The sequence below is a fragment of the Alexandromys fortis genome, unplaced genomic scaffold, assembly GCF_014885135.2.
Source record: "Alexandromys fortis isolate MF-2015 unplaced genomic scaffold, M_Fortis_MF-2015_v1.1 scaffold_218, whole genome shotgun sequence".
Lineage (NCBI taxonomy): Eukaryota > Metazoa > Chordata > Mammalia > Rodentia > Cricetidae > Alexandromys > Alexandromys fortis.
In genome coordinates, this window is record NW_026068112.1 from 193,454 (window position 1) to 332,491 (window position 139,038).

General features: G+C 45.1%; 5 protein-coding genes and 1 long non-coding RNA gene across 15 annotated transcripts; 2 read left to right on the top strand and 4 right to left on the bottom strand.

Moving 5' to 3' along the window:
- Nucleotides 1-8,346: 8,346 nt before the first annotated feature.
- On the top strand, nucleotides 8,347-9,289 carry Bola1 (bolA family member 1). Of its 2 annotated transcripts, none has more exons than XM_050124607.1 (2): nucleotides 8,347-8,501; nucleotides 8,809-9,289. In XM_050124607.1, the coding sequence occupies exon 2, from the start codon at nucleotides 8,812-8,814 to the stop codon at nucleotides 9,223-9,225; it is 414 nt and encodes a 137-aa protein (XP_049980564.1). In that variant the 5' UTR covers nucleotides 8,347-8,501; nucleotides 8,809-8,811; the 3' UTR covers nucleotides 9,226-9,289. The 2 variants fall into 2 exon arrangements, with proteins under 2 accessions (XP_049980564.1, XP_049980563.1); XM_050124606.1 differs by having other exon boundaries at nucleotides 8,425-8,530.
- A 1,862-nt stretch (nucleotides 9,290-11,151) lies between these two features.
- On the bottom strand, nucleotides 11,152-25,465 carry Sv2a (synaptic vesicle glycoprotein 2A). The gene is made up of 13 exons (XM_050124596.1): nucleotides 25,362-25,465; nucleotides 21,030-21,979; nucleotides 19,541-19,721; nucleotides 18,904-19,055; nucleotides 18,663-18,796; nucleotides 17,933-18,022; nucleotides 17,617-17,727; nucleotides 17,405-17,493; nucleotides 16,597-16,761; nucleotides 16,291-16,424; nucleotides 13,964-14,170; nucleotides 13,281-13,440; nucleotides 11,152-12,918 (listed from the first exon to the last, which is right to left on the bottom strand). The coding sequence occupies exons 2-13, from the start codon at nucleotides 21,649-21,651 to the stop codon at nucleotides 12,735-12,737; spliced, it is 2,229 nt and encodes a 742-aa protein (XP_049980553.1). The 5' UTR covers nucleotides 21,652-21,979; nucleotides 25,362-25,465; the 3' UTR covers nucleotides 11,152-12,734.
- Nucleotides 25,466-29,397: 3,932 nt separating this feature from the next.
- On the bottom strand, nucleotides 29,398-34,210 carry Sf3b4 (splicing factor 3b subunit 4). The gene is made up of 6 exons (XM_050124600.1): nucleotides 34,030-34,210; nucleotides 33,538-33,666; nucleotides 32,700-33,242; nucleotides 32,302-32,508; nucleotides 30,082-30,255; nucleotides 29,398-29,805 (listed from the first exon to the last, which is right to left on the bottom strand). The coding sequence occupies exons 1-6, from the start codon at nucleotides 34,061-34,063 to the stop codon at nucleotides 29,618-29,620; spliced, it is 1,275 nt and encodes a 424-aa protein (XP_049980557.1). The 5' UTR covers nucleotides 34,064-34,210; the 3' UTR covers nucleotides 29,398-29,617.
- LOC126489989 (uncharacterized) lies at nucleotides 34,196-62,016 on the top strand. 6 transcript variants are annotated; one of them, XR_007589071.1, is made up of 4 exons: nucleotides 34,196-34,344; nucleotides 35,588-35,717; nucleotides 40,749-40,828; nucleotides 41,961-42,074. It is a non-coding gene; the product is annotated as an uncharacterized lncRNA (long non-coding RNA). The 6 variants fall into 6 exon arrangements; XR_007589068.1 differs by having other exon boundaries at nucleotides 41,953-42,065; XR_007589070.1 differs by lacking the exons at nucleotides 40,749-40,828; nucleotides 41,961-42,074 and adding an exon at nucleotides 59,362-62,016.
- Nucleotides 35,040-46,957, bottom strand: Mtmr11 (myotubularin related protein 11). 2 transcript variants are annotated; one of them, XM_050124597.1, is made up of 17 exons: nucleotides 43,804-46,957; nucleotides 43,380-43,470; nucleotides 42,712-42,833; nucleotides 42,297-42,357; nucleotides 42,056-42,198; nucleotides 41,545-41,623; nucleotides 41,306-41,441; nucleotides 40,942-41,029; nucleotides 40,730-40,818; nucleotides 40,522-40,646; nucleotides 39,197-39,263; nucleotides 38,756-38,826; nucleotides 38,131-38,297; nucleotides 37,714-37,887; nucleotides 36,980-37,162; nucleotides 36,104-36,397; nucleotides 35,040-35,688 (listed from the first exon to the last, which is right to left on the bottom strand). In XM_050124597.1, the coding sequence occupies exons 1-17, from the start codon at nucleotides 43,864-43,866 to the stop codon at nucleotides 35,542-35,544; spliced, it is 2,100 nt and encodes a 699-aa protein (XP_049980554.1). In that variant the 5' UTR covers nucleotides 43,867-46,957; the 3' UTR covers nucleotides 35,040-35,541. The 2 variants fall into 2 exon arrangements, with proteins under 2 accessions (XP_049980554.1, XP_049980555.1); XM_050124598.1 differs by lacking the exon at nucleotides 36,980-37,162.
- Otud7b (OTU deubiquitinase 7B) lies at nucleotides 47,096-100,105 on the bottom strand. 3 transcript variants are annotated; one of them, XM_050124594.1, is made up of 13 exons: nucleotides 99,784-100,105; nucleotides 95,857-95,914; nucleotides 73,395-73,545; nucleotides 69,005-69,193; nucleotides 67,868-68,095; nucleotides 65,695-65,796; nucleotides 64,964-65,091; nucleotides 55,952-56,064; nucleotides 55,103-55,230; nucleotides 54,538-54,687; nucleotides 53,934-54,048; nucleotides 52,631-52,715; nucleotides 47,096-51,036 (listed from the first exon to the last, which is right to left on the bottom strand). In XM_050124594.1, the coding sequence occupies exons 3-13, from the start codon at nucleotides 73,477-73,479 to the stop codon at nucleotides 49,852-49,854; spliced, it is 2,508 nt and encodes an 835-aa protein (XP_049980551.1). In that variant the 5' UTR covers nucleotides 73,480-73,545; nucleotides 95,857-95,914; nucleotides 99,784-100,105; the 3' UTR covers nucleotides 47,096-49,851. The 3 variants fall into 3 exon arrangements, with proteins under 3 accessions (XP_049980551.1, XP_049980550.1, XP_049980552.1); XM_050124593.1 differs by lacking the exon at nucleotides 95,857-95,914 and having other exon boundaries at nucleotides 99,784-100,104; XM_050124595.1 differs by lacking the exons at nucleotides 73,395-73,545; nucleotides 95,857-95,914; nucleotides 99,784-100,105 and having other exon boundaries at nucleotides 67,868-67,961; nucleotides 69,005-69,139.
- Nucleotides 100,106-139,038: the final 38,933 nt, after the last annotated feature.

Sequence of the window (139,038 nt, forward strand, 5' to 3'; positions counted from 1 at the left end):
CTGCTCTTCCAAAGGACCTGAGTTCAATTCCCAGCAACCACATGGTGGCTCACAACCATCCCTAATGAGATCTGGTGCCCTCTTCTGGTCTGCAGGTAGACATATGGGCAGAACACTGTATATGTAAGAAATACATTTTTTAAGAAAAAAAAATAGGTTTGTGATTCCTTTAAGACTCCTTATAAGAAGTACAAAAAGGCAAGATCTCCTGAGTAAATTGGGAGCATGGGGAATCATGGGAGAGGACAGAGGGGGAGGGGGAAGGTAGGGAGGAGAATGGAGAAATATGTGTGTGTATGTATATGTATCAATAAAACAATATAATTAATAAATTAATTTTAAAAGATTCCTTATAAGATTATCTTTCAAGATAAACAATAAGATGATTGGTCCTTTTTTTGTAACCATAAAAACACAGCCTGCCAGTAAAAGAATATCTTGCTTGCTTACATTCTGTTAATCTAAACAAGTTGCTTGAGTGTGTAGATGGGACAACTTGTTTTTAGCTTGTACTGCATAAAATGTTAAATCATGTAAGGGAAATGAAACCATGTGCTCATTGTAATCATTCACTTGAAAAATAGAACGTACCACACTGTAATTTCCATATTGCCTGAAAGATTTTGTTGGTGAGTATAAATTGTAGAGGAAAAATAGTCAGAATACAGAACACAGAATAAAGACCGCAGAAGAATGAAACCATCCAGAGAGTGCGTGAGTGCCCTTTCCCTTACACCCTCCCTTAAAGGCCTTTTGAGCCCTGTGCTGCTGGAAGCTGCCCCCTCAGGCAGCAAAAGGTGTCTCTGTGTAGCCTTGGCTGTTCTGGAACTCGCTCTGTAGACCAGGCTGCCCTTGAACTCACAGAGATCTGCCTGCCTCTGCCTCCCAAATGCTAAGATTAAAGGCGTGCGCAATAACCACCATCTTTCTGCACTCATTTTTTTAAATTTACTTATGTATATTCTCAGTATTCTGTCTGCATGTGTGCCTGCAGGCCAGAAGAGGGCACCAGATCTCACTACAGATGGCTGTGAGCCACCATGTGGTTGCTGGGAATTGAACTCAGGACCTTTGGAAGAACAGGCGGTGCTCTTAACCACCTCTCCATCCCTCCACTCTCCAGCCCTCTGCACTCATTTTTATTGTCTCCCTTCTAACCAACGATCCCTGTACCTGTTCTTTATCCCCCTTATCTGCCCCACAGGCAGCCTTGAGCCCCGACTCCCCCACTCTTCTGTCCAGGTGCTAAAAGCCAAATATCTAGACAGCTGTTGTCTGTCAACCTTAACTCTTCCTCATAAAAGGGACCTCAAAAGCCAGGGAAGGGCTGTACTCTGAAATCTGGACTTAGGGGGAGGCAGTCATGTGACCAGTCCCTTGTGCACCTTTAAATGTGGCTTGCTTTCATCAGACAGCCGTGGGATTGGTTTGTTCTCAAGTCTAACCTTATATGTCATCTTAACACAAGCTAGAGTCATCCATCAGAGTGGAGGGAGCTCCAGTTGAGAAAATGCCTCGTAAGACTGGGCTACAGGCAAGCAGGTAGGGCGTTTTCTTAATTAGTGATTGAGGGGGGAGGGTCCAGTCCATTATGGGTGGTGCCATCCTCATGCTGGTGATCCTGAGTTCTTGTAAGAAAGCAGGTTGAGCAAGCCATGAGGAGCAAGCAAGCCAGTAAACAGCGCTCCTCCTCCGCCTCTGCACCAGCTTCTGTCTCCAGGGTCCTGCCCTGTTCGAGTTCCCATCCTGACTTTCTTTGATGATGAACACTGATGTGGAAGCATGAGCCAAATAAACCCTTTCCTCCCAAGTTACTTGGGTCATGTGTTTCATCACGGCACTAGTAACCCTGACTAAGACACCCCGCTAAGGCAGGAGAAGCCCCTGCTAAGGCAGGAGAAGCCTGTCACAGAGCAGCTAACCAAGCACTTTAAGCTGACCTGTATTACTAACCCTTTTTGTTATTTTTAAGACAGGAACTCCTTAGTTGCCCAGGCTGGGCTTGAAATCAGTATGTAAGTCAGGCAAGCCTTGAATTTGAGATCCTCCTGCCTCAACCTCTTGAGTAGCTACAATTCTAGGCCTGAGTCACCAGGCCCAGTTCTCAGATTTGGATATAATCTGTTTACTTTAAGTCATCTCTAAGTTACTTACAATGTCTAATACTATGTAAGTGTCATGGAAACTGCTGTTATACTATGTTGCTTGGAGAAGAAAAAAAATCTGTAACTGGTCAATATGAATGTAGTTTTTAGTTTGTCTGGGTTTTTGTTTGTTTGCTTGTTTGTTTTCAAGACAGTCCCTCACTGCCAGGATATGGTAGCACACATCTTTAATCCACAACTGGGAAGGCAGAGGCAGGTTGATCTCTGTTCAAGGCCAGCCTGGTCTACTTAGCAAGTTCCAGGACAGTCAAGGTTACACAGAGAAAAAAAAAGGTCTCTCACTGTCTCACTGTATAGCTCTGGCTGGCCTGGAACTTGTAACATAGACCAGGGTAACTGGCCCTGAACTAACAGAGATCTACCTGCCTTTGCCTATCCAGTGCTGGCATTAAAGGTGTGTCACCATACCCAGCTTTATACATACATACACACACACACACACACACACAGAACATTTCTTTTTTTTAAAGATTTATTTATTATGTATACAACATTCTGTCTAAATGTATGCCCGCACGCCAGAGGAGGGTGCCAGTTCTCAGTACAGATGGTTGTGAGCCACCATGTGGTTGCCGGGAACTGAACTCAGGACCTTTGGAAGAACAGCCAGTGCTCCTAACCTCTGAGCCATCTCTCCAGCCCCCAGAACCTTTCTTGAATAAAGTTCAACTTTTATTTCTTTCTGACTGGTCCCAAAATTCTTTTCTACAGCATAAATCAAATATCCTAACTTAACATCGAAAGGTTTTTACACCCTGATAAACCTCTCTGCCGACACAATATCCAAATCAGACTAAATCACACCAAATTAGAAAAAGCCCAGGTTTAATGCCAGTGCTCCCAGGCCAAGACCAGGAAAACATGGAGAGGGAAAAGAAGAACCAGGAAGACCATGTGTTTGTTCTCTGGGGGGGGGGAGGGGGCAGATTTTTTTTTAATGTATACACTATTCTTTCTGTGTGCATGTCTGCAGGCCAGAAGAGGGCACCAGACCTCATTACAGATGGTTGTGAGCCACCATGTGGTTGCCAGGAATTGAACTCAGGACCTTTGGAAGAGCAGGCAATGCTCTTAACCACTGAGCCATCTCTCCAGCCCCCTGGGGGGCAGTTTAATAGCCTGTGGGAGTTGTCTTGACCCTCTCTGGGGAGGGGTCACCCTTTGGCAGGCTTTCTCAGAGGTAGAGTCTGTACTGCAGCAACTCCCGGGGGAGGGGGCTTGGGATGGAAAGTTCCACTCAAACATTTTAGAATGGATACCAGAGTCTGGGGTAAAACTTCCAACCAAGCATCCCAGACTCCTTGGATATAGGAGTGCCAGGGGGCTGGGGTGACACCTGGACCAAACATTTCAGACTCTGGACATAGGGGTGCCAGGTGGTGGGGTGACACTTCCAAACAAACATGAGTAAAAGTTAGAACTCCCCAGACCACTCCAGGCGGCAACATATAAGGCTGGGTCTCCAGCTCCCACTGACAGTCCCGTCCACTCAGAAGGCTGAAACAGGATTGCTCTTGAGCTCAGGAGTGTGATACTAGCCTGAGCAGCATCCCAAAGCTCCAGCTCAAGGAAAATAGTCACGCACTCAAAGACTAAGCTGAAGGACCAGTCCGGAATATTGAAGAGAAAGAGACAACAGCAGAGCAACTGCTGGTAGGGGTAAGGATCGTGGGACTCTGTCTAATCATTGTCCTTCTGGTTGTTATGTACCAAAATGTCTGAGTTTTTAAATGTATTGGTAAAACCCTAGAACCTCCAGAAAAATAGAACAGAGAGAGAGAGAGAGAGAGAGAGAGAGAGAGAGAGAGAGAGAGAGAGAGAGAGAGAGAGAGAGATTGCAGGGTAGGGGACACACAGGGATTGTAACTGCAGGTGCACAGATGGGAATCGCTGTAACACTTTCATCTCACAGGCCATCGTCACAGCGGGTGTGTCTTCCCCTTGGGATGGCTGGTGCTCGCAGTCTCTCTCCATTTCTACCGCCACCTGGGCCCAGGCTGAGACAGGGCAGGTAAAAAAGGGAAAATTCAGGGGGCATAAGAAGGAAAAGGAGGCCCAGGTGGTGGTGGTGCATACCTTTAATCCCAGCACTCGGGAGGCAGAGGCAGGTGGATCTCTGTGAGTTCGAGGCCAGCCTGGTCTACAGAGCAAGTGCCAGGACAGGCTCCAAAAGCTACAGAGAAACCCTATTTTGAAAAACGAAGAAGAAGAAGAAGAAGAAGAAGAAGAAGAAGAAGAAGAAGAAGAAGAAGAAGAGGAGGAGGAGGAGGAGGAGGAGGAGGAGGAGGAGGAGGAGGAGGAGGAGGAGGAGGAGTTAGAAGTCTCTGAGCAGGTGAGGAGGTCTCCTACGTGGATCAACATTTCTTTTAGGAGGAGACAGATGTTGAGAAGCTGTGTCAAAGCTCTTCCTTTAGAACTCCGACTCCCCTCAGACTAGCTCACCCTGAAGTTCTTGTCTGTGGCGGCACAGAAGAATCCCAGCTGAATCGGAGGGAAGGGTCCTGAAAAGAAGACAGCAGAGGCCATGCCCACGCTCCCTGACAAGGCCATCTCTCTCACAAGGGCAGCTGCATTAACCTCCCCACTGGCCTCCCACTCTCATTTCTTGCCTCTCTTACAATCCATTTTTCACACTGCAGACAGTGATCTCCGCAGAATGGGGATCTGGAGCCCAGTAAATGTACGTACCGCCTGATCCTTGGCCGCATTTCCACAGACTCAGCACTGCAGGGACGCTGTCTTTGTCCGTCTGTACTGCCACACCAAAATAACACTGACTAGGGAATGTAGAAAGAACTTTTTTTTTTTTTTAAGTTCTAGAGACAGAAGACCAAGATCAAATTGCCAATGGACTTAAGTCTGGTGAAGGCCAGTTCTCAGAGATGACGCTGTCCAAATATCTTTGCAGAAGGGATAAGGGAGTAGCCTTGCTTCCTCAAGCTCAGTTCTAGGGCACTAGTCCATTCTGAGAGCAATGCCATCTTGGCCTCACCATTTCTAAAGCCCCACCCCGGGTCACTCCTCCAACAAGCGTTAAGATCCCACATGAGTGTTGAGGGCACAGTCAAAGCATGGCAAACACTGGTGAGAGGATTGGTAACGCAGACCACCAGCTGGGTATTAGATAGGCAGGCTGTGCGAATCTTCACTGCGGGAGCTGTGGTAGCGGTACTTTAGGATGGCACCTGGTTCTTAGAGGACAAGTGGGTATATTTACAGCAGTTACAGGTGAAAATAGTTTACACCCAGAGGCTGGAGAGGTGGATGACTCAGTAGTTAAGAGTTAGTACTGCTCTTGTGAAGGACCTGGCTTTAGTTGCCAGCACACACATTAGCTTGCAAGATTCCACCAGCTTCTCCTAGGCTTCCCAGGCACCAGGCACTTATACATATTCAGCAAACACTTGTACACACAAATTAAAAAAAAAAAAAAAACCTTTTTTGCGATGGAAGTGATTCAGCAAAAATAATTATTTTATCATTATAATACACACATTCAAAGAGAGATATAAAACAATTCTAGCAAAATGTTGCTGGTAAAAAAAAAAAAAACAACAAGGTGTGGTGACTCAGACCTATAAACCCAGCACTTAAAAGGCTAAAAGGCAGAGGCAGGAGGATGTCTGTGCATTCAAGGCCAGCCTGGTCTATGCAGAGTTCCAGGCCAGTCAAGACTGCATAGTGAGACTGTCTCCAAAGGGTGGGGGTGGGGAGGTCGGTGGGGATAAAAGATCAGTGGACCTAGGTAAAAGGTAGAGATATTGTCTGCTACTATGCCACTACTGTAATTTTTCTGAAAGTTTTAACTGTCTCAGAGGCTAGGGAAAATGCTATTACGTGTTACATATCGTGAGTCTTACAAGCAGCATTATGATGGTATAGCAGAATGTTCGTGCCCTCAGGACACCCAGGCTAAACCACATCAGGTCTATAAAATTTCTTTTCAAATGACTTTAGCAAAAAAATTTTATAAAAACATGTCTGAGGTGCACCTAAAGTACTTAAACATGTAAATGCATGTGTACGTGTACAAATGTAAGAAACGGCAAGCCTAAGGCCGCATAGTGGCTCTGAGCATAGAGGCACATGCCGGTCAACCCAGTCCAAGAAAGGTGAGGAAGGAGATTGTGAGTTCGAACCCAGCCAACCTGGGGTTATTTTGTCAGTATCAGGCTCTAGGCCCCCAGCACACCCAGCTCAGACTGCACAGAAATCCACAAAACAAACAAAACAACAACAGAAAGTGAATCTAGTAAAAAGGAGAAGGCATTGCTTCTTGGGCTGGAAAGCAGACTGATCCAGGGTTTTCTCGGAGGCCCAGATGAAAGGCAAAGGGAAACAGAGGTTGTGTTGCCAAGGGGCAGACTTGGTAAGGTCTGATCTAGACAGGAGCCAAGGCCTTAAAGGAGTTAGTTTTAGTTCCTGGGAAAACGGCTCCTCCCACTCCCACCCCACAAAGAGCTGTGGTTATCAGTCCTGAGGCAGATGTGTCTGAGGTATCCTGTGTTCTTTAGCCAACGTTGTCTGACTTAGCTCTCTGCTGGCCTTGGCCATTTTCTTCTGCAAACAGATGCTGTATTTCTTAATGACCTGGCTTGGCATGAGACCTGGTCTGTGCACGACCACCTAATCCTAGCTTCCTGTGTTCTCTATCTTCCCATCTCCTGACCCTCCCCCTTAGGACTCATACCTCCCTCTCCCTACCTTCTCTCTCATCTGCTTTTGTTTTTTATCATTATTATGTGTCTGGGGTGGGTTATGTAAATGAAGGTGCCTGCAAAGACCAGAAGCAGTGGCCATGAGCTGCCTGCTGTGGGCTGGGTACAGGACCAGGTCCCCTGGAAGAGCAGAAAGTTCACTTAACCACTGGGCTGCTTTCCAGGCCTAGGACTGAGATTTTTCAAAATGGAAAAAAATATGCTAAATATTATTATATATTTTATGTCATCTATTTATGTCAATATATGACATAAAATAAGCTTAAATTATACCGCATCTTGAAAAGGTAACCCTTGTTACATTTCTAAAACCACTAGCTCTCAACTGCCACCTAGGGGCTGAAGAGATAAAAGCACCTAGGAAAGGCAACTAGCAGGACCTGACCCCTGCCTCTTCTCCCCACTACTGCCCACTTGTTGGGGCCCATAGGGCGTGCAAATAATGGGGAGCAGACCACAGGAGTCTAGAAACCAGGAGCAAACTTTATTCCAATCACCATGGGGAACAAGAAACTTCCAGTTCGCTGTGGGCACAGGTCAGAGTTCGGGCTTCTGACACTGTGACAATGGAAACATGTTTGAGCCTCTTCTTATAATAAAAATCACTCACAGAGATCCACCTGCCTCTGCCTCCCGCGTGCTGAGACTAAAGGCGTGCGCCACCACTGTGCATCCCAGGATGTCTGCGTTTAAGGCGGAAAACGGTTGCTAAAAGTTGACAGTAACTGTCAGCTTCAATTCCAAAATACGTTAAGGCTTGTAATTTTATATTCTGGGCTCTTCACACTCACTCAAACGGTACAGCGACAGTAAGGCCCATCAAGGAAAAACTGGCTCCTCTGGTCAAGAAGATGGAACCTGTGTCTTGGGTGGAGCCCTAACATTCTGAACGAGACGAGAAACTGACCTCAGCAGGTGAGCCTGTTTATCAGTGCACACCGAGAGGGACAGCCTATCTCTCTCAGGTATGAAGGGGTCTGCGAGAGGAAAAAAATGCTGCTTTGGTCTCTATATAGGGGTGACTGAGAGGTTTTGGAATGAGGAAGTTGATGTAGCTGTAGGGGGCTACGTGAGGGTCTTCAGTTTCTTCTTCCTGGACTTGCTTACTTCAAGCAAGACAGATTACCATGGGAAACAGGTTGTCCCAGCAGACATATCCTCTGAGTTGTGACTGACCTGTTGAGCAAAGTCAGATGTCATCGCATAGGAATCCTGATTTTACTTCGGAGGCACTCTATCATTGACACGGGACAGTAATCCCAGCATGTATGAGGTAGACGCAGGAGGATCCGGAAATAACGGGCATTATGAAGAGGTGGAGGCCAACCTGGGCTGCATGAGACCTTGTTTTTAAATAATCAATTATAAAGGAATAAAACTATCTGAGTTACAAAACCAAGAAACAACAAATTCGATGCGACGATCCCAAATATGCTGGAAATCCTTTTATCCTTGAGTTTGCATTGCTTTGCTCAAATTCCAGACATCGCAGGACGTGGCCTGTTGGGAGGAGAAAGGACTACAATTCCCATGAATCATCTGGGCACTACGTAACTCCTGCCAGACGCAACCGGTACAGCATTTCCTAGCTAGCTTTCCGACTCTTCGTAAAACTGAGGTAACGCAGGCTCCTCAGCGAGTACAAAGGTACCCCCCCCCCCAGGGTCTGAAGTGGGTGTTAGGGCTCTGACTCAGCCAAAAGGACGAGGTTGCACATCCTCCATTTTTGCAGCTCCTAGCCATGCCTTCCCAGTGCCCATCGCTCCGGTCGTTCGAACAATCGCCCCTGTCCCTCCGCTGCCGGCGTAGAAGCCGCATTAATCCGCCACGCAGTGCAGAGGCGGTTTTGGGATGTGCCCATCTGGGGTGCGTGGGGAGGGTGTGTGGACCCAGCTCTCAGCCCTGCGCCCTTGGTCTCTCCGCAGCGGATGCTGAGGGCGCAACTGGCCCGGTGCATGGTCTCCATGGCCACGCGCGCGTGTGTGTCGCGGGACAGCACGGGATCGGCGGCTGGCGGGCCAGTGGAGGCCGCCATCCGCGCCAAGTTGGAGCAAGCCCTGAGCCCCGAGGTGTTGGAGCTGCGCAACGAGAGCGGCGGTCACGCCGTCCCGGCCGGCAGCGAGACGCATTTCCGTGTGGCGGTGGTGAGCTCTCGGTTCGAGGGGCTGAGCCCCCTGCAACGGCACCGGTTGGTTCACGCGGCGCTGTCGGAGGAGCTGGCTGGGCCGGTACACGCACTGGCCATCCAGGCGAAGACCCCCGCCCAGTGGAGAGAGAACCCACAGTTGGACACTAGCCCCCCCTGCCTAGGTGGAAGCAAGAAAACTCGAGGGACCTCCTAATACCAGATTGGGAGAACAACCATCCTAATGGGCCGGATGAAAATAAACCACTAAATAACTACTACCTCATACCTTGATTTGTATGGACCGCTACCCTTTCTGCTAACATACACCATGCAGGGGTAAAGAAGCTCCTGGCCAGCGAAAGCTAAGCTAGAGAGAGCAGATACTCACAACTGCCCTTGCTGGCGCTAGTCAAGAAGGGCTACCCGGTCTGATGAGTCAGAAAGGGCCATGAAATAAAAGAAGCTGCCTCGCAGGGTCAAAGCCATGTTCTTGATATCTGTTGTTGTAGTGTATGTGATGGGGTACATGACACCAGGGCCCTCATGCAGAGGTCAGAGGACAACTCTTGGGAGTCTGGGGAATTGAGGTCATCAGCTTTATACAGCTGTTAGGCCCCTTCAGGCGTTTTTGTGAGAAAATTACGTGTAGACTAGAGAAGGGGTTCATGAAGAAGTGAAGTATTTGGTTTTTACAAGGATACCAAGAGGCCCGGTAGTGGTTGTGCACGCCTTTAATCCCAGCACTCGGGAGGCAGAGGCAGGCAGATCTCTGTGAGTTCGAGGCCAGCCTGGCCTACAAGAACTAGTGCCAGGACAGGCTCCAGAGCTACAGAGAAATCCTGTCTTGAGGGCAAAAACAAGGATACAAAGATTAAACCAGAAAGGAAGAAATCCCTGCATCTGAAGCAGGAAAAGAACCGAAACAAACACAACATGGTTTTTCAAGGGAAGTTCAGACGATGCTTAGAAGTGGCCTTTCAATGCCCTGTATGTGGACATTGTCAGAGAAAGGTGTTGCTGACCATAGCTTGGGCCGAGAATGAGGCTCAGTGGCAGAGCACGTGACTAGCTCCTCTGAAGCCTTGGGTTTAATCCCAGCAAAGCAGATGTGTATGATGTGTCTGAGTATATAATTTGACCATTTCTAACTATAAGCACTTATCTAGATTGGACCAATTGGGGGCAGTTATTAAAGGTATCAGAGTCCCGTGTAGTGGTGCACGCCTTCAGTCCCAGTATGAGGAATGAGGAGCAGAAGCAGGCAGATCTCATTGAATTCAAGGCAGTCAGGGCTAAATAGTGAGGCTTGCCTCAAAAAAAGAAACAAAACATAATGTGGTTTGATTAAAGTAGCAATGGACTAGAGTAAAGGAATCAGGAGCAAGCTGCAGGGAGTAGGAATTCCCGAAACACAGCTTAAAACTGGGGGCTAGAGAGCTAGGTCAGCACTTTGGAGCACTTTCTGCTCTTTCAAGAATCCATGTTTGCTTCCCAGCACCCACAACCCACCTAACAACTGCAATCACAGGGTATCTAATGCCCCCTTCTGGCCTTGATGGGTACCAGGCACATGTGCATATACATATGTGCAAGCAAAACACTTGAGCACATAGATGTATGTTTGTGTTACTTTTTGCAAGAATAACAAGGGCTCTTAACCCATAGAGTCGCCTTTAAAAAAAAAAAAAAAGAAAAGAACAGCTTAGGGATCTTTATTATTTATTTATTATGAATGTCTGTGTGTATGCCTGAAGGCCAGAAGAGGGCACCAGACCTCATTACAGATGGTTGTGAGCCACCATGTGGTTGCTGGAAATTGAACTCAGGACCTTTGGAAGAGCAGGCAATGAATGCTCTTAACCACTGAGCCATCTCTCCAGCCCTAGAGTCACCTTTCCAGCTGCCATAAATAAATGTTTTTTTAAACAAACAAAATGTAGATTTGCGGTACCCTATTCCACAAGTCATGACTAATGATAGAGGGGTTTGTTTATTTTGGCTTTGGAGAAGGAATAGTTTCACCGACACTATTTTGCCTTCCCCAAACTGTCCGGGTGCAGTCAAACGTGAGTGAAGAGGCCAAGAAGCTGACAGAGCCACTTTGAGTTTAAGGATTTGTACCCTTTATTTTTCAGCAGTATTTTTCATTTCGTTTTTCACGTCAATGAATCAGGTTTAGGGTTCCCCAGGAGACGAGAAAGTGGATGTGTCTCCCCTGGGGCTGTATGGGAGAGGGCTACGTCCAGCAACGGAATGGTGAGAGAAGGGGCACACGTACACGGGGCACTGGAGGAAGAAGGCAGTCCTCTGAACAGACACCAGAGTTAAACAGTCACCCACCTGGTTCAGTGTTACAAAATCAGGGAATGGCCTTGGGGGCGAGGGCACCAGAAGAAGCGTGAGGAGGGCGAGTTTGGATTTTCTTTGTTGTGGTTATTTTAACTTCCTGTTAGCTTTTTAACGTTGTACAAACAGCTAAAAACTCGAACACGGCACAGCTACAGAGGGGGCGTGGCTACAGAGGGGGCGTGGGAGAGGGGGGTACCAAAGAAAGCAGCCACACGGGGTAGGGAGGAACGGAGAGGCAGCTCTACCTACGGAGGCTGTTCTGTGGAAGGGCGAGATGGGGAAACTGAGGCTTCTGGTCCCTGCATTAGGGGTCCGTCACTGCCCAACCTCTTTAAGAAGGGTCGAGGGGAGGACCCCTGTTTCCTGCCCCTGCCCCAACTCCTTGTGCTTTTGGATCTGCTGGTTTGACCTTATGCCTGGTTATTTTCCCTTTCTTTCCTCTGTCCCCGGCCTAGGAGGACAGGTCAGGTGGGAGGGCTGTGGCTAGTGGCTGGAACCTCTCTAGAGAAGGAAGGAGAGTGAGCCTTGTCAGATGTCCCCAGGTCTCCCTAGATCGCAGGACTCTCATCCCGGCATGGCTAGTGCTTCTCCCTCCTCCCCACCCCCCAGCTCCAACACAGAAGACTCTGGGAGGTAATAGAGAAGACAGTGTTGTGTGTGTGTGTGTGTTCACTGACACTACCACCCTTGGCTTATATGTGAACAGTATAGTGGTACCCCAGCCCCATGGCATACACACACACATTCACACACACATACACACACACATATATGCACACATACAGAGTCCTGCTAAGCTGCCTCAGAACTTATATATAAATAAGAATCAGAAAACTAATTCCGTAAAATCCAGGCTTCACATTTGTAGCCTGAATTGAGGTGAAAATGGAGGCCAGAGGGCTGAGGTTTATTGCTACGCCCCAGCGTCCTTGGGAGGTTAGACGGCACCCAAGGCCCTCCCCACTCAAGGAATTCTTTTGGTCCAAGCCTCAGCCCCCAACATAACTCCATACCTGTGGTTCACCAGGGCCTAGGCAGAGGGGATAAAGGGGAAGGCAGAAGTTCTGGAACCCCTGGAACAGGGAAACAAGGGCTCCCCACTAACACTGGGGGAGAGAAGGATGCAACCCAACCTTCTCCGGTGCAAAGTCAAGGGTGGCAGCAGGTGTGGGGGGTGCCTCCTCCCAAAAGTGGGACGAAGGGACCTTCCCTGTAGTCCCTGCCCATCAGGGTCACACACATGCACACTGGCACACACAGCTAAGACACCAAACACAGGGGAGTGAGGACCAGGACGGCAGGGCAGGGAAGGGATCAAAGGAATTATTGGTCTCACAGTGGGCCTGCCGTCCCTAAAGTCCTGAGCCCCTCTCCTCACTGCAGTACCTGCCCCCGGGTCTCCGGCAGCTTCAGGGCCAGAGAGCTACCAAGGGCAAGGGCAGCGGAGGCAAAGAGGATAGGAGCAGCCTTGGTGATTCCCACAAAGGATGTGAAGATGCTGATCCCCAGAACTGCTGCCAGCTTGCACAGGGCATTGAGGAAGCCAAAGGCGGTGGTCCTGCTCAGGAGGCCCCAGTGACGAGCCACATGGCCGTCAGGGCCCAGAAGAAGGAAGACAGGCAGGTGGAAGAGTGAAGCCGGGAAAGATAGCCAACAGTGTTCAGGAGAGGGGAGGGAGGATGGAGGAATGAGGGGAGAAGGTGGGAAGGCAGACAAACCGGGAGACAGAGGAGACAGAAGCATGAGGTTAGTAGTTAGGAGTACAAGGAATGAACACAGAAGCTCCCAACTGTTAGGGGAAAGCTCAGCAGGGATGTGTGTCCTGTCCCCAATGACATTCTTCCCATTCAGCCCCCCACTTCACCCTACTTCCCCCATCCTGCAGCTCCTAAGCCTCCTCCCCTACCCCCAGCACACTACCTCTTGTCCGAAGGGTAGAGTTCAACAGTCAGCACGTCCAGCGCGTTCCAGGATGCAATGCTGACCCCTCCAAAAAGGCAGAGCAGAGCGATCATGGCTGACTCGCTGTTCCCAAAAGATAGGAAGAAGCAGGAAACACAGGACATCACACTGGAACCGGCTGGAACCAGAAGGGAGGCAATGAGTCCCAGCCGTGGTCCAGCTTACCATCAGCTTGCTTTGCGACACCTCCAGGGAACAGTTTCCAGGGTAGTCCTCAACCCCTCTGTTACTATCGGTAACAGTGACAGCCATTTATTCAATACCAATTTAGAGACAAGTAACTGGAGGACTCAGATGTACCTACCTGAGACAACAGCCCTCTGAGAGAGGTCTATTTTCCTTTCCTACGTCGCTGATGCAAGCTCACCCAGGGCACAGCCTGCCCAAGGTAAGTGGCAGAGCTGAATCTCCAACCTATAACCTCAAAATCTGTACCCTACTTGCCTGACATTCTCTTTAACCCCCTAGAGTAACTTCTAGGCAAGATCCGCCCCCCACTTTGCAGCACCCCTAAACAAAACATGAGAGGGGGAAGCTCTCTGGCCAATCTCTTCTGCGGCAGGAGGTGAGAAGCCTACTGAGAGCCCGCTCCAACCCCAGCGGCCTCCATGCTGATCAGCACCCGGCCCTCATCGCCTTACCAAGCATTCTGAGCCTGCCAATCTTGTCCATGAGTAGGGCAGACACGATATTGCCAGGAAGCACAGCCAACGTCCCCAAGAAGCTGACAAAGTACACCATGTAGGCACCTTCACCCGTTCCTGTCACATCGAGTGGGCAACCTTCCTTATTGTGCAGGAATGTACTGTTCACCAGACGACTGTTCACGAACTTGTACTTAAATAGGTCTAGGAGGTCAAGACACAGAGCAGACGGTGAGATGGTAACAGCTCCCGCGGTGGCTTAGGGATCTGCTGCATTTGTGGAAGTTAGAAGTCAGGGGCTCTCAGCATTATCCCTGGCACCCATTGCAAAGCATCAAATAAGATTACCATGGAAATTAACAATTTTTCAGCAGACCGTACTCAAGAAGCATGGCATGTCTGAGGCTTTGCTAGTCTCTGTTTCTTGTTTGTCCCTTTTGTCCACCTGAGCTGGCTACAAACAGGAGCCCTGCTGCTGGCCTAGGAACTGCTTCAAAAGAAAACATTAGATATGAATTTTAAAGTCCTACCCTCTTTCTCTCTGCAAGGTGGGAAAAATTTGCACAGTACTCTGTTTTGAGGTGAGATGCTTCAATCTCACAGAGCTACCACACAAAACAGGCATCTAGCTAAGACCATTGTTTAAAAAGTAGATTCAGGGGAGCTGGAGAGATGGCTTAGTGGTTAAGAGCACTAACTGCTGCTCTTCCAGAGGACCCGAGTTCTGTTCCCAGCACCCCTATGGCAGCTAACAACTGTCTCTGACTCCACATACAGATACACAGGCAGGAAAAATACCAATGCAAATAAAATAAAAATAAATTATAAAAAAAGTAGATTCAGAGGTTTTTTTTCTTACATATTTTAAAAAGATTTATCTTAGTAGTGTGTGTGTGTGTGTACCATGAGCTCTCAGAGGCCGGAAGACAATGTGACATCCTCTAGAACAAGAGTTACACGTGTGAGCTGCGAGATGTGGGTTCTGGGAACCAAACTTGGATCCTCCACCAGACCAAGTGCTCTTAACTGCTAAGCCATCTCTCCAGCACGCTTAAAGATTTGTTTTTTTGTTTTGTTTTGTTTTGTTTTTTTGGATTTTTCGAGACAGGGTTTCTCCGTAGCTTTTGGTTCCTGTCCTGGAACTAGCTCTTGTAGACCAGGCTGGCCTCGAACTCACAGAGACCTGCCTGCCTCTGCCTCCCGAGTGCTGGGATTAAAGGCGTGCGCCACCACCACCCGGCAAGATTTGGTTTTGAGGGGGCTGGAGAGATGGCTCAGAGGCCTGCTCTTCCAAAGGTCCTGAGTTCAATTCCTAGCAACCACATGGTGGCTCACAACCATCTGTAATAGGGTCTGATGCCCTCTTCTGGCCTGCAGACATACACACAGACATAATATTGTATACATAATAAATAAATAAATATTTTTAAAAAATGGGGGCTGGAGAGATGGCTCAGTGGTTAAGAGCATTGACTGCTCTTCCAAAGGTCCTGAGTTCAATTCCCAGCAACCACATGGCGGCTCACAACCATCTGTAAAGAGGTCTGTCGCCCTCTTCTGGCCTTCAGGCATTCAGACAGAATATTGTATACATAATAAATAAATAAATAAATAAATAAATAAATAAATAAATAAATAAATAAATAAATAAAAAGATTTGGTTTTGAAACAAGGTCTCATGAAGCCTGGCCTGGTCTTAAACTTGCTATTTAGTACACTTGTACTCCTGATCCTCCTGCCTCCACCCCCAGTGTGCACCCCCATCCTCAGCTTAGCTGTTTTGTTTGTTTCTCACTAGGGACTGGAACCAGAGAGTATCACATGAGCTGGACAAGTGCTCCACCCACCACTCAGCCACACTCTCGGCCCTTTTATCTGTTTTCATTTATAAAGTTCTGTGGGCTGGCCTTAAACTCTCTCTGTAGCCCAGGCAACTTTCAATTATCCTGCCTCGGCCTTCTACAGAGCGGGATTACAGGTCTGTGCTGCTAGCTGGGCTAAGAAAGAGATGGATGCCATGATCCCCAGTCTCTTCCTTACTGAAAATCCCTTTTCATTGTCTTCCCTTTTCCCAATAACCCAGTTTACCCCCTTCAAGCTCCCATTAACAATATCTCACTGAACTTTTATAATCATGGCTAAAGGTAAAGAAATGTGACAGATCAATGTTCATTATATGTCCCAAATCACTGATGGTGCCAGTAAGCGACTCCAAGGCTCCAGAGGACTTTCAGCTTGAGAACTGTAAGCTACAGGTTAAGGAAGCCTCCTTCTCCCTTCATCCAGGTCCCGGTCCTTGGGCTGACACCCGCTGGCCATCTTACCAGTGTTATAGAACACAGTGTTGATGAACGTGCAGTTGCGGAAGAACGTGTTGCTGGACGTGACGTCTTCGAAGTAACACTCCTCAAATAGGGAATCCTCAAAGGACACTGACTTCAGACGCAGCCCGATGAACCTGCAGGACCAATATGATGAGACCCGCCCCTTCATCCTCAGCCCCTCACTGACTTTACTCCCCGACAGAGATCATCAGCACTGAGAACACACAGGCTTTGCCTGGGCTCAGACTCGTCACAGTGACAGAAGTAACAGGGACAGGGAAGAGAGGCAGTGGAAACCCCGCTTACTTGTCATTGAAATACTGCCCCCCTCGGTGGATCTGGTTCTCCAGTGTGAAGTTAAATGTCACGTGCTCGACGCGCTCCCCTGGAAACACTTTGGTTCGAGCCGCATAGTCCACAGCCTGGAGATGGCGGATCATGTCAGGGAACCAGACAGTCAGACCATAGTAGCTGGGGAGTCAAAGGCGTGGAGTCAGACAGGACAGATAAGAGCCCTATCATCAGAGGGAGGGATGGACACTTCACCTGTGTGCTTAACCCCGCCTCACCCCCACATACCCCTGTGGACTGTGGTTCTGGAGTCAGACAGGACAGATAAGAGCCCTATCAGAGGGCGGGATGGACACCTCACCTGTGTGCTTACCCCCAGCCTCACCCCCACACACCCCTTCCAGGACTGTGGTTCTGGGGGCTTTAAGGTCTGCTTCCCAGGTATTCCCTCTTCCTCTGCCACCTCCAGCCCCTCAGCTTGTCTTATTCCCAGTCTCTCTGAGGGTTTAGATCCCCAGCCACCCAGTCCCATGTGTCTCCACAATGCAATGCCCCACCTCACTGTGCCCGGCACTGCACAGACTCAAGAGCTAGCTTTATCTAGAACAGAAACTATAAGGACTAGAGCGTGTCTACTCATCCTACTGCATTGTCCACACAGGATAAAAATGGAAACCCGCCAGCTTGAATTACAAGTTTGATGAATTCGTTAAGTCGGGAACCTGGATAAGGCATGGCGAGGATGCAGACAGAAAGCATCTTCCCTCATTATCTGCCCTCCATTTCCAGGCTCCTCGCTCTCAGGTCCACACAGCCCTCTCACCTGAAGGACATGGTGAACCACACACCCATCATCATCAGCGTGATCCGCCGGTACTCCGGACTGAAGCAGGAGAGGAAGTTTCCCCACACCTACAAGGGACACAGGGAGCGCCGAGGGTGACCACACTGCCATCTCATCTCACCGACCCCATTTTTCGTCAGCTCACTTTCACCATCGCACAGCCAAGTCCTCCGCCCTCCATCCCCCATTACCTGACCCCCCAGGCTCAAAGCCCGGACTCCCCAGCGCTGGTACCAGGTCCCTGTGTCAGACTGAATCTCAATCAATTCGTCCTCCTGATGAATCGTTTTAATGTGGGTGACCTGGGTCAAGAAAAGGGTGAGCTGCCATACCCCGTTTCCCATCCCACTCCGTGCATCTCTCTCAGAAGCAAAGTGAGTCGGGGAGTGGCATAATGCCCACGGGTGGGGGTATCGCTGAACTTCAGTGCGGGCTGACTGAAAACGGGCATCCAGAAAGGGTCCAAGAGGAGGTTGTGGTCAGGACAACGGGAAGAGCAGCACTTACTGAGAAGACCCGCTCGGGATGGCCCTTGGCTCGCATGTTGGTGTCGTGAACCTGCTTCAGTACCATCCAGGCCTCGTCATGCTTCCCATTCTAGAACCACAAGTGTAATTCTAACATGCCCTTCAGGGCTCCCAGAACCCATTTTAGAACCACAAGCGTGATTCCCAACATGCCCTTCAGGGCTCCCAGATGCAGTGTTTCAGAGCCCATCCCTCCAGTCCGTCTTCTAGGATCCCAAGATGCAAAAAGACTCCCAGCTCCCCTGCAACCCTAACCTATGGGGATACACATCAGCCCGAGCTGGGGTTCAGCAAGGTATGGTCAGACTCAGGCGAGAGTTGGGGTGGGGGTTTGCAAGGGAACAGACGCCAGCATAGGTCCTAGGTATTCTTCAGTAAAACAGAAAGGGAAAACCTACAACGTGGAAAATGATGGTCGAGTATATGGCCCGAGACGGAGCCACATCCCAATCTGCGCTAGAGACAGGTGCAGTTGGGGGTGGGGGTGGGGGTGGATCCCATCCTGAGCCTGCAGAATCTTAAGCCACCCATAGATGGGCAGGTTTCCTGACCTCTCCAAACCCCTCTGGAGACTCAATTTAGGTCAAAGGAAGCAAGAAAAGGTCCCTTAGAGTCATGGGCACAAGAAGGAGGAAGCAGTCCCAGGAGTGAACCAACCCCACAGCTAGCATCTTTATCCCCTCCCCACCCCACCAAAGCAATCCATTCACCTCTAGGAAGAAGCGGGGACTCTCTGGCTGCGTAGTCAGAGCCCCGATGGCAAACACAGAGGGAAAGGCACAGACGAGGACGAAGACCCTCCAGCTATGGAACTGGTAAGCTGAGCCCATCTGGAAACTCCAGCCTGGCAGACAGTCACAGAATCAGCAGAGAAGCAGGAAGCTGAGTGCTCCCATCAAGGGGAGCACAGCAGAGGTGGGAGGATGGAGACTCTGGGGGACTCCTGCTTACCATAGTGGGGGATGATGGCCCAGGCCATCGCAGCCGCATACACTCCACCGATCATCCAGAACATACAGAGCCAGCTCAAATGTTCCCCACGTTTCTCCTGGGCCAGAAACTCCGAAAAATAGGAGAAGACAATGGGGATGGAACCGCCAATCCTGTACAGTTCAAAAATTAATATTAGAAAATAGCCATCATCCCAGTCCCCTATCCCAGCACTCGGCACAGTCCCCATCCCCTCATCTCCACCTCAGACATTACGTCCTACAAACTCTTCTTGCCACCAGCCACCAAGCCACCATTCTTGGGATGACAGGAAACAGGCAAGCAGGTCTCCGGGCAAGAAAGGAGCAAGCATTAAGCCTTGAAGGTGGCCAAGACTCGAGAGAGGGCAAAGCTGAGGCCCACTGGAACTCAGTGTAGAGTCTCAGAGACAGAGTTAGAAGTAAGTTGGAGGACTCAGGGATGGGCCAGGCATAGGATTCTGCATGTTACCAGACAGGCCTTGGGCAGACATAGCTGGCCTAAAGATGGGGTGGGGAGTGGGAAAGGGGTTCATTTCCTCAATTCACACATATGTCTAACACCATACTAAGTGTATATTACAGCAGCGTCTTTAAGGGTTTAGGATGAGGACACTCACCCAACCCCAGAAAGGAGCCGGCAGAAGAGGAAAGTGCCGTAACCCTGGACGAAGGACGAGAAGAAGGCGAAGACACTGTTGACTGAGAGCGAGATTAGCAGACACTGCCTCCGACCCAGCCGGTCAGCCAGACCGCCCCAGAGGAAGGCTCCCACCATCATGCCTAGGTACACGATGAGACCTGTGGAGAGGAAGAACCGGGGGGGACGTGAGTCCATATGCTTCAGCTCTCCCATCAGCTGAGCACTGTAGGGGTTAAAACTCCTGGAGCAGAAACTCTGAAGAGTCTTCTAGAGGCTAAGTCTACTCAAAGATAGGGGGATGGGGGGGAGATGGATGAACAAAGATGGATCATCATTACTGCAGACCAGGTTTCAAAGGCAAAAAGGGAAATATTTAAGAAAAACCTTCCCTCACATTCCTTCCCTTCCCCCTCCTAACCCTCTTCCTCTCGCTCCTCTTTTTTTCCCTCCTCTATCACACATAACACTCACCACCCCCAGCTCACCTAGAAGTAAAATGGATCTGCCTAGATTCCTAGGTGTGCCCCCATCCACTCTACCCTTCCAGTTTGTTTGATTTTTTTTTAAATTGTGGTTGTTTTTTTTTTTGTTTGTTTGTTTGTTTTTTTAAGATGGTGTCTCATTCTGTAGGCCTGGCTGTCCCAGAACTTACTGTGTAGACCAGGCTACCTGGAACTCACAGATCCACAAGCCTCTGCCTCCTTGAGTGCAGGGACTAATGGGGTTCATATGCATTGCCCCTGGGGCCTCCCTTCCCCGCAACCCAGTTGTGATGCCCTCAAAGAGATTTCTTGTTTCTTAGAAAAGGGGTTTCAATACAGCGTTTCTTCTTTATCCTTCTAGCCCCAATACTTGGGGTCCTAAGAGTCCCCAGGTTTATTGTTTCTTTCCAAAAAACATTGGAATTTATTTTTTAAATCATCTCCAAATTTTGCATTTTATCAATGCCCAAACCAAGCCCCAAGAGAGAGACCTGTTCGTGGCAAAGCCAGACCTCTATAATTTCTCAGCGAGCCGATGGGATTCCTCCTTCTAGATCCCTGTCAGGAAAGGCCGTCGGAGACATTCCCGTCCCTAGACACGCCTATGTCTGAGATGTCCCTTCCTGCACCACTCCAAACAGACCCTTCCCGTGGATATCAAAGCGTTTCAAAGCTGTTGTTCTTGCTCTGCAGCAGGGAAAGCCAACTCAGTACCAGGGTAGAAGGCTTTGAAGATACCCTGCACAGTAGCCCCGCCCACTATGGCCAGATCCAGCAGTTAGGCAAACTACCACCCACTCAGACACTATTAGTGAAAGCCCCAACCCAGCTACAATCCCTCTCTTCCACACACAGCTTCATTTGCTCAACCTCCAGAAGAGGGTGGGGTGGGGGGTGCGGAGGGTCAGTGGGTGCTCTAGGTATATCATGTCCATGGGAAGAACTGGGCAGTCCCCAGCTGCAGGATGTGCACAGGGCTCTTACCTAGCATGCCTTTGTTGGAGTCAGACAGGCACATATCTTTCTCAGCACTGGGCAGCACGAAGCCCACCACAAAGACCTCGACGCCATCTGCCATCAGCGCCAGACCCAGCACGAAGTAGAGTGTCCACTGGAAGCGGCCATGGCCACACTCCCGGAGGATGGTTTCATATTGCTGAGCCAGTTCTTCCCGGTCTTTCCGCCGCTGGGCCTCCCCGCGACCCCCAGGAGGCCCCTCCCCATCACTCAAGCCCCCTCTCACTCCAGCCAAGGGTGCCCCATCTGCCATCCGTTCGCCTTTTCCCCCAGACTCTGCCCTGGGAATGCCCTGATATTCCCCCTCGTAGATCTCATCATCCTCATCGTGGCCCTCGGTGGCATCACTGGAAGCGCCGCCTTCCTCCTCATCCTGGGCCCCTTCTCCGCGGTAATAGCCATCAGCAGGGGCAGGGAAGTCATCATCATCATCTTCCTCCTCGAATCGGGAGTAAGACCTTCGAGAATACTCATCCTGGACCCTGTCCAGGCCCTTCACCACCTTCTTGGTCGCGTGCTTCTTAACTTCTTTGGCGATGTCTTTGGCCCCACGGATGAACGCTGCCCGATCTCGGAAGCCTTCTTCCATGATGGGGCTTGGGCGCACCTCACTTGATCTACCTCCCTTGCGGCTTCTTTTACAGCCTTTTGTTCAACAACTTGAGGGGTCAAGAAGACCCTCTCCCCAGAAGAAATGTGATCTGGTATCTTTGGGCTCAGAACAAGAGGGAGCAGGGCCTGTCCAGTGACGTCAAAGGTGAAGGAAGGGGAGAGTTTGGTTCTGCACCCAGTTCAATAGGGGGAGTAGGGGAGGGACGGGGAAGCAGGGGGTGGGATGGGAAGGGGGAGCCGGGTTGGAGAGGCTAAACTTGTCTCAGGGAGGGCTGCCTACTTCTCCTCCAGGAGCCTCTGGAGACCTAGAAAAAAGAGAGGAAAAAGAAGTTCACTAGGCTAGTGAAGGAGGGCCAATATGGAACCCCTCTCAACCCAGAAACTGACGTAGACCATGAGGAACAGGAAATGCCTCTACCTCTGGCCACCAGCCATCAAAGAGATGATTGGATGAGCTGACTGTGGGCACCCAACAGACAAGCCCCTTGACTTTGACCTTGGAGGGTAGCTCTACAGGATTTGCTCTGGAATCAGCCTTAGCCTAACTTCTGCCCACACTCAGTTCAGACCCTCTGCAAAGAAAACTCAGGAGACACTAGAATTCCCTGCTCTGGTCTGATGAGAGATTCCCATTGAGACAGAGCTGAGGATGAAGTGCGGAAGGACAAGCCCTCCTCCCAGGTTGCTCACGCCACTGATGGCGGGTCCTCCACAGTTCTTCCCTGGAGGTCTCCTCAGGAGAGATTTCTCCCAACTTAGACTAGTAGGAAAGCTCAGCCTCCAGAGTAGGCGAGACTTGGGTTTGGCACGGATTGCACAAGTATGACTTGTCTCCAAGCCCAAGCCTGGGCTCCCTCTTACTTAAACGGGGAAAGTAAGGGTTTAGCAGCTCAGTGCAGATGTGCTGACCTCAGGCCCTGGCAGAGGGAACATGTTAGCTCTAGTGTCACTGAGATGAAGGCACACCGTGGGATGCCATGCAATCCCTCCCAGAGATGCCTCAGCTGAGCCACCTCTGCATGTTCTGTAAGGTGAACAGCAGAAAGGGACATCACCAAGGAGAATGCTGGTCAGACCCGAAGCACGTGGCATCTGAAGTCCCCAGCCCCCTACTCGCTAACTGCAGATGGGCAGGCGGGTTGCCCCAGTTCGCCTGAACCTCAATGTCCTTATATTTAACTTGCAGATAATTAACTTGGGGAAACCCATTTCTCAGAGTTGAAAAACTTAAACTTCACAGTAGAGACTATGAATATTAGCTTGCCGCCTTCCCTATTATAGTGAGAAGGCACCAACAAAGCAGGGAGGTGCAGTCAGCAGAGGTCCATACTCAGCTGCTGATGCCCAGGAGCCTCCCCAGAACTCTGTGTTTATAAAAACTAATTCCAGCAGCTGGAATGATTAGAGCCTCTGTAGACCTACAGGATAAGGATCCCGAAAGGGAGACTTGGAACCTGGGTAGAAGGGACAAAAAGGAAAATCATGAGCTAAGAAGACACAGATGCTATCTCCTTCCTTCAGAATGTCACATATAGGCCCCCTTTCGCCTGTGGGGTGGGAGGTCACAGTTCTAGCGGGTGTCTAAGGTCTATAGTGGTGCCGCACTCCTCCAGGGTCTCCCTTCCTAATCCCCCTTAATTCCTCGGATCCTTCCTGAGTCGGTGACAGAAAGAGTCCACAAATACCGAATTGCGTAGGCAGCTGGTGGGAAATGAAGGGGGCCTAGGACTTCCCCTTAAAAAAAAAGACACCCCATAAATGGAGGTAGAAGATAACCTCCTTCGTGGCAACAGAGGACACAGGCCTAGACTCTGAGCAAGATCATTCCCCTAAAATAAGCCACTGCTCCCACCCAGCAGGAGCCTTGACTAATGTCTCTCTCTCTCTCTCTCTCTCTCTCTCTCTCTCTCTCTCTCTCTCTCGCTCTCTCTCTCTCCCCACACACACACACACACACACACACACGTGCGCGTGCTAGTGGAGAAGGGTAAGGAGTGCTATGTCATTCACAGATGAAGCACTGGCAAGGACAATGTAAGCAGCTGTCCAACAGTGACCAGAGCGGTGACCCCTGTGTCACCTTTTCTTCACAGCTCAGGGACCAACCGTCCTCAGTGCAGATAATTTCCACCCCTTGCTTTCTTTCCCAACCATGGTCTCCCCTCAAAGCCTGAAGAAGCATTTGGACCCAGCAAGAGCTGTTCCCGTGCCTGTTGACACTGTTTGTCCCTCACAGGTGGCTGTGGGGGTAGGGGAGGCTCCCACAACAGTAGACAGAGGCTCAACAGCCAGCCCCCTCCCCACCCGGCCAGCAGACCCAGGAGAGAGGGAAAGAAGACAAATTCTTTGAGCTGGTGAGGAAGCGGTGCTATATTTAGCCTGCAGAACAGCACGGAGTGGCTGAGCCTGAGGAAGAGAGACAGCACCGGGAGAGGTGGCGTTAAAGGAGACCAGACTGGGATTCACCAAGTCCTTTAAGGCTGACTGGCTTCACCTGACCGGAAGAAATGGGTCCAGATTTTCTGCAGAGGGTGCAAAGGGCGTATGGAAAGGACCTCAGAAGCAAACCATTCCTTTCAGGACAACTGTTCAGGTCCAGACCAGGCTCCTCATCAAAGCCCTTGATTTGGGGGCTAGCGAGGTCAGCCCATCCTATCCCGGGTCATTGGGAAGTGACAAGGTCATCAGCAAGCAGTCATTTATCAAAAGGGTCTCATGCCAAAGGACAAGGGACAGAGAAGGTAGGGTGTGGGGGTTCCAGAGCACCCTTCCACATCCAGCTGGATAACTGACCCTCCTACCCCTCTGCGGGACCAGCAAGGCTGAGCCTCACCCCTACAATCTACCCCTGGGTTCGGGAGATGGGAGCATCCAGTGTCAGCTGAGAATGCTCACGGAGAGGACAGGGATGCAGAGAGAAGGCTCCCGGCATACACAGGTTTAGAGACTGCCTCTACCAGGATTGCGGAGACCCCCCCACCCTCACCTAGCCTCAGCTCTGGCACAAGGCACGAGGCCCTAGGGGTGACTCCACTGCTACCCCCATCCCTGGTCCTGCTGCTGGACAAGTGCCCACTGTCATTCTGCGGTCCTCCCCTGCCCCCCTCAGCAACTGCCTCCAGCCCCAAGCCCCCCACCTGGGGGCTTCCCATCACTGTCTCTCCAGTCTTGCCTCCATTCCATCCTTCACCAACCCTGCCCCTCTGCCCCTAAGCCACCCCAGACCAGGCAGGAGAGACAGCACCCATTCTCGGGCCCCAGCCAAGGTCATTTATCATGGGATTGGGGGGGGGACATACGTCAAGGTGAGGAGGGGACTGGAGTCTGAGGGAACCCCAGCCTGTCTAACAACCCCTCACCAGGTTTATCTCCAAAGAGTGTAACGGGGACTTAGGCTAAGGTAGGAAAAAAAATCCTCAAAAATATGTGTGCATGTATGTATGGGTGTATATACATACATTTACATATATGTGTATATGCACATATATATTTATTTATTCAAGTATATTCTCAAAGCAACTGAAATAAATGACCCAGTCCCCAAACCAATACCATCACCACCCTCACCCCTACAGCAGGGACAGTCACCCTCCTCATAAGCAAAGCATCAGAAATAAAATGGCTGCAAGGCTAGGCAAGGATGCTTCTGCCTTGGGCGGGGTGGAGGTGAGAGGAGAGGGGTCTCACCTGAGCTGGGTTCCCGGGGTCAGGGAGTCCCCGGGTGAGGGAGGGGGTCCAGCCGCAGGGCTGAGGCGGCAGCAGCGACTGCTCCTCTACCAGGGGAAGCGGCACTGCAGACCTGCCCCCCGCACGCGCTCCGGCCCCGCCTCCGGCCCCCCTCCCCCGCTCCAGTGAGCAACGGGAGAGACCATTGTTGGGGGGGTGGCGAAAGAAAAGAGAATGGGGAGGGGACTTAGGACACAGAAAAAAAAAAGATGATGAAGGGACTGGAGGGGATTGTTAGGGCGACAGCGGGAAATGACAGTCTTTCCCAGTCCCTTCCTCCTAGCACAAGATGAACTAAGGGAAGACGCTAAGAGTGGTTAGGGGAGACAGACAGGCGGTGATGAATGAAGCAGCCCTTTCCTTAGCACCCCAAGCCAGGATGACAGAACCCAGGACTCCCAGCCCCAGTGGCTCTTGCTTTCCTTTTCTACTGCTCTCTGGAATCAAGAACAACCCACCCAAGGCCACACAGCTCAGAGCCCAGATTCACCTGACTACGTGAAAGCAGAGATAATGAGGTGTGGTTTCAGTACCCAAGAGCCAGAGTCCGGTGACTCCTGGGTCCCTGTCATCTGTCTCCTCCAAAACCAGTCCAGACTGTTTACCACAAGGCGGACCTCCTCCCTTCCTTCTCCAATCGGTGGCTGGGAGCAGAAGCCAGTGCTAGAGAAGGGATTTGTTTGTTTGCAAGTCTGACTAGCTGGACATTTTCCATTATTTCCACTCTCTCCAGTGACTTAAAAAAAATTAAAAAAAAAAAACTCATCATCCATCAGCACCCCTCCGCCTCTTCCAGAGGAGGGCGTGAACTGGCTTGGGTTCTTCTTGTGTATCTCCCCATGTCATTGTCAGATGACCTGGACCCTGACAGATCCAAGAGCCATCACTTGGTGGCACATGTCACTTGGTGTGGCTTTGCTCCAGAAGTCAGGTGTTTTGAAGGTGCACACCCTAAACCAGTCTACTCCAGCAAGCCCGTGGGACTGTCTTCCCAGAGCACAATCCAAAATCTGGCTCAGATGTCCTCTTCTGACACTCTGTTGGCTTTTAGCCAAGCCCCCTGCCTCCGTGAACCTCAAGTTTCTTGTTTAGAAAGTGTTTTGGACTGAGTACTACATCAAGTCGTTTTTAGATGCAATACTGTATGAGTCTGCTTGGTTAAATGTGGGTTCAGAATGTTGAGCTCTATTAAATACCAAAGGCCAGAGGTCTGTGTACTGAGAGATTTCCAGATCTGCTTGGACGTGTTAAATTTACTAGGCGAGGAACGGGGACCTAAGTTTCACAGTTTAGTGAAAGTCACAGTAGACACTAGTTTACCCTAAAAGCTTACTCTTAGCTAGCCTGAAAATGCTTGTGTCCTGTACATCTCCCCCAAAAGCCAAATCACAACCATGTCACTGTATAGTTGCACAGTGACATTACTGAACAAGAGGGTTTGTATCTTTAATGGCATCTGGCCATGCCCTGTAGGATGCCAATGAATCCAACAACACCTGGCACCGGTCCTCTGCCCCACCTCTCGGGAAGCCTTGCCAATGCTCTAGAAGTACTCTAAATCTGCTGGCTGGAGGACTCCTTCCAGGATGGCACGGGCAACAGCGCCGCCCATGTGGGCCTCAGGAACTCGCCCTCTCCTGGACTTTCATTGATGAAACTTCTTAAGGTCAATACATCTTTTAATTTAAATACATTATTTCCCATCTTAGGTTATAGCCAACGCTGGCCGGCAGGAAGCTGCTTCTCTTTCAAGCAATTCTGCATACTCTGCATGACATGTTAGCCTCCCAGAAGAAATACTGTACTCGCCAGCCAAGAGTGCTACAAGCCTGTAGTCCTTGCTACTCAGGGAGCTGAGGCAGGAGGATCACAAGTCACACGCCTGCCTGGGCTACAGAATGAGTTTAAGGGCACCTTAGTGAGACCCTGTATCAAAATAAAAATGGTGAAAAGGGCCCGGGGATTCGATCCCCAGTACTACAAGCAAATGAAACAGGGAAATGAAGTTTCTCTTTAGATTCCGAGGGAAAACTTCAATCACGCACTTCACCGCCTACACTTCCCAAGTTCCCTGAACTGGATTCAACTCCAGCTTCTTCAGTTGGGTACCAGGCCTTTCCAGCTCCTTCTCACTCATTCTCTTGCTACTGTGTCTGCATAGGTGATCCCACATTTATGTCTCCAACCCAGGTCTGTCTCCAGCGCCGAGTCAACACGACCACCTTTGATGTCTGATAAACAGTCACCGGGGCAGCTGGAATTCCTGAGCCTAGAGCCCACAGCTGCAGTAGCATCCTCCCTTTTACCCAATGCTGTTCTGAAGGGCTCCGTGGTCACCAAGTGAAAAGAGCTGAGAAGCACTAATGCCTCCAAGAGTCTCCACACCTAACTCTGACCTCAGCCAGCGCCCAACAGCCCAGATCTAGTGCAGTATCCACCCCTCTGCATGGCAATCCCACCTTTCAAGTTACAGTTCAGCCAGGAGCTGTGAAAACCCCATAATGCCAGCATCCTACTGGTAAAGGCAGAAAGACAAGGCAGGTTGAGGCTAGGCTAGGCTAGGGATAAACCATCTTTTTTATTGAGACAAACAAGTCCTATATGGCCCTGGCTGTCCTATAACTCATGGTATAGAACAGGCTGGCTTTGAATTTACAGAGATCCACCTGCCTCTACCTCCTGAGTGCTGGGATTAAAGGCATGTGCCACCATGCCTGGCTAGTAAGACCATCTTTGACCAAAAAAAGACTACATTCAGACGTCAGTATTTTTCTAAGAAAGTCTTCCTGAACTTCCAGACTAAGCTAGGCATCTTTTGTCCAGTCCCAAAGCGTGCTTCGGTACTGTGCTGTGCCAGTTCTGACAGCAGTTACCTGTTGAGCTTGCATCCTCGCCAATAGCAGAGGCTCTGGAGGAACCGTGGAAATGTTATATTGTCCTTACTCATTTTGTCTAGCAATTAAGACGTTTATATTGCTCCAAATGAAAAGCCATGTTAACGGTACACTAGGTAAACAAAGCTTCAGCTAAGCATGGTAGCATACACCTTTAATCCCAGAGAGGCAGGAGTTCTCTCTGAGTTGCTGACAAGCCTGGTCTACATATCTACATGAGTTCCAGGACAGTCAGGGCTACAAAGACCATCTTAAAAAAGGAAAGAAGTTTCCTCCATATTCCCTACCTTCCCAGTGATAATTTCCATTGGTTATCTATTTTTCCAATAAAAGCAAACACACACATACGTGCTACCCCTTAGATAAGGTAGCAGCACATCATATATAGGCAAATTGTTTTTAAATATTTATTTATTATGTATACAATATTCTGTCTGTGTGTATGCCTGCAGGCCAGAAGAGGGCACCAGACCTCATTACAGATGGTTGTGAGCCACCATGTGGTTGCTGGGAATTGAACTCAGGACCTTTGGAAGAGCAGGCAATGCTCTTAACCTCTGAGCCATCTTTCCAGCCCAGGCAAATTGTATTACTACATAATACACGGCATGTGTAATTTCATTTACTGTAACTTACACTCCACCACTCAGTCACAGCGCTCTAGTGTATGGCTTTTCCGTGCCCAGCCCCTTACTGACTTTCCAACTCAACTCCAGATGCCTCACAATGGATACTTTTCTGCATGTTACTTTCTTTTTCCCTCAGCTTTTCGAGACAGGGTTTCTCTTAGCTTTGGAGCACATCCTGGAACTAGTTCTTATAGACAAGGCTGGCCTCAAACTCACAGAGATCCGCCTGCCTCTGCCTCCCGAGTGCTGGGATTAAAGGTGATAATATATCACCATGTTATTTGCTGCTAATGTCCCCATCATGAGCCAGAGGCTAAGGTCTACTCCAGAACAACTGCTCTGGTACAGGCGTCTGGTGGTTGAGCCACTGTAGTCTAGCAGCGGCACACGTGACCTCTACAAGGGGAACGCCCTCTTTCTATACCACTCCCCCACAGTACCCCGACTGCTCTTAAAAGTTACTTCACCAAAGAGTAAGAAGTATACTTTTATTTTCTCTATACATCTGTAAAACAATTTGGACCAACATTTTGAAACAGAAATGAAGAAAAACCCCCCTGTGGAAAAATGACACTGAAACAGGGACAGAGTTGCTGAGGGGCAGTGCACTAGCCCTGACAAGCTGCAGCAACTCTGATTGGTCCAAGAAATGGCGGTACTGGGAGGGTGTAAGAGGGAGACAAAGGACGGCAATTTACTGAGGAAGTGGGCCCCGAAGTGGACCACGAGGGGGAACTGGGGGCCGTGGAGTGGGTCTGGGTGGAGGGAGGGGCCCCCGTTGGTAGCCGTAGGGAGGGGGCCTTGGAGGACCAGTGTATCCGTGAGGGGGCATCAATGGAGGAGGCCCGCGCATACCATGCGGAGGCATGGGGCCTGGATGACCTGCAGAAAGAGAAAAGTTAATAAAAATGAAAACAAGTAGCAGTTGATGCTGACGGAACAGAAGAAATGTGAGAAGCCACAGAAGGCAGGGGACAGGGCAGTGACAAAATGCTGTAAGAGGACACGCAGAACTGCCAGCTCGGCCACACAGGCCCCATAACCCCAGCACCAAGGCAGCAGGAGGAGGAGGAGCCAAGGCTACCCAGGGGGTAGAGCCTGTCTCTCACACACAGAGAAATGTTGTGAGGATGGATAAAGGGGCTAGCACCCACTCACCCATGGGAGATCCAAAAGGAGGCCCTCGGGGGGGCATGCCCATGGGAGGAGGTCCAGGATGCGGCATTCCAGGAGGTGGCCGGGGTGGTGGTTGTCCTCCAGAGCCTGGAGGCCCAGCATGGGGGTGTCCTAGGCCATGGGGGCCATGGTGGGCCAGCTGCATCTGGGACATCCCTATGAAAATAAAACAAAGGGAAAGGAGACAAAAGGAACAAAGCGCAAAGAAAAAACAAAATGACGAGAGTGACACGGAGAATATTAAAACAGGGCTGCCACTGTCCTTCACCTATCAACAGTAAGACCCAACCAGTTCTGTAGGCTCTTCACTTTCCTTCTATGATTTTATTTTTCTATCAATACTTGTCTGACAGCAGTGGCCAAAGTAGCCACGCTGCTAATTTACCTCCAAGTTTGTTTAGCACATCAGAAATATCTTTTCTCTTGACGTGAAGAAAAAAGACAATGAAATGTGCACTCGTTTTTCTTCTATGACTCAAGCACAGGGATGCTGACAGCACTATACAACAGCAGAATTTTTGCTCTACGACAGGACTTGGGACGGGGTGGCAGTCATACCCCAGGGCAAAGGCTTCATTCTACAAGCCCAATGAGATTTCCCAGCAGCAAGGTGATGCCACACACTGAGTTCGAGGCCAGCCTGGTCTACAAGGACTAGTTCCAGGACAGCCAGAGCTATACACAGAGAAACCCTGACTCAGGAAGCTCACACCTGCATTCTCCAGCATGTTGAAGGCTGAAGCAGGAGGATCAGTAGCAGATGAAGAACAACCTTAGACACCTAGCAAAGTCGAGACCAGTTTGGGCAACATAAGACTCTGGCTCAAAAAACAATAGAAACTAAATTATAAAAAATAAAATAAATGCCAGTGGGTGGTGGAGGACGCCTTTAACCCCAGAACTTCAGAAGTAGAGGCAGGTGGATCTGGTCTACAGAGATAGTTCCAGGACACCAAGAAACCCTGTCTCGAAAAACCAAAAAAATAAAATAAACCTTTTTCTTGCCATAGTAGTGTACACTTTTAATCCCAGCACAAGGGAGGCAGAAACAGAAGGATCTGTTGCTCTACAGTGTTCCAGGCCAGCCAGGAATATACTGTAAAGCCACCACCAGCACTGAAAAAAGGTTCCTTAAGAGGACAGCAGAGTGGACATCAACGGCTCCCAGCAGGAAGTCTGGCGTGCGCAAATCGCCAAACACAGAAATACTAATAACTAGGCCATCAGGAGAACCTGAGTACGGAGTGCTATGGCAATTTCTTAAGTGACAGGAACAGAAGAATTTTAAGGACATGTCTATGAACATCCTAGAAAAATCACTCAAGAAAAGTAGATCAAAGACAGAGAAAATTAGAGCCAAAGAGACAGGAGATCAGCAGTCATTACAGGTGCAGGAGAGCAGGGTGCCGGCTTGTGGCCAAGGGCGGGAACACGCGTTAGATTCGCAAGTGGATGACACAACAGACAAACTCCCAGAGCTGTGAACTTAGCGGCTACAAACAAGGGCTGTGGAAGAAGGCTCAGGAAGGAAAGAAAAGCAACCTGTGGGCTGAGGAGCAGCCTTGTCTAGCCTGTCATCAAGATCCATGGACCAGAGACCCAGAAGGAATCAGTACCTGCACATTTAGCACTACAGATAAACATAGAAAAGAGAACCAAATATAAAATCTACACAGACAGAAAGGGGGGGGGGAGGGCTGGTCCAGGTTGCTAAGGCTGGTAAGTCACAAGGAGAATAAAGAAAAACAGAAAAACACAAGAATTTCAAACAGGAAGACATGGCTAGTCACATGCATAGCAGTGGTTGAGAAGCAGAAAAGGCTGATTGGTGGTGGCGCCATATTTAATCCCAGCACTTGGGAGGCAGACAGGCAGATCTCTTAAGGCATGCCTGGTCTACAATGCAAGTTCCCAAAACGAAACAAAATCAAACAAAAAAAAAGGAAGCAGAAACATCACCTAGATTTGGCAACCGAGTCACTAACTGGGAATGGGAAGAGGCTAAGAGTAAAAACAGCAGCAAGTACAGCCTATTCTGCAGAAATGAAAAGCTGGAGATGAAGTGGGAGCGTGGAGAAGTATTGTTTTCTGACGGAAAGGGGGACCCTGGACTACTTCCTCCCAAGACAAAGAGCAGCGGCCGGGGCAATCACCAAGGCAGTCTCACAAGCTCAGCTCCTCTTCCCAGCAAAGAGCACTCACCTGGATGGGGCATCCCACCTGGGGGGAACGGGTGAGGATGTGAATGTCCGTGACCAGGATGTCCAGCTCCTGGAGTTCCCGCTGCTGGGGGGCCATGTCCTCCAGCCCCAGGTGGCATCGGGGGCGGGGGCATGGCTGGGGGTATCCCGGGAGGCAGGGCTCCAGGAGGTGGCACCGGAGGTGGGAAGGAGCCAGGAGGAGGCATGCCTGTGTAAGAAGGGAGAGTGAGTGCTAGTGTCCAGCCTCCTGAAGACACCCAACAACTTCGTCCCTTCCACCACCGCTCCCTGTTCTCACTGCCCACTGATTTAATGGCTCACTCCTTCAGGGCCTTTTCTGCCCCCTGACCCTCCCCCTCCTATGGGCCTCCCTGGTGTAGTTTGAACTAAAAGCTTTACCTGGTGGAGGAAGTCCAGAACCCAGGGATGAAACCACAGGGTTGGGGGCAGAAGGTGGAGGAGGTGCGTCGGCAAACAGCTGATGAGGGCGGTCAGCCTGGGACAGCGGGTTCTGGGCTGCCAGAAGTCGTTCAGCTGCTGAGCCATGGCGCTCGCCCTTCGAGTCCTTCTTGAAGGCGTAGGACACAGTGATAGGACGGTTACACAGGTACTGCCCATTCATGGCCTCGATTGCTGCGTCAGAAGCGTCAAATGAAGCGAAGTTAATGAAGGCATAGCCCTTGGAGTTGCCCGTGTCCGGGTCCCGCATGATCTTGGGGGTTTGTAAGATGACCCCAAAGGCGCTGAAAGTATCATAGAGCAGCTTCTCATCGATTTCGGGGTCCAGGTTCCCAATGAAAATGTTGGCCCCTACGTCCAGGTTTTTGTTGTGAGCGGAAGCCTTGTTCACCCGGATCGGCTTCCCATAGAGCTTGATCATATTCATGATCTTAATGGCATAGTCGGCGTCCTCCTCGCTCAAGAATTCAACGAAGCCATAGCCTGCGGAATCGGAGCAGAGAAGGGACTACTGACTACTCAGGTGAAGGGAAGTGAACACTAACTCACCAGCCTCCAAACAAGGACCAGGACGGAAGGGGTAACCTCGCTTTAGCTGAGAACAATTCCAGTAACTTCAAACTAAAGCTAAGAGAATACTCCAGAAACAAACTACGAACTGAAGCCTAAGGAAAAGAAATCTTTAGGGTGCTCCTTCCAAAACAGTTGGGACTACTAGGGTTGAGACTCTTCAGGGGCCGTTAACCCTACGTGGAGTTCCTTCTTGCCATCCACTCACCTTGGTGCTGGCCAGTGACTCTGTCCTTTGGCATGTGGGTGTTGACCACTGGCCCTGCCTGGAGAAAGAGTTCCCACAGCAGAGGTTCGCTTACTTTCTCGTCTAGACCGCCCACGTACACCGTGGCATCTAAAGCGAGGGAGCAGAAGGTAAAAGTAAGGTCAGGAATTGGAAGGAAAACAAAAATGAAAAACGCTACCTAAAGCGCTGAAGCCTCCCTCTGCCTGCCTAGTCGAGAAAGTCCACTGAAGTCTAATTCGGCGCTTTTTCCTGGTGGGCTTCCCTCTGTTTGGGGATGGCAGTGCCGAAGGGACTGGATCTAGAAGCATCACCCCATACAGGCCTCGGCCTGCACCCGGCCTCCAGGCCCAGCACCCAGAGGCTGGCCTCACACCGGGGGAATCTAGTCTCCCACCCTGGCAGACACGCTTCTGGCACTAATCCGCCCTCCGCCTCCCCTGGGCCCATCTTGGGCTCTTCTCTCTCAATTACCCTGATTCCGTTCGGAGATCGGTCCGGCAGCCATGGCGAAAAGGCTCCCGCCGTCTCTAAGCAGCAGCACCGCCCTCTGACCTCAGTTACTACTTCCACTTCCGGGCCAAGGCTCACATTGGGCGGGGCCGGCGGCAGGGGAGGAACCGGAAGCGATCGCGGCCATCTTAGGAGTCGGATTGTCTGGAAAGATGCTCTGGAGCTGTCACAACACAGGGGAGGAACAGACGCACTCAGCCCCTCTTGATGCAGTTCTCGACTGTCAGAGGATCACACTGCTCCCCAAGTGCAAACTCAAGTGCTGAGCCGAGCTTTGTATGTTCCGTGACTCAGAGAAGTGTGCTGGGGGGGGAAGCGGGGGGGGGGGGCGGACGGGGGCTTCCCCAGGTCTGCCTTCGGAAGCAGCCTAGGACCTCAGTCCACGCCCCTCGTGCAGATCCGCCCTTAGCCCTGGCTTGAGCTCCAGGTAGATTGTTTTCCGCGCCTGAAGTGTCTGAGCTCCACTAATGTTTGGGAAATCAGAGACCCAAGGCCAGTATTGAAGCTTTCCACAACACACTCTGGTCTCAGCAGCTTCACGCTCTTGTCCCATCGCCTATATAAGAAACACAAAGAGAACCTTTCCCTGGGCGTGTTGGGCGTGATGGCACCTGGTGATCTCAGCACTCAGGCCGGTGGATTTTGAGGCCAGCCTGGTCTACAGAGCTAGTCCCGGGACAGCCAGGGCTACACACACAAACCCTGTCTAGAAAAACATAACAAAACAGAGGTTTCAGGACAGCCAGGACTACACTGAGAGACCTGTCTCCTCCCCCCCCCCAAAAAAAAAGGAAAAAAGGAAAGGGGGGGCACCCTTCTGTCCCCACATTTCACGTGAATTCAGCCCAGCCCCACCTGACTCGTGTCCTTTATTTCCTTATCAATAACATGAGTGCTATTCTCTCCGTTCATACTTTTCTTCCAACCGCTTTTCTGAGATCATCATTCAACACAAGAAACGCTACCAGCAGTGCGTAGAAGTACTGTACTTTAATGAATTCCTTAAATAGAAATACCACTACAAAAATACACAGTGGGAGGGGAGGATGTCTCCCTTATTCACCTCGTTCCGGTAGAAGACTAAAAGACCGGGTTTTCAAAGCCTCGGTGAGGCTTGAGAATGAGGTCTCTAGGACATCTAGGGACTGATCTCACAGTTTTGACTGTTTGTGATCTAAAAGGTATGGAATTGCCTTGGGGGTGGGGCGGGAGGCAACCACATTCTGAACTGGTTTTGTTTCTTATTCTTCAAATCAAGAGAAACAAAAATAGCTCTAGTAACCAAACTAGACAGGCGAGCTGGAGGGAGCTGGAGGTTGGAAGCCCCCGCCTCTGCTACAGGGACTCAGGCAGGGAGTTAGCTCCTTTATGGGCTGGGAAGTGAAAACTGAGCACCAAAGTCAGATACAAAGAAAGCTTGGCAGAACCGCCTCCTCCGTCCCCTCTGCCCTGCCTTCCAGAATGCTAGCAGTTTCAACGGATCTGAGAGAGCATGGTATTTGGATCTCTTTTCTTGCAGTGATCCTCAGGAGATACTCCTGGTGTCAATTTTCTTAATAGTTCCTGGAGACAAGAGAGCTCTTCCTGGAGGCCAGAGACTGTAACTGCTGAGGAGCCCATCTGGGGAGGAGAGAAAGAAGGGCACAAAGGTATATTGTTGCAAGTCTCGCTGGTTTGCTTGCTTTTTTTTGTTTTGTGTTTTTCAAGACATGGTTTCTCTGTGTTGCCTTGGCTGTCTTGAAACTCACTTTGTAAACCAGGTTAGCCTGGTCTGCACACAGGCATGGGCCCCACTGCCTGGCAAAGGAGTAGTATCTGTTTTTAAGATCCTTGCTACTTCTAGAGTCTTAAATGCTCCTTCCTCTTCTGCCCGTGCCCTACATTCTACATGACTCAAGCCAGAGGCAGTTTCCCACCACCGATTAGCCCAAGTGGATAAACAGTATCCCAGCTTGATAGATAGAGTACCCCCAGTTCCTCCAGCCTGTTGCCTTTCCAGCTCTTTCTCCCCCTCCTGTCTGTCTTCCCTTCTCACCTGGACCTCAGGCCTTCCCCTCAGGTAACAACGTTTCCAGAATCTGATCTGAGGTCCCAGATACCCAGGCAGCAGTAGCCCAGGAGGTAAAGGGCAAGCTCCCCAATGTGAGGGGAGCCCCCATTCTTGATCAGCTAGGCTTTCAGAGGATCTAGCAGGTCGAGGGAGCCAATGAGAAGAGACTGCCAGCAAGGAGGGACTGTCTTGCCAAGGACAGAGCTGATTTAGGGGTGTCAGGGCCCCTCGAGAGAACAGCCACACAGAACTGGGGGGTCCAGGAACCATGAAGCTTTTCTAAAAAAGAAAGTGAAGTCAACAGGCAACCGAGAAAACAACTGCTTTCTGAAGTGGGAGGGTATCCAGCTGCCACCCACTCATGGTCCCGGTGGCTGAAACTCCAAGCCGCCTGAGCTCCCGTCTCACTAGGCTTAGGGCTTCAGGGTTATTAGGTTTGTTTTTATTTATTTTTTATTTTTATTTTTGATTTTCGAGACAGGGTTTCTCCGTAGCTTTTTTTTGGTTCCTGTCCTGGAACTAGCTCTTGTAGTCCAGGCTGGCCTCGAACTCACAGAGATTTGCCTGCCTCTGCCTCCCGAGTGCCGGGATTAAAGGCATGCGCCACCACCGCCCGGCTAGGTTCATTTTTAGAGAAACTTGTAATATATGGACATGAAACAAGAGGACTAGCAAGCAGAAATGAAGACAAAAAGGATGCTGTCTGCTATTCTGGGACAGCGGTCTTGCTGAAGACAGGCTCTATGTGACAGCTTTGAAAGACAGCAGCTTTCTCTGAGGATCTCTGATATCCTGTCTTTCTACATCGTCTAGTAGTGTGAGCCTGAGAAAGTCAGGGAAATTGAAGGGTAGGCATTTTACCTGTTGTCTGGGGAGCCAGGAATCTGGGCAGTGCTCCGGACTGTAGCCAGGATTAAGGAACTGTGATATCTGTTCCTTGCTGTAGCGTAAATCCCAGTCCCAGACAGACAGATGTAGATTAGCAGAGCTCCCAGCTAGGGACTGGGAGTCCTCAGGGGGGTAAATTTGAGTATAGGAGCTGAACTGGACAGCAGAAGCAAGAAAAGGGGGTTGTTAGAGCTCAGGAAGTGGCTTCGTGGAGAAAAGCACTTGCCATGTGAATTTGAATACCCAGAACCCACACAAGGCCAGACACACAGCTCAGGGTCGGCGACCTCAGTGCTTCCACAGGAAGACGAGAGGCAGACACAGGAGAGTCCCTGAGAGTGCAGGTCCAGCAAGGCTGGAGTATGCAGCAGACAAGCAGTAGGTGGAGGGTGAAGACAGCCTGAGCTTGCCCTCCGACCACCGCAGGACTCCTATGGCATGCACACATTCACACACATAAACGTGCACGCACGCACGCAAATTTTAAACGGATTGTTAAACCAGTGTGTGTGTGTGTCTACCTGTCCTACATCTTAAAACCCCCTTACTTCCTATTTCAGGCATCATATATAGAACAAAAGTCTAATCTCAAGAGGGAGCTCCCCCAACCCCTTCCATATACCTCAATTTTTATAAATCAAGACCAAATCTCAAAGTTTGAATACTCTACCGGAGGAAGAAAAACCAAAACTATAGAGGTCACTGACCTGCCCACTCTTCTTCCCACGTTCCCAGGGAGTGTCTTTCAGGAAGGTGAGGGTGTCAGGAACCCAGATGCTGTCATGCAGAGCAAGAAGGAAAAACTCAGAGAACTCAAATTCAGCTGGAAACTGCTGGAGGAGCTGCCAGGCACAGTCAAGGAAGAGAGGAAACACTGGGGCCTAAAAAAGGAAAAAAGAGGTTGGAGAGTCTACAGGAATCTAAAGAAGGGGATAGCAAAATACAAGAACAAAGGGCCCAGGAGCAGGATACTAAGGAGGTCAGAGTTAGGAGCATCAGGATGTGAGCCTGGCCAACTGAGTGTCCACTCAGAATGTGTTCACTTCCAGTGGTTCAGCCTCTACCATTCTCTCACTCTCTTCAGAATGACCTCCCCCCCAAAACAAAACCTAAAGTGTTCTCACCTCCTCACTGCCCCCAGTTTCCCCAAGCCTGGTCAGGAAAGGGTGTCCAGCTGCCACCCACTCTCGTTGCACTAGTGACTGGAAACCAAACAATGTCCGGGCTTCTGGGGCCAAAAGCAGCTGGACGAGTGAAGAGAGGAGGCCATTGAAATCGCGATCCCCACGCTCTGGGCGATGAAGAAGAAACAAAAAAGGGGGTCCGAGAAACTAGGGCAGGAGGGAATGGGAAGAGGAAACATGGGAGAGGACAGGAGGGCACGGAAAGGAAAGGAAGAGAAAGCAGGATTGAAAGGGCACAGAGAAGTGAAGAGAAAACAAAGCTCAAATGAATCACTTCATAGACTTCACCTTCTAGAAACACAGAGGAAGTGTCACAGAGGAAGCAGAGCCACGCTTCCTGGGGACCTGCATGGGGACAGGTCCCCATCCACTGATGAAGGGGCCAGAGAGACTAAGAGCATCTTATTACAGCAGGGAGACTGCATAGCTCTGAAGGAAGCCTTGGCACAACTGCTTCCTTGAGCACAAAGATGCTAGAATTTAAGGGCGTAAGGAAGCTCTACAGATCTTCCAGTCACATGAAGGAAAAGGTCAGGACTGCAAGGAGCTGACCCAAGGAACTCACCTTGAAGTACCACAGAACGGACCCGAGATGTCACTAATACTGAGATGTCACTGGCCTTTCGAAGACAAGACCTGGAGGGGCATGTGAGGAAGGGAGTAATAGATTAGAAGAGAGGCAGATTTCCAAACACCTGCTCCTCCTAAGAAACAGTAGTACAGTCTTCTTGGGGAACTGAGGGGATAGTTTATAGAAGGCCATTGGAAAGTCCAAATCAAGAGAAGGCTGGAGAAGTTGGATTTTATTTTGTTTGTTTTAAGACAGAGTCTTACTAGTATCCCTGGCTATCCTGGAACTTGGCCAGGTTGGACTTGAACTCATAGACATCCACCTGCCTCTACCCTCTACCTCTGCTGCTGCCTTGAGTGCTGGGGTTAAAGGTGTGCACCATTACATTCGGCTACAAGTTGGAATTATTAACCAAAATTAGAAAGTTGAGCATACCTGACATAGTCCAGCCACCGTGTTCCTCCCAAGGCTGAGAGCCACCTATCTTCAGCTACGGAAGAATCTAGCAGAGAGGGGTCAAGAAAGGCAGAGATAAGGGTCCAGGTCTATACCCTATGGGTTAAAGTCTGGTAGAGAGGGCGAAGGAGATGGCTCAGTGCTTGAGAGCATTGGCTGCTCTTCCAGAGGACCCAGGTTCAATTCCCAGCACCCACATGGCAGCTCACAGCTATAACTCAAGTTCCAGAGATCTGACACCCTCACACCAATGCACATAAAGGGGTATCACTCCTTTAATCCCAGCACCTGGGAGGCAGAGGCAGACAGACGTCTATGAGTTCAAGGCCAGCCTGGTCTACAGCGTGAGTTCCAGGACAGTCAGGGCTACACAATAAGACCCTGTCTCAAAAAAGCAAAACAAAATAAAATGGTTTAGTAGTGGGGGCTAGATAGAATACTTGGTGTTAAGAGTGCACATCACTCTTCCCAATGACCTGAGTTTGATTCTCAGAGCCACCTGTAACTCCAGATCTAGGTGGTTTAACACCATTGGCCTCCACAGGCACCCCCAAATACACGGCATACAGACACATGTGTACACATGATTAAATATAAAGGAAGGCCTTGGGTTTGATCCTGAGCATTTAAAAAAGGTTTTTTGATTTGGTTTGGTTTGGTTTTTTTCGAGACAGGGTTTTTCTGTGGTTTTGGAGCCTGCCCTGGAACTAGCTCTTGTAGACCAGGCTGGTCTTGAACTCACAGAGATCCTCCTGCCTCTGCCTCCCAAGTGCTGGGATTAAAGGCGTGCGCCACCACTGCCCGGCTAAAAAAGGTTTTTGAGTATACAATATAGTAAATAAAATTCACTGTATACTTAAGATGGGTAGAGTGAATTTCATAAAGATTTTTTTTTTTTATTTTTGTTCTGAGACAGTGTCTCACAGCCCATGTAGGTATGCGTGTGTGCCACTGGACCCATATTCAGCCAGCAGTGGAGTTTTGTTTTTAAAGTTGGGGAGCAGAGTGTGGTGGTGCATGCCTTTAATCCCAGCACTCATGAGACAGAGGCAGGCAGGTGGGTCAGTGAGTTTGAGGCCATCCTGGTCTACATAGTGAGCTGCAGATCAGCCTGGGCTACGTGTGAGACTCTGTCTTAATAAGAAATCAAAACAAAAAAGATTTAGGGGAAAACAGGCTATTGGTAATCTGTAAGTGATGAAGATGGGGTAGAAAAGTGAAGGTTCATGGGCTAAGGGCCATTCATCTATAATATACAAAATAGTAAACCAGGGCAGAGTTGGGGGCTCACAGGTTATTCTCACCAGGCAGGCAAAGGGCCCTCAGCTTCACGTGGGCAAGCTGGATATCAGCAAGACTGGGCATCTCGTCCATAGAATCTACCAAGACAACATCAGGGTGCCCAGCCTGTAGCATGGACTCCACTGCTCTGCAGGGAAGGAAGGGAGTCAGGAATTACAGCAAGGTGTCTCCTAAGAATACCTAGCCCCAAGTGTCATCGCAACTCCTCACCTGACATCTTCTTTGTTAGGGTCGCTGGCTACATAGAAGCCTCCACATCGGAGAAGGTCACTGCCGCCAGGGTGGTGCCAGGACAAGCGCTTCATAAGGGTGAGAAGAGGATCATTGTAGAAGAACTATTCTTAAACTGCCCTTGTCCCGACAATGACCTCACAGGAAGCCCTCCAATCCCTTTTCCCCTGACCCTCTAATCTCAGACTAACCGGTCCACGGCCCTGCTGGAAGTGGGCAAATGCTCTTCTGACCTCACTGTCCAGAATTCGATTAGGGACCCAGAAGTAACCCGAGAGGCTGCAAAACAAAGAGTGACGTCAGAGCTTGTCAGTGACCTCTGCTAATAGGAGCTAGTATGACAAAACAAAGAGTGACGTCAGAGCTTGTCAGTGACCTCTGCTAATAGGAGCTAGTATGACAAGGAAGTTATTTTGGAAAGACCATTCCAAGGGATCTCAGGTTTTAAAAACAGAGGTAACAGAGCCTGGAGTTTATGGGAAGTTTTGGCTTAGATGATCAAGAGACTCTGGGAAGACCTGGAAGGCAGCAGGAGTGGGTGGACAGGGACATCACCTGGTAGCCATGTCGAACCTCTCGTTGACTGTGCTAACCCTCCAGCCTCTGGCCCCCTGCTTCTTCCGCTCAGCTTCCCAGTCTTCTAAAGTCTCCAAGAGAGGAATAGGTGGTTTTCTGGAGCCAGTAACCTTGCCTGGAGCAGGAGTGAGACACAGAGGGAGAAGAAATATTTTATCCAGCTAGCCCCTTCCGTTTCAGACTCTTCCATCTCCTTAAGCTAAGGCATCCTCACTCACCAACTTTGCTCAGGGTTACTCCTCTATAGTGCTGGATTTGACTACTCTGAGCTCGGGCTTGAACGATGGCCATGGTTACCTGGAGAGGAAAACATATTCCATCCTTTAGCCCCAGACGAAAGGAAAAAGAATGAAACGGAGCACATGTTGCTCCACCATCTTTACCACCAATAGCGCAGAGAGGCTAAGCAGGCCCCAGAGAAGGGGGCCTCCACAAGTGGGTACTGGGACCAGAGGGACAAGCTTAGAACCACAGACTCAGAACATTAATTTGGGGGAGGAACCTTGGGACTATTATCCAGCTCTCCACAATTTTCAGAGGTAAAAACTTAACCATAGTTACTGCCCACAACCGACAGAGGCAAACTACAGTTCAGGCCCCTCCCACTCAGGAGACTATCGCTCCAGTCTTTTAGCTTCTAGAGTGGAGTGGACTGACGAGAGAGCCTGGAGCGGAGAAGAGGCTGGGTTCCTAAGGTGAAAAGAGTTCTTCAAATGAAAGGGTTCCTACCTGAAAGGCCTGCGGCTCCAGCCCTCCAGCCTCAAAACCAACTCGAAGCAGACGGAAGTCTCGGCCATGAATGAGAATCTCCTCTGGGATGAACTTAAGCTGGGACCCCGGACGGAGGAGCTGCACTCTCGACAAGCTGCTCACTGAAGCGAGAGTCGAAGTAGGGTAGCTATGGGTCACTCTGGGAGGAATCCCTGCAGTCCAGCCTGCCCCGCCCCTTTTATAAAACCCTCAGGCTTACCAGCCTCTAAACGCCCAATGTTGACCAGGGCAAAATCATATTCACTGCTCAGGGGAGTGTCCTAAAGGAAGCCAAGACTGGTGTTATTGACCTCAGACAGCCATCATTGTCCCACCTTGGTGACTCCTCTCTCCCCTCCCCAGTAGAAGGCAACTTACTTCCCTAGAAATAATTCCTACTATCAATGATACATCCAAAAGAAAACCCCTAATCCTGTTTGTCCGAATCCAGACTCCCTTGCTGTTCACTCTAGCTGTCCTTTTATTTTGTCCAGTAACAAGAGTATTGCAATGTAGCCCAGGCTAGCCTGGAACACTCATGGTCTTCCTGTCTCAGCCTCCGGGGGGGGGGGGGTGTCACAGGTCACTGCCACCATGCCCAGCTTCTGTCTAGTCTATTATCCTAACCATCTCACCTGATTTCGCTGCCATCCACAAGGTTGGAAGGTGACCCTAAAGTTAGTGCAGATCAGAGTTCCAGGCAGTTCCAATTCTTGCCCCTTCCTCAGCCCTGGTGCCCATGCTAGGATCTTCTCCCCTAAAAGGGAAAAAAGGAAGCAAAGTTCTAACTGTTCCCTGTGCTGCCCACACGTCTACATCTCTACTCCTCTTTCTAGAATGGAAAATAGAAGGGAAATGATTTGCCCCCCCCCATTCCCCCCAGACAGGGTTTCTCTGTGTCCTCAGTCCTGGCTGTTCTGGAACTCACTTTGTAGACCAGGCTCCAGGCTGGCCTCGAACCCACAGAGATCCACCTGCCTCTGTGTCCCAAGTGCTGGGATTAAAGGTGTGCACTGCCATCACCACCTGGCTATGATTTGCATTTTTTAACCTCTAAAAACTCAGTGTACAAAACATGGCACATAGTAGGCACGCAATGATCATGGACTAGTTAATAAGAAAAGGGCTAACCAAGGTAAGAAAACAAGAGGGAACATTAAGGTTCCCCACCAGCTCTGGGGAGACAGGAGAACAAGCCTCAGGCAGAACAACTCCGAGGAAAGGAATCCAGAGCTATGTCTGGTGAGAACATATGAAGGCTGGGGTAGGAGGAATCCTGATGGAGTCTTGGGAAGTCAATTACCTGGGAGACACCCAGAGGCCAGGCAACTGCCAAGCAGATGACTGCTGGGCTCCGGCATCCTGTTGCCTCCGCCAGACTTGGGTCCAGAGAGCTGAGAAGGGGAGAGTTAATCTGGGACTTCCCAACCTCAGGATCTGGGATTTCTTCAGCAGCTGCCGGCAGGGACCCACACTGAGCCTCTCCCTCTCGGGGAAACTGAGACCAGTGACTGCCAGGAGCTCAGGCCTGGGACTGGCAGACAGGACAGGGAGGGGCTAGTTAATGGATAATGAGACAACTCGAGACTGAAAAGGGCAGAGCAAGCTCCAAGGCAGTTGATAAAAAGATACACCCTCCTCCTCTGGACCTTTGCTTCCCTCGTAATTTCCACAGCATCCCCATTCACACCGGCTTGCCACCCCCTCCCCCCATTCCTTCTCCTTACCATCTCTGGCTCCTCCTTCCGGGGGGCAATGTTGAAACTCTGGCCCCGGCCCCCCCACCACATTTCCCTGGCTCCATCCGGGAGTGGAGCAGCTAAGGGTGGGAGTTCTCAAAGATGCTCACTCTCTGGGGAGAGGCTAAATCCTAGAGGTGGGGAGAAAGAGGCCAGGGAGGACCCAAGGGAAACAGCCTTTGGGATGCCAAGAGCTCAGTTCCGGTGGTCTTACTTGAAAGGTGTGTCCTGCCCAGACACGGGAGGCTCTTTGGAAACTTCGGTGAGTCTAAAGAGGACAGCCGAGATGCCCAACCCCTTAAAGGAGAATACGCACAATTTTTTGGAAAGTAGAAAGGAAATGGAGGACCTTAAGAAAGATGGGAGAAATGGGGTACAAATTCCCTTCACCCAATCCCACATTCTAGTCTCTTTCTGTTCATGAATATTAGAAGTGTGGGGGCAGTAATACAATTATTAGATAGAAACAGTTTGTGCTAGCTCTACTGTTTCAGTGGAAACGAAACACTAGGAAACTCAAGTGTTTTGTTTGGTTTATTTATGGGTTTGTGATTATGTTGTTATTTTGGCCCATGTTTTGATTTTCAACCTTCACCGACAAGCTAACGACAGGGCTTGAGAAGAGGATGTAAATGAGAACAGGACCTTGTGTCCTTTCCGGAGAGCGTGACAGGCCGAGGGGCAAGTGGAGTGGGCGGAAGTTGGTGCGTCTAGGATGCAGACGTACAGGTATTTTGGCGTGCAAATCTCGGCAGTGGGGCTGGGGATGGGGGGAAGCGGGTAGAAAGCCCAGGAAAAACTCAGTATCTAATCCAGCCTTTACGCACAGCAGGCGCACCTCCCTGTTCCCGCCCTCACCTATTCCCCTGGAAAGCCCTGCCTCCTCCCCTCCAACCCAGTCACCAAATCTCCTAATGAATGATTCATGTTCTGGACTTTGAAAGCTAAGGGTTGGAAACCTTTCAGCTCCAGGATCACATAGCCCCCTCCTTCCTTGCTTAACTCAAGGAGCAAAGATGGGGGTGGGGTGCTAGGAGACGCGGAACGGAGATGGAGGTGGGGAAGGCAACTCGAGGGCAGCATGTTTCAACACGGAAAAGACAGGAAATGAACACAAAATTGCTGTTAATGAGCTGCTGTTTTATTGTTTCTGAGTCTGTACAGAGGCAGCAATCCTAAAGTGGGGGCCGTGACACCCAATACTCCCCTCCCCACAGCACACATCCTTCCAGCCTCAGCTTCCCAAGTTCCCAGGGTTGGCTGAAACTGTGGAAATAGTGAAGGTAGCCCGAGCAGAGTCAGTCTGGAACAAACAGGTATGTACTTGCTAGCAAGAGCCCCAGAAGCCCGACTGTAGGAATCCAAAAGGCCGCTGACCACCACCCCCACCCCGCCCCACACCTCAATGTCTTGTGGAATACAGTACGGGCTGTAAGAAGGAAGCAGCAGGTAGAGAGGTGTGCCCCATCCCCATGGTTTAAAATCCCACGATCCACTTTTCCTCTCCCCACCTTCTTCCTTCAGAGAGCCTCATTCTATTTTTTAAATACCTCAAGGTATGGGAGCAGCAGAATACAGAGGAAGGAATAGTCAGAACTGGGAGAAACCAGAAATAAATTGGGTGATTTGGATCATCACCTAACCAGAAATGCGAAGGGGTAGCAGCCGTGGGTTAGGTAACGGAAGACTGCAGCAGCACACACCCAGAAGCCCATGGGATGGAGAGGGCACAGAGAAGCAAAGAGCTCTATCAGTTTTTCATTTTCAGACCCCTATTTTGGTTACACGTTTGTGCCAGGAGCAAGGGCTGTTGGGAGGGGCAGCCGGAGGAGGGAGGTGGAGCTGAGTGACTCAGAGGATGAATCACAGATCCAGTTATAAACACAGAAAGAGGCCAAGGTCCTTCCCACCCCACTCCTTAGACAGCTTCCATCACTTCTGCTGCCCCCAACCCAGAAAGCCAATGGAGGAAGCAGACACAGGAATTCTACATGGAAGCGTGGTAGTTAATCAGCTTAAGCACAGGAGGCAATACTTTGTGACTGGGTATCTGCAAAACATTAAAAGAGACAGAGTGCCTCCATGACTCATTGAATCAGCAACTGGAGATGGAGGGAAAGAAGAAAATTAGGAGACTCTGGGGTACATGTGTTTCTAAGCCAGAAAATGGCTTCCAATTCACCTATGGCTAGATGGCTGATACTGCCTCCCTGGAAAATGAGGGCACAGTCCAGAGGTGTCTGAGTAACTCACAATTATTTCCAAATGCTCTTTATTGAAGGAAAAACAAAGTGCCTGGAACCTTGGGCATGTGACTGAAGGAAGAAAGGCAAGAGCCAGATCTCAGAGAACCAGCTCCATTCTCTGGGCTCAGGATCACCTCCCAAGTGTACAATATAAAATCATGCAAATTTTTGCTTTATTGGTCTGTGGCCTTTGGAAGCCTATAGCGAGGAAGGTACTTCTACTTTAAGGCACAGCAGGGAACTTAACACCATCCGTCACTCTTAGAAATTGCATCTTAAAAACTAAATAAAAAGATACAATTTATATTATTTATAAAACAGTATGAGGAAATCTTTTGCAATTCTCAATTAAGCCAGCATGAGTTAAGAGGAAGGATGTAGAGGCTGGCCCTGGTGTGTTTGCTGTAAGCTGGGAACACAGAATGTAGGGTGGAGAGTGCAACCATGTTAAGTGAAAGGAGAAAAGTAAGAACCCTGAAGATCTCCTCTCTGCATCCCACTCAGCAGAAGCCCAGATGCCCTGGATTGACAGGAATAATTGCACTTAAATGGAAGCCTGAGAGATGAGGCCATGCCTCATCTAAGAATACAGGGTCTGCCTTCCGTCACTCATGTGACCTCCTAAACAAGGGAGGTTCTACTCACTTGAAAGCCCCCACATGACCCTCCCTCCCTTCTCCCCACCACAGCAATTGCATGGGCTCGTCTATACCAAAAGACAGGCCGGTCCATATCGGTTTTGTTTTCTAGACATTATAACTCCATCCTACTCAACCCCTCCTTCACCCCCAAAAAGAATGAAAAATGAAGTCCACCACTCCTTATTTTAAAAAAGAATGTTTCAGAGAATGGAGAGGCCTTTTGGTGTCATCCTCCCAACTGAAACAGATTTAACAAGAAGTTAAAGGGCCTAAGACCCATTTTCCACACCATCTAAGAACACCCTTCCCTTTCCCTGGAACTTCCTTTTATTTTTGCTTTGGAAAGGCAAACAATTAAGACTGGGTACCATATAAATAAAAACAAACATGATACAAGGTTTCTGTTTCTCTTCATTTGTCCTCAGTTTTTAAAAACAAGAGTGGTAAATACAATCTAATAACAGATCAAGTCCAAACACAGCAGTCCAGGGAGAGCAACTCCCCTGTTTTACTTGATAGGAAAACCCCTGCCAGGTCTCTGTTCCTATCCACTTAGGCAGGCATCTATGCAGGGTACGGGAGAATGACTGAGCAGTGCACACCATGGTGTCTGTAGTGTCAGAAGGGAGAGGCTCACCAGTGTCATTCAAACTCCAGGAACCGCGACAAGTCTAAAGGGATGAGAACAAGGCACAGGCATTCATTCACCTTGGGAGAAAAACTGAAGGAGTGCTTAAAACCCAGGAATCAAGATAAATACTATCTTGATACAATATTTTTTAAAAAATCAAAAAATGTTTAAAAAGAACAAACTTTATGAACGTATCAAAATTTAAATAGGATTTGTCCTCATAGTTGTTCAGTTCAGGGCTCACTTCTTTACCTTAACACCAATTCCTGTTATATTCCAAGATTTTGATGTTTTGGCCAATCTGGGTTTTATATTATGTTTCTATACTTGACGGTGTGACCCCAGCACTTGGGAAGCTGAAGCAAGAGGGTCATACATTTGAGGCCAGCCTAGGCTACAGAGTAGGACCCTATCAAAAAACAAAAAAAACCTCAATTTCTGAATAGACCTTTAAATTATACACCAGTCAGAAATGCTTGTCCCATATTAGGTTCCAGCTTAAAGAAACCTGGGTGTGGTGGCTCATGCCTAGATCCCACAATTCAGAAGACTGAGGCAGGAGGGTGGCTATGCGTTGAAGGCTAGCCTGGTCTATATAGCAAGTACCAGGCTGGCCAGCCAGTACTAAATATCAAAGAAACAAACAAAAAATTGCCTAAAAATAATGATAGGAAATTATTAAATCAACAGATATGGTAGATATGGAAGTGAGTGACTTTCAAATTTTTGGAGGGGAAAAACTAAATTTCACTGAGAAATTTTTGACTAGCTTCATTATCAAGGCGAGGTGTGTGACCATTTTCCTAACTAGGCAGAAGAAACATGTAGACAAGGGTTCTTCAAGCGTGCATGCACACACACACACACACACACACACACACACAGACACACACAGCCATTTGTGACTTAGATCAAATGTGAGAATTACATTCCATTAGTGGGTGATGACATCCCTCACTCAGCAAAGAAATCAAAGCCCAGAACACAGTCCAGTTAACACTCCAGGCACACCTCTTCTTCATATGCAGCCACAAGTGTACATAATTGCATAGATGATTTTTCCCCCAGAAAAAAAAATATAAGGAAAAAGGACAATTGGTGAAAGATAGTCTTCTGGTTTAAAGCTCTTAGAAATGGCTCTGGTCAGAGCATAAGCTGTCCAGACTTGTGCTTTGTGCAAACTGCAAGGGCGCTCTCACCACTGGGGCCACTCCACCCCTCTGGAGAACAGGGTTGGCTCAGGAAAAGGGAGAAATCCAAAGGCAGATCCGCTCACTGGGCTAATCTGGGCCTGTGGCTACGGTTCACTAAAATATATTTCTCTAGCTACCTTTATAAAAGGCCCCTTCCCACACTTCAATACCAGTCCTAATATCAAAAATATTCTTCTTACAAAGTATTTTTATTATTTTAATAAACTAACCATAGATTAAGGTCAGCTATGGCTTAACAAAAGAAGCCAGGATGTTAAGTTCATTCTCCAGCAATAGACAGGAAGGAGAAAAAAAAATCACTTAAATGGGGATGGGGGTAAGTAATTTTTAATTTTTTTGTCAGGATCTTATTTCTTTTTCTTTAAAAAATTAGTACACTAAGCTGCTTTTTCTAGAAAGGCAGCCGCAGAGGACAAGAACTCTGTATAGGGTTTTGGTATTGTTTCAAACAGTCTGGCCGAGCGTCTGGCCTTCCTCCGCCTTCCTCAGTGCACTCAAACCCCACATATAGTTATTGCTAAGTAGTTAAAAATAGATTCCTCTGTACCCACCCACCTGAAGAGAAGCCCACACACAAGGCTGCTCTTACCACCCTCCTCTCCCCCAAAGGGACTTGCTTTTAAAATAAAAACTTTTTTTTTTAAATCACAACTTCTTAACTTAGCTGAGCTTAGTCCTCAAAATGGATGAGGAAAAGATGGGGGCAATAGACAATCTCCCCTAAAACTAGAACAGATGACAGATGACTATCTAGAAGAACATAACACTTACGAGGCAAAGAATCCCCCTTGAAGGTTCCTATTTCCACTCACTGGGATTTAAATACCCTTTCTAAGTAGGCCAAGCACACATGCCTGACATCTACCTAATTCAGACCAGGATCAAACTTGTTCTCAGGTTCGCCCTATGCTCCCAACTCCATCACCATGTGCTTTTTTTCTAAAGTCAATGAACTTTGGTCTATTTTTCCTTAACTGACTGAAAACCTTCTTTCCAGGTTCCTCCCCCAAGATGTCCACCCACCCACACCAATTATTTCCCCACTTTCCCTTGGGCCCTGGGATAGGGCAAGAGGTTATGAGATAGTCTTCCCCTTCTGTCTTGCAGTCTCAAGCCAAACTGCGTAAGAGTAGTACAGCCCTTGAGGTAGTACTAGCCCTGTCCTGCTCTCGCCAGCCTGCCAGCACTCCAGCTCCCACAAACACTTCTGCACTTGCCCCATCAACACAGGGGCCGGGTCTTGATGAGCCAGAGATGAGCTTAACTTTTCTTTGTTTAGCCCCTTCCCGCCAGGTCCCACCCATTCAGAACCTATGCGCCAGCAGTTCCCCCCTCCTCAGTTCTTCCCTGTAACAGCAAGAGCAGAAGTTGTTTGTCTCAGGGTGTCCATAGAAGCTGCAGTTCGGTTGTTTGCATTTGGTCTGGGTTGGGGGAATGCCCCGGGGACCTCCAGCCCATCCATCTGGCTCAGGGGGCTCTCTGTAGCCATTGCTATAGGAATCAGCCACACGGAACTGGGGTGGTAACAAGGCACCCCTGTGAACTCCATCTTTGCCTGGCTCCAGAGATGGGATGTTGTCCTGGTGGGGGTAGGGTCGCCCAGGAGGGTACTGTCTGGGAAAGGTGGCATATGGTGGAAGGCCACCTACACATGGGCCCCCTGCCAATTGCCGGCGGGGCTCCTGGCAGTGGACTCCACCCCCAGAAGGTCGCGGGATAGTAAAGCCCCCAGGGTAACCAGCAGAGAATGCCAGTGCCTTCGACTCTGCTGGGGGGTCACTGGGCGGGACCTCCCCACCATCTGGCTCTGGCTTTTTGGCTGGAGGAGGCCCACTAACTAACCCTCCATTCATGATCTTCCTCTCAGCTTCCTTCTGCTTCTGTTCTGCCAGGAATCTCTCCTCAGCATCTGCAAGGTAGCGCTGGATCATCTCCTCCTGATATTGGTGCCGGTGGCCCATCTTCAGGGTTCCAACAAAAATAAATTTGCCCTCTCCTTGCATTGCAATCCTCATAATGCTCAAGCTTTGCATCACTTCCTGGCTATACTTGCTCCCTCCATTGCCAGCAGACTCAGATGAGGGTTTCTCTGACACAGGCCCATCCCCAGCTGCATCCTCCTTGCCACCCTTCCAGCTCTTCAATGAGTTGTTCTTCTTCTTCTTCTCTAGTGTCTCGGTACCACTGCTTATTCCAGACCCACTCCCCAGTCCTCCAGGCTTGGGGCCCTTGCTATGCATCAGGCCCCCCATGTTCTTCTTAAGCTTGCTGCCCAAGGTCTTGCCAAAGCTGCCCAGTTTGTTAGCCACAGAATCTGCTCTCTTTTTGTCCTTCTCCCGGTCTCGCTTCGACTTCTCCTTCCGTCTGCTGCCCTCATTGCCGGTAGAACTGCTGCCAACTGACTCCTTGTCTGATTCTCCAGACTCAGGAGTGGACCTGGGCTCGTCTCCAGCTGAGGCTGTGGGGGACTCTGGCTGGGCCAGAGGAGCCTGTAACAGAGAGCACCATTGACAGTTACCTCACTGGTTGGTGTGGGTGAGTTCCACAGGCACGGAACCTATCTAACAGTTTACAGGGCTCCCTGTCACCTCTGCTATTGGCCACACACAAAAAAGGGTACTATCCTGATTAGTGCTTTTATCACTTTGATATTAGTTAGGGTCATCCAGGAAGAAGGAATGTTAGTTAAAGAGCTGCCCCCATCATTCTGGCAAGCTGGCAAGTCTGAGGAGCCTTTTCTTGATTAGTGACTGATGTTGGAGGGCCCAGCTCACGGTGGGTGGTACTGCTTCTGAGTAGGTAGTCTTGGGTTGTGTAAGAGAAGTCAGGAGAGCAGGCTAGTAAACAGCGTTCCTCCATGACCTCCGCTTCAGTGCCTGCCTCTATGTTCCCGCCCTGGCTTACAACAATGCTGGAGTGCTATCAGAACACATACATCAAATAAACTCTTTCCTCCCCGCATCAACTCTTTGGTCATGATCTTTACCACAGCAACAGGTAGCAAACTAGAACAGGTGGCAAGTGCACCATGAACACCATCTGTGAAGTGACTGTCTAGCTCCAGAGAAGGTTACTAGTATGACAAAGTTCACTCAAGAGGCCACTGTCCTTTTCTGGCTTCAGCCAGATGGTCATGGGCCAAGAAAAGATATTTCTCTACTATCTAACTTTCCATCACTCACTGAAGTCTGATCTCCTTCTGTAATGAGGAGATTCAAGAGGGAACCTGAGTGTTTCACAGCAGTGAGGCACTGTAATGCATGGCCTCTGGGTGAGCAGGGGCGTTTGCTTCCTTCCTTCTTTTCCTCTCTTCCTTTTCTCTTCCTTTTCTTCATTCCTTTTCTCCTCCCTCCCTCCCTCCCTCCCTCCCTTCCCTCTTTACTTCTTTCTTTCATTTGAGATGGGGTCTTGTTACACCATCCAGGGTAGCCTAGAACTCATAATCTCCTTGCCTCAGTTTCCCAAAACACCGGGACTAAGGGTATTTGCTACTTTGCTTAGCTGGAAATTTTTTTTTGCAGATACCAGTATGTTCATTATTACAAGTCTGTCTATGTCCAATTCTGTTCAGAATTCGTTTCAAGGAAGCCTTAACTAAGCACAAACGCCCAGGCCTGAGCACTGCTTTTGTAGATTCCATCTGCGGAGTTCACAGCTTTGCCTCTGCTCCTGAACTTGTGACCAGGAATCTTTGGCTCTCTTTCTGGTGCCCAAAAAAGATCTATCCAAAGAGTGAGGGGCAGGACACAGAAATGACAATCTCAAGTTATTTAGAGGAAAAAGAAGAAAGGTTTCTTAAGGAGTGTAGGTTAGTATTAGGAAGCAGAGTCTGGAGCCAGGCATGTCACTCAGTGGTGAAGCACACATCAGCAGGTAGAGGTCCTGGGTTCAATCTCCACGGAGTCAAAGAGTAAAGTAAATAAGGAAGCAGAGAGTGACTGAAGACAGAGAGGAGGAGGGCATGCTCTGACGTCATCATCAACTGTACTACAACAGATTTCTAACTGAGCTCACGGGCTCTCCTTGTTCTTCCTGTCACTGACAGTGAGGACACAAAGGGCTATGGGTGGGAGCAGCCTTCACCTGTGCATCAGATGACAGTGGGATCCACTTCACATTCATATAGCTATGCAACAGATGTAGTTTGACCTCCAGGGACAGAATGATACTGTGAAGGAGGGAAGAAAAGTAAACAGCTGTTACTTCAAAGGCAAGCAGTCCTTTGGCAAGGACTCACAGTGTCCAGACACCAGACAGCAGTCATTGTCACTGCTGTGACATCATTTGGCATTCTGACAATCAAGTGAGGACTATAGCTTTTAGTTTTCCTTTTGTTTTAATGGAAGGGACTCATGTAGTCTGGGCTGGCCTAGAACTTGCAGTAATTCCCCTGCCTCAACCTCCTGAGTACCATGTGGGATATGGCCCACCCACAATGCTCAGTTCTAAGGACTTTTTTTTTTTTTTAAGTACTAGACTTGGGGGCTGGAGAGATGGCTCAGCAGTTAAAAGACTGCCTGATCTTCCAAAGGTTCTGAGTTCAATTCCCAGAAACCACATGGTGGCTCACAACCATCTGTAATGAGATCTGGTACCCTCTTCTGGCCTGAAGGCATACATGCAGACAGAATACTGAGAATACTGTACACAGAATAAATAAATAAATCTTTAAAAAAAAAATAAAGCACTAGACTTTAAAATCAAACCCTCTCAGGCAGCTCCCAAAGGGAGGCACTAGGTAAGATGTAAGGGACCTGTGTTTACAGCTACATCTCTGCAGTGTGGAGGGAAGTGGGAGAAGATGCTACCAGACCACAAGGAGGCAGCTTTGAGAAGCAGATGAGAAAGAACACATCTTCCTTGCTATCTAAACACCAAAAAGAAATTTAGGAGCAGACTATTTTGGTCACTTGTTTAAAATTCCTCTGCTTTGGCTTAGAATCAAAAGGAATTAGCTGGGCAGTGGTGGCGCCTGCCTTTAATCTCAGCACTCGGGAGGCAGAGGCAGGCGGATCTCTGTGAGTTCGAGGCCAGCCTTGTCTACAAGAGCTAGTTCCAGGACAGGTTCCAAAGCTACAGAGAAACCCTGTCTCAAAAAAACCAAAGTGGGGAGGAGAATCAAATGGAATTTGGGTGTCTTGCTTTTCTGAGCACTGTTTGAGGATTCTGGGATGTATCGGCAGGAACATTTGTCCTGCTCTAAGAAAAGAAGGAAGACAAAGCAGCTGCAAAAGCCCAGTGTCCCAATGCCCGGCCTGCCTTCCGTCTCTTCCCCCTTCCCAGTAAGCCCAGACCAAGGATGTGACCGTCCTAGCGTTGTACATGGCCACTGCACATGGAAGAGAGCGCAATTACAGTGCATACGGAAAGGCTAAACTCGCCTCACCTGGCCAATCGGACATTGTCATTGTCATCTTTGCCCCACTCCCAGCCTTTTCCTGGGTCCACAGCAAAGTGCAGGGGCAGCAGCTTATGCTCTGAATCTGTGAGCGGGATCACAGCTGGGGAGGGAAAAACACGTGTCAAGAAGTCTTTCTGGGAAGCACAGAAGGCAAATGAACACGCACTGACTTCACTGACTCATATGTAGGCCTGTGACAGACTGTAGTTCATCCACCCTCAACCCTTAGAAGTGAAGTACATTCCCCTCACCAAAGGACTTCCCCTCACCACTCAGTACACAATTTAGCCTATTAATCTCCTGGACTTCTGCCAGAGCACCAGACTACTTTCTGCAGACAGGTGCAGCAATGTAGGCCTTAGAAGGCTGGTACCTTAGAAGAGACCTTTACTCCAGAACAGGGACAGACACACCTTTTCACCAAACCACCCCCACTTTTTAAAGCTAAAAACTCTTGGCAATATTGTATAGCTTGGTTTAAAAAACAAAAGCTGGCACCGTCTGGACTTGTTTCCTCCTTCTTAGCTACCATTTTCACTTTTGAGTAAAAATAACACAGAGCAAAACCAAGACAGAACTGGACCCTCACCTTGTTCCTTGGCACTGTCCTTCTGCTCCATCGACACAAGCGCAGAAAAGTGGGCCTGGTCATAGGCGAGCACTAGAGGAGATCGGTGACACTGGCTGGCTGGGACCTCCAAGGGGAGATAGATCCCTCCAAATGGAATAGGGGCAAATGCTGCAGGAAACCACGGAGGCTGTCACTAAGGTTAGGCCCTTGTGCAGTTGTCTCTCTACCCCACTTCCTGTGTGTCTGTGTGGGGGCATGCACACAACTGTTGTGAATGCTAGGTCCCCTGGAGATGCCCAACGTGGGTTCTAGGAACTAAACTTGGGTCCCCACAAGCAGTTCAAGCTCGTAACTGTGGAGTCATCTCTCTAGCCCCTCAATCCCATATTTGAATTGAGCACCCATCCCAATTAATCCCAACAGCTTTCATTTGAATCTCTTGAGGATTTTCCACTATTTTAAGCCCCCACCCACCCCAAAGGTCTGTATATCTCCTTGTCTGTCTTTCTGTTCTGTCCAGCCAAAGTCTCTGTAAAAAGGGACAGTCTGGAGGTAGAATGACAGGACTGGCCGGCTGACTCACCTTCCCCGCCGGAGTCCCTCAGCATGGTGTCTGCCACGACCACTATAGGCCTCTTGAGCACATGAGCAAGAACAAAGACATGGAATTCCTCTAGGCTCTCATATACTGGCTCCTCTGAACTCTCCACTCTACAGTTACAGGAGATGAGAATGGAGGAGGCACAGCAGAAGGGAGAAGAAGAAACAAGAGTCGTGAGACTAGCTCCAAAGCAAGGGGAAGGAATGCCCTGCAGATTATGTTGGGGCACAGGGTTGAATCTACTCCCACTTTACCAATCACGAAGTCCAAGAAAAAGGCATGAGGTTCAAATGGTGTTACCAGTCTGGAAGTAAGGGGCTGGTGACAAGGATAAAGGAGCTTGCTTGCCATCATGCCTAACGACCTAATTCAATCTCTGAGACTCACACTGCAGACAGTGGAAAGTGCTGGCTCCTGGTACTGTGTTCTGACCTCTGTGCTGTGATGCACGCAAGCACTCACCACTCCTCCACCCACGCACACACATACAAAATAAATAAACATTCAACAATCTGGAAGTGATCCCCATCTCTTAATACTCACCCTTAATATTCAACTCCCATGTCTCTCTATCCAAGATCCAGTACATAAACTCACAGCTCCATCCTGCTTTCCTGACCACCACAATCCACACAGCAGACACGTCATGGAAGAGACCTCCATCTACTCGGCAGCTTAACTAAAGTTTATTAAATGTGTTCTTGTTATTACTTAGCTTCACTTATTCACTGGCTGGATCAACGCCATCTCCTGTGTGGCTCTTGCAGCTCCTGCATGTCTACCTACCACTGTATTCCCACACTCCTGGCCTGGAGTATTGCAAACACTTACCCACCACCACTGGTTCCATTGGTACCTAGATGCATTCTGGGTTCACTTGAGGCAAGCTTGATCAGCTCATTCCATTCCTTCTGCCATTCATCTTCAGTATACACCAGTCCCGACTATGAAAGAAATCATACAGTAATGAAGGCACACCGGGCAAGCAGAGGTTAGGTTCAAAAGGCAATAGCCATCCCAACCCTCCCAGCGTGACATCCACTCTCTATTCTCTGAGCACTTGGTTTACACTTACACAGAGGCAAATTTCTTCTCCTTTTCAGAGTCAAGACCCATAAAATCGGTTGGCTGGTTTTGAGACAAGGTCTCACTGTATAGTTCTGGCTGTCCTGGAACTCCCTATGTAGACCAACCTGGCCTGCTTCGGCCTCTGCAATGCTGGGACTATAGGCACGTCACCATGCCCTATCTCATTTCTTTCTGAAACAGAATCTTTTGTATTGTCATTGAATTAGCCGTATATTGAGGCTGGCCTTACAATTCTGGTCCTCCTGCACCTGTCTCCCAAATGCTGGGATTAGAGGGACATGCTGCCATGTCTAGTAATCTCACATTTCTTAATCTTCTGTCCCTTTCTCACGTGTTGCAATCTGACTCCTAGTTCTGCTCTCTCTGCTACTACCCCGTCCACACAGAGTACATCACCTGGCTGACTAAACTGACAGTCAGTGGACTCTGGCTCTCTTTTCAGTCTCTGAGTACTTTCCTCTTTGAGTGTTCTAGTTTAGCTTCCACACCACTGCCTTCTCTTATTCTCTGAACTCTCCTTACCACAAAACTGGGGTTTGGGTAACCATTTGAGCCTTGCTTTACTCTGATGACTCCACTTAGGTGCTCAGGACTCCAGAGTCAGCCCTCTCCCAATTCCTTTTCATTTTTTGTTCTATACCTGTCTACAAAAAAAATGCAACCTATCCAAAGCAACTTTAAATTCTATTATTTTAGAATTTAAATTAAAGTCCTGTCTCCTCACATACTCATTCTTCTTCCGATATTTCTACCTATCGAACAGTACCAACTATCACCCAGATACCCAGACTAAGACCCAGAGAGTTGGCTGAGGTTCCTCTTCCTTCACTCACCTCACACCTGCATGCCTCTGTCAACACTTACTAAGCACGCCGTGCAATGCAGCGCTCTCTGCTTTTCTGAATTCTTCAGATCCATTCTTTTTAGGCTACTGCATTTCCCCCCAGTGATGAAAATCTAATGCCTTGTTTCCTGAGAAGATATTCTAAGAATCTTTACTGCCCGTGGTATACAAAGCCTACCTGTACCTGCCCCTTCTCTGCACTGGTCTTCTGTTGCATGAAGTCTAATTGGTCTTAATAATCAAAACCCAGAGTCAGATATGGGGCAAATGTTGAAAGATCAGAGAAACAAAGGAGCAAACCACAGCCAACACTTACTTTGCTAACTCCTCAGCCAAAAAAAGGCCAAGCTCCTGTCCCCTCCCACCCTATACTCTTCTCTCTGTCCAGCCATAACACTTCCTGTCTGTCTGTACAGACCTCCAGACCTCTGTGGTTAACTAGTGGCTAGCGTTGTCCTCTGATCTTCAAGCAAGCTTTATTTGTTAGCGCACAAACAAAATATCACCATATTTCCCCTTTTTTGTCTAAAATAAAAAAGGTTATAACTAATATAAGAAAAACTATATACAATAAGTGTTATTCCTTGGAAACTACAGCTCCCAGACTTCCCTTCACCTGTGCGCGCTGGCGCGCCCAGGTGAAGACCATCACTCCCAGATAACCTTGCGCCCGCAGTTAAAAGCGAGCGCTCCACGAGGTTTCTCTCTCTTGCCCCTTTTTCCTCGTGTGTCTGCACGTCCCGCCCTTATCGTGTTCCCCTCTCCCCATTAAACGCACCCACGTGGGAGCTGCGTGTCTGTCTCTTCCTTTGCGTGCCGTCTATCCCGTGTTTGTCCACACACCCACGCCGCCCCGCCGCCGTTTTAAGGAATATTAATAAGTACAATAACTATATACAATATATACAGGCAATAACAACAATGTCTGATCCATTAGCAATTGACAAATTGAGAGAAAATACTCCATAACTATCCTATCTTGGTGAGTCCAAAAGGTTGTACCTAATTCACTATCTATCCTAACTTGTATTAACAACCCAAAGTTATCTTTTTATATCTTTCAACCATATATACGTAACACCTCATTTATAAGTTTCTTTTCTGAATTTGTTAACAAGGAAAACTATATTTGTTGCACCAACGTGGAACTCTCAAGTTTCCACATAAGACCTGAGAAAGCTTGGGGGGGTGGGGTTTGAAACGCATAGACTTTGTGTCCCTCATGCAGGCCATGGTGCAGAGACAGGACAGCATTCAGGCTGGAACACAGCGTGGCAGATTCCCACCACAGTACACAAAGGTGTCTCCAAGCCACAGAGAGCACTGCATGGTGAAATTAGCTTTTACTCATACAGACAAAATGTTTATGGCCAGTATGCTACAGTCTGCCTGATGGTGGCATGGACCTGCTGCTTCCCACAGGTGGTGACTATGGCTCCCAGAACTGACGGTGACCTTACCTCCGCCATGTTGGAAAGCCAATAGGGCAGAACCAACAGTCTAAGCTGTCATGTTGATCCTAGCAATGCCTGCTTAGTATTTTAAAAATTCTCCAGGTCAGAAAATAATTACAGATACACAATAAAAACAGATTCAGGGAAAGAAAGAAAAAAACAAACCTCTAAATAGGTCACAACATGTTTAAACAATGTACACAGGCTTAAGAAAGAAAGAAAGTGGAAATAGACAGTTATAATTTTAAAAAATAAAATTAAAAGCCGGGTGGTGGTGGTGCATGCCTTTAATCCCAGCACTCGGGAGGCAGAGACAGGAGGATCTCTGTGAGTTTGAGGCCAGCCTGGTCTACAGGAGCTAGTTCTAGGACAGGCTCCAAAGCCACAGAGAAACCCTGTCTCGAAATAAAATAAAATAATAAAATTAAAGTCTTTAAAGAGACAGTAAAAATAATATAAAGAAAAATAAACCACATAAAGATGGAAAATCACCAAGCAGAAGAGCTTCAATCAGCTCAGAGACTGAACCCGGATGGCCGTATATTTCCATGTGTGATGAACTCTGCTCTGCCAGCACTGTCTGGTCAGAGATGCCGTTTCTGATGTTGCCACATGTTGTTGTCTCTCGAATTTAAAAGAAAATCTTTGAGTTCAGTACACCAAAAAAAAAAAAAAAAGATGGAAAATCACAGAGGGTCTGGATTATGTATACTATTACATTTTCTTTGAAATTTTGGCTGTTAATGAGCTAACTACAGAGAGACAGTTGATTGTGGGGGCTGCTAAGCTAAAGCAACATGCAGATATCTTGACTTCAAAATATGGGAAAAGACGTTGTGCTTTTGTTTCCACAGGTGACAAGAGGCTGTGGATTCCTTTCAAGTTACCATGGTTTGATTTGAGCAAGACCTCCCAAGAGGTCTCCAATGGGAGTGATGGCCCAGGTGATCCAATATCCAAAACAGTTTCCAGGCTGCTGGCTGAGATGGACCAACCATACAAAATACCCCAGTCAGGGTATTCTAAATTTTCTCAAGTATCCCATGAGATTACCAACACCCCCAATCAGCCAGAAGTAGAATAAAAAACTACGCCTAAATTACCAAAATGTTATTTATGAATGTTTGTTTTCATTTAAAGGGGGTTGGTTATTAACGATCATAGTCAATCTCTTTCTAGAGAAAAAAGGATATGATATGAAAACAATTTTTAAAAAGGTAGATTATTAAATCTACTTTAATACAAAAACAACTGTTAACCTCAAAAAATTGGTATATATTTTGATTTACTGGTATAAATTTAAGGTCAATTTTCTTTATTTCTATATGTATATTTCTATTCTCGTTTAAAGTATTATGTTTATGTAGTTCATTTAAAATATAATGTATAGGTAAAAATACAAATGAATAGTCATCTATCATAGTCAAACGTCACATTAGTCAGGTTTTCTAGAGATGGAGAGATAGGTCATCTTCAAACACTTCAAAGATCTATAGAATATGGCATTTAAAATGTTTTAATAAACTTAGAATTCTTTGGATGTGAAACATCTGCTCCTTATGGAGTTTGCTTTCAATGTGGTGAGACAAGACATTTGGGCGAGAAACTGCTCTTTACTGGACTGTTTAACAAGATGCTATATAAATTGAACATGCAGGACCCATAGGAAAATGACTGCTGAACTTGCCAAGACAAGGTGGGACAGTCCTTCAGGGTTCCTGCTTCATGAAAGAGTCTGCCAGACATTCTGTAGGACACAGAAGAAAGTGACTGATGAATTTTGCAAAAATAAGTAGGACAGTCCTTCAAATTTCCTGCTTCACTGAGAAATCTGCCAGATACTCGAGGCCTATAGGCTGAAGATGGATGCCCCAACATTGAAGAAGAACTTTGGACAACTGTCCATTAAGTCAGATATCTCTGTCATTTCTAGAGTTTTGGAAAATGCTTACAATGCACTTCCTGTTTGATTAGGTAATATTAGATCCTTCTCGGGTCTTTGATTGAGTTGAAGACTAAACAGTTATAATTACAGTTTTCCTTAGTTAAGATAAAAGATAAATATAAAACTTTAGACTCACAAAGATAAAACAGATGATGGAGTATTTAATTTTGTCAAATACAAATAGACTAAATATTTTAACTGCAATTCTTGCTTGATAACTGTTTTGTTATATGTAATTGTACTATATTAAAGTTAAAAACCTTTCTTTTTAATTAGACAGAAAAGGGAGATGATATGGGATGTCCCTCTGTATGCTGTGAATATGTTTTATTTTTTTACCACTGGTTAATAAAGAAGCTGCTCTGGCCTATGGCAGAGGAGAATATAGCTAGGCAGGAAATCCAAGCAGAGAGAGAGGGAGAAAGAAGATGGAGTCAGAGAGATGCCAGCAGTCGCTGGAGGAGTAAGATGCCAGAACATTATTAGTAAGCCACGGGGCAGGTAGCAATACACAGATTACTAGAAATGGGTTAATTTTTATGTAGAGCTAGTCAGTAAGAAGCCTGAGCCATTGGCCAATTATAGTTACTATTAAGCCTCAGAATGATTATTTCCTAAGTGGCTGTGGGGATCAGTCCAGAGGGACTGGGTAGAGACAGTCTCCAGCTACAGTCTCCCCTCTATCAGGGCTGCTCCTGAAGAGCACTGCCTCCCACTCTGATTGTTTACCATAGGTATTCCTCCTGCCTGTAATGACCACTTCCAGTGTGCCTGGTGAACAATTCTTCACCCTTCATAGCAAAGCTCTCCTCTGAGTCTTCCCCAGGACAGTCCCTCCTTCCTATGGATCTCTCCTCACCTGTTCTATAGAACTCTATTAGAGACACCACCTGCAGGAGGAAGAGACAGGCAGATCCCTGAGGGTGCCAAACCAACTGAGGCTACCAGTGAGACTGAAAAATCAACAGGAAACAAGACACTACACTATGTCTGTTTTGCTCTATATCTTTAAATGTCCATTTTATTCTAGTGCTCTACAAGAAAGAATCATGCTTTATGCAACATGGCCCAGTGCCTATTATATGATCAATAATCAATAAATCCATGCTAAGTGAAGTTATAATTTTTATTAAAGGATTATGTATAGCAATACGAATAATTTGCTTTGTTTTCTTGCTTTTTTAGACAAGGTCTCACTGGATAACTCACAGTAAACCTCCTGACAGACATGCCTCAACATCTAGCCAAATGACTTTAAGATATATAGGCTTTAGGGGTTGGGAATGCAGCTTAGGTGGCAGAGTGCTTGCCTAGCATTAACGAAGCCCTGATTTTTATTTGCAGTATCAGATAAACTGGGTATAGTGGTATACTCCAATAACTATGGACAATCCTGGCACCCAGAGGATGATGAGAAGTTTAAGGTCATTCTCAGCTACAAAGTAAGTTGGAGGCCAGACTGGGCTAATTGAGACTCCATATTGAAGAGAGAGAGAGAGAGAGAGAGAGAGAGAGAGAGAGAGAGAGAGAGAGAGAGAGAGAGAGACAGACAGAGAGAGAGAGAGAGAGAGAGAGACAGAGAACAGAGAAACAGAAGAAAAGGCTTTAGGACATGTGATGATTTGATTTTGAGAGATTAAGTTTATCTTATCAGTATATTTTGTTTCGCATTAAAACTGAATTTCACCAGATGAATCTAAAATGGCTGAAAGAAACTTAAGGAAATGCTCAACATCCTCAGCCACCAGAGAAATGCAGATTAAAAGAACTCTTAAATCCCATCTTACACCTGTAAGAATGGCCAAGATCAAAAACACTGATGACAACTTATGCTGGAGAGGATGGGGACAAAAGAACACTCCTGCATTGCTGGTGGGAATGTAAGCTGGTACAGCCCCTTTGGATGTCAGTGTGGCAATTTCTCAGAAAATTAGGAAACAACTTACTTCAAGACCCAGAAATACCACTTTTGGGTATATACCCAAAGGATGCTCAATTGTGCCACAAGGACATGTGCTCAACTTTGTTCATAGCAGCATTATTTGTCATAGCCAGAACCTAGAAACCACCTAATTGCCCTTCGACCAAAGAATGGATAAGGAAAATGTGGTACATTTACACGATGGAGTACTACACAGCAGGGAAAAATAATGACATCTTGAAATTTGTGGGCAAATGGATGGAGCTAGAAAACATTGTATTGAGCGAGGTAACCCAGACGCAGAAAAGACAAATATCACATGTACTCACTCATAAGTGGCTTTTAGACATAAAGCAAAGAAAAACCAGCCTACAATCCACAATCCCAGAGAAGCTAGACCACAAATAGGACTCTAAGAGGGAGACATACATGGATCTAATCTCCATGGGAAGTAGAAAAAGACAAGATCTCCTGAGTAAAATGGGAACCATGGGAGAGGGTAAGAGGAGAGTGGGGAGGAAAGCAGAGAAAAGTATATAACTCAATAAAAACAATTAAAAAGATAAAACAAATGAGAAAAAAACTGAGTTTCACTCCTCAGCTCCATCCTGCCAGCACATATGTGACCACCGTGGGCACATGAACAGCACCAGAACAAATGGGATGAGGGCTAGAGCTATGCTGACAATACTTTAATAAAAATGCAAAGTAATTTTCAAACTGAAAAGATTTTTATTGACTTTAGTGTGCACACTTATATAGGTAATGACCTGGGCAAACTGTAAAATACTACCACAGACTTCAGATGAAAATGAAGAGGACAATACAGAAGTTATATATGGAATGCTCATGCCATTTTCATACACATCCAGGAGGACCTGCTCTGATTCCTCCTCTCCTATCAGGCTTTCTGAGACAGGATTTCTCTGTGGCCCTGGCTATCCTGGAACTCACCCTGTAGACCAGGCTGGCCTCTGCCTCCTGAGTGCTGGGATCAAAGATGTGTGCCACCACTGCCTGGCTTTTCTTTTTTAAAATATTAATTATTTTATGCATGTATTTTGCCTGCATGTATGTACGTGCACCACATGCTTGCTGGTGATCAGTGAGGTCAGAGGAGGGCACTGTTTCCCTGGAACTGGAGTTATGGACAGCTGTGAGTCAGCAGAGCTCTTCCACAAAAGCAAGTGCCCTTAACAGCTGAGCTCCTCTCCAGCCCCTCGGCTTCCTGTTTTAATACACACAGCCACTAGGTGGCAGACGCTCCCAACAAGTTTTACCATCAATTTTAACACAATATAAGAAGAAACAGGAAAGAATGAGTATCTTAAAACTCAATTATCTCAGGTCATCTCCTTCCTGCTCCCAAGGTAAGGGATAAAGTCATCAAAGTTCAAGCAAGACAATTATGAATGACACATTTCCAGTGGGAGACTTTTGTTATGCCACCAAAGGAATAAAAAGATTGCTCCTTCACTAGCCTCTAGTCTATGCACACATGCCCCAAAAGGAAGAGCAGAAAACACAGAAAGGAACTTAGCTACTTCTGCTTCTCCTGGATAAACAGTTCCAGAATCTAACTCTATCTTTAAAGTAACTATAATAGGTTTAATAGTCATAATTGAGATCTACACAGCAAGTTCCAGGACAGCCAGGGTTGTTAAATAGAGAATCCCTGTCTCGAAAAACAAAACAAAAATCCATCATTAATTTCTTATATAAAAGTAATCACAATATCAGCCAAATCTCTGAACAGTAATATTTAAATTCAACTTAACAAGTATCTTTTTACATGTTTTAATCAAACCAAAGCTAAGTATCTGAAGAACAAAGTTGTAGACTATTAAAAACATTCAAGCATTTACACAAGAATTAAAAACATGGGTGGCAAGCAGTTAAGGGTACTTGCTACCAACCCTGAAAATTAATCTAGGGCAGGTGAGATAACTCCGTAGATAGAGGCACTTACCACCAAGCTTGATGATTTGAGTTTTGATCCCTAGAATCCACACAGTGGAAGGAGAGAACCAACTCCCACAAGTTGTCCTCTGACTTCCACATACACATTGTAGTAATGTATGCAGCCCCCCAACAAATGGATGGATGGATGGATGGATGGATGGATGGATGAATGGATAGATAATCTAGCCTAATAATACAAAATGAAGTACAAAAATCCTATGAAATTGAAGCCAGGCGGTGGTGGAACACACCTTTAATCCCAGCATTCAGGAGGCAGAGGCAGGCAGATCTCTGTGAGTTTGAGGCCAGCTTGGTCTACAAAAGCTAGTTCCAACACAGGCTCCAAAGCTACAGAGAAATGCTGTCTCAAAAAAAAAAATCATATGAAATTTTCATAGCGCATTAAAACAACAAAGCAAAACAAAAACCCTTCCACTAAGAGGCACAATGTTAGAAACCACAGGTTTCTCTCGCAGGTACAGGCCTCAATTAGCTGGTCTTAGTAGATAAGAAGGCACTTGTCCTGTGGCATTTCCTGCTTTTCTGTGAGTTTCAGAAGTACACAGGAAGACACAATCCAGCACTAGGAGACTTTGGAAACAGGGTTCTCCCACCCAAGCTCACCCACCTCTTTATTCTGCTGTGTTTGCTGCCACCTCCAGCGTCTTCTCAATGCTTCCTTCTCGATACCCTTCTCCATTAGTGCATACAAAGCTTTCCTCAGCACCAAGTCTCTATCATGGAAACCCCACATCCCTGTGGGGAGAAAGCAAGGCACAGGACACTGTCTTAATTCAGCTCCACTTACTAATCCAGCCTTTGTTTTGTGATGACAGGGATCAAACCCAGGGCCTCAAAAAAGGATGGTGAGGATAGAATACATCCCCCAAACTCCTGAAAGGAAGCCCTTACTCCTCAGCAAATCTAACAAACCAAACACAACAGCCAGTAAGACTGGTATGGCACCATGACCATCAGCATCAGCATCAGAGCTCATGAAATAGCTAGAAAATGGGGACCCCTTCCAAAGCTAAGAACAAATATATGGAGTTGTGAGTCCAAAGTCAGTGTCACAAGGACCAAGTAGAAGAATAATCAAGTATAATGTTGCCACCACACATGTATATAGCCACACAAACTTTGCTTACTATGCTCATTACTCCTAGGGCTCAGCTCAGAATGGAGCCTAAACCAGCCCTGTGCTTGTCCATCTCTAAGGACAACAAGCCAAGCCAAGGCTTGCCCATCTCTCTAAGTCTGCTGTGAGCCATCACTTGACCTGAGATGAAATCCTACACGTGATGTTTGGCTCAACTGCTTTCTCTCTACAGGGGAGGGAGGACCATTTTTAAGACTCACCAAGAGAGGCTGCATGCAGGAGGCAGTTCCCATCTCCAGTAGTTGCTAAAGGAAGCAGCCTCTGACAGGTGGAGTCCACACTGACCCACCAATTCAAACGCCCTACAGACACAACAGTAGGAGAAAAGGAGAGAAGTGGATTAAGAAGACAGCCCGGAATAAAACTACTCTTTTTCCCCTTGAGATGGGTGTCTTGTTACACATGATCCTTCTGCCTAAGCCTCCCAATAGAGATACTGCATGCTCTGTATTGTTGTTGTTGTTATTATTTATTATTATGATTTTGAAACGTGATCTCATTAAACATGACGGGCCTTGAACTACTGGTACATCTGCCTCTGCATCCTTAGTGCTGAGATTATAGGAACACAACATGAAGTCCAGCCTCTGTGGCTCTCTATATAGTCTTTCTTACAGTTAGAATGTATAGGGATGACTGGTTAGATTAGTGGTCTTAAGGAAGGACAGTTTTGTCTCATGGGATCATTAGCCAATGTATGAAGATAAGTCTGTCACAATTGGTAGAGAGGTACATACTTCTGGTATCTTGCACACAGAGACCAGAGAGAACATTATATTATATTATAAACATAAAATAATGCTAAAGGTAGCATGTACAATAAAGAATTAATCTGGCACCAAAAGTCAATAGTGCTCAGACTGAAACTGTTAGCTACTTTGTTGGAATCCTTCACTCTGGCAAAAAGACTGGTAAATACACTGGAAGCAAAGCTCAACTTAACTGAATCATAAACAAAAGAAAAACTATGTATGGTATATGTCTGTATCATTTAGCACTCTGCAGGTATGCGGTGTGACATTAAAGTTATAATCAAAAAGTACATAAAGCATCCAAGTAAATCAGACTCAATTGTGAACGGCAATCTCACAAGTCAGGACTTACAGGAGGGAGCTAGTTTACAAATGACCCTTAAAATTGTCTTTCCTTGAGCAATTAAAAGTTTACAAAAGGTAAAACGGCTTATAATTTCACTAGCCCAGATAACTTGCTAGCTTCTAAATGGATATGAAATGAAAAAACTCCCTTTCCATGTCCCCACTTTCAACCTCCAATTTTCCTTCCATTAGAACTGAAAATCTTTTTTAATATTTATTTAAGTTACGTGTATGAGTGTTTTATCTGCATGTATGTCTATGCCCCACAAGAATGCCTGGTGCCCTCAGAGGTCAGAAGAGGGCACTGGCTCTCCTACAAGTAGAGTTATAGACAACTTCAGGCTTACATGTGAGTACTGAAACAAAACCTGTGTCCCTGGAAGAACAGATTCTGAGCCATATCTCTAGCCCTCTTGGGGATTTTTTTTTTCCATTTTTGAGAAAGGTCTCAATAGGTAGTGATAGCTAGCCTAGAGCTTGCTGCGTAGACCAGGTAGATCAGATGGGCCTCTTCTGTCTCTAGAATGCTGAGATTAAATAAAAGAACACACCACTAAGCCTGGCCTTTTTCAATTTCCACAACCACCATGAGGATATTCTAACACATAAATTCTTCCCAGAACCGCCAACTACCATACTGTTTTACAGTAGCTAATTTTTTAAAAATTACACTTAGTGTGTGAGTGTGTAAGCAATGGCACATGTGTGCATGTCACAGCACCTGTGTGGAAGTGAGAAGACAACCGGTGGGAGTCAGTTTTCTTCTTCACAGTGTGAGTCCCAAGGATCAAATGCAAGTCATCAAGCCTTGGTGGCAGATGTCTTTATCCACGGAGCTATCTTGCTGACCCAAACTAATTTTAATGCTAATTTAAAATGAACTCAATTGTAAAGGTAAATAGATGTGACTTTCAGTGCATCATCTATAGCCTTGGTCCTCTGTGTTTGCAAAGGTGCTCCATGGCCAATTATAATCAGTCATATTTGTTCATGTGTTGATTTGGGGGCATCAATTACTAAACCCTTCACATACATATCTGGTTTCCCTTCTATTAAATAGGAACTTTCCAAAGTATCTCATGTTTATTCCTGCCCCTCCCCACACACTTGGCTAATTTTCATTCATTATCTCAGGACACGTATCTGACTGACCCCTATCTCTGACAACTATCAGATAACACACTTAAAAAAGAGGTTGCTGATGAAGACTGGCCCCTTTCTGTGGCTGCAGGCAGAGACTAGAGGAGACATCGCTGAAGAGGAAACACCCACTGACCTGCCTGTTCCAAGGCGACCAGCATGGACTGTTCAATGAGGTCCCTCTCTATGAAGCTTCGGAAGTCTTCTTTGTACACAGTGAGATCTGGAAGCTGGAAGGCACAGATGGGCATTTCCAGGGGGTGCTCACTGCTCCCCCCACCCCCACCATTGGAGGAGACATGGGACCGGGCCAGGGAAACAATGCTGGAACTGGCGTGGGAGATGCCCCTAGACAGGCGTTTTTCTGCAATGAGAAATGGAGTCACCTTAGAATATATGCAACCCATTTTGAGAACTCTCCACAGATGAAGGTGGTAAGAGCACTTGACAGTTTCCAGTCAAGGAAAAACTGTACCTAACCAGCTACTTCTGAACCTCATGGTATTTCTTTTCTTAAGCCAAACACAAAGGGGAGAATATACAAAATGGTATTTTTGTAGATACTTAGAGTAGTACAAAAACACATTCACCTAACCTTGTTGGGGTTTCCCTGACTTTCCTTTTCCTATGACCTCATCTTTGACTCCCATTTTTCAACACGAGTGTGAGTCATTCACTTAGCAACTGGGTCATTTTTCTAGTGGGAAGAAGAACAAGTAAGAGAAATGGGCTTTCATTTGGTTGGATTTAGCCAAATAATGACTCTAGTAATCCTTAGGGTCTTAGAGGATGTAGAAAAGATTTCCATTACAGAAAAGAAAATGACAGTGTCATCACCAACATCTATATTATTTACTATAACTTTTATTAGTATTCATATTTATCATAAATTATAGAGACAGTCAAATTTTAATATGCCAGAGAGCAAAACAGTAATGTAAACTGCATCCCCAAATCATTTCATATGTTTTAAGTACATGGCACCTGCAATGCCCCAGCCCATGTAACATTATGAGCAAAATTTGTCAGTATAATAGTATGTATTTGCACAGCTTGAAGTGCATGGGTGATTATCACAGGGGATGGGAGCTCTAATGCTATGCAGTTGTCGATGTGAAGCAAGCAAGAACTGTCTCAGCCCATTATATAGCTAGCTACAAATTACCAGCTGGATTTGGTGGGAAGAGAGTTAAGGAATGAAAACACCTTTAAAGGAGCACACAAACTCTTCCTAATCCACATGCAAAAGCTTAGTACTCAGTTCAAGCAATACCTTGAACGATGTCATCCTGTCTCTGTAGGATCGGTCGAGAAGGGCGAGTGGGTTCTCTATCAGAACACCCTTTTTCAGGGGTCTTACAACAACTACTCCCTCCACTAAAGGGTGGGGACAGGTTCCCAGCATGGACTTGGCGTAGCTGTTCAAAATCACTGAGGGCAGCACTCACATCCCAGTTCTTTCCTAATAGAAAAAAAAAAATACCATTTTAGACCCAGAGTATTATGAAACTGAAGAGAGACATAGGAAGACCATTCTAACCACCCTAGCACAACCAAGCAAGCCAGGTATGGCAGCACAAGCTTACAATGCTAGAACTCAAGAGGGTGAGACAGGAGGATCAAAGAATTTAAAAGCCAGTCTGGTCTACCTCAGACTCAGTTTCAAAACACCTCATATCAAAAATAAACCTAGTAATACCAGGCAGTGGTGGCAGATGCCTTTAATCCCAGCACTTGGGAGGCAGAAGCAGGCGGATCTTGGAGTGAGAGACTAGCCTGATCTATACAGGACAGCCAAAGCTATACAGAGAAACCCTGTCTCGAAAAAGCAGATAGATAGATAGATAGATAGATAGATAGATAGATAGATAGATAGATAGATAGATAGATAGATAGATAGATAGATAGAGATATAGTTATAGATGAACAAATAAATAAATGAGCCAAGTAAGAACATACTAATAATACACACCACAATTCTATCAACTTTCTTATCCAACTACTTTAATTTTCTTCAATCTGAAGTACTGATTTTCTTTATTGTCTATTTCCTATGTAAACTATATAATGATACTTTGTCTCTAAACTCAAAGGGCTCTTCAGAGACTTAGTCACTAAAATGAAATTCCTTTTAGGATAAATGAGACAAAGCTTACAGAAGTACCATGACTTGTTCAAAGTCACAGTTAGTTTGCATCGGGCTCATTAGCTGAGGTAGATTCTAGGATGTCTGAAAGCCACCTAATGGTGAAACTGTCCAGTGAAGAGTTTCTAGATATCACAGCACCAAAAGGTGCTGCACTGCTCCTGCTTTACAAACAGCTCTCTATTTCAAAGACTCGATCGCAGTTTTCTGCAGCTAAATTATTTCATACATGTTGGCTGTTTGCACCTGTGCACTCTAGCTGCTGCAGCCTTGGGTTAGCTTCTCACTGAGTACCCTACACCTCCAATCTACCCAAGAAATCCCATGAGATTTGTTTTTCTAAAGCACTGATCTAACCATTTTAGCTCTATGTTCAAAATCTTTATGTAATGGCTCATCACTACTCCTTTGCCCACTATTCGAGACTTTCTATGACCTCTCCTATTTCCTAGCCTTTTCTCTGTGCTATAATTTACTTATTTATGAAAATGTAGATAATAATACTAGCATGCTGTGTAGCCATTTCTTCCAGGTTGGATATGATCATTGCCATCTGACACCCTCTTCTGGCCTTCTTAGATACTAGGCATGCACATAGTATACATACCTGTCAGGCACTCACACACAGACATAAAATAAGACCAATTTTTTTTAATTCCCCCTTAGTAGGGAGATAGTAATGAGATTAATGGCGTTCATTAGGTCCCTCCTCTGCTCAAGGATATATACAAATTTAAGAATTGGTTCAAAGACAGACTTTTTGGTGGTATAGCTGTCCAGTTTTCCACATGCTTGGCATGCTACCCATGCTCCTAAAAGTAACCTCAATAAGTTCTGGTTCAGCAAGCTAATCTTGGTTGAGGGGGCTTTTACAATCTGCTCCCTCTATCAGGGATGGATAGAAATATCCTTCCCCAGAAAAAAGTCATGCAATGCTGTGCCTGAAGCACAGTGCTGTTCTGAAGGTTAAGCGAGTCGAAAGCACGTTACAACAGTATCTTGTATGCAGATTCCCACATGCATTTACTACTGCTGCCACAGTCTCTGTTCTAACCATGCTTGCTGACTTAATTCTAACACTCTTCAACTCTCTTTCTTCACTCTTTGTTCTAGTCTCCACTCGTGTTCTGGTCTCCTTGCTGTTCCTAGACCATACCAAGACTGCTCCCACCAAGGCCTCTCTTGCCTATTCTACTGCATAGAAGACTTTTCTCCAGTGTATCTACATATTTGAATCTTTGTAAACTTAGGTATCTGTTCAAATATCACATTCTTAGTCAGTCCTACGCTGGCTTCCCAGTTTAAAATCACATGCATTCCATCACTCTGCTCAGTTTCCCAAATGCACTCCATACCCTAGAACATACTTTACAATGTGTATCTCTACCATACTTGTTTACTGTTTATCCAACTGCAACATTAGGATAGGAACTTTTGTTTGGCACAAGCATCCAAAATAATACCTAGCATCTAGAAGAGACTCAACAAATATTTGCTGAATAAATGGAGAGTATTTTCCCTAAATCGATTCATCTATTAATCTATAGCCTGTTTTAAGAACAGGATCTCCAACTGTCAGGAAAGTACCTTAAAACCATCAGCCAACCATCTCCACCCCAAAACATGTGTGCCCTCTCTTCCTCATGTGACCCCTAAATAAGTAATAGCATCACAATCCCTGAAAGTCCCAAGCCTTCAGTTTCAGCTCCTCACACTCTCTTCTCCCTAACTATCGCAGTTAATCCTCAGGGTCTAAATATCTCTCACATCCATTCCTTCTTGTCTATTCTTATTGTCTCTGCCCTGACTCAAATCCTTTTTTTTTTTTTTTTAAGATTTATTTATCTATTATGTATACAACATTCTGCCTCCATGTATGCCTGCAGGCCAGAAGAGGGCACCAGATCTCATTACAAATGGTTGTGAGCCACCATGTAGTTTCTGGGAATTGAACTCACGACCTCTGGAAGAGCAGCCAGTGCTCTTAACCTCTCTCCAGCCTGTCTTTGGTGTTTTGAAAGGGAGACTCTCTAATAAGACTTTCTAAGTCTCTCTGCTCCTAATCTTTTTCTAATTTATTCTTTGTACTACAACCAAAGTTAATGTTTTGTTGTTTTGATTTAAGAACAAGGCTAGTCTTAAATTCACAGAGGTCCTCCTGCCTCTCCTGAGTGCTGTGATTATGTGACATTATGCCTCGGAAAGAGTTAACTTTTAAAGAAAAACAGCATGAGAAAGAAGGAGACAACATCAAAGTTCTTTATTTCTTTTCTAAATTGTACCTTTTAAAAAAGTCACTTATTTTTATTTTATGTGTATATATGTTTGGTCTGCATGTATGTGTGTGTATCACATGCTTCCCTGGTGTTCAAGGAAGCCAACAGAAGTTGCATAAAGCTATGAGCCACTATGTGAGTACTGGAAACTGAACTCAGGTTCTCTGTAAGAGCAGCAAATGCTCAACTGCTGAATTATCTCTCCAGCTACTAATATAATCTAAATCCATCAGCTTCTCCCCCTCTCGCCCACACCATTGTCTCTCACGTGAACGACGGCAATTCTTAGCTGGTTTTATCATTGGCCACCTTCCAATACAATCCTATTGGAATAGCTTCAACACTGAAACTGGAAAAACTATTCTTATTCTAGTAAAAACTTCACTTCCAATGAACATAGAAGTCCCTTACTATGGCCAGCAAAGGCTCCATATTCTGCTTCTTGTCCACCTAACCAGCTCCCAATCATTCTCTCATCTCTCTCACTATTTCTCTTTACATTACATCCATCTCTCTCTACTCTTAGGGTTGTCTGTAACTACTTCTCCTGGGTAGGCCTTCCAAACTCTAGACCTGAACCAGATTTCCATCTTCACTCTCATAGCACGCTCAGCGCTTTTTTTTTTATATAACATAAGTGTTTATAACATATAAGAAGTAATTTGTAACATAATCATTAAGAGACACATTCTAAAAAATTGTCAAGGTTCAAATCCTATGTAGCTTCACTGAACCTCTGTTTCAAAGGTATAGCATGGTAGTTGAGAAAATACATCTCAAGTACCTGGCATATGCTAGGCACACTGCACATTTTATAAGAAGATGATTTCATTTTTAATTTTTTTCTTAATTTTGAGTGTGCTGTTGTGCTGCGTGTAGTATATGTGTGTGTGTGGTGTGTGCATAAAAGTATGTATAGAGGTTAAAGCATGTGTGTGGTGTGTATAGACAAGTGTGTAGAGGCTAGAGCCTCTACACATAAGTGATTTTACTTATGATTATGATTTTAGTGAGCTAATTTAACTTTCTTCTTGGATTATCTGAATATAAACTCATGAAGAACGCTCTCAAAAACATACAAGGTGAAGGGATTTTGGATTTTAAAACTAGTTGGGCACACCAAGCAGGTAATAAGAAGCAACTTAAATGGAGGTCTATGGTATACAGAATATTTTTTTGATCACCTTAAATATTCCTAGTAAATATGGCATTTTGCTTTCTCTTTCTCACTCTCTCCTTACCTTCCAGAAGATCTCGGGCCAGCCCTGGCTCTGCACCTGTAGAACGGACAAAATCCGACAGGACAGCATCCATGTCCAGGGTCATGGGATCATCAGGTACTCTCAGGCAGCAGGGTGTGAGCAGAGCATAGATCAAAATCCAGGCTTGACCCTGAGAAGGAGATAAAGCACACAAGGCTCAAGTGCCTAGAACAGCAGCACCCCAGCCCAGTTCCAACAGGTTTATCTAAATGGGAAGCTATTCTGGTTCCTTCATTCTAGTTGAAGTTTGAAATAAAGAAGTTTAAAATTATTTGAAGAATCACACCTAATTTCCTCATTAACAATAATAACGTCTTATTGCCTACAATAACCACAAACCACTATGAACAAAGCTTTCTCTCCGCTATTTATTTATTTATTTATTTATTTATTTTATTTGCTTGTTTGAAAGAGGCACTAGGTATTAAACCTAGGGCTTGAATATGCTGCGCAAGTGCTCTATACCCACCCCAGCATCAAGTTTGCTTCTCCAGTTGAAAGGAAGGAGGCAGCAGAATGCTGCCCTATAAAGCTCCCTAGCCTGCAACGTTTCCTAACATAGCCCCATGTTCATTTCTTTTCTGAAATATATTTATTATTAAGGGTTTTAGTTTACTTTGGAGACAATGCTTTATTCTACAGTCTTTTTGCCTCAGCATCTTGAATGCCATCATGCCCTGGGTTTCCTCTGAAGTTAATTTAATCACTCCCTGTCTAAGCTCTCTTGATTTTCATACGCCAAGTTTTGGGAAATAGGAAGTTGTGTGTGTTCTTTCCTGATGTATCATCAGAACGAATCACTTGACACACATGGCACACTGGCCCTTAACAGACTCTTATTAAACACATGAGTACAACACAGCAGAGGAGTTCAGGGTTGACTAATATTCCCTTGCTGGCTGAGTAGACAGGAAGTGTAAAGTAAAAACTGAGAACTACTGAAAATAAAACAGCAAGCTATTCTACACATCTGAGTAGAGCCCAAGGCTCATCACAAAAGCAACTTCAGGAGTTCAGGAAACAGGCAGAATCAGAAATGCTTTTCTCCTTCCAGGATAGATGAGTACTAGGTAAGTTTACCTGAAAAAAAAAAATCCTTTCTTTCAGACTTGACTTTAGCAGAAACTATGTCTCTGACCTGACCACCTGGCACCAAGCCAACATTCCTCTGTGGTTAACAGTACCAGCTGAGAAAGCAAAAATAGGGTGGAGAACAACCTCTGACCAAATTCACCAGGTCTGGAGAAGGTGGCTCATTCATAAAATGCCCAGGTACCCACTGCCCACTACACCCACTAATTCCATCTTTTTGGAAAAGCCAAAACCAGAATTCTTGAAAACAACAGGTGACTCAGACGGAACAGTCTTCCTACACCTAAAGCCTAAGAATGACTCCCAGGCATTTTTTTCTTCACCCCGCTTCTGTCCCAGGATACAACTTGTTTAGTGGCGTGATCTGATCCCAATTTTCTTCATTCCTTGAATATTGTAAGGCAAATAAGAAATATTGTGGGTTATAAAAATTCTAACTCTCTAACCTGATAACTCATTGTCTTGATGGTGGTAGGTAGCTCTTTTGATTTTTTTTTTTTTTGAGAAAGGGAAACTATTATTTCTTTTAGTGCTCTAACAACACAAGAAGTCAGTGGATACAGGACATGATTTATTTTATCCCAGGCCAACATTTAGCAAGATATCTACAATACTGCAGGAGTAATAAATACCTGCTTTATAAACTCAGTGTAAACAAATGTCTCGTCTTCATCTGCCTCAATATACTAAGCACCAAGTCAGCATTCCTCTGAGGTTATTAACCTCCCACTAACCCAGAACTGCATGAAGAACTTCTGACCAAGCTTTCTAAACAGTGACCCAATCCCCTTGAAATCTGTGCTTAAGAACTTAACTTCAAGGCAGGCAAGTGGTAATGTCTGTAATACCAGCACCCAAGAGGCAGAGGCAGGAGGATTGAGAATTCAAGGCTACAAAGAAAGACCCTATCTCAAAAAATATTAAAAAGTAAATGCTTTCAGAAATCATAGATGAATAAAAGGCTTTTCGTCTCCTAGCGCACATGAGAATTCTGTCCAAAGCCCACGGTGTTCAGCACTTTGGTCACAGGACATGGGCACTGCCCAGTAACAACATATAAACAATGCAAAATCAAGAACCTAGTTCCAAACTGAACTTCAATCTCTGTTCTTAAAAGATAAAACAGGACTGATGAGTGTGGTGGCTCAGGCCTTCAATCCCACACTCAGAAGTAGAAGAGGGCAGAGCTCTGTGAGGAAAGGCCAGCTTGGTCTACAAGAGTGAGAGCCAGAGCTATGAGAGCTATGATAGACAAGTAAAGAAACAAAACAAGGCAAGCCACTTTAACAACCTTCTGAGAGGATATGGGGGAAAACACAAACAGCACTCAGCAGAAAGGAGAAGACCTGACTAAGCCACAGGCATGCAGACAATTTCCAGCCAGATTCAGGCTCCTGAGCATGAGAAGCAAATGAAAACTATTGGTGCTATGGCATCTGAGATCTTACATGGTAACAGAAGGTAGGTCATTCATTTCCAAACATCTAAGATAAACAAATAACTCATATCTGGAAAGACTGGCTCTTCAGCAAAAATGTGAAGCACTAAAGCAAACTTCTTGGCAGCACATTCTTGTATTTGATTCTCCAGGTACACGGCATGGACTGTGCCCTTTGCCCAACAGGTAAGGACAGCAGCTCTTGTTACATCACCACACCTGGCTAAAGGTTCTCAAATTCCATGGGGATATAGAAGCCAATGGCAAAGACTCTGCTTCAGCACACAGGAAGGAAAAACCCAAACAAGAAAACAAAACACTAACCTTCAACTTTTCAAATAAAGGGAGGCAGCACTCAAATCTTTGTTGATTATATGTATAGACAGATTCAAACGTCAAAATCAACCAGTTTCCTAGTAAAGGGGCCATCACCAACTGCTCAGACCAGTGCAAGGACTCCTCTATTACATCTCTAGCAGGTCATCCATTTCCCGGTGAATACAAGCTTTGATAGGGAGCTCAATGCTTTCAGCTCCAACTGTTATAAACTGTTTTCTTCTAAACAAAAGCCAAGTCTATCACCAGACCCCTCCCCCAGTACTGTTCATATAATGGTTCTTATTCTGTCCTATAGAACAAAATTAACTCCTGAGAATGATGGATTTTTTACAATGGAAAATATTAAATCATTACTTCACATAAATACTTGTTGTGGCCCAACATCATGACTGTCATCCTCAATCATTTTGCAGAGAACTGCTAGTCCAGCAGGTGAGCTCTTTCCTCATTTGCAAAGTATTGCCTGGAGTTCACTTTACCCTTGGCGTGCCAACCGAACTTTGCCCTCCACATCTATCACCATATGGTCTCTCTTAGTTTGGGTTTTTATTGCTGTGAAGGGATACCATGACTACGGCAAATCTCATAAAGAAAATATTTAATTGGTGGTGGTTCTCTTACATTTTCAGAAGTTTAGTTCATTATGATCATGGCAGCGTGCAGGCAGACATGGTGTTGGAGCTGAGAGTCCTACATCTTGCAGGCAACAAGAAGTTGACTGACTCACATTAAGTGAAGCTTAAGAAAAGAGACCTCAAAGCCTGCCCTCACTGACACATTTCCTCCAACAAGACTATACCTCCTAACAGTGCCACTCCCTTTGGGGGCCATTTTCTTTCAAACCACCGCATTCTACTGCCTAGATCCCAAAGGCTAATAGTCGTATCATAATGGAAAAATGCATTCAGTTCAACTTCAAAAGTCCCAATAGTTTCTTACAGTCTCAAACATGTTTGAAAGTCTAGTCTCTTTTGAGATGCATGGCAATTTCTTAACTGCAATCACCTATAAAAATCAAAATCAAAAAGCAGATTACATACTTCCAACATATAATGGCACTCCAACACACAGGGAAGGGAGCATAGTGAGGAGATGCTGGACCAAAGCAAGACCAAAATCAGCTGGGCAAACTCCAGACTCTGCATCTCCACGTCTGATGTCAAAACACTCTCCACATCTCCAGCTCTATTCAGCTTCGCTGACTGCAGCACACTTCCTTCTCTTGGGCTGCTTCCATTCCCTGTTAGCAGCTCTCCTCCATAGCTGTCCCATCACTCTGGCATCTCTAACATCTTGGAGTCTCCAAAGCAATCCAGGCTTCAACTTTACACTTTAACACAATGGCCTCTCTAAGGACTCCATTCAGGGAGACACCTGACACATCCCTGGTCTCACTGGCTGTCCTAAAGTATGGAGGAAACTTTTATAATCCATTTCTTCCACCCTTAATTCTAAAGCCAGAACCACACGGCCAAAGCTTTCAAGTCCTGATGCTTGTTGGGGCTGGAACATGGCCCCCAGTTTAACTCCAGCTTTACCAGGTTTTTATTTTCCTTTTTTGCCTAAGCTTGGACATTATCTTAAATTTCCAAACTCTATAAGAGACGAGATTTGTATCACTAACCTTCTGTTAAACATGAAAATAACAACCTCAAAGAAATTAGGTGATTCCTCAATGTTACTCAAGAACTAATTAGCAGAACAAAGATGTTTACAAGTCAACCCACAGAACGCCAGAGACCTGGTCCTTATTCTATACCACACTGTGTCTGCAGAAGATGGAAGAAAATGGGCAACCCATTCATACAAAGTCCACCCTCACTGCTTAACCCTCTCAATCCACACTCAAATAATCAACTCTAGGTTCAGACACATCTTGTTACAAATCCCTAACCTAACAATTTAGGGAACCATGAGAATACAACTATTTTGTACCTAATATATAAAAAGGAAAATACACAGTTCAGATATCTTGTTTGTATTACAAATATCTACAATTTTTAAAGTAATACCTAATATAGTAAGTAGATCTTTGAGAAATGCCAGCTGTCTTTGTGCCCAAATCCTTATCACAATACTAATTCAACCAATACCCAACACAGCTACCTATATTATTTCTTCCAAAGTTCTCTCTTCCCAAACCAACCCCTCCAAGAGTCCTACAAATCTTCTCTTGTTTTTTCAAGTTTTTTTTTTTTGTTTGTTTGCTTTGTGGGGGGTGTTGTTTTGTGTTTTAAGAAAAGTGTTCAGAGTTCAAGGCCTGGGCTATATGAAACCTTTTCTTAAAGAGAACACATCCATGCCGCCTGGTTTATGTGATGTTGGGAATCCAACACAGATCTTCATGCATGTTAGGCAAGCATTCTACCAAATGAGACACATTTCCAGCTCAGCTCATTTTTGCTTGGGGATTTGTTGTTTGGTTTCTTAAGCCTGATCTCATTGTATGGCCCAAGTTAACCTTGAGCTCACTCTGTAGCCCAAATACCACTGAATCTGCAATCCTCCTGTCACAGCTTCCCAAGTAGCTGCAATTATAGGCCTGCACTACTGTGCCTAAAGCATTGGGTTTTTTGGCTTTTGTTGTTGCTATTGTTTTAGACTTACAAGGTATGTGTAATTTATATACTTTTCTTCTTTTTCCTTTCAGATAGGGCTGGGTTTTCTTTTCTTGGGTTTTTGTTGTTGTTACATTTTGCTTTGTCTTTTGAATCAGGGTCTCTCTACATAGCTCTGGCTGTCTTGGAACTCACTATGTAGATGAGGCTAGCCTCAAACTCACAGAGATCTGTCTGCCTCTGCCTCCTGAGTGCTGGGATTAAAGGCATGCACCATCACACTCAGCCAAGATTGTATTTTCAATAAAGTTAATTTTTAAAATAGCCTACAAAAATAAAAGTTCTACTTGAGCTCTTTAAAGACCGACTGTTGAATTTCTTTTCTTATATATATACCACTACTAACAATAACAACTAATCAACAGCCTACACTAAATGCAAAACATAATAGCTCTCAAAAGTCAACTCTAACTTTTAGTAACAACCAACCCTCTCCCCTACTTGGTTCATAATTATTGGTCATTTCTTTATCGATTATGAAATATCTAGTAGGTGGAGAAATCAGATAGAAGGGGAAAAATAAAACTACTGTACTATCTGTGTTAGTTATCCATATAAGATTAATTCATTTTATAAATCTCTTTTGGTAATTAATTTCCTTCCACATACAGTTAATAGCTTTTAGCCTTCATTAGACAAAGAAGTTTTCCTTTTATAAAATTAGATACCTAAAAACCAGGCACACTGGTGTGTACCTGTAATCTCAGCACTCAGAAGGCTGAAGGAGGAGGACTGGCTTGAGTTGAAGGCCACCCTAAGCTACAGAGTACCAGGTTAGCCAAGGTTACATAGTGAGATACTATTTCAAACAACAAAACAACAAATAAGATACTTCAGCTCAAAGATTCTCATCACTTTCTTCTTTTTAGTTCTGCATCTATCTTTTCTGGTCATCTCTAAAACTCATTTAGCTACTATAGGCTCTATGAAAAGCACCTGCCATTGTTATTAGTTGGTCTTTTAGACACTTCCATTCTAACTTCAACTTGACTATCAGTCATTCATTCAAGATCTGCCAACTTGAACTACCATCTTCTAGATACTGACTTAAGGGCTGGGATACGAACGATGAAGAGGAGACACCATTCCACCTTCAAGGCATTTGAGCTGGATGAGGAGTGTACACCTGTTAGTGTCACTAGTGTAGGAAACACAGAGCAACTATTTTACCTACAAGAGTTAGGAAGTGGAATCTTTAAGAACAGCAGGAGGCAAGAGGAGAAGATTACATTTTGGTGGATATCCTTGATGTCAATATTATTATTATTTTATACTTTAAAAGCTTAGAAATAGACTTAATATAACACACTTATATGCACGCACATGCACGCACGCACACACCCCTAACGAACAGTTGTGGTTTTAAAATGTTTGTGCTAATCTATGTATCCATACTTAAAATAGGCTTATGAATTACTTGTTGGTTTCAAATATTTACTGTTTTCTGATCCATCCCATTGATATAAGGAGGTCTGTATGAACAAATACAACTTACATGTGTGTAACTGAGAGTTCACTAAATAGCTTTTGTAGATTTGTTTGTGAAACACACTGACAGATCATAAAAAGTTTCAAATTATAGTAGTATACACCTGTAATCTCAATATTCAAAAGACCGATGCAACTCTCAAGTTCAAGACAAGCCTTAGCTACTTAGTGAGTTCCAGACCAACCTGGACTACATATCATGACTCTATCTCCCAAATATTTTTTTAAATATTTATTTATTATGTATACAATATTCTATCTGGCATATATGCCTGCAGTCCAGAAGAGGGCACCAGACCTCCTTACAGATGGTTGTGACCCACCACGTGGTTGCTGGGAATTGAACTCAGGACCTTTGGAAGAGCAGGCAATGCTCTTAACCGCTGAGCCATCTCTCCAGCCCCTCCCAAATATTTTTAACTAAATACTCCTTAAGGTTTTTAATTTTGTGCTTTCTGATAGCTGACATATATACACAGAGGCATTTGTCACATCTAAATGACACCCAAAGGGCAAAGCAGTGTTGATTCTGATTCAGGTTCAAACAGTTCTCCGAAGACTTATGGTAAAATCACATTTGTTTAATCGCAAGAAGTACTCTTCATTTTTCTTTTAAAAATACTATCCATCCTTATTGATACTGTCCCAGCTGTTACTATCCCTCCCAGTAACTACACAGTCACACGTATCCCAGATGGAGTTAGAAGTGCACACTCTAATACGGGTTGTCTCCAGCACTCTTTGGCCTTCTTTCACTTAAATAGGCTGCTCCCTCTTGCAGTATTTGTTTCACTTTTAGTAGCAAATTGGGGCTGGAGGAATGCTCAGGAGTTAAGTACTGGTTGCCCTTCTAGAGGACCTGGGATTGATTCCCAACACCCACATTGATACCTATAATTCCAGTTCTAGGGAATCCAACACCCTTTTCTGGCCTCTGCTAGTACCAGGCACGTACAAACCACACAGTCATACATGTAGACAAAATAACTATGCACATAGTAATTTTTACAAATTGGGGAGTTAGAGAGATGGCCCAACAGTTAGAGAGTCCTTCCTGCTCTTGCATAGGAGTTCAGTTCGGCTCTCAACATTCACATGTTGGCTTACAACCACCTGTTACTTCAGTTGCAGGGGATCTGATATCCTCTTCTGATCTGCACCAGACACCTGGCATGTACATGGTCTACATACATACATACATACATACATACATACATACATACATTAATAAACCTTAAAAAATAAGTCTCTTGTACTATGTACATAAGAATCCCAGCACTCAGGAAGCAGAGGCAGGTAAATCTCTGTGAGTTCAAGGCCAGCCTGCTCTACAAGAGCTAGTTCCAGGATAGGCTCCAAGCTACAGAGAAATTCTGCCTCGGAAAAAAAAAAAATCATAAATCTAGTGATTCCAGTAGCTGTTACCTGACATCACATATCATTAACTTTCAATTTCCTCCAGTACCCAGCTAAATCTACAACATCTTTAACATCTTCAACATCTGTGAACCAAAGAAAAAGATGTGCACTTTAAAAGTCAACCCTTAAGCAATCTCTATTCAGGAAAAGAAATCACCTGTAAAGATACCAGAGCAGCAGAGCAAAATCACTTCTGTGTGCCAATCAACACTAAGAGAGAAACCCTACTTAGAACATCATATACCTAAGACCTAAAGCAAGGCGGTGGGATAAAATTATGCATCACAGAGATATTTTCTTTTTACTTTTATATTGACGGTTTAAAGCTAGATTACTTTTTCATAACAAACTTATTTTTATTGAATAAAACTTCTCTTGTACTAATTAAATATCACTGCTGAGTTTTGAACAGAAACAAAATACCAACTTTAACACATTTCCTGTTTACCTGAGTGGAAAACCTAAACAAAATACCATGTTGAGAGAAGGTACCAAGTCATGGGGCAAAGGGTAGTTAAGAAATATGAGTTAATTAAATGTAAGCATTAGCTAGTAACAAGCCTAAGCTACTGGCCGAACCTTTACAATTAATATTAAGTTTCTGAGTGATTACTTAGCAGCAGAGCTCCCTGCACAGGAAAACCACCTACAGGAAGATAGCAGTTAACTTCCTTTACTGAATAAATATATACCAAGTATCAGAAATTTGAGACAAAGACCAAAGAAACCACAAAAGGGGGAAAGATCTTCAATATGTACTGAACAAATTGCTTTTTTTATTATTATTACAATCAAGTTTCTCTTCAAGAATACCAATCATTTGAAGTTATCTATGAAGTCCTTTGATGGAATACCTAATCAAATACTTCAGTCAAAAACATTGTTTACTCAATCTCACTACTTTGGGAATCAAACAGACACTGATCTGGACCAAATGTTTGCTATCTATTATACAGGATCCGTATTAGAAGAAAGTGGTTGATCTTATTCCCAACTCAGGATAATCTGTTTCCTATGTAGATGAATGCTTTCAGAAGAACATACTGAAAATGTCTAAGGTCAATGTGGTGGAGTCTGCCTATCACCCCAGCATTTGAGAGGTGAAGGCAGAAGGATGAGGAAATTAAGGGCCATCTTTAGCTACCCAGACTGGGCTAGACAAAACCCTGTCTATTCTCCTCCTTTCACCTCCCCGCCAAAATGACAAGTCCTGTTAAACTTGCTTGCACAAATATGATGCAAATAAGAAAACTGTTGAACTCTTTGTGCATATAGGCTGGATAGAAGTAACCCAGACAACCCTTCACAAGAATATAGCATCAGACCAAGTCTGTAAAAGAAAGGTCTTTCCCTCTCCCTCAGAAACTACAAAAGCACCAATTACTAGATAAACACCTCACTGGCCTCTGACTCTTCCCTAAAACTATCTTAAGAACGAGTTACTATCCATTATTGTTTTCAGTGGTAGTAGTGTTGGTAGTAATAATTACTGGCTTTAAAAATAGAAAAGACATAAAAGGAACGATAGAAAATTATCTCAAAAACCAAACCCAGTTTTAACGAGAATTCAAAAGCAAATAAGTACTCTCAATTCTACTAGAGGGCCAATAAGTTACTTCTATCAAAAAACTGGAGGACTAACTCAAGCAAAATAAAAATCACACATTTCCCCTTAAATTATGCACTTAATAGGCCAAACTGACCCAGCTGGCAAGTTGGCTCAGACCCGCAGTGAGAACCTGAAACCACAGAACTGTGTCACTGCGCCCTTTCCTCAAAAGCTTTACCTACACAGGTAAATTCTTAGGATTACAGTTAGTGGAGGGGGCCTGCTGCACAATGCACATACAGAGGTCAACAACTACAATGAGTATAGCATGAGCTAAAGAATCAACTTAGAATACAAATAAAACTGATCATGGCTAGGCAAAGGACACCCAATTCTTTATGTTCTTCCCATCTCAAAACTCTTTCCTAGAATTATAACACAGAAAACATTTTCTAATTGAATGAGCTGCAGGAGGTAAATCTAACCAAAGTGTTCCTAGTCACATATTCAAAAGGAAGAACTAGGTAAGAGAAAAATGTCCCAACTGGAATAACTACATGACACTGTTAATGCATTACTCACCACCAAGTGACAAGAAAGAACATGAGACTGGGCATGGAACGTTCAGGAAGCCTAGGATGCTAATTCTTCCCAGTCTTCAAAGCACGTGGTCTAAAGCAGGCCACAGTGTCCAGTTTATGCCCGGGTATAAGTAGGGGGAAAAGAGAAAAGGTGTTATGGGCAGGTGGGTGTCAGCGCAGACACATTTCTTGTATTCAAGAGCCTTTGAAACAGGAATTCACAAGATTCCAGCTATTTTCATACTTCTCTTACTTATGTATTTAAAGATTGTCATATATATACAATATATGTAAATGACAGTCTAATGTAATAAAGGTTGCAGACATTTTCTCTGAAGTCCACTAAAGCTCTATCTAAATCCCAGCTCTATCACTCTTCTTGTAACCTTGGGTAAGTTGTTCAGCCTCTTTGTAACCCTGGCAGAGACCTCCTATGACATTCACTACAGTATGCTCAGCACTTTAGTGTTTAGTACTCAGCGCAGTGCCTCAGCAACAGCAATGACTATTTTAAATAATTCATCTGTAACTGTGTGTAAGAATAGCTACTTTAAGGGACTACTGTACTAAATGAGATATAAAGTGCCAGGTGGAAGTCAGGATAGGATCTACAATCAAACAGTAATACCGTCTTCCTTTTTTTCTCCAGCTAGGTCACAAGTTATGACAGAGACCCTGGCAGAAAACAAAATGGGGTATGGGCCCTAAAAACCAAGTGCTGGAAGGTGTTTACTACTAGAAATCTGGCCACAAACCCCAGCAAACATAGATGAAATTAAAAGCAGTGCTAGACCTTTACAGTTAAAGAATAACAAATGGTGATACAGAAAATGTTATTCTGAATCGTTGGGCATCTGTCAATACGTAGATAAAATCATGGCCAAAAAGAAAAGAAGGTGAGAAGGAGCACTACCTTAATGAGTCTGGTTACATATTTTAAAGCCACATACAAGCCTCTGATCTGCTAGTAAAAGTACTAACAGCTTCACGGTACTCACCTCCCTGTAGGGAAGAACACCTATGTAGGTTGTCAATCACTGACAACATAAACCAGCGAGAGCTGACTTCAGACCCACTTCCTATCTTTACTCCAAAAAGACATTACCTACAGCTTGCTAACCCAAGCAGCCATTCTATTTGCAAGGGAAAAATTATTTCATCTTTAAAACTGAGAGAAAGAATATACATTTAAGTCCAAATTCCAAAGGAATCTTTCCCTTTGAATACAAAGAGCTGAGCCTCAAAAGAAGACAGCACTAATTACTTGTTGTAGGGCACGTTGAGCATGACAGCTGTGAGCACACAGTAGTGTTTAAGTGCACAGAAAACCTATCCAGAACTGAAACAGCCTGTGGTTAGACCTCATCATAATGTGGTCTTTAACTTCCCATTCCATTTCCCAGGCTTCTGATCTGCACTTTTAGCCACGACCTACCTCCTCCTAAGCAATATGATACGGTAAGAGAGAACACTGAAGGACAGACAGTCGAGAGAGCTCCAGGCTGAGCTCCATTGCTCACTGGAAGCAAACAAACTAGTGACTTTAATTCTCAATTCAGTATTAGCTGAAAGCCTCTGGCTAGAATCAATGTTTTCCAAAGGTTCCCATGAGGGAAATCTTCCCAAGAAAAATATCCCACACCAACCTAACGAAGCTTTCCTATTGCCCTAAACTATTTGAAAATATGCACATTATTATCTACCCCTTTCCCACAATAAGAATTACTAAATTGTATTTCTCTCCAAATCACTCAAATTTCTCACTATTCATTAGTGGAAATTTTTACCTCTACCTTCCATACTTATATGGAATGCTATATGAATTGATTCCGCACTTGGTATTTAGTGTTCATGACTTGGCATTAATATTTATCTTGTTTGCAAATATTTAGTACTCACAAAATGTTCATGTGTACGCAAGTGCACACTGTGGACAGACTGACAAATGTGGGTACACATGTGGTTTTGTACATGGAGGCCACAGAATTGTATTAGGTGTTAGTTCACTTTTACTTTATTATTATTTGTTCACTTACAGCTGTTTATTTATTTGAGGCAGGATCTCTCACTAGCTTGGAGCGCATCTTGTATGTTAGTCTGACTGGCCACTGAAACCCAGGGACCTGCCTGTCTCCCCTCCCTAGTTCAGGGATTACCAGCATTACCACCACCACCACCACAGACAGCTTTGCTATATGGGTAACAGAGATCAAACTAACATCCTCATGCTTGTGACTGACAAGAACTTTAAGAACTGAGCTATCTCCCAAGTCATAATTATTAATTTCTTGATGCATATAACTCTATACTGGAGGCCCAACTTTTCAGAAAGCTAATATACAAACAGTGTTTGTTGTTAATTACCATCTTGGGCAAGTAATTCAAATTTTCTGGTCCTTGTTTTCCTCAGCTAGCAAATGATAGTAACATGTAAAGTTCCTTTAGTTCTAAAATGCTGTATGATGCTATATATGCTACAAAGTCTGCATTTGTTTCTTTCTGTGTGTGTGTGTGTGTGTGTGTGTGTGTGAGAGAGAGAGAGAGAGAGAGAGAGAGAGAGAGAGAGAGAGAGAGAGAGAGACCTACTTAACCCAGAATGTGGATTCCCACAGGACCTATCCTCTTACTCTTACTTATTTATTGGACAACACCTTCTTAGCATCACTCTGGTGTATCTGCCCAGAGCCGAGTACACAGTGCTCAGGAGACAGGAATGTATCATCTTCACCAGTCAGCAAATACCAAAGGAAATTTACACAATCTTAATTTTCATGATGAACAAGTATATTATAAAAAAATTACAAAGATGATGTGAAAGAAGCTAGGATACAGCAACACTTAAGTCTAATTTTCAAAATCTTTTTCAGGATTCTGAGAAAAGTAATGGGGAATCTCTATCTCTGATCAGTAGGTAAACAATAGCAGGCAAGAATAAAGGACATCAGAGACTTGTCCCTTAGTAAGTGATGGTAAATCAAAAGAAACAGAAGCCGGTGCTCACAGCAGGCTCTAACAGCAAACAAGAACTTGCTGCCTAACACGTGTAGCTGTCAACACACATTTCCCCACGTCTGGACCTCAGCTCCTCCACTGAGACCAGCTCCACAGAACAGCAAGCTTTACTAACGTCATAGTCTTGAAGAAAGCTCCTTTTCCTTTGCTCTTAGCTGCTAATGATTCAAAAGGCACAAAAAAAAAAGGGGGGCTGGAGAGATGGTTCAGTGGTTAGGAGTGCTGGCTGTTCTTCAGAGAACCCAGGTTCAATTCCCATTGAGCACATGGCAGCTCACAACTGTCTGTAACTCCAGCTCCAGGGGATCTAACACCCTCTCACAGACATACATGCAAGCAAAACACCAGTGCACACCAGTGCACATAAAATAAATAAATAAAATAAAAATACTTTTAGAATGCACAAAAGGATTAACTCATTTAAAACAGCTTTGACCGAAGGAAAGAGAGAGGGAGGGAGAAGGGAGGGAAGAAATCCTACTAAAGAACACAAAATTGACCTTTCCAGATATATTTTTCATATAATGTTATCCAATTAACTGTTAGTATACAGGCTGGAGATAGTTAAATTACAAGGCTTCCATAAAACCCTCCACCAGGTTTTGAAAAGTTTGAGAAAGATGCTATGCTCCTGTCCACAGTCCTATTCTGCAGTATCTGCTTCTTTGCTCTTTCCCTGACTTCAGCATCTTCCCAACCTAAGAATACTCTGGGAACCACAAGGTAGTAGAATAGTCTGGGGCTAGAGCTCCTTCCCTCTTCCTTCCCCAAGTTCCTAAATAAAGTCAAGGCCACAGGCAATTTTCTCCAACACCAAATGTCCCTATGGAGACAGCCAAAGGGGGGCGGGTATCATTTATGGACTATGTAAACTTATTAAACCAACACAATTACATGTACATAATCACAGCATATTTTTCATCTCAGGCTTTTTGTTTTGTTCTCAGGCTTTTTGTTTTGTTTTGTTTATGTTTTTGTTTTTGTTTTTTGAGACAGGGTTTCTCTGTGTAGCCCTGGCTGTACTGGAACTCACTTTGTAGACCAGGTTGCCCTCAAACTCACAGAGATCCACCTCCCTCTGCTTCCCACGTGTTAGGATTAAAGGCATGCACCACCATGCTCGGCACATCTTAGGCTTCTTGGCCAAAGCTAAGTTACCAACTGAGCTATCTCTGTAGCCCTAATTATTAACATCTTAATTCTGACATTAATAGAAACCACTCTAGCCCCACACATTCCCTTACAACCTTCATGTGATCCAAAAGACACACTCCACCAAAATTTGACCTAACGATAACTGTATAAAAAAGTAGTTGAAGTAAAATTCAGAAGTACATTTCAGTATAATTGAATTTGGGATTATCTACTTCAAAAACTTCATGATATTATGCTTCAGAACACCAAGAGGAAATTAAACTTCATGTTAAACATACAAACTCAAGTAGATAAAATTACTAATATTTGACTGTTCATACAGTCACCTTAATAGTTAACTCTTACTTGTGGTTAGGGCAAATCACTGAGGCCCAAACAATGTTTTGTTAGGGCTTTAGGCTGCAGAACTAGTATGACTTTGAAGCTTTTAAAACAATCATCTGTAGCTTTTGAAACATCCTGCCTTCAATTTTGTTTGTTCATTTGTTTGTTTGTTAAGACAGAGTTTTTCTGTGTAGCCCTGGCTGTCCTCACTTTGTAGTTCAGGCTAGACTAGAACTCAAGAGATTCACCTGCCTCTGCCTCTGCCTCTGCCTCTGCCTCTGCCTCTGCCTCCTGAGTGCTGGGATTAAAGATGTGTAACCAACCAACAACCTAGGCCTCCTCAATTTAAAAAAAAAAAAGGAGGGGAGGGAGAAAGGAAGCAAGCAAGTTGGGCAGTGGTGGGGCATGCCTTTATTCCCAGAGGCAGAGGCAGATGAATCTCTGAGTTAGTAGCTAGCCTGGTCTACAGGACAGCCAGGCCTACACAGAAAAACTCTGTCTCAAAAAAACAACAAAAATAATTCTGGTAATCCCACAGCGGGTAGGCTGAGGCAGGACTGTGAATTCTGGAACAGGCCAGTGCGAGCCACATAGTTAGACCTTATCTCAAAAAAAAAAAAAAGTTGAGAAGCGGGACGTGGGAGGAGACATGGCTAAAAGTACATGTACACATGTATGTAAGAATGCATGCTGGCCGGGTGGTGGTGGCACATGCCTTTAATCCCAGCACTGGGAGGCAGAGGCAGGCTGATCTCTGTGAGTTCAAGGCCAGCCTGATCTACAAGAGCTAGTTCCAGAAAAGGCTCTAAAGCTATACAGAGAAACCCTGTCTCGAAAACCTAAACAAACAAATAAATAAATAAAAAAGAATGTGTGCTGGAGGTGGGAGACATGGTTAAAAATACTTGTATACATGTATATAGGAACGTGTGTACCACGTTTTCTTCTTTAGGTCAAAATTTCCTGGTCTTCAGCAGCCTTTAGTAAGTAAACAGAGGTTGGGGTGTGTGTGTGTGTGTGTGTGTGTGTGTGTGTGTGTGTGTGTGTGTGTGTGTGTGTGTGTGTGTGTGTAATATTCATCTCTAATGAGGATATCAAGACCTTGATGACAAAGCAGAATCTGATAGCTATTGAAGTGAGTCTGGCCACAGGAGCACACAAGGATCAGAAGTCACCAGGATCAATTCCCAGGAGTTTCCCCACTGCGATGATATCGCCTATCCATTTCTGATACAACTTCCAAGGACTGTGTTCTGACTCCCTGCAGGAAATTTGTCTTGAGAGTACTTTATGTATATTTCAATATACTTTGTATTGCAGGATGTTTCTTTGTAAATTTTACTTTTATAGGGACATCTCCAATTTTTAAATTAAAATAAGAGTTCACTAACTCAATAGATGCCCTTATTTTTTATTAATCTGACCATTTAATCACTAATCATGACTAATTGTTACTAAGTGCTTACTGTGGTAAGACCCACAAGGAAAACAAAAATAAGGGACTACTTGTCTGTTTTTAAGGCACTTACCGTGCTTAGAAGAGGTATACCAATGGTACAAATAAGCCAAAGGATGAGAACATACAAATACTATATGACAAGCACCAACAACACAGTACAGATCAGCAGTGCTACAGTCGGTCACATCCTACTGGGAGACAAAACAAGAAAGATGCTGTGAAAGACTGAACCCAGATCTTAACGGCTGGTAGAATCTTTAGAGTGGAAAGAGGAAGTAAACTTAAAGATTAAGTGGCAGCATGAACTAGATCCACATCTAGACACATCTGAGAAAGCCATTTTGAGAACACTGCAAACACTGTATTATCTGTTGACAATAGTAAGACTACTTACATAAGATTTATACAATATACATAAACATGTTTATGAATATACAATATGTAGGAAAAAATTATAAACTCTAAAATGAAATTATCAGGCCCACAGTCTCTTCTTGAAAAGAGGAAGGGGGATGGATGTAGGTTAGACTTCAGCTATATTTGTAAAATATTTTAAAGAGTGTAAGACATCTAAAACAAATATGATAAAATAGTAATATTCTTTAAATTTGAGTTGTGGACTCAAAATTATGTTAGGGCTTTTTCCCTAAAATTTCCTAAATGTTTAAAATAGCTCCTCATGAAAAACTGAAAAGCAGCCAGGCAGTGGTGGTACATGCCTTTAATCCCAGCACACAGGAGGCAGAGGCAGGTGGATCTCTAAATTCCAGAACAGCCTGGTCTATATAGTGAATTCCAGGAAAGCCAGGGCTCTAAAGAGAAACCATGTCTCAAAATAAAATTAAAAAAAAATTGAAAAGGATGGGTAGGCAGCTGGCAAACTCCGGGAATCATGGGTTGGGGAATATAGCTCAGCAGCAGAGCATACGCCTAACATGCAAAGGTAACCCTGGGGCTGATGCCTCGCACAACAGAGGAAAGCCAAAAATAAGGGCCATTAATGCAATAGTAACACTCAGAAGCGGGATAGTTCCTCTAAACTTTTAAGACAGTAGTTTTCAACCATCCTAATGCTGTAACTCTTTAATACAATTCTTCCTCTATAATACACCACCATGTGATGGTGACCCCCAACCAACCATAAAATTTTGTTGCTACTTGATAATTGTAATTTTGCTACTGATATGAATTGTAATGTAAACATCTGATATGCAGGATATCTGATCAACCCCTGTGAAAGGGTCCTTCAACAACCCCCAAAGGGGTTGCGACCCACATGTTGAGAACTGCTGTTTCGAGAGAACACGTGATCGGTTTCATTTTAGGCTGGAGTCATAAATACTTCACACAGTACACACAAGAAGCGTCTAGAACAGGGCAGAGTAGGGTTGACAAACTGGTTAAGAATGAAGTTTTTATATTGCCATCCAAAATCAGATAGCTGAGGGGAGTGAGAACCACCTTCCCAAATAACTTAAATGCCGGTGGAGCAAAGTCATCTCCCCCAAAACAAAGCCAAGGAAACTTCCAGCTACAGAGGAATCCAGACTAGGACTGGCTGTGAGTAGTTCTTCTGTACCTCCTTTCTCCCCTCCCCCAACACTCATAAACAAAAACAAAATGTACCCTTGCCCACTTGAGAAAGAATCAAGAATTGGCAGATCTGCTGAAGTGGACAGCTTCCAAACCAAAGCCCTTTTCTGGGGAAGATGTTGACACAGCTCAGAAAACAGAAGAAAATCGCAAGTCAGTCAAGATCTGAGGAAGGCCATCAGAAGGTACCCATCCTTCCACACTTCCCAGAGTCTAAACTTCCTCAAGGGAATCAGGAAACTGAAAACGTTCCCTATCTGATCCTGTTTTTCCCCAGCAAAAAATGACACACAAACTCCCATTAAAACCAATCTCCTTCCACAATTAAAAGATATCCTAATAATACCTTCTAGGCACCTAATTGACCCAGTCAAAAGTCCCTCCTAAGTGGTACTTTCAAAGCAGCATTTTCTCAATCAAATCTTGGGAAATATCATTGTTCCCTTTGGTTAAAAATGACAGTGGGATGGGGTAATAATAAGCCCTTCTGTCTTGTAGCACAACACAAGGAGGGAGAATGAAACAAACACTGAAACAGGACAGCAGAGAGAACAAACAGTGTGGTGACCTCACATTTATTAATCACCTGCCAAAGGTCAGCCACAAGATTGAATCGTAGACTGAGTTACTAAAACTACTCTGTGATTCTGATTAAATCCTCAGGTATTCAATTTGAAAATTAATAAAATATAGTAATCCCTCCAATTCTCTAGCTCCATAAATTCCATCAATAAAAATGCTCTGGTTAAACAGAAAAGTACCAAAAGGCCCTTTGCCTTGTTCATTTCAAATACACTTTAGACACCACTGAAATAGCCTTTCTTGGATTTGAAACTTATCACCATATGCTTATAATCCTTATTATCGCCCCCATTGACTGCACTACCAGTTAAAGCACGCCAGTGGTAGAGCACATACCTAGCACAAAACTGAGTTCAAATCTCAGCACCACAAAATAAACATAAGGCAGGCATGGAGGTTCACAACTGTACAGGAACACTTATGAGGCTGGCAAAGGAACAGCTATAAGTTCAAGACCAGACTGAGTTAAGTAGTTAAATTCCAGGCCTGCCTAGGTTACAGCATGAAACTCCATCTCAATAAATAATGGATGGATGGATGGACATACTGACAGGAGATAAAGCTCCACATGATCCAGCCTTGCCCAATTTTGTCTGCCATCCATAATTTCTTAGACACTACCTAAATCTGTTTCATTCCTTTACTTTTTTATTCAAGCTATAGTCTCGGCGTACAGTGTGCTACTCTCAGCCTCCTGTAGGCTGCATGCTTAGCTCAACCTTCCCTTCCAATTGGGAGGCCAATTGTTTGTCCTGTGGTTGCAGACCCATGGCAGAAATGACATGTGGGCCTCCGTTCTCTACCCCATAACTTTATTACAGCTTTTACCACACTTCATCTTATATTTACTATCTCTCAATTAGACCCATTGTTCTCCACCTTCCTAATGCTGTGACCCTTTACTACAGTTCATGTTGTGGCGACCCCCATCAAAATATTGTTTTGTTGCTACTTCATAACTTTTTGCTTTTGCATAACTTTAATTTTGCTACTGTTATGAATAGTACTATAAATATCTATTTATGCGACCCCAAAAGGGGTCGTGATCCACCAGGTTGAGAACCACTAAATTAGACCCTTATGTTTTTTATGAGCAGAGACTTTTCCTGACCCATTCCCACCGCTCCAGCACCTAGGACAGAAGTTTGTAAGATGCGAGACAGCCAATAGACACTGGGTGGGGCAAAGGGTAGAAAACAGAACCAAATAGGAAAGGAGAAAGAAGAAGCAACTGGGATGGCTCAGGAAGAAATGCTAACACTCGGGCTTCCTGCCAGTATCCACCGTGCTGCTTTCTCTGAACCCGTCCTCACACAACTACAGCTATCGCATCTTTGTGATAACCCTGTTATCCACTGCCCCACCCCAACTCTGGCAACCAAATCAGCTTTCGCCGAACATGTGCCATTTGAAATCAAGTATACCCCAAATTGAACTCATCATGTTTTCCTTAAAAATAAGGAAATATGAGGCTGCAGAGATGGTTATGCATTTAAGAGCACTTGCTGCTCTTCTCGGAGGAGCAGGGTTGCAGACCCAGCACCCACATTAGGTAGCTCACAACCAACTGTAACTACGGTTTAGGGAATCTGGCACCCTAACCTGGCCAAGAGAGGAATTTCCACGGTACATATACATACATGCAGGACCTGCCATATACATCACATACATACAAAAATTTTTAAAAAGTAAAAATAAAGAAATCTTCTTAATGACTTTATTTCAGCCAGTGTCTCTGACTCCTCGTCCTCCTGGGTCTCCCTTACCCAGTTCTCAACTTGTCTTTCACTATCTCATTTCTACTCTTTTCTGTATTCAACCTTCAAAATTACTCTCAGGCCTCATCACTTCAGACTCCAGATATCAATCTCTATTCCCTTTAAAGCAATAAGCCAACTTCTGTCTTACTGTCATATCACGATTTTAATTAAAAAAAAAACTTCATAGGTTCCCTTTTCCCTATTTTCTATCTTTTAACACATAAATTTACTAGCCTAGCTTTTAAGACTCCCTTTTCCTGTAAACACAGCCCCAAATAATGCTCATTTCATTACCACTCGGGGCAATCTAATCAACGTTCCTAGAATATTTTGAATACTATTTTGTTTCTAGGATTTTGTTTGGTCCCTTTGATTTCTTGGTTTTTGTTGCTGTTGTTCTGTCTTGGTTTTTGTTTGGTTTTTAGTTTTTTGAGGCGGGGTTTCTCTATGTAGCTGTCTTAGAACTCACAGAGATCTGCCTGCTTCTACCTCCCAAGGGCTAGGATTAAAGGCGTGTGCCACCTCCGTTTGAGGTGTGTGTGTGTGTGTGTGTGTGTGTGTGTGTGTGTGTGTGTGTGCATGTGTATGGTTTGCTATGCTGCTACAACTGATCTGAAACCCACAATCTTTGGTCTTCAGCCTCTCATGTGCTAGGATTTGGGATTACAGGTGTGTGTCACTATACCTGGCTCCCCTAATGTGCTTTTATAAAGTATCTGAAATGCTATAATTCCTGTGTGGTACCTTCCATAGTTACCAGAGTACTGTTCTCCTAAAGTGTCTATGGCATAAGACCTGGGCCATGCAATTCATAATATACTTTCAATTTAAAAGTGTGTTTCGCATGTAAATACAGGCTCAAAAGATATCCAAACATTTCTCTGACTTCCAGCCGAACTCGAAACTCAAGAACACGAAGCTGCATGTTGCCCTGGACCTTCATTCAAGCACTTAGCACAGAACTGAATAAAAACAAGTTTAACTAACTCCTTTCACTTCAAACTATTTCTCAGAAGAAATAAAGGAATAAGATATCACTAAACAACACAGTTGAACTTAATCCCAACCTAGCTAGAGATGATAAAATTCTTGTCTTTGCTGCCTCTGGTTTCCAACTTAGAAGTACAACCACCTGACTCGAGGTCAGCAATACCCTGTGCTCATGACATCACAAATGCATAGTTTTGTAATGACTACAAGAAGGTGGCAGCTGGCAAGGATGAAGGCGGCAAGTCCACTAAAGAACAGCTGTGTGCTTCTGTTACATGGAGACCTTTCTTTCATACACACCCTTTTTTTAATTAGCCATATTACCGGAGAATTTTCCTTTAAGATAGCTGGAGAAGATTTTTCAGTGCCCAAGACCTTCAAGAAAGCTACCTTAGTCTTTAACAATGCAGTGGGTTCTCCAGACAGGATGAAAGAAGATCCAGTCTAGCTGGAACACAGACATCATCGACCAACTGTTCTTATGCATGAGGGAGAAAGCCTGAGAGGCCACATTCACCTTCAGTTTTTTAAATTAGCCTACATTAAGATACTTAGCACAGTCTAGTTTTAATTACCTATAAATGGACTTTTAATTTTGTGGATTTCTAAAACCAAATATTTAAGCCAAAATTGTACAAATTGTACAATTGTACTTCTACAATTGTAAAATTCCTACAGACTTTTCCTTGCTATCAGATAATATAGGTTTAGAAATGTAAATTCAACATCAGTATAACCTCCAAAAGAGTAAGTCTGGCTTTAAAAATATTTTTTTTTTTTTGGCAGGGTAGGGGTTACGAGGCAGGGTTTCTTCGATAGTCGAGACTGTCCTAGAACTAGCTCTGTAGACCAGGCTGGCCTGAAACAGAAATTCACCTGCCTCTGTCTTCCAAGCGCTGGAATTAAAGGCATGTGCCACCACCACCAAGCAAAATAATGCATTTTTAAAATAATAAATTTGTTCAAAAAGCGTTGCATTCTTATGCCAGTACCCTCAACATTAGCAGAGCTAAATGCCCTGGAAATATGATGTCATCCTTACCACAAGCTTTGGAGCAGAACCCCGCCATAGTCTTGCGATTTCTCCACAGGCTGGTGCACTATGAGACAGGGACAAGCAGAGCTCAGACAGCAAGGTACACAGATACAAAAACTTCTATATGGAATCTTTCATCTACTGGCTATATATCTTTGGGCCAGAATGGTACAGAAAAGAAGCAGAAGAGTCACAATGTACCGGTGCCTGCCTGACTCCTTGTCCCTGAGTTCCTGGACCAAAGGGCTCAATATTTCTCATTAAATCCATCCTTTGTTCAAGGACCTACAATGACTCTATTGACCCTTCTATCCACATCCAACAGTTTGGCCTCTCAGTCCCTTCCACCCTCTTACTCCCCATGACTTGACCAGCCCACACTCTCCCCAGTCACTCTCACACATAACTTAGTCATTCATACAGACCATCGCTGCACATTGTATATGCTATACTTTATTTGGAAAATAATTTTGTTGGGTTTTTGATACTGGGTTTCATGTGTCCCAGGCTGGGTCTGAATTCACTACACATCTAGGAAGGGTGCCCAGAAACCTCTGATCCTCCTGCCTCAACCTCCCAAGTACAGGGATTACATAGATGCACCACCACAACCGATCTATGCAGGGCTGACAACAGCCCCCAGCCCCTCAGAAAATCTTTTTCTTTTATTCCTAACACAGAAAAGATTTTTATTGACTTTAGTGTGCACACTTATATAGGTAATGACCTGGGCAAGGTCATGTCATAAAGAAGAACCAGAGTCCATAGTTTTATATGACTAATCCATAATCTCCCAAGTCCATTTCACAACATACTGATTCAGAAAGCTGTCTAATCTCACTAATTCCTTCTTACTTCAAGTTTTCTCCAGCCCATCCACATGCCAGTATAACTGTTTAGACAGTTTCTGACATTTTAAAGTGTTTAAACACTAAAGCCTCTTCCCATGTATGTCACCATCCTCCTTCGCCCTGCTCTGTGTTCCATATATTACCTCCTGACCCCTCACCTCCCACTCCGAGGAAAAAGACACCTGTTTCATATCTATCTCCCCAAAGGCTGCCACTGGAGCTTGCAGGTTGCTTCATCCATAGGTGCTCAAATATTATTCAGCAAGGAATGTTTAAGTCCTCACTTCTATTATCTTAAAAGGCCAAGTGAATTCAGCAGTTCATGATAAAACTGCCCTGCACAGAATTTTAAGTGTCTGAATCTGTCAGACACTACTAAGATTCCAGTCACCATTCCACATAGGAAACATCACTGAGATCACATTTCCAAGGACTGATTTTTTCCTTGGGTGGGATAAGTGTTTGTGCTAAGGAGGACACGGACACACACTTTTTCTCTCTTTCTCTTTCTCTCCCCCCCCCCCCAATAGTCTCAGTCAGTACTGTTAGAATACTTGAGGCATCTGGGAGTCCAGAAACACAAGCAATACAATGCTCCCATAACAATGTGAACATTCATTCATTTGTGATACTAAATTGTCCCATCATAGCTCACTTGGCTGCTACATAATGTACCTCACACTGTACCTCAAATTTCTAAAAATGCGTTTTGAGAACTAAGAATAGTGGAGGATCTATTGGGCTGCTTGCTTTACACTCATTTCTAGGTTTCCACAAACTCTTCACTCCCCACCCTGTGAAATAATATATACAGTTCAACAAAAGGAAGTCAGCTATAAACAGAAATGACCCATATGTCATAACTACTATTGGCACCAGTCAATTCACAAGGATTAAAACATCTATTAACAGTCAAGACTCCAAGTGGATATATGTGATTCTTATTAATCCAATTTTAGACTCCAATTGAGATATTTTTCCACTAATGGGTAGGAGAGGAAAAGAGAGATAAAGCAATGATTATGCCAAGGAAGTTTTCAGACTAGTGATATAACTCCACCACAGAGCACCTAACACGGTGCATGCTGGTCGTCTGTCTTTATACAGCACACCAGAACCCACTGCTGCCACCCTGCCTTATACAGTGCACCGGCCTGTTTTCTTTGGCAAAGTTTTACTCTTTTCTCCTCCACAGATGTCGTCCCTGGTACTAAAGGAAAGGAATAAGACAAATCAGACCACCAAAAATAAACAAACAAATCAGTAGTAGTTTGGAAACAAACTTCCATCTTTACCTCCTATTTGAATGTGTAATGTCCAAAGCAGACATCTATTCGATTCTAAATTATTCACGGTAATGGATAATGACTGGCCAAAAGGTGCTGATAATCCAAAGTGAGAGGGAAAAATCGAAAAAGAATCTATTTTGGTTTTGGAATATATGTTTTTCAGCATATTTGCCTTCTCAATTATTCGTAGCATGAGCTAATATTTGTGTTCATGTTCAGTCTCTAAGTACACAGAAACTGGCCTGTTAGGAAGGCGTTCTGAAGATGCCAGCTCACTAGTGAAGTTAGAACAGACTGCTATTCAGCTCTGCACATGAGCAACAGCCAATTTCTTTTATCTTGCAGTTCTGCTCAGTCTTCAAAATATCAATAGACTAGTACAGCAGGTTAGTAAGCGGAAAAGACCTGCCTGAAAACAATGAGGGCAAAGAACATAATTAATTCCTCATTGTTTACCTAGAGCGTGTTCATTTGTCGGCTATGCACGGCCAGCATTTAACTACAAGTCTGGCTCTCCATCCCTTCAGGAACACAATCTCATTTATTAAGAAACATATTTTCTAAAATTAAAATAAAAATGTTATTCTTTTGGATTCATCTCACCACTACTACTTCTTATTTTGCTTTTCCACCTCTGAAACAGGTTTTGAGAGACAAAGGGATCCTGCCTTCTGAAAGACCTCCTAAGTATATAGTAGGAAAAGCCAAAGATGGACAAATTACCAGCTTCTAGTTTCCTAAATAAAACATCTTCTGTAGTACTCACAAAAGATAAGGAAAGAAAATGCCAAAGTCGAGTTAGCTTTGCAGTCATGAAAATTCCCTTAGAAGTGTGTCTGTGTGTGTGTGTTTGGTAGGGGATAACCTCTTAGATCAAATTTCATCTGTCCACTTCTTTCAATTTCCCCATTTTTACATGTGCCTTGCGCTCAGAAAAGATACCTAGGTTAGATAGACACTCTATCACCAGGGAGGAGAGACAGACTCTGAGGGCTGGTCCTTGTGAGCCGACAGGCTAAAAATACGCCGGCCCAGTAAACAAATCCCATTCCATCTCGACAGGAGCCACACCGTTAACCTAGTAATTATGAGAAGAGTGAGATCACGCAGCCCCCGGCTTACTCATCAGCAGCTTCGAAAGTTTCCATCGGCTCAGAGCAACTTTTCTTTTTTTCTAAAGTCCATAAGCCTGCCCTAGAATTTCTACACCTACACTTACAGAGTCTCTCTCTCTCTCTCTCTCTCTCTCTCTCTCTCTCTCTCTCTCTCTCTCTCTCTCTTTCCCTCCCTTCTTTCCCCCCCCTCCCCTCACCCTTCCTCCATCACTGGTCGCACCTCCCTTTGGCTATCGAGAAGCAGCACAAACTTGTCTTTTCATTTTACTTTTATAATGACTTCAAAAGAACTTTATCCCACTGGCTTGAGGGGGCCCGTCGGCGGCATCTTGACCCCCCTAAAACTCCGCCATCCCTCCCCAAAAGCCTAGCGGACAAGAGGGGACCATCCAAACTGCCCAGCACAGCTCGGGAGAGAACAAGAACCGCCGGGCAGGGCTGGGAGCGCGGGACGCAGGTGAAAAGACTGGCGTGAAGAGGGAAGGTGGGGACCAAGCAGGGAACGGCGAGGCGAGGCGAGGCGAGGCGAGGAGCGGGTGCTCAAGGGAGATGGCTTCAGGTAAAGTCTGGTCAGAAAGAGGGAGCAGTGGAGCTCCGAGGCGCAGAGTTTGGGACGCTGGAGAGGCGGGAGGGGCGGGGGAGGACGGGGAAGGTTGTCAGGGCTGGGGGCTCCGTTACCCTCGCGACTCTCAGGGCAAGGCTCTAGGCCGGGGCGGAGCGCGGGGCCCGGCCGCCTCTCCTCATTCCTCGGCAGTGACCCCGGGGTCCGAGCGGCCCCTCCCCCGACGACGATGGAGGCGGAGGCGGACACTGCGACCGCGACTGTTGCTCTCCACAGGAACTGGAGCCGGAGCCAAGCCGGGACTGGCCGAGGCTGGCCTCTCCCCAGTGGCTTTCCGCCGGCTCCACACCGGGTCGCCACTCCGACTCCAGCGGCTGGTTCAGGATCGGTGGCTCTCGGCCGTCCGGCCGGAAACAAGAGCCCGTTTCCGGCCGGAGCGGGTTGGCGGTGACACCCTAGCCGCCCCCCGGGCCTCCTCCCGCCCGGCGCGGCCGGCCCCGCCCCGTCCCGCCCCGCCCCGCCCCGCAGCAGCTCCGCCCTCAGGGCCGTTCTGAGGCCGCGGCCAGTTTGGCGCTTGCCCGGCGCGTGACCCCGCGCGTTCTTGGCTCGCGTGCCCGAGCCCCCGGGCTGAAGCAGTTTTGAGCCGGGAGCTGGGAGCCCGGCGAGGACTCTTAGGACTTTGGGGTCGCCTCAGTTGGCGCCGGCCCTTTGGGAAGAAATAGAAACGGGCGGAGTAGTTCTCGAAAGGTGAGAAGGATGAAAATATTTGAGAAGAGGGCTGAAATTCTAGTTACTCCAAGCAGTCCTTCTGGACCGACCAGAGGAAAATAAACAGCGCTTCTTACAAACCAGCCCCGCCCAGTTATGCGTTCCCCTTGTTCCTTCACTTGAGCGTACCCTTTGCTGTACAGTATTTACTTGCATAACAATGACTCCCTAATGACACCTTGGCCGCGGACCTAGCGGGGTCGGTAAAAGTTATGTAGTACTTTTGATGGTTAATGTGTTTTTACAACATTACAGCATAATTCGACGCCAGAATTTATTGAAGTCCTACTATGTAAAGGCACTGCACTCCGTAATACTGGAAATAGAAAAGTCAAAGAACACCAATTCCAAGCATCAACGGTCTTACAGTTTAGTATTAATAAAATGCATTAACGTACTTTTAGGCAAGGCAAGACAAACGTGTGCCATGTAGGTTACAGTGGGCTGTGCCCAGAGAGGGCATAGACAAGCCGTCTCAACCTTCCGTATCTGTAAAAGAATATGGACTGCTTCCACAAGAACCACTTGATTGCAAACACAAAACGGGGCCAGCCTCTGCTACACGCTAACCTATCCTAGATTTTAGTTCAGACACTTAACATCGTGGTGCCCAGTGTACATATTCAAAGCAGGGTTTATTGTCAAAATTATGTTCTTTGGGCTTATGTGACAGTACACCACCCTACAGTCAGCTTTTCATTTTCCTCACTCCCCTCTGGGGCTTTTGGTTTCTAAAGGGGAGGGAGGGATGGAGCACGGAGTCTTCCAGACGAGCAAACTGACACCTGAAACATGAAACCTGCTGGACAGCTCTGTCTCTTGAAAGATCCCCTTAAGTTTAGAGTTGAAAGTTTAGGGCTGGACCTAGAGCCATGCCTACGTACCTCAGCCAAGCAGAGCAAGGTGCCTTGCATGGAACATACCAGAACTTACAACACAGCTTAATAAGCAGAGACGTTAGGGCCAGAGCTTAAAAGATTCAGGGAATGCAGACTGTGGCCACGACTTAGTGACAAATTTGAAAAGAACAGGATGAGATCTGGTCACTTCTATTGATTCTAATTGAATTCCGTAGATCCTACCAGACCTTGACAGCTAAGTCTGAGGCGGGAAGGCAGAACTGTGCAAAACTGAAGCCTGTTTTCACCAAGGAATCCAGGACCCACTGGCGCTCATCTCAACGTTGTCTGTTCTGCTCACCACTCTCACCGACTCTCTGGGACCAGGTCTGGAGCCCAAAGGTTCTCTCCACCTTGAGCAGACTTTTTCTTTTGGCAGGGACCACAAAAAGGGGTCCTGATTCAAAAGCTGAGCCAAGTTGCTGGTCAACGTCGAGCAAGTGACCACACACTGTAGGCCTGCCTGGAAACTGAGGGATCAGGAAGTGGTGGGGTTGCTGTTGCTTTGTTTCTTACCCTGACTGCCCATCAGTCATTGTTGTTTGTGCAACTGCTCAATGGGCTGCTTGTCTTTGGCCAGCTCTGCTTGTGTGTGGGTAGCAGTGTGGTCAGCTGGGCTGGAAGCCAGGCCACCTGGGTTCTGGTCCCCGCTCAGCCAGCCCCTGATCCATTAAGTGTCTCCCCTCCCATTCCTATGCTGTCGGTTTCTCTGCCTATAAACTAGAAAGTAGGAGCCTCTGCTCTTGTGGAGTGAAGCCATTCTGACTGTCACTGTGTCCGATGCTCAGATGCGACCATCTCATAGTGAACGGTCACAGCAGCCTGAGGACAGCTGAGACTTTTTTCCCCTCCTAGGAAGAATAGTAAGGAACCGATGGAAAGGCTTCGAAGAAACCCCACCAGTGTACACAAGGCCACGCCCCTTGTCTGCTACTCCCTTCGATGTTTTTTTCCACCCTAACAACTGCCTGTTTCCATGTCTTAGTGATTCCAAGCTTCTAAAAGCTCCCAGAGCTTGAACTTGCATTTCACCAGAGCCCCTCAAAGGAGACCCGGCATCTGGCTGGCGGGTATGGTGCAGAGGAAATAGTCAGAGAATGCTGCTTTGCAGCTAACCAAGAAAAAAAAAAAGGAGAAATTATTTGCATTTATATGTTTTTGTGGTAGAAAAGAAAACCAAACCAAAATGACTTCCTCTCTACTACCATACGATAATTTAGACCAGTGGTTCTAGGATTCTTTTAATATTATGTACTGTACATGCTTAGAAATGTTAGGCTAGTTCAGAAATCTTGGTGCTGAAGACTATATAAATATATAAGTTTATATTTATAAAATATAATATATAAATATATATTTATATATTGCTTTTTCGAGACAGGGTTTCTCTGTGTAACAGTCCTGACAGTCCTGGAACTTACTTTGTAGACCAGGCTGCCTGCTTACTTCACCTGCCTCTGCCTCCCAAGTGCTAGGATTAAAGGTCTGTGCCACCACCGCCCTGCCTATATATATATATAAAGATATATATATCTTTAAGAAAAATATCCAGGGGGGCTGGAGAGATGGCTCAGAGGCTAAGGGCACTATCTGCTCTTCCAGAGGTCCTGAGTTCGATTCCCAGCAACCACATGGTGGCTCACAACCATCTGTAATGTAATGAGACCTTGTTGAAGGAGCTGTGGGCTGCGTTCCTGCCACCTAGCTAGCTTATGCCCCAAAATAATTACACGGAAACTGTATTCTTTTAAACACTGCTTGGCCCATTAGTTCTAGTCTCTTAATGGCTAATTCTCACATCTTGCCTAACCCATATTTAGTAATCTGTGTAGCACCAGTCTTACCGGGAAAGATTCAGCATGTCTGACCTGGCGGCTTGCTTCACCGCGTCTGACCTGGAGAGGAGAGGCATGGCGTCTGACTTCACTTCCTTCTACCCAGCATCCTGTTCTGTTTACGCCACCCACCTATGTTCTAACCTATCAGGCCAAACAGTTTCTTTATTAATTAACCAATGAAATCGACAGGTTGATATATGACACTTCCACATCATTTCCCTTTTTTCTGTTTAAACAAAAAAGAAGAAGGCTTTAACTTTAACATAGCAAAATTACATATAACAAAACAGTTATCAAGTAAGAATTAAAGTTACAATATTTATATCTATTTTATCTTTTATCATAACAAAGAAAAACAACTATAACTATCTATTTTTCAACTCCATCAAAGATTCCAGAAGGATATAATATTACCTAAGTAAATGAGAAATAAACAATTTACAAAACTCTAGAAATCACAGAGACATCTCGCTGCCTGGACAGTCACCCAAAGTTCCTCTGTACCGTTGGGGCATCCATCTTTGGCCTCCAGGCCCATAGTATCCAGAGACATTTCCACGAAGCAGGAAATTTCAAAGGCAGTTCAGTCACTATCTGCTGTGTCCTGCACAATGTCGCGCAGACTATTTCATGAATCTGGAACCCCGAAAGATCATCTCACCTTTAGGCAAGTTCAGCAGTCCTCTCTCTGAGGGTTCTCTGTGTCCAGTTTATGCAATAGTCCAGGCAAGAGCAGTTTCTTGCCCAATTGGCTATCAAACTCGATAAGGATCCTCTTCGATGCCCATCTTCCTTTTGAAGTAGATTGGTGCTGCCAGGAGCAGAAGTGTCTCATTGTCATGAAAAGTCCTAAGTTATTAAAACATTAAATGTCATATTCTGTAGTCTTTGAAAGATATGAAGAATGTCTATCTAAAATATATCTATGCACATCTAACTAACATGACTATAAGCTTGACTATTATGATTATCTATTAACAACCTATATACATTACATTTTACATGAACTACACAATCACAATACCTTAATCAATATCAGAAATACATATACATATAACAAGATTGACCTTAAATTTATGTTAATAAAGTCAAATCCATACCAATGCAAATTATTTGTGCCTTCCTTGCCAGCAGTACATTGTATGCTTAATAAATAAATCTTTAAAAAAAGAAAAAAAAGAAAAATATCCAGGACTTTTTCTAAGTTAAATCCATTCCTGCCCTCTCACCCAGAAATTCTACTCCTGGATGTTTACCTACTAAAAAAGAAAACATGTGTCTACAAAGAGTTTGCGTATGAATGTTCATAATGACTTCATTTTTCATAGTCGCCCAATAGAAACCTTTCAAATAACCATGATTTCAGAAATGGACATCTAAACCCAGCAATACCACTTTTGGGTATATATTCAAAAGATGCTCAATCGTACCACAAGGACATATGCTCAACTATGTTCACAGCAGCATTGTTTGTCATAGCTAGAACCTGGAAACAACCTAAAAGCCCCTCGACCAAATAATGGATAAGGAAAATGTGGCACATTTACACAGTGGAGTACTACACAGCAGAAAAAAATAACAACATCTTGAAATTTGCAGGCAAATGGATGGAGCTAGAAAATATATTGAGTGAGGTAACCCAGACCCAGAAAGACAATTATCATATGTACTCACTCATAAGTGGTTTTAAAACATAAAGCAAAGAAAACCAACCTACAAATCACAATCCCAGAGAACCTAGACAACTAAAAGGATCCTAAGAGAGACACACATAAATCTAATCTACATGGAAAGTGAAAAAGACAAGATCTCCTGAGTAAATCGAGAGTGTGGGAACCATGGGAGAGGGTAAAGAGGAGGGGAGAGAAAGGGAGGTGAGCAGAGAAAAATGTATAGCTCAATAAAATCAATTAAAAAATGGACATCTATATTGTCTACTACAGAATTTTTAAAATATATATATATAAACTACCTTTAAGCACAATAATATCAATTAAACTCAAAATCATCTTTTTTAAAGATTTATCTTACTTTATGCATTTGAATATGCCTGCATGTATGCATGTACACGATGTTTGTGCAATCTTCACGGAGGCCAGAAGAGGATGTCAGATCCCCAGAAGCTGGAGTTACAGATGGTTGTGAGATGGTAGTGCTAGGAACTGAACCTGGATCCCCTGCAAGTCCTATTAACCACTGATTCGTCCCTCTAGCCTGTTGGAATATGAGCGGCGGGGCTGCGTCCCCAACACCCCGGCCGCTTGGCTAGCTCATGCCCGAAATAACAACACGCAAACTGTATTCATTTAAGAACTGCTTGGCCCATGAACTCTAGCCCTTACAGGCTAATTCTCGCACCTGGACTAGCCCATTTCTAATAATGCGTGTAAGCACCCCAAGGTGCGCTTACCGGGAAGATTCTAGCCTTCGTCCATCCTGGGAGAGTGTAGCATGGCAAGCATGGCGTCTCTGCACAACATGGCAGCTGTCGGGTCTCTCTGGAAGCAGAGCAGAGTCTGACCTCACTTCCTCTTCTGCCCAGCATCCTATTCTGTTTATTCCGCCCACCTATCTTCTAACCTATCAGGGCCAGCAGTTTCTTTATTGCTCAGCCAATGAAATCAACAGATTGATATGACACTCCCACATCACTAGCCCTTCAAAAACTTTTGACTATTGATGTTTGCTCAATTGTAGAGCCCTCATCTAGGATCCACAAGGCCCTGGATTTGAAACCCAGCACTGTGAGAGGGCATACACATACACACACACACAATTTGTTGGGGAAAACATTCATTTATATGAAACTCGAATTTTAGGACAGGCAGAAATACACAATGGTAGGTATCAGCCAAGGCCAAGGAAAAGAAAATTAAATGCAGAGAGACACAAGAGGGTCTTCTAACGTGATAGAATATTCTGTTCGTACTAAAAGTAGCTGTTACACGTGTCTGTCACTTGCGGTTTTTGTCTTAATTTTAAGTTATTACTTTACATGTTTGTGTATATTCCCTGCATGGATATCCATGCACCATGTGCCTGTTTCCCATGCAGGCCAGATGAGGGCATTGTGTCCCCTAGAACAGGAGTTAAAAATGGTCGTGGGCCACCGTAGATGCTGGCAACGGAACTGAACCTGGGTGAACTGGAAGAGCGTCCTGTGCTCTAAGTGCTGAGCCATTGCTCCAGCCCCATCTGTGTCTCATTGTGCACTTGAGATTTGCTGGAGGTGGATTCGTAAAGAAAGGCAAGGAACTCCAGGCTCCTTCGTGATGCTGAACCGGGCTATAACTTTATGTTATTTGTGAGCCGTTTGATATGCACTTTACCCATAGATTCTAAAGCTCCATGAGGTAAACACACCATTTTTAAGTATAATAACAATGACAATATTTGGCCTATGAAAGTCATTCATTCAATATTAGTTGAATTTGGTAGCAAATTGGCCATTGAGAACCAATGGTTTGGCAACTTGTCATTATAAGAAGTGTAACAGGAGCCAGGAACTATGGTTCATGACTAATTCCCGGTACATAGGAGGCCAAGGATGTCAAGTTCAAGGCCAGCCTGAACTACAAAGCAAGACCCTGTTGTCGTCCTTATCGTCATCATCATCATAAAATGTTATTGTTTGTCTTTACTCCCAGACCTTCTGTCTGCTTCCCTATCATTGCTAGATTCTATCTCCTAATGTACGCCCATGACTTCTCTTCACCAAAGCAGTCCAGACATACGGCAAGGTAGTTATTCTTGGTTGTCAATTCGATACATGTGGGGGAGAGGGAACCTCAAAGAGGATCTGTCTCCACCAGATCATGTCTTTGGAGTCAATGTTTTGTTTGCTTGTTACTGCTGACTGATGGAGGAGGACCTAGCCCCCTGTAGGTAGGCCATCCCTGTGCTGGTGGGACTGGATTGTATAAGGAAGTTAACTGAGCAGAAACAGAGCAAACCAGTAAGCAGCACTCCTCTGCCTCAGTTCCTGCCTCCAGGTTCTCCTTGAGCTCCCGCCCCAACTTCTCCTGAGGATAGGCTATAGTCTATAAACTAAAATAAACTCCTTTCTTCCAAGTTGTTTTCAGTCATGGTGTTTCTCATGGCAAAAGAAAGCAAACTAGGACTCTTGTCCAATGTCCACCTCCTTCCTCTTTGCTTATAGAGCCTTGGTTTTACATTCAATAGGAAACCGTCTCTGTGTGGCTCAGAGGAGGCTGGTTCCAGGGAGGTGGGTGGGGGGAAACACTGTGAAACACAGATGATCATCAAATTCCATTACCCCTTTCTTCAGCTTTGTTTAGACAGGTAGTAGACTTCAGACCAATATGAAATGCAAAGAAATATGCTGGAGGCTTTTTGGGGGCCATGCGGGTTGTTTTCGTTCTTACAAAGAGACAAGAAGAAAAAATAAAGTATTTTTTCCTGTTGTTTGAATGTTGATTTTGAACTGTTATGCTAGCTGGAAGACTAGTTGATATCCAGAAGATAGCAGATGAAAAACAATTAAAAGAATCTGGACCCTTGGTAAATGACTGATTTAACCAAAACTGGCATGGCCCCACTGGGAGTTCTTGTTACATAAGCTAATACATCTTACTTATTGTTTAAGCCATTTGAATGAAACTTTCTATGATATGTAGCCAAAGCATCTCAACAAATCAAATGGCATTAGTTCCCTGGTATTATAAAAAAAAAAAAAAGCAAACTTCTTAGTTCCCTTTATAAGCTCCTTCCTACACAGCCTTACCTTAGTATGGTTCTAGCCCCCAAATAGAGAGCTTGTTATTTCCACCTCTGTATTCTAATGTCTTCCGCCACCCATGGAGTGCTAGTGAGTATTAACTGGCTTTCCAGAGGGGGAAAAAGCTATGGTGATAGGACATTAACTGAAGAGCCCTTGGCGGAGTTGGGTGTGTTCTTATCCTGGGCCTGACAAATCCCCTGAGGATATTAGGATGGCTTCTTAAGGCCGGAAGAGGCCAACAGGTTGGTAGAGAAGGGAAGCCAGTTCCTGAGGCTGTGAGGAGAGTAAGTGCTGCCTTACCTGATTGGAATGCCAACCAGGTGGGTCACCTCCAGCTCCACCTCGCTGGTGACACACCCCTCAGGCTTGGAGGAAACAAATAATTAAGTCAGCGAACACATTAGCCAAGACAATGAGGAGAGGCCTGGGAATGGAATGACTGACAGCCCCCGACTAGGACAGCCCTGGGAAGCAAGCCAAAGTCAAGCACATTCGGGGTGTAGAGGACAGATGACTACGCCAAGCTCTGATTACTGCTTCCGGGTGCTTGCTTGAGCCCCCATTCCTGTTCCCTTTTCCCTTTTAAACGTCACTAGTGGTTGATGTTAAGCCCCTGAACACTAAGAATGTGTTCCCAAATTGTCAACAGGTCCTTGTTTTCTGCACAGGAACTGTATCTAGGTGGTACCTTCTGTACTGTCTTGGGGATATGACGGTGACTTTCCAGATTCTGTACTGAAGCGTCATGGCTAGTCCCAAGCTGGGGGTGGTCTGCAGAGAAGCCTGCACGCCATTACCAACACTCAGAGAGAAGTAAGAAATGGGAGCTGCTTGTCAGTTGGAAAAAAAAGAAAAAGATAAGGATCTGAACATGAGAAATATTATTTAGGTAACATTCCTAGCATAAGAAGAAATAAAATTCTCAGGTCAGAAGAAACTAATGGAATAAAACTACCAGCTAAAGGAGGCGCCACAGGTAGAAGGAACAGGGATGGATAAGAACGGAGGACAATTGGCTGGGAAAGCAGTGACTATCATGGGTGGGGAGAGGACACAGACGGACGGACGGATGGACAGATGACTGAGAGAAGGAGGCGCCAAGTGCTAGTCAGGAATGCCAGCCTTACACCTGTGGAATCACTGCCCCAAAAGACTGTCCTCCTCCTCTTCCTTGGACCACAGGTAACCCAAAAGTGACAGCTCCACTTTTACTGCCAATAAATGATGCTGAATCAAGCATCAGCCTATCTACCCCTTGGTCTAGACCCTCGACGTGAACAGCATGCAGTACTCAACAGCATGCAGATTGATGTGGCATATTTGATTGTTTCTGCCGTTCCCGTGTCCACCATGTGTCCGACAGGCAAAGATCCATCACTACTCTCACAGAGCTTTCATGGCAAACACAGGAATTGGAAGTAAAATTCTTTTCTGCCTGACATATGTCCTTCATCTCCTCTGGGTGCAGGAGAATGGTGTGGATTGCACGGCCACACTGCATCCTGTGACTGTAGATGTTTGTTCTGCCTCTGCTGCCCACCCAGTCCCTTGTACTTGACTTCCTGCTTCCAGTGAGACGTTCCACTAGATCCCGAGTCTTTTTCCTCTCTTTAAACAGACAACTGGTACCTGTTGTATGCCCTCAAGCCTTAAACAGCCTCTAATACTTAGCAAGAGAATACAGCGGCTAACCTTGAGTGATGCCTGCCACTCCTGCAGGGTTCCCAGCACCAGCCATATTCACATCTACCCAGCACACAGTTGGTATCTGTGTCCCTGCCTTAGATTAGCATCTGCTTTCAGTGTTTGAATCTATTTTCAGTGTCTCTGCCCTGAACCCTCGCATCTCCGCCCTCCTCACAAATCTCAGTGTCACATCCTAGCTTACGACCTCCCACCTTCCTAATGGGCCTCTTGCTCTGAGATGGTCTTTTCTAATCTACTCAGATGGAAACCCTGATCTGGTCATATCATTCCTATGTTCAAAAGCCTTCAGTTATCCTTGAAGAGACATTTATCTCCTGCCAATAATAACAGTAATATCATCATGTCTGCTATAGTTATTATAATTGACATTATCCATCTCAGGAATGAAATGAATTCAGGGGACTGATAGATTTTCTTGGAATCTCCATGTAACTGGGATCTTTAGAATCAAAGTCACCGTCACCAGGCGTTGCATCTTAGGCTTGTATCTAAATCGTTAGGAGGCTGAGACAGAAGGATTCAAATTGGAGCCCAGCATAGGTTACAGTGTGTGGTAGAACAAGAAAAGCAACATGAATACTGACCCATGAGGAAGAAGGCATGATCCATATAGACAAAAAAAAAAAAAAAAAAAAGACTCAACACTGCCTCCTTTAGGTGAAAGAATTGGAAGAAAATGGCGGCCATTGGCAAGCCTCTACTGGTTCTTCTCATTACCTAGCAAGACTTGATAAATAATCCCTGACTATCATAGCAAAGCACATTAAAAATGGGAGTCACATGGAAAGATGAGGAGCCATTAAAGGAAGAGGACAGGTCAAAAAATGGCAATATGAGGAGTCGCCATTCCCCTCCAAACCTCGAGCAGAGCTACACATGCACGCAAACATCTTCTGTGAAGCGGTGTCCCCTCTCAGTGCAAGCCGGTGGAATGAGGACAACACAGCAGCCACAGTAGAGCCCACTCACGAGGCTAGTCAGGAACAGAGCAAGTGCACAGCCCACCATCAGTGCCGGGATCCCTGGAGATGGGGACAGTCCTGTCTCAGGCAAGGTAGCAGGTTTAAGGCAACTTTCTCCGTATCTCAAAAATTTAGTTCCTTCACAGGAATGGGCTCCACCTGGGTGAGGAGTGGGGACTTCTTTGTTTTGCTCACGTGTCCTGAGAAAACCGTGGGAGCCCTGTGAGGGGTCCATTTCCCACCATTGCCTAGAAGACTAACCCTTACCTAGAGGCATGTCGTCATTCACTTCCCATTTCGATGGGCTTGTCAGAGGCCTGGTGGGTCTTGGGGTTTCTGCTCCTTGCCAGCTGTGGTCAGTAAGCAGGGTTTCTTCCTTCTCTGTGCAAATGCTCCCCGAAGTCAGGTTCCTCTGTCTACAGGGTGGAATTTGGGTGAACCCTCTGAACAGCCTTGTTCTCACTGAAGTAAACACCTGTCTGTTCCCAGCCTGACTGCCTCCCACTCTTCACTGACCTCCCGGGAGGAAACTTTGCTAATAAGAGTCCACATAATTAGTAGAAGTAATTGGATCCAAAGAGGAATAATGGGAGACACAATCATGGTGTCCTATTTATTAGCACTAGTATCTCAGCAGGACAACAGGTGGCCTTCCTGAGGTCTGAGGGAAAACAGAAGAAGGCAAAGGATAAGGGCGGATTAATAGCGGACTTCAGATAATAAAGCCCGAGTCCCAGGTGACAACCCAGGGCCCACCCTAGGTCCTCCGGGAAGGTCCTCCCTGCCCTGAGCCCTGCACTTGAAAAGCTCTCATTCTGAGCCTTTCCCAGCTGCACACTTTCCCATGGATGAGGAAGCTCAAGACTGTGAGGGCCCAGGAATCTGAGACCCCAACCCTAAAGCCAAAGCCTGCTTGGAGCACCTTTTCAAGTCTGGTCCCTAGGCGCGAACTGCCAGGGATGAGCTCACACTGGTGAGAAGGTGTGTCCACACTGGTGAGAAGGTGTGCCCGCGCTGGTGAGATGGTGTGCCCGCGCTGGTGAGATGGTGTGCCCGCGCTGGTGAGAAGGTGTGCCCGCGCTGGTGAGAAGGTGTGCCCGCGCTGGTGAGAAGGTGTGCCCGCGCTGGTGAGAAGGTGTGCCCGCGCTGGTGAGAAGGTGTGCCCGCGCTGGTAAGAAGGTGTGCCCGCGCTGGTGAGAAGGTGTGCCCACACTGGTGAGAAGGTGTACCCACCCTGCTGTATTCTGGGGGTCTGGTAACTCTACTTTACAGTAATTTACTTTGTTACAGAGAAATATTTGCCATGGTAAGAGGACAGAACATACTCCATCTAACAAAACTTATTAATATTGGATATTACTTTCAAATATTTAAATATATAATATATGAGCCTCTATTCTTGTCCCAAGACTCACAAAAGTTGAGAGTAGACTTATTTAAAACAAAAAAAAAAGTGCTTAGGATTAGATAACTACTTACTTAACAGTAAAATGTTACCCTACAATTTATTAAAAGCTTGTCAAAACTTAAATATTTATTTAAGTTTATTGATTTATCTTAAAATTTTTCTTGAAGTAGACCCCTATCACAGCAGTGTACAAAATTACATGTTCCCCCAAAAGTTTTGCTGTAACCAAATAATTGTGAGCCTTGCTGCTTTCCTGGTTCCCAAACAAAAGGTTAGATCCTACCCCACCACACCCTCACCCCTGCCTCCCTGCCATGGGGGCCTCTCTAGTACAAGGTGCTCCGCGCTGAGGCAACCTGCCCTGTCTCTGCTCTGCTTGGCCTCGCTCTCCTTCACAATTTACACTATCCAAACTAAAGCAAAAATGCACATATATGTGCATAAATATATGTGTGAATATATTGTGTGTGTATTTGTATGTGTGTCTACATGTTCACATGTGAGTGCATATATGTGAACACCAACGGTCTATTTGCGTCTTTCTCTCCACATCATTTCTGTTACATTGATTTGCTGTGTGTGTACGCACTTACCACAGCACGGGGAAGTTAGATACAATCTCCTTCTACTCTGTGGAATTCAGGGATCAAGCCTGTGTCATCAGCTTAGCAGCAAGCATCTTTACCTGCTGGCCTGTTTACCTTAAGTTTTGAAACAACGGCTTGCTCTGATTCGGGAGACCACAGCATGGTTAGACTACCTGAGCAGCAAGCCCCGAGCACCTTCCGGTTTCCACCATCTGAGCACCGACGAGAGGTATGCAATGCCCAGTTTTGACAAGAGTATTGGAAATCTGAATTCAGCTCTTCCTGTTCACACAGCAAAGACTTCCCAACTGAACCATCTCCAGTCCCCAAAAGCAATGAGTTTCTAAGTATATAGTGTGAAAGATTTTTCTGTTATTGGGGGATAACTTTAATAGCAAACTTTTTTCCTATCTCTCAAAATAAATAAATAAAAACAAAGTTTTTTTTTCTCTCTCCTTGTGGAGAGCTACGTACCCTCTCTGTAGGAACATGATCTGTTCGCTGTTAGTTCCTCAGTTGTCACCCGTGAAAATACCCTACCATCTCTTGCCTCAGGAGGTGGAAAACACACAATTCATGGACTCCAGAGTGTGAGGCCCAGCTGTGTGAAAACTCCCTAGAAAAGACAGCAGACGTATAGGCGCAGACGCCAGAGGCCTACAAAGACACCTCAGTGACTTGTTTCCAAACAATGTTCTGCACACTGCTGGCTTCTCACAGGAGTTTCCCCTTTGGGCAAAGCAGTTTGGAGCCATTCACCCTTATTTCATTAAAGAAACACATAGCTGGGCAACGGTGGTGCACACCTTTAGTCCCAGCACGTGGGAAGTACAAGCAGGTGATCTCTGTGAGTTCAAGGCCAGTCAGCCTGGGGGGGGGGGGGGGGGGGGGAGAGAGAGAGAGAGAGAGAGAGAGAGAGAGAGAGAGAGAGAGAGAGAGAGAGAGAGAGAGAGAGAGAGATCCAGGACAGTCTCCAAAGCTACACAGAGAAACCCTGCCTCGAAAAACAAAAACAAACAAAAAAGTCTAAAGAGTCTCTGCCCAGCAGCACCAAACAGAATTAGCATCACAATGACACTATTGTTTGTCAACGCTGAGACAAGAAGTTGATCACAATTAGATGCTGACCGGGCTGTGGAGAACAGGGTAGTAGACAGGTAGAGAATCCCTTTGACCTGGTCAGCTTTCTGCAAGCAGACTCAAGAAGTCATCATTTCTAACGCACAGAGGTACAAGGGTGGACACTTAGTCCCTAGATGAAGCCAAATGGCTGTTATCAAAAGGATGGAAGATAGCCAGCACTGGTGGGCATGCGGATGCTGCCGACGGGGTGAAAATTAGTATGGCCACTTTGGAAAACAACATGCAACTTTCCCAAAAACCTAAAAACAGAATCACCATATAATCAGCAATCCTATTTATGTATATCCAAAAAATAAATCAGTACATCAAATAGATGATCATTTTAGCACTGTTCCCAAAGTCACAGTACAGAAACAACTTATCCTTCAATGTATGAAATGCTTTGAAAAATATGGGTTATATACATAATGAAATACTATATAACCTTTTTCTATTATTAGTTCTTGGGGGAGACTCAGAGCCCGAGACGCTAGGCAGGAGTTCCACTGCTGGGCTATGTCTCCAGCCCTTACAGCCTTTTCTTTGTTTAGGGTGTTAGGTATTTTTGTTTGGTTGGTTTTGGGTTTGGTTTGGCTTGAATTTGGAGGTTATTAGTTTGTTTTAAAGATTTGTATATCTTCTTCTCCTGTATGTGGGTGATTTTTGCCTACATGTATGTCTGTACACAATATGCATGCAGTGTCCCTGGAGCCCAGATCCTCTGAGACTGGAGTTGCAGATGGCTACCACCTTGTTGGTGCTGGGAACCAAATCCAGAGCCTCTGCAAGGGCAGCAGGTGCTCTTAACCGCTGAGCCAGCACTCCAGACTGTTTGCTTGTTTTCTGTTTGTTTGTTTTTTTGTTTTTTGTTTGTTTTGTTTTGTTCTTGGAATAATCTCAGGATTAGAGGCTAATTGTGACCTCTAAGTCAGTTCTCCTGCCTTGAATTCCTGAGTGTTAGGATTCCTGGTTTACGCTGTGTTGAACTCTGAACAGCCTTTACAATTCTTTAATTTAATTAGTTTTAACAATACAGATCCTGCCCTTATGTAAAACTTCTATACAACCTTTTCAAAGGAGGGGATTCTGTCGCTTGTGCGTGGGTGCAGCTGCTTCATGTTGTGCTGAGTGAAGTGTGAAATAAGTCGGATACAGAAAGACAACAATGTATGACCTCACTCTACAGTCTGGAAAGGCCGAATCCATGGTAACCGAGACAAGAGTAGCAACTTGGTGAGAAGGTGAGAAGTTTCTACTCTGGGACTGGACGGATGAGTTCCAGAGATCGGCTCAGCACAATGGCCATGCTTGATGTCCCTGTACGTCATTGCTCAGAGAACAGATGCTGCACATCCTTGCCACAAAACTGTGGGAAAGATGTGAGATGTGTGTCATTAGTTTGAGTCGGTCTTTCTAGCGTGAGCACAAATATCAAAATATCTCATGGTCCCCATACATACAGATACACACTATCTGTCAACTAAAAATATTTAAAGTGTAGTGATCTAATGGTGCCATCAACACTTCTTGTTTCCTCTTCTACCTGTTAGTGAGTGGCGGCAGGATTTAACTGCTTCAGTAGAGCTGGCTTTTATTCCCTCCTCTCTGTGATGCTGCAGCTTGTGGTGATGCTAAAACTGGATAGACAGCTATTTCGCTGGATTGCAAGGACTTACCGCCCAGCATAACAAAATAAGCATTCCCTCCCACGAGTCAAGCCTAGCGCCTGCTTCTCCTTTACGAGAACCTGCGCTCTATCACACATGACAAACTCTGAGTCTTCTCCAATAGAGCCATTTCAATTTTTTTCCTGAGGCCAGGAATAATAATAATAATAAAAATTTTCCTGGCAGGAGTGTGACCCTGTTTACTGCCTCTGCATTCTGGGGAACAAAGGCTGCCACAGGCTTATGAGGGGGACATTATCGCTAATAGGAAGAACAGTAAAGAGGATAATGGGTTTAGGGATGAGGTGATAAAGGCTGGGAACAGATGGCGTGCAGAAGAAGCTAACCAAGGGAACACTGTCCCTCTGGACTCATCCCTCAGTGTTCTCAAAGACTACAGAAATTATTCCTGACTTTTTAAAAGCTGAGCTTAAGATATGTGACAAGAATTATAAACACAGACATAGAGGTTTGAGAGCAAAACCTCACTGAAACAATCGCATGGGAATAGAGACTGGAGAGAGGCTCACTGGCTAAGAACATTTGTTGCTCTTGCAGAAGACTGGAATTCAATTACCAGCTCCTACGTCGCAACTTAAAATGATCTGTAACTCCAGTTCTAGGAAGCCCAACGCCCTCTTCTGGCCTCTGTGGACACTGCAGGCTCACGGTTGGTGCAGTTACACACATGCAGACACTCACACATACATATAAAAATATAAACAAGTAAAACTTCAAACAGAAGTAAGCATCAACAGCTACCAGTTGTGTATTAACAGAGTATGCTACAGGCTGTATGAAAAGAAGGATGGACAATCTTTCTTGACAGCTCTTCTTTAAACCTAAGTCTTCAGAAGTTGTGTAACCTCCACAACCTGGTCTTAGCTGAATTTTAAAAAGGCTAAACACGCCAGTTGTGGTGGAGCATGCCGGTAGGATTTGCTGAAGGAGGCAGAAGCAGGAAGATCACGAGTTCGAGGCCAGCCTAGGCTATACATTTTAAAAAAGGAAAAGCCGGGGTGGTGGGATTAAAGTTCAACAGTCGATGCCACTTAGTGCATTAGAACTAGGTTTGGAGACAGAAGCAGCAGTTCCTGTTAAACAAGAACCAGAGACAATGTCTACTCCTGCACTGTTAAATGTGAGGATGGTGGAACCAGGGCAAGATTTACTGCTAGCTGCCTTGAGCGAGAGTGGGATTAGTCCGAACGACCTCTTTAACCACACCTTTAATCCAAGTACAGGTGCAGAAGCAGGCAGATCTCCGTGAGTTCAAGGCCAGCCTGGTCTACAAGAGCTAGTTCCAGGGCAGGTTCCAAAGCTACAGAGAAACCCTGTCTCAAAAAACAAAAAAACAAAAACAACCAAACAAACAAAAACCAAGAAAAAAAAAGGATAAACACAGGACAAATCTCAGGAAAGACTGTCACCAAGGACTCAAGTGTTCCCAGGATCCCCTCACCCTTCACTACGTCTTTCTCTTTCTGTTGTCGTGGTCTTTAGGGCTTGAGTTCCTCACATGAATAAAGTCATACAGTGTTTGCCTTTTTTTGTGACTGCATTGTTTCCTCATCATAATGCCCCTCGGGTGTATCAACCAGGGGCATGTGGTGTCCTCCCTCTTCTAAGCCAAGTGACAACAACAATAATAATGGGTGGTATGGAGACGACTCCCTCGGGCGTGGAGATGCGTATCCGTCCTCGGCCAGCGCAGGCTCAGAGAACTCTACTGTTTTATGACTAGTTACCTCTAGCACCAGCTATTCTGTAACAATGTTAGAAAAATGTTTGCATCGATGGTAAGCTAGAGAGCTCAGCTTTGTTCTGAGCCTCAGGAAGAAGATATGGACAGAGGACTGGAGAGAACACGCAGTTGAAAAGTACTTACTGCAGGAACATGAGGACCCAAGTTTGCTTCCACAGAAAAAGCCTGGGCGTGGGGACATTAATTTGAAATCCTGGAGTTGGGGAGGCAGAGATAGGAAGAGCTCTAGGGCTCATGCCCAGTTAACATAGATGAATCATCACACTCCAAACCAGATAGAGCTCCTATCTTAAAAACATGGCTGGAGCCACAGCTCAACATTTGATGCTCATGAAGAAGACCCAGGTTCAAGTCCCAGCACCCATAAGACAACTTACAACTCTATAACCCCAGTTCCAGAGATTCTGATGCCCTCTTCTGACTGTCCAGGCATGCTCACGCTGCACAGACATACACGCAGGCAAAACATTCAGCACACACAAAATAATATATAAATAACTTTTCTTTTTCAAGACAGAGTTTCTCTGTAACTTTGGAGCCTGTCCTGGAACTAACTAGCTCTAGTAGACCAGGCTGGCCTTGAACTCACAGAGATCCGCCTCGGCCTCCCGAGTGCTAGGATTAAAGGTGTGTGCGCCACAACCTCCTGGCAAATAAATATTTTTTTTTAAAGAAACACTTTTAAATGTAAGACACCCCCTACAAAACATACAAACAACAACAACAAAAGTCACAAACAAGATAGACAGACGTTCTTAGGGACAGCACTTTGAGGTAGACTTCTGTCCTATATACACAAACAAACACACATAGGCAAAGGTGTCAGAAAGAATATATTTGCTTATGCAGATGATCAGATCATTATTATTAAATAAAAAGACTTTTAATGGGCTAGGGTTGCATCACGGGTAAAACGCTTTTGTTACATGCACAAGACCCTGGGTTCTGCGCTCAGAAACAACCACCACCATAAAAGAAGACAAAGAAGAGTAGGAGGAGGATGTGATGGAGGAAAAGGAAGAAAAGGAGGAGGAAGTAGGGAAAAGGAGAACTCTCAGTGATTAAAAACCACAGCAGCCAGCTTGGTACATTAGAATCATCCAGCAAAAGCTGTTTAACCCACTGCCCAGGATCTGACACCAGGAGGTGGCTGTGTGCAGGAACTCTGTGGCTTCCAGACATGTTAGATGTGGACTACCAGTAGAAGAAGAATGAACCACTCGCGGAGTCCAGTAGAAGTCCTGAAGTCTAACTCAGAGCTCTGGGAGCATCCATCTGCAACTGCCTCCTTTAGACATCATTCACTTTCTCAGGTTCCATAGCCCTCAGGACACAACTGTGGTAGCTTCCTCCTGATCTCCCATCTTCCATGCAAGGAGAACAATCAGAAAGATTTAGGTGACTCAGCCCGGGTCACATTGCAGGAAAACTGCATGGGGTCTGGAAAGCCTAGGTTCTGTTTCAGCTCCTTGTCATCGCTGAAAACTCAAAATCCCGAGAGCTGTAACCAGTAACTATCTCCTATAACTGAGTCGGTCTTAATGCTCACGTTCTCCACATCTGTCTTTTAGCTTCAGACCCCACAGTCGAATTGTTTGTGCATCGATCTCCTCTTCAGGGGCACTTACCAGTGTCTGCTCACTGACCAGAGTCCTCGATTTACCCAGGTTGGCAGTTAGGTGGTAATGCCTCATGTCAGCTTTCCCGGAGTGACCTAGTAGTATTTGTTGAAGTTGATCCTGTGGGTGGAGCATGCAGCCAGCACTACCCCGCCTTCTGGATACAACCAATGTTCACCAATGCTGCCCTGGTCATAGCTTATGTGGCCCCAAAGTTTCTGGCTCTTCTTCAGTTTGGTTGGCATGAGGGTCACCTAAAGCAAAGAGTGGTTTCCTGCTCACAGTAGTTGCTGCATAGCAGAACATTCTGGGGCGAGGGAGAAAGCTCAGGGGGTAAACGTACATCTCACCAAACATGGTGACCTGGTGACCTCGCTACCCATATGGCGGAGAAAGAGAACTGACTCCTGCAAGCTGCCCTTTGAATCCTCAAACAACACACGCACGCACACACACACGCATACACACACGCACACACGCATGCACACACGCACGCACAAGCATACACACACGTGCACACACATATGCGCACACGCACATGCAAACACACGCATACACACACACAATCAATCCAATGTAATAAAAAATTTCGGTCCCACATTCAGACACATACTGATAATAAGTATATTCTGAATAAGTATATTCAGGGAACATTAAATATACTTAGAGGGGAGAAGGAGAGAGAGAAAACATGAAGGTGAGAGGGGAAAGTGGTAGCAGATAGGGGAAGAATTGAAGGAACAGGAATGGGGAGCAGATTTGAGCCAACCATATTGTGTACATGTATGAACAGTAAAGACAAAAATTTAATTTTTGGTATGTCATCCTACTCTGCTTGGCTTCAGTTATATGCTCATCAGTTTTCTTTTCATGTAGATCATGCTATTTTTCTTTTATTGTTTATTTATCTTTAATTTTATGTGCATCGGTGTTTTGCCTGCATATATGTCTGTGTGAGGGTGTCAGATATTGGAGCTACAGACAGTTGTGAGCCACCACGTGGGTGCTGGGAATCGAACCTGGGTCCTCTGGAAGAGTGGCCAGTGCTCTTAACTGCTCTTTCTCCTCATTATGTCATTTTCAGATGGACATTTTTGTTTCCGGTGTGTACACTCTGTGTCGTCACATTGACTCCCAAGTGTTGGGCTCGAAGGCATGTGACACCACACCCAGAATTGTGCTCGTTCTTGAGGCAGGGTCTTGGGTTGCTCAGGCCTTCAACTTGCTACTTCGTGGGTTCTGACCCTGAACTCCTGATCCTGAGTCCCCTGCGTCCACTTGCAGAGGGCACGAGTACTCACGGATAAGCACTGGAAAAACCCAGATGCTTCTCAGCAGGGCTGTCTCCTCAATGGAGGTGGATGCCTGTTGGCCACCTAGAGACTGGGAGTGGATGCTGTTAATGACCTGGTGACCTTAATACAGTCCATACCTTAAGATTTATTGTGCACTTGGGATTGGGATTACTGTTATTGTAGTTAAATATAACTAAAATAAACTGCCCGGTGTCAGACTTCAGAAGTTTGAGCCGACACCAGCTAACTAAGTTATGTCGAACTGAGTTTCCTTCTTACCTCATGTGGTTGGTTTCCCTGCCAACCATGATGCTTGCAGGGACCCCCCCCCCCACATTCACCTCCTCAGTTCTGGAATTACAGGCATGGTCCATGAGAGCCAGATTCAAACATGTTTTAATGCTCTGTTTAGATGATTGTGTATCTTGCCTCCTCTACTATATAAAGGATCTAGTGAATTTTCTTTATATTCTTTCTAAGATTAATATTAAGACATTTCTAAAAACAGAGAATGAATCCTACTTGGTCACAATGGGTCATTCTTTCACTGAACTGCTAGTTTTATGTGATAGTAATATTTAAGACTTGGTGTTTGCATTCATAAGAAAGAACTGTCTGTCATATTCTTTTGGGGTGCTATTTTGTGTAGTGTGAGTATCCTGGCTTCATCTGGTTGTAAACTGACCCGGGGAGTTATTTTCCTTTTCTGGGCTAAGTCCTAATTGTTTTGTTGTCTTGATTTTTAGAATACAAACTGTCTGAAGGTAGGAGCTGTGTCTGCCTCATCATTTGAGCTTCTCAGTGTCTGTAAGGATACAGGATACGCTGGAGGTGATAGCCATGCCTGGACTCCCAGCCGTCAGAGGCATCATCACCAGGCAGAGGCCATGTTGGTATACACTGAGGAGTTCAGGGCAGCCAGAGCAACGTCGTGAGACTCTGCTTCATCACGTCTCCCACTCCACCCCTCCACCAATTAGATGAACAAGCTCTCGCTACTTCAACCTTTCAAAGCTTTTTATCGGTAATTATTATATTCCTTTATTGTCTCCCTTATTAAATTATTGTATGCTTCACTGGGCCAGGGGGAATCCAAAGGATAGTTATTAAATAAACTAAAGAAAATTCCAAATGACTTGAAAGAGCGACCTGCCATCCTATTTTAGGTGCATGGGCCAGGCCCACTCCAGACTTTTCTCAGTGACAGCCCCGACACTGTGCTCGTTAACTTACGCTTGCTGATTCTGTGGGCCTGGATACTCCTGTCCGTCTCCCTCTACCTCCATAAAACTTACCTGTCCTATTTTTCATCCCTCCGGGGCCTGAGCTTTCAGGCAGCAAATCATAGAAACTATTCTCATTAACAGAGAACAGCAATTAGAGGAGCCCAAAGCAGCGCACGCGCAGACAATAGATGTGGATTTCTAAACAAAATAGTGTGCTTTGCCTGATCATAAGAGACTTGCTTATAACAGAAAAACGAAGCACCAGAATCCACAAGAAAAATAAAAGGCACACACAAACCCCAGCTGGGCCATAAATCATGACATTTTTGTTTTAACATGGCATAGCAGTCCAGAGCCAGTCCCTACTGCCTACGCCCGAGTCTCACCTCGTCACTTCTTAGTCACTTGGCCCTAGGGAAGTTATTTAATCTCTCTGTCTTGGCTCTACCACTGGAGAAACAAGGACAGTATGATAGCTATTAGTTCTATATAGATTTAATTAGTATACACGCTCAAAGCCATCCTTGGCTGTGGTAAAGTCTCTGTATTTTCTATGATTATTTTAACAAATAGTCCTCCAAATAGTTAAGACAGACTGATCAGTAGACAGAAAATGGTTCTACCTATAAACATACTTTTAGAACTTATTGCAAACGGTACTAGAGAAATGGTTATTATATCATATATATGTATATATGCATATATACATACATAAATATCTATTTCAATTTCTGTATATAAAAATGACTCCTTTTGGGGGCTGGAGTTCAGCTGTTAAGAGCACTGGTTGCTCTTCTTGATCTTCCAGAGAACTGGGGTTTGATTCCTGACACCCACATGCTGGCTCATGACAGCCTGTAAATCGAGTTCCGGAGCATCTAATACTCTCTTCTGGCCTCCACAGGCACCAGGCACACACATGTGCACAGACATATATGCAAGTAAAACACTCACATACATAAAATAATGAAAAATAAAAGCCCTGGGATAAATCTTCAACAGTACCCATGTGAGCAAAATTCTAACTGCAACTTTTCTTGGTATCACACTGCCATTTAGAATTTCAACTTTAATGCCCTCAGTGAGGGAGGGGCGTAAGCTCTCCAGCTGATCATAGTCCCCCCTCTCCAGTGCCATCATTTAGTGTACTTGATAATCACCTGAAGGCCTTTGTGGTCTCTTTACACTCAAACATGATTTTTTTTTTTTTGAGACAGGGTTTCACTGTGTAGCCCTGGCTGTCCTGGAACTCACTTTGTAAACCGGGCTAGCCTTGAACTCCCAGAGATCCACCTGCCTCTGCCTCCTGAGTGCTGGGATTAAAGGTGTGCGCCACCACCGCCCGGCCTCAAACATGACTTTAATCATTGTGTATTACTTTTTCCTCCCCTCTTCTTTCTCTGTTTTTATCCCCCTCTTCATCCTCCTCCCCCATTTATTCGTGTGTTGCTGGGAATCAGCCCGGAGCCTTCACCACACCAGGCGAGTGAACTGCCACTCGGCTATTAATGTGCATCCCTACTCCTCTTCCTCTCCTTTTTTAAGATTTATTTTTAATTGTATGTATGCCCGTGTGTCTACGTGTGAGCATATGTACACGAATGCAGGTGCCCTGAGAGGCCGAGAGTGCACGGGATCCTCTGTGGCTGGAGTCACTGGCAGGTGGGAGCCGCCCAGTCTGGGTGCTGGAGACCAAATGCTGGTCACTTGAAAGATCAATGCCTGCATTTAACGGCTGGGCCAGCTCCCCGCCTCTACCACCCCCAGCCCTTATTCTCAGCCGCTCTCTATTGTTGGACATTTAAGTGATCTAATTCACTATTATGCATGGAAGAACATTCTTTTTTAAAATGTTATCTTATGTGTATGGGTGTTTTACCTGTATGTATGTATGTATGTACATCACATGCCATGTGGCTGGGGCCCAAGGAGTCCAGAAGAGGGCATCGGATATCCTGTAAATAAAGTTACAGATGGTTTTGAGTTGCCTTATGGGTACCCAAAATTGAACCCAGGTCCTCTTCAAGAGCAGTTAGTGCTCTTAACCACTGAGTCATCTCTCCAGCCCAGAATCTTAAGCCTGTTCTTCAGTGACATCCAGGATTATCCAAGTAAGATACTGTTGACAGTGACTAAGATATTGAATAGCTTTAGTCTCTGCTAACCTCTGCCACTGAAATACAAAGTTAGCATGCGTCTAATTGCCATTGTAGTTACAACAGTAGGTGTCATCTAGAGCTCGCTGCGCCCTTGGTGTCCCTCATGAGATCAACATTACTGTCAGTATGAGATTGGACAAAGCCAAGGATCAGATGCATTCAAGACATTTGTGGAAAGCTGGATATGGCAGCGCACGCCTGTCATCTCAGCACTTGAGGAGGCAGAGAGAGGATGTCAAGTCTGGCCCAGGAAAAATGATGAGACTCCATCAAAGAAAGAAAGAAAGGGAAGAAGAGAGGATGAGGAAAGGAGAGAGAAAAAGGAAGAAGAGGAAAATATTGTGTGAAGATATATTATCATAAGCAAAAGAGCCAAATTCAAGCCCAGGCTTGAAGTCTAAAAGCACAATACTAGGTATCTCTAATTCTCTTTTGTTTGGCATTTTCATTTAGTATTTCGGTTTTTCAAGATTTCTAGCCAGGCGGTGGTGGAGCGCGCCTTTAATCCCAGCCAGCACTGGGGAGGCAGGTGGATCTCTGTGAGTTCGAGGCCAGCCTGGTCTACAAAAATGCTAGTTCCAGGACAGGCTCCAAAGCTACAGAGAAACCCTGTCTCAAAAAACAAACAAAACAAAAAATTCTAAATAATTTTATGAGTGTGGATATTTTGCCTGAATGTATGTATATGTGTATCACGTGTGTGTTGGTAGTCAAGGAGCCAGAAAGGGGCTTTAATCCCCATGGTACTGGAACTGCAGACAGTTGTGAGCTGCCATGTGGGTGCTGGGGAACCAACCGGGACCCTCTGCAAGAGCGGCAGAGGTTTTTAACTGCTGGGCTGTCTCTCCAGTGTTTACTTAGTTAGCTCTTTAGTTTCTCAAAAGGCCCCCATATAGATAGACTAGGTTAGCCCCCTGACAAGTCTGTGGATATAATGAAGAAGTACTCATAGATTAGGTCTCTGCAGCAAAGCTCCCAGAGACTGTGGAAATTACAAAGACCGAACTCTGGAGTCCACTGCATCCTACTGAGGTCAGAACCAGTACCCTACCGGCTGTTAGAACGTAAAATCGCTCTGCTAGGCACTTTGAGCTCGATGTAGGTGACAGTACTATAGATTTTCTGCTCACTTAGGCTTTTTGGCTGGAGCAGGAATGCCAATCACAGAGCTGTGCCGGCAGCTCTGGCGGGCTCTGGCCGGCTCCAGCACACCCTCATTCAGCCAGCTTGGCCTTTTTCTGCTCGCGCTCCCAGCTGACAGAGCTACTTTAAAAAAGGAAATCATTTCTGCAAACCCATTTGAAGGCTCATCCCTCTCTGGCTGTTGGCAGATAGGACTCTGTCAGAATAATCTAGAAATCTCTTTCCCAATGCTAAAATAGAAGTGCCTGAGTTTTTAGTTGCTTTTTGAGTTGTTGTTCTAGTAGTTTTAATTTATTAAGCCAAAAAATATGAATATATTAGTGTGCCTTGATTTGTCCAAAATAATACACTTTGGATATCGCAGCTTTTATTTTATAATTAGCAATGGATTTTTAAGGAAATGTCAGTGCATTTTGTAACAGTAAAATTCATTGCATAAATAATTTGAGTGGCTTTCTTCATAAATTATAGTCTTGACGTCTCCTAGTACTTGAAGATTTTCTAAGAGCAACATGAACTGAGCATGAGGAGGGAGTGGACAGCCAGATGAGTCTAAGGGACAGGGAGGAAATACAAGATAGGGGTGTGGGTGGCACGAATACCCCAGCAAAATTAGGACATTTAAGACGCTTAATGGCCGCTAGCATAGAGCTGTCTCTTGAAAAGAGAAGAGCAGGATGACGCCGTGCTGAGTGCTCAGCTTCACGTCTCCGTGGGCCTCCTGTAGGCTTCCATCCTTCTTTTAATTTTTTTTTTGAGTGCATGTATGAGTGTTTGCCTGCAAGCATGCATGAGTGATGCATTGCTTGGCGCCCAGAGAGGCCTGCAGAGGCTGTCAGGTCCCCTGGAACTGGAATCATAGACAGCTGTGTGCTATCATGTGGGTGCTAGGAACCAAACCTGGTCCTCTAGAAGGGCAGCCAGTGTTCTTGACCACTGAGCTATCTCTCCAGCCCCCAAGAATCTGTTTTCCTTTTTTTTTTTATTTTTACTTACTTATTTATTTATTTTGTTTTTTTTTTTGAGACAGGGTTTCTCGGTAGCTATGGTGCTAGTCCTGGAACTCGATCTGTAGACCAGGCTGGCCTCAGACTCAGAGATCCACCTGCCTCTGCCTCCCGAGTGCTGGGATTAAAGGCACATGTCACCACTGCTTGACCAAGAATCTCTATTTTAACAGAGGCTACTTCACCATTCAAATTCAAGCCTCATTATACTGTTCTTTTAATTAAGAAGATACAAAAGATTAAAATGCAGAAAGTGTACTAATTATGAGAATGAGACCATTGTTACCATCCAGACAGGACAGTTGTAATATCATTCTTTCTTTTTTTCATTATTTTTATTGAGCTATACATTTTCTCCACTCCCCCTCCCATCCTCCCCTCTCTCTTTCTATCCTCTTCCATGACCCCCATGCTCCCAATTTACTCAGGGAGATCTTGTCATTTTTTACTTCCCATGTATGTCTCTCTTAGGGTCCTCTTTGATATCTTTGATATCTAGGTTCTCTGGGACTGTGGATTGTAGGCTGGTTTTTCTTTGTTTTATGTCTAAAAGCCACTTATGAGTGAGTACATATTATGTTTGTCTTTCTGGGTTACCTCACTCAATATGATGTTTTCTAGATCCCTCCATTTGCCTGCAAATTTCAAGATGTCATTATTTTTTACCGCTGAGTAATACTCTATTTCCATTGTGTAAATGAACCACATTTTCTTTCTTTCTTTCTTTCTTTTTTTTTTTTTTCGAGTCGAGACAGGGTTTCTCCGTAGCTTTTTGGTTCCTGTCCTGGAACTAGCTCTTGTAGACCAGGCTGGCCTCGAACTCACAGAGATCCGCCTGCCTCTGAGCCACCACAGCCCAACTGAACCACATTTTCTTTCTTTGGTCAAGAGGCATCTAGGTTGTTTCCAGGTTCTGGCTATTACAGATAATGCTGCTATGAACATAGCTGAGCACGTGTCCTTGTGGTATGAAATATTGTTCTTCTCTTGTTGTGACTGAAATGGCCTCTGCTTTGTTTCCTTCCCCCAGCCCCACAGCTCCTCTGGCCAGCAGCAGGTACGGCAGGTACTCTTGTCTTAGCCTGGCCTAATGTTTTAAAATCAAATATGACATTTACATTTTTAATAAATAGGACTGGAGTGCTGGATCAGAGGTTAAGAGTGCATGCTACTCTTCCAGCGGGCCTGAGTTCGCTTCCCAGCACCTACCTCAAGTAGGTCAGGACTGCCTATAACTCCAGTTCCTGGAGATCCAACGCCTTCTTCTGGCCTCTGAGGGTACCTGCACACACACACACACACACACACACACATACACACACACACACACAACTGAAACAAAATTTAAAGGAAGTTTTGCTGGTTTTGTATTTGTGTTTGGTTTGTTTGTTGTTGTTTGTTTCGTAGTTTCTGTTTTGAGACTGGAGAATCTCACTATGTAGCCCTGGTTGTCCTGGAAGTCCCTATGTACACCAGGCTGACCTCAAACTCACAGAGCTCTTCCTGCCTCTGCCTCCTTAATGCTGGGATTGAAGACATGTGCCACCGCACCTGGTTTTTGAGAAAAGTTTTTAATAAATGGCCTTCAGCAAATTAAGGAAACATCCTTATTCTGCTACAATAGCTTTTATTGAGATATAAGTTAAATTTCATCTTTTTTAAAAATTGCCTGTTATAAGGAGGACGCTAGTTAGTTCCCGGTCACTTAGCCCCAAAATAATCACACAGAAACTGTATTAATTAAAACACTGCTTGGCCAATTAGCTGTAGCTTCTTATTTGCTAACTCTTACATCTTAATTTAACCCATCTCCATTAATCTGTGCATCACCATGAGGTCCTGGCCTACCAGCAAAGTTTCAGCATGTCTGTCTTGGCGTGGCGGCTCCATGGCTTTTCTCTTACTCCGCCCTTCTCTCTCCCAGGATTCAGTTTAGTTTTCCCTGCCTACCTAAGTTTTGCTCTGCTATAGGTCCAACACAGTTTCTTTATTCATTAATGATAATCACAGCATACAGAAGAAAAAAATCTCACATAACCTCCCATTTGTGTTTAAATAAAAAGTAAGGTTTTAACTTTAACATACTAAAATTACATATACCAAAACAGGTATCAAGCAAGAATTATAGTTACAATAATTGTATCTACTTTATCTTTTTTCATAACTAAGGAAAACTATAACTATAAATTCTTCAACTCCATCAAAGACACCAGAAGGATATAATATTACCTAAGTAAACAATAAGTTTATTGTAAGTAACTTCCAAAACTCTAGAATTGACAAAGACATCTTGCTGCTTGGACAGTCACCCAAAGTTCTTCTGTACCATTGGGGCATCCATCTTCAGCCTACAGGCCCATAGTATCCAGCAGACTTTTCCATGAAAAAGGAAATTTCAAAGACAGATTTGCCTATATTGGCAGTTTGTCAGTCACTTTCTTCTGTGTCCTGTAGAATGTCTGGCAGACTCTCATGAAGCATGAAGGATCATCCCACTTTTAGACAAGTTCAGCAGTCATTTCTCTGTGGGTCCTGCATGTCCAATTCATCAAGCAGTCCAGGCAAGAGCAGTTTCTTGCCCAAATGGCTAACCAACTCCATAAAGAGCCTCTTCAATGCCCATCTTCCTCTTGAAGTAGACTGGCGCTGCCAGGAGCAGATGTGTCTCACTTTCATGAAAAGTCCTAACTTCTTAAAACATTTTAAATGCTATATTCTGAAGGTCTCTGAAAGATTTGAAGGATACTTATTTAACTGAATTATATATCTAGAAAACCTAACTAATGACTATATGTTTGACTATTATAAATGATTATCTATTAACTTATATTTCTTAATTATACATTACATTTTTTTTGTTTTTTTGAGACAGGGTTTCTCTGTGTCTTTTTTTTTTTTTTTGAGCCTGTCCTGGAACTAGCTCTTGTAGACCAGGCTGGTTTCGAACTCACAGAGATCCGCCTGCCTCTGCCTCCCAAGTGCTGGGATTAAAGGCGTGCGCCACCACCGCCCGGCCTTATACATTACATTTTTAAACGAGCTGTACAAACACAATACCTTAATCAAGAGCAGAAACATATATAACAAAATGAATCTTAAATTTGTTCAATAGTGCAATATCCAACCCAATGCAAAGTATCCATCTCTATAGTAAATCCATACATATCCCCCTTTAAACATAAAGAAATATTTATAGACAATATTTGGGAATATGGGCATAGTTCTTCTCCAAATGTCTTCCTGCTGTTTATTGGGCAAAGTAATTTTTTGAAGGGTGTTCAAGGCAACCTTTCAGGGGCTCTTGGCCCATCAAACCACATTAGCCTGGAATGAATCCATAGGTTCTCATCCTCTGTGTAAACAAAAGAACTTTTCTAAAGCTACATATTCTTAGACTCAAATTTTGAATTCAAGATACCTTTAAAATATACATGTTGGCTTAGTTTAGCAGTCCCCAGAATCAAATGTCTCTGCAGTCAAAAAAATTAAAAGATAACACAATAATATACACAATCCAGACTCTGTGAATTTTCCATATTTATGTGGTTTATTTTTACTCTATTACTTTTTATACAAGTTTAATATTTTTTATTATCTTTACTCCTTTAATATATGACTGTCTGTATCTGTCTCTTTAAAGACTTTGTTTTATTTTTTTCAAAAAACTTTTTTTAACAACTCTCTGTACTCTTTTTTTTCCACACTTTACAATATGTTCTTGGTTTTTTTCTGTCTCTCTCTTTTTCTCAGTTTAGTGAACATAATCCCTAATTTCAGTCACACTTAACCTTCCTGGCATTATTCCTGTTTAACTAACTAAATAATTAAAATTAGTTCAACAAACATGCATGTACCATCATTGACATCTTTCTTGACAGCTGCCATGTGTTAGGGAGCTGGCAGTGGCTCCAAAGATAAGCTTTGGTCTACTGTTCTTCCATTCATCACAGAACATTTACCTTCATAACTGAGGCTGACTTGTTTTTCTCTCCGTGCTATATTTGTTGTTTTCTTTTCAATGTTAGTGTAACTATAAATAAAGAGAGCGTTTGGTTACTTTCTATGCTATAAACATAGACACATAACAAATGATTTTATCTTTTTTGTTTTCCTTTTTGAGTCTCTGCACATGCAAAGCCAGCTATAACCTTGAACTTCTGACTCTCCTGCTCCACCTCCTCAGGGCTAGGACTGGAGGTACAACACCACATCAGTTTTACACAAGTACACCATTAACTGTGCGACATCTCCAGAGAAATCTATCTTTTCCTTAGAGGTTTTCTATTATGTATCTGTAAAGTCACTTAGATCTAGGAACTCTTCTTTTTCCTTACTTTAATAAATAATATTAATTGTTTTGGTCAGCAGTAGCAGCGAAAGTTTAGCTGTGTGTCATAGCATACTCCATAGCATACTTCAGGGCAGGAGGATCAGAGATTCTAGGTCATCCACAACTACAAAGTAAGTTCGAGGCCAGCCTGGGCCAAATGTCTTTTAAAAGCTTTTAAGTATGACCTGGCAGTGGTGGCGCACACCTTTAATCCCAGCACTGGGAGGTAGAGGCAGGTGGATCTCTCTGAGTTCAAGGCCAGCCTGACTACTGAGCAAGTTCCAGGACAGGCTCCAAAGTTACAGAGAAACCCTGTATTGAAAAACAAAAACAAAAAGCAGTTTTTAAGCAGAGGCCGGAGAGATAGTTTAGCAGTTTCTTACTGTTCTTGCAAAAACCCTGAGTTTGGTTCCCGGCACCATGTCTTAGGGCTCACAGGCATCTGTAACTTCAGCTCTGAACAAACCAACGTGTGAGCGCGCACACACACACACACACACACACACACACACACCAGTTGAAAATAAAATAAAATCCTTAGAAAAAATGAGTGTGGTTCAAGAAAAACTGCCACCAAATTTGCCATCTTTGTTTGAAGTGGGAGATCCCGAGATTGAACCCCGCAGCTTGTGCAGGTGACACACTCACTCTGCCAGTGATGTCAGCCCCTTTTGGTACACAGTGCACAGTCATTCTCTATATCCATATTGTTGTCATCCTTATTTTAATAACATATTGTACTGCCTTTTCAGCTGCTTCAATAATTATTGGATCATTAGATTCTCTACCACTTTTTCAGTTTGGTTTGTATTCCTCTGTAAATTCTTCTTTCAGCTAGATTTTAAATGTATTGCTATAAGGTAGTAAAGCACACATGCGTGCACACACACACACACACACTTCCCGGGTGTGGGGAGTGGGTTTTTTGTTTGTTTTGCTGTTTTATTTTTTTGAGACTATGTCTGATTTGTAACCAAGATTGGCCTCAAACTCAAGCTCCTCCTTCCAGCACCCCTCCCCCACTGGCCCACAAAGTCCTGAAATTATAAGGCTATGTCACCCTTTCTTTTCCAGGGAGTTTGGCAGGTTTTGGTTTTTGTTTGTTGCTTGGTTTTGTTTGTTTGCTTGATTGATTATTTTTGCCTAGCTTATTGGATTTAATATCTGCCTTATTGATTTTTCAACCTTTTATGCTCCTGCGTGCATCTCTCCAGCCTCCAGATTTTTATTTATTTACCATTTATTACACTTATTTATTGTGAGGTGAAGGGGCACAGACATGCCACAGGAAGCTTGTCGAGGTCAGAGGGCAACTTTTAGGAGTTAGTTTTCTCCTTCCACTAGGTGGGTTCCAGGTATCAAACCCAGGTGGTCATGCTTGGTGGCAAGCACCTTTACCTGCAGAACCACCTAACTGGTCCTTGTTTTGTTTTTAAATGCCACTTTTTTTTTGGTTTTGTTTGTTTGTTTGGTTGGTTTTGTTTGTTTGTTTTCGAGACAGAGTTTCTCTGTAGCTTTGGAGCCTGTCCTGGAACTAGCTCTTGTAGACCAGGCTGGCCTCAAACTCACAGAGATCCACCTGCCTCTGCCTTCTGAGTGCTGGGAATAAAGGTGTGCGCCACCACTGCCCAGCTATGCCACTTTCTATACGCTGAAAAATTCTGCTTTGTTATGTCTTCAGTGTTGAATTCAGTTTTAATTTTCAGCCAGCCTTTAACCTAAGGAGCTCTATTTCCTCTTGCAGCTCTAAGCGTCCCCACCCTCTTCCCTCACACTCTCGAGCCTGCCTGCCTCTCCTGACCAATTGCTGATCTCTGGATACTCATTTCACACCGCCCTGTCTTGTAAAGGTCATTATACACATTTGCCCTTCCTGCTCAGCTGATGCCTTAAAAGACATTTGGAGACCTGTTATCCTGGTATTTTGAAACAATAGTTTTCCAAGGGAGGTCCAGTGAGCACACCGATGGTATTAAAAGTCGTGCTCTTTAGAACCATCTGAAACTCTATTATGCCAGAAAATCTAGGAGCAGGGGTCAGGGACATCTATTTTTAACAAGCACCCCCAAGGTAAGTCCATTCTAGTTTTATGCAATAACAGCTCTGCTAAATGACACACTGAGAAGCTTCAGTCACGGTCAGAGGAAGCCAACTGCATTGAAAGGGCACAGACGCAAACAAACCCTGGGTGGATTTGTCTGGCTTGAGCATGCCTCAGTCTTCTGCACGCTGTCATTGTTTCCTTGTTAGTCATCCGCCACATTCTTTTTGCCCCTTCTCCCACAGTGATCCCTGAGCCTTGAGAGGAGGGGTGTGGCACACAAGTCCCGTTTAGGGCTGAGCATTCAGCGGTTTCTTATGATCATGCAGCCAAGAGTAGCACACGTTGGACTTAATGAGTTCCTTGAATGAATGAGAGAGAGAGAGAGAGAGAGACAGAGACAGAGACAGAGACAGAGACAGAGACAGAGGAAGAAGAAAAGGAGGAGAAGGAAAGAAAAGAGAAAGGACATAAAATTGGGTAAGAAGGGAAGGGGTGGCCTGAGAGGAGCTAGGGAAAGGCTGATCATTATCAAAATATATTCTACAAAATTCTCAAAAGAACTGTTTTTCTTTTTAATATTAAAGAAAAAGAATTCTGTATTGGGGGTGAAGGTATAGTTCAATAATAAAACTTGTGGGTATTTTAAGTTTATTTTTGTTTTATTTATGTGTATGAGTGTTTTGCCTGCATCTAATGCATATACATTGCATGTGAGTCTGGTGCCTGTGGGGCCAATATAGGGTGTCAGATCCCCTGGGCCTGGAGTTATGGATTGCTGTGAGCTGCTGGGTGTGTGCTGGGAATCAAACCCTGATCCTCTGTGTGAGCGAGCAGTCAGCGTTCTTAACCACTGAACCCTCTCTCCAGTGCAGAATTTTGCTTTTTATGCTTGAGTTCCTGGTGAGTGTCTACACAAGCTGACAAAGAGGACTTAGTGGGCAGAACATGAAGGAACTACTCTTGTAAAAACATTCTTCCAATTTATTCAGTAAAGTTCTTAAATGGTGTGGTCAAAGGATTAAAAAACTAGAGATTAACTTTGTCTCTAAAGTAAGAAATCAATTTCCAACAACTTTAGGTCTTCCAAATCAGAACAAGCTTCCTGTCAGTTACTGAATTCAGCACTATCACGGCACAGTCCAGCAGAGGCTGGGTGATTTCACCAGATGTGTTGAGAAGGGATGCATACATGAGGCTAGATATTAGATATTAGACTCGATATTATCCTCCAACCTTCAGCACTCTTAAAATGCTGTCATTTTAAACACACGAGCTTGTGACAGTTATGAATGGTAATACTAGGACTCAGATATAACTCATGATTTAACAAAATGCATACAAAATCATATTTTTTTCAAGCTTAAGAGCTATTAAAGTTTATTTTAGTAAATGTCTCTGCACCTAGATGGCTTACTCTCTAAGAGCTGAAAATACAGAAGTCTTTCCAAAGTCAGGTTTGCAATGACAAAATAAATTTATCCATTGCTTGTTTGAAGTTCAAGGACACGTGGGCAAGGAAAATGGCAACGACACAATATATGCCTTCTAAAATATACTCCATGTACTTCTTTTCACAAGGGGGGAAATGAGTTTAAAATATGAAGCAAGGTAAGCCAGTCATGAGGCAGGCCTGTAATCCCAGCATTGGGGAGGGACAGAGGCAGGAGGATTGCTAACAGGTTCACAGCCTTGACGGAAGCCTACAAAACTGGGAGTCAGCATCACCTTTGTCATTTTTAAGTTGATCCTCTCCGACTTTTGTTATATAAATAAAAAAAACTGATTAATGCAAAATCAAGTATTACCAGGTTCAGATTTCAAATCCCAGTTTTTTTAAAAATATTTATTTATATTTATTTATCCTCAGCCTTCATCCTTCAATGATGAATCCTGTCTCCCACAATAGCCTTAATGTGGAGTACCCCTCACTGCACATGCATGGAATNCCAGAAGAGGGCGCCGGACCTCTTTACAGATGGGTGTGAGCCACCATGTGGTTGCTGGGAATTGAACTCAGGACCTTTGGAAGAGCAGGCAATGCTCTTAACCACTGAGCCATCTCTCCAGCCCCCTCAAATCCCAGTTTTAAAAGAGTTAACATTTATTTGTCCTTAATCTAAAATTTTAAGCTCGGCTTCATGAGCATGAGCATTCCTGTAATCCTAACACTTGGGAAGCTGGGACAAGAGGACTGTGAACTGTAGTCTGTCTGGGCTACATGGTGAGATTCTACCTCAACCCCTCCCCTCCAAAACTTAAAAAAAAATTTAAATAGTGGCACAAGCCTGTCATCCTAGCCCTTGGAAGACAAAGGCAGGAGGGGGATCACAAGTTCAAGGCCAGGCTGGGATCATAGTAGATTCTTATCTCACAAGCAATAAACTCCAAAGTCCAGGTCAGCCTGGTTTGCTCTGGTTTTCATACTTGTGGCCCCTCCTCTCCCGTCCTTCTCTAAACAATTGGTCTGACTAGATTAGAAAAGGAAACAATTAAAATCCAGCCACCCCTCAGCTTTCAGGTCGTATTTAGGCAACTGTGTTGGTGAGACTTCACAGATGTGGCTTCCCTGACACAATCTCACAGTGACTCCTGTTCCTCTGGATATCAGTCTTTTGAGGCATCTTCTGCAGTCTGATGTTCTCTGAGCCTTAGATACAGGAGTTGTGTTCCCCAGACTAAGAACTACAGGCAGCTAAAGAATTCTAGGAGCCGGGGAAATAGGCTTCCCTATAGAAGCAATCCCAAATGTCCTCTCCAATATCATCAAGTGGTCAGCCCTGAAAACATACACGAAAGTAACGTTATACACGCTGAGCATATTGTATTCATAAATTAGGAGTGTGTGTGTGTGTGTGTGTGTGTGTGTGAACAACAAAAGAAAGAGGCCATGAACTTGAGAGAAAGCAAGAGAGGGTATGCGGGAGGGATTGGATGGAGGGAAGGGAAAAAATGATGCAATTATATTTTAATTTCAAAAGATAAAAATCATTAATTAGACAACTGGCCTTTTCAAAGTTGCAGCCAGGTGGCATCCGGGTGATCTATTAGCAGTTCACAGTAACACTGAAGGGGAAAGGCAGTCTCCCCCAGACAGCTTGCCTTTCTGCCAACTGTCACAGCCTCCGGTGACATCTGCCTACTCACGGCCTCCAAAGGCCTGCTAACCCTTCCATCTCCCACTGAGAGCACGGTAAAGTCTTCGGCTTTTCCTACACCCTCAGCTCAGCCCCCGCTGCTGACTTCCAGAGTCATTCTCTCTGAACCCTAACAGGCGCCCAGCAGAGCCTCGCACAGTCCGGTGTGTCCTCTCTGCTGCTCTGGAGGACTCCCTCTACTGCTCTGGAGGACTCAGCTGCAGCTGTCCTGGCCACTTTCCTGGCCTGCGAACAGCCCGCACCACCCACCGCAGGGATTTTTTTTTAGGGGCTATCCCGATCACCCAGAATGCTTTTCGCTTTTTAATTTTTATTTTTTAAGCGTATTGTTGTTTTGCCTGTATGCATGTCTTTGCACCACATACATGCATTACCTGCTGAGGTCAAAAGAGGGGATGGGACCCCCTGAAATTGGCATTACAGGTGATTGTGAGCCGCTGTGTGGTGCCGAGAACAACCTGGGTCATTTTCAAGAGCAGCAAGAGCTCTTAGTCACAGAGCCGCTCACTGCTCCAGCCACCAACCACGGCAAGCTTCCATCTGGAACCCACGTAGGTATTGCCCACATAGCTTCAAATGACTTTGTGAATACTTACTTAATTCATTAATTTTTTTTTTTCAAGACAGGGCTCCCTTATGTTGCTACCAGACAGTCTGGAATTCTTGGGCTCAGGCCATCTCCCCGCTTCAGGCTCCTAAGCTCAGACTGCAGCCCCATAGCCCTGGGCAGCGCTAAATACCCTATTTATACCTGGGAACTGTGTTCATTCAATACTCTCTCTATGTCCCTCCATGAATCTGCTTCCCTCTGTAGAATTTATCGCCATATAATTAGCACATATTTTATTTATTGTCTGCTTTCCCCCACAAGACGGAGTTGTGTGGGGCTAGGCATGTCTGTATTCTGTTTGCAGTTAGACTCCCATGGCTGCTAGCGCACACAGTGTTCAGCAATGCTTACTGAATAAACGAGCGTCCTCTGCAAATCCGGTAATCATTGTCAACAGTAACACAAGGTAACACAAGCACGTAAGGAATAGAACAGAAAAGGAAAAAATTCCTCTCAGTTTACGCCTCTTCATTCAATTAAAAGTGGTGGCACTTAATTAAACATTTGTGTAAGAATCAGCAAACCGGCTCTTCGGTTCCTTACTCGCTGAAGTCTTGCTGCCCCAACCTGAACTCCAGAGGCAATCCCCATATGCCTCTAGTGGAGGGGCACCGTCCTACAGTCATGCAGTCTACAAACTCGGGCTGGGGCCGGGGATCAGTTGGGAGAATGCTAGCCTGCCAGCCTACCATGCCCAAGGCCCCAGGTTGTGTCCCCAGCACCACATAAACTGGGCACGGTGCACACGCGGGTAGCCCTAGTATTTAGTAAGTAGACACAGAAGACCCTGAGTTTAAGGTCCTCCTCAGCTAGTAAGTCTGAGGCCAGCCTGGGTTACGTGAAGCCCTAAAAGAAGATGATGAATTCCACTAGGAATCAGAGAAGAAGAGGAGCTGGAGAGAAGCTCAGTGAGTAAAAGCACTGGCTGCTCTTCTAAAGGGTAGGTTTGATTCCAAGTACCCATCTTGGGCAGTTCAAAATCCCTTGTATCTCAAGCTCAAGGGAACCTAATGCCTTCTGGCTTCTTCTGACATCCACAGGCACGCGCGCGCGCACACACACACACACAAACTTTAAAGCAATTAAATAACGGCAAAGGCCTACTGAGATAAATTCCTCTAAAGCTGGTACAGACATGGCCGCAGGACGGACCATCCATCGGGCCACCTCCCAGCTCAGCCTTCTTTTCACCCTATCATGATAAATGTGCTTTCACAACCAGAGCCCGGGCGGTCTACACCCAGCACCCAGGCTCCCATCGCCAGGGCATTAAGTCTGATTTCCCAATAGCCTTCCTAAGCTCAGGCATGGCGAGCTTGAATGCTACTTTGTACGTTCAACAGTAACGGAAAGTTTGGAAGCAGAGAAACTCAGATTCACTGTTTGTACCACGAACAGGGAAGCTGCCATTCGCAGTAAAATCACTCAGGTATTCCTAAGAGTTCTGGTATCAGGTGAAAAATCCAGTTTTCCTGGGCATGGTGGTGCACGCCTTTAATCCCAGCATTAATAATAGGGAGGCAGGGGTAGGCAGATCTCTGTGAGTGTGAGGCCAGCCTGACCTACAAAAACGAGTTCCAAGACAGCTAGGGCTGTTACATAGAGAAACCCTGTCTTGAATAACCAAAAAGAATAAAATTCAGTTTCATCCCTTAGTAGAAATAATCTTAGCTGATCCAAGCATCTATTCTCATTTTTAATATAAAAATGTTATTAATTATTTGAAACTTTCATACAATATATTTTTGTTTTATTTTCCATCATTTTGATTTTTTCATTTTTAAAAAAGAAAACTATATATTTTCAAAAACAAAAGGTTGTATGTAATAAATACATATAATTTTGTCAACTAAAAATAAGGAAAAATTTAAAAAACAAAAGGGGATCTCGGTGTACGGGGGGGGGGGGGGGGACACACCTTAAATTCCAGCATTTTGGAGGCAGAGGCAGGTAGATCTTTTTGAGTTCAAGGCCAGCTTAGTCAACCTAAAACGTTCCGGGCCAGCCAGGACTACATAGAGGGGCCCTGTCTCAAAAACAAAAAGGGGAGGCGGAAGATGATAAAGGGACCGCTTAAGTCTGAGGTGCTTAGGAAAGGGCCTGGTAAGGTCTCCTTGTTTGCTTTCGTTACTGTGATAAACACCATGACCAAAAGGAAAGGTTTAGTTTAACTTACAGCCATCAGTCCATCAGGACGGAAAATCAGAGCAGGAATTCAAAGAAAAAACATGGAGGAGGCAGGAACTGACGCAGAGACAGACCGTGGAGGAAAGGTGCTTGCTGCCTTGCTGGCTTGAACCCAGGACCACCTGCTCAGGGGTGGCCCCGCCCACAGTGGGCTGAGTCCTCTTCCATCAATCATCAATCAGGAAAATGCCCCACAGACTTGCCTGTAAACCAATCTGATGGAGACACCTTCTAAATCGAAAGTCCCTCCTCCCACATGACTCTAGTTTGTGTCAAGTTAACGAAGATCTAAGCAGCACAGTTTCACACTGAGATACGCGGGCAGAGAGTGCAGCCAGGGACAACAGAAATTATACCAGCCTGCCCCTTGCTGTCTCTCAGATGGGCTTCATCAAACAGAGCTTCCCAACTAGAACACTTCTAGGTTAGATAGAATCTCGCAGAAATTATTTTATCCAACATTTAGGAAACTAAAATATATATAGCCATCAATAAATGCAAAAAAAAAAAAAAAGCAATAGGATTCAAAGCTACAAACAGATCAGGTGGGCAGAGCAGGTCACGCTATAATCCCATCTCCTCTGTAGGCTAAAGCTAGAAGATCATTTAAACCCCGGAGTTTAAATTCAGGCTGGGCAATGTAGTAAAGACTAAGAGCAAGAGCAAAACAAGAGACAGATTATATTACATTTATGTATTCTACTCTGACTAAAACAATGCCTTTCCTTCATTCATCTGAGCACGGGTCACGGACGGCACCCAGTTTTGTTATTATCTTCTTTGTAGTCCAAGGGCGCCCTCTGCCTTAGTATTGAAAGAAATCCAAAGTTAAAGAGAGCGGATGTTTTCTCAAACACACACACACACACACACACACACACACACTTTATCTACTGGGGGCGCCGGTACTAATGTATTTGTTCCATTGTACACATGTGGGGACCAGAGGCTAGCTTGCAGGAATCGGATCTCGCCTTCTACCAGGTGGGACCCAGGGATATAAGTATAGTTGTACACAGGCAGAACAAAGAGATGCAGCGAGACCCCTAGCGGAGGAGCCATCCCACCAGCCCTCACGGAAATTCTTACTCAACAGCTTCTGAGATCAGTCCAGAGGTCGGTCAGGAATATA

Excerpts from the sequence above, each read along its gene's own strand:
- Sf3b4 (XM_050124600.1), bottom strand. The coding sequence starts at position 34,063 with ATGGCTGCCGGACCGATCTCCGAACGGAATCAGG. Across the intron at positions 33,243-33,537 it reads AGTCACTGGCCAGCACCAAG|GCTATGGCTTCGTTGAATTC; the intron begins GTGAGTGGATGG and ends CCGATTCCGCAG. Across the intron at positions 29,806-30,081 it reads TCCTTTTGGATCTCCCATGG|GTCATCCAGGCCCCATGCCT; the intron begins GTGAGTGGGTGC and ends CTCTTTCTGCAG.
- Sv2a (XM_050124596.1), bottom strand. The coding sequence starts at position 21,651 with ATGGAAGAAGGCTTCCGAGATCGGGCAGCGTTCATCCGTGGGGCCAAA. Across the intron at positions 18,797-18,903 it reads GGCCATCATCCCCCACTATG|GCTGGAGTTTCCAGATGGGC; the intron begins GTAAGCAGGAGT and ends ACTGTCTGCCAG. Across the intron at positions 12,919-13,280 it reads CTCTACCCTTCGGACAAGAG|GACCACCGCCTTTGGCTTCC; the intron begins GTAGTGTGCTGG and ends CCTCCTGAGCAG.
- Mtmr11 (XM_050124597.1), bottom strand. The coding sequence starts at position 43,866 with ATGTGGTGGGGGGGCCGGGGCCAGAGTTTCAACATTGCCCCCCGGAAG. Across the intron at positions 43,471-43,803 it reads GGAAGGAGGAGCCAGAGATG|CTCTCTGGACCCAAGTCTGG; the intron begins GTAAGGAGAAGG and ends TCCCCTTCTCAG. Across the intron at positions 40,819-40,941 it reads TCCAGCAGGGCCGTGGACCG|CGCTTGTCCTGGCACCACCC; the intron begins GTTAGTCTGAGA and ends ACCCTTATGAAG.
- Bola1 (XM_050124607.1), top strand. The coding sequence starts at position 8,812 with ATGCTGAGGGCGCAACTGGCCCGGTGCATGGTCTCCATGGCCACGCGC.
- Otud7b (XM_050124594.1), bottom strand. The coding sequence starts at position 73,479 with ATGACCCTGGACATGGATGCTGTCCTGTCGGATTTTGTCCGTTCTACA. Across the intron at positions 54,049-54,537 it reads GGACAGTGCCAAGGAACAAG|CTGTGATCCCGCTCACAGAT; the intron begins GTGAGGGTCCAG and ends TTCCCTCCCCAG. Across the intron at positions 52,716-53,933 it reads GACAATGTCCGATTGGCCAG|TATCATTCTGTCCCTGGAGG; the intron begins GTGAGGCGAGTT and ends CCTCCTTCACAG.